Genomic DNA, 125,917 nt, shown 5'->3' with positions numbered 1-125,917 from the left:
CAAAGGTCACTTTGACATATACCATAGAGGATAAAGCTATGGCCATTTTGAAAGATGTGTCCTCCCGCTGAATGATTCTGTCCTGAAAGCATCTAGGCTGTTTATTGCTACATTTAGATAAAAACAAAATATTTAATGAATTAAACATATCCCTGGGGAGTAGTACCTACCAAGGTTCACGCTTATTCCGATCCTAATGTAATGGGTTTTATGCCGGGGCCCCACCCAGACCTTTATTAGACAGAAAGGAAGCATTGAAGAAGCAGAAGTCGTTTTGAATATGGTTCCTAGGTGGCTTAGTCTCTCCACCCAAGACGTCAACCTGCCCTGGTACTTTTCCTCTCTCCTGAATGCCAAGACGGACAGTCACTTCACCTGGGACAAGTGGAATCCACTGGCTGTGTGTTCACATTACACACCTCCTCTCTGCTTACCCAGAACTCCCCTTGCTGGCTTTTCTCCGAGGTATCTGACTTTATATAATTCTCATTCTCTCCTATACTCACTTTTCATCTGTCCCCTTTCCAACATCCTCCTGCAGCATGCACATGCCCAGTCCACCCTCCCCTGCCACCTGTAGGCATTTTCTCACCAAATTATGGAAAAACCAGTCCGTTCCTAGAGTCAGTATGAAAAGAATCTAGTGATGGGCCATGGTGATTCTAGAGTGATAAAATGCTCCTCGTCACCCATTTTCCCCTCCCTCTTTCCCCACAGCCTTACCTCAGGTCAGAGCACAGTTCTCCTCTTCATGAGGTAACTCTTATAGGTAGTGGTTTGGCAGTAGGTTGTACCAGGGCCTCTTGGAACAGGCCCCGTGCTACTCAAACAAACATCCCAGTGACTCACTTGTCAACGAGTAGACTTATTACCCTTCCTCTGGAAAACACAGAGTACATCTGGGAGAGTAATCTTATTCTAAGAGGCATTGGGAAAGATGCTTTAGAAGTTACACCATCCCAGGAATAAACTGAGGGCACAGCATATGCTGGGAACTCCTTGAGGCACTGAAGAATTGGTTTCGGATGAAGCAAAGCCTTTGCCTACCTGGAGTCCATGTTTGGTGGCATATAAATAAGCTGATAAGTCCATGCTAGATGCTGACAGGTTCTGTTTAAAAGGCCGGGCAGCCTAGCTCTGTGGTACAGCTTAGAAACCCAGCTCCTTGGGAGGCTTCGGAGGTAGGAGGAAGAAGTTCAAGGTTTGCCTGGCTGGCCTACAAACTTGTCTCAAAACAAAACAAGAAAAGATGTGCTGGGGGAAATAGCTCAGTGGGAGAGTGGGAGAGTGTTTCCTGGCCTGCATGAGGCTCTGGGTTCAAGCCCTGGAACCACAAGAGAGAGAGAGAGAGAGACAGAGACAGAGACAGAGACAGAGACAGAGACAGAGACAGAGACAGACAGAGAGAGAGACAGAGAGAGACAGAGAGAGACAGAGAGGAAGGAAAGAAGGAAAAAGGAAGGATGGAGGGAGAAGGGGGGAGGGAGAAGGGATGAGTAAAAGGCTAGGGACTGATGTGTTGGGGAGGACTCATTTGTTGGGGAGGACAAATGCACAGGCACAGAGTGCTCCATCAGCACAGACCAGAGCTTACAGAGCTCTTAAATAGGAGCACAGTTCACAGTCAACAGAGACCACATGGCTGGATCCTAACAGAGTAGGACCTCATGGTCTACAGAGGAAGAGCTTCCTCTCCTCGGAGTTTGGATAGCAGAGGGGGCCCTAGAGAGCCAACGTGTCAGTCTCTTTGTGGGGGAGGATTTTTCAGTATGCACATGAGCAGACCGGAAACCTTTCCAGACAGCCCTTTCTCTTCCTCACTCTCCTGTTGTCCTCAGTAACAGCATTTTCCTTTCTAGGAAGGATAAATGCGAGATCAGCTAGAGCCAAGAGGTCACATGACAGAAGGTTAGAATACAGCTGAGCACAGGGCTCACACCTATAATCTTAGCACTCAAGGGTCTGAAGCTGGAGAACCTCTGTGTCTTAAAATCCAGCCTCGGTTACCTAGGGAGTACCAAGCCAAACTGGGCTACAGAGTGAGACCCTGTATCTCAAAACTAGTATGAGAGACTGGGCGATAGCACAGAACAGGAATCTGTTTGGAGAGAGTTCCATTTCCTTTATGGCTATAAATAATCAATGTTCGGGGAAGGGGAGGCTGGCGCAATTATCGATGACATCTCTGGTAAGCCATTCTTCCACATTTATGATGTAGTGCCTGCTCTTAGCTCTTGGTTACGTACTGATCTCTCAGGGAGACAACCGGCCCTTTCCAGGCTTCATCCATGGGCTCCCTGTTTCCATTCTACATGCTGCCTGCAAGAGGAGCCTGCAAAATTCCAGAATAAAACCTCCCCAGGTCTGTGAAAGTTTCTGTGTCCGTCTCTCCTTTGAGCTATGTGTTGATGACAGTCAATGGCCAGGAGTGTTGGGCTGAGCATATGAGTGGATAGCAGGGCTCTCCTACTGCACAGCTACCTCCCATTCTAGGAGCTATACTTTGAGGGGGGAACAGTAAACTTCGTGCACCCAGAAGAAAATGGACAAAAGGGTAAGGAGCCTGGAAGCCTTTATGGAATGAGAAGCGAGAAAACTGGTGGTGCTGAGCCTGAAAAACAAACCTCGATGGACGCAGCTCTACAAATATTTGAAGGGCTTTAGCAGAGGCCCAGCGTGTGTAACCAGGGCCAACAGAGCATGTTACCAAGACACCGATACTGACCTGTATGAATAACATGCTATCATAGCTGGGAGGCAGCTTTGGGGTTACTCCGTTCAACTTGTTAGGTAGAACGCGGACATAATTAGTCCAAGGAGACATAATTAGTCAACGTGAAGTCCATATTAGTTCTGGATTTTCTAAGTCAGTTCAGCCCCTCACACTATACTACATCACCAGGAAAGAACTTTGTAACCAATGACGAAATGGTTATGAAACGAGCTGACTCAGCAGATGTGAGAAACTGTCTCAGAGCAAGACCAAGCAAGAGTAGAGACTGATCGCACTAGGAAGCTGCTGCTCCAGGAGTGACAAATGCTTTAGAGGTGTGTGTGTGTGTGTGTGTGTGTGTGTGTGTGTGTGTGTGTGTCATGCACACACACACACACACACACACACACACACACGTGCACACACACACGCACACACACACACACACACACACACACACTTCCAGGGCCATGTCAGGCCCGACTAATAGACGCTAACACACTTTCCCAACTAGTCTGGATGCAATGTTGACATTACCCACACCAACCGTTCCAATCAAACTGTTTCTGGAGGAGAACTATTTGCTATTCTGGCGGGAACAATCTATAGCATCCTTCCGACAATGAGAATTCGTTACAAATTAGGGCAAGAATGGGTGACTAAACAATGAGATGGCAGGGGCCAGTGGAAGGGGTCGGCTACGGAGTGGGAAAGCAGGCAAGCTTTGTGGAGGAAGATTTATGGAGCTTCCCTTCCTCTGCCATTTCTCTCAGCCCGTTGCTTGGGGGAAATATGTGCACTGCAGAGGGGAGAGCGATGGACGTAGTTACACCATTACCAAGAAACACAAACCAGCAATCATACAAACAAGTGAATAACACACGGTCACTGAAACTGTCGTGTTTCTTAGAATGTCTAAGAATAAAAGAGAAATGCTGGCATTCGTCAAGCTTCTATGGAAAAGCAAAAGCAGCAGCAGCAAAAAAAACACAGAAACAAACCTCTTTGGCCTTAACTAAAGCAAATATAGAATTTATCTTAAAGTTTTAGGTTGCTCAGAGATTTTCCCACCCCAAACCCAAAGAAAAGTGTTGACTACACTTGGAGCCTCCGTGGAGTTCTTCTCTTATACGTTCTCTTCCCCAGTTGCTCACTAAAAAAATTCAAAATCAGTGATGTTACAGCCAAGGACTTTCCTTCTGGGACAGCGGAAGATTGGTTTATGACATCTTGTCAGAAGTAATAATTAGTTTAACAAACAGGAAATGCATCCATCTGCTCGTTCGGTGAGCTTTTCTGAACACCTGCTGCAGAGAGATCCATCAGTTGCTAAAACATGTCACAGCCCTGCCCTCAGAGGGCTGATCCCTTCGTCAACAGCAGTAGCAGTGACAGCCACACAGCCCCACAGTGAGTTCAAAGCTATCTTCTGATCTGTAAGACCTCTCTGTCCCCAGTGAGGGCCAGTCCAGTCCCCAGGTGGGGGTACGGGCGATTGGGCAGAGGTTTTGCCTAGAAATAGCTGGCATAGAAGACTGGAGAACATGGTGATTCCCTGGGCAGATCTTCCTAAAGCAAGAAGTTCTGTTCAGCTGTGCTCCCAGAATGGGGAGACATTACAGGCTGATGGGTGACCTTTGGCTTCCCCTCCAAGGAGGGCAGAAAAGGGAGAGGGGTGCTGGGGCCAAGCCACACTAGGGGGGCAGGGGTGATCATGTGACCTGGAATCCTTGGACCAGGACACTGCCTGTCATACTCTGTCTTGTCTTTAAGCCCCACCACACAGCTGTTGCACTTCCTTGTTGAGGTTACTCAGCGATCACCATGGTCAGGTAAAGTCAACGAAATTCTACCTAACTGGAGAGAAAGTAAGGTGGGCTGCACCCACCTGCTGCTCGCTACCTGCACTGGTTGGTCTACTCACCGGCTGCTGCCAGCCAGCGTTAACTGCAGGAGTTCAGAAGTAGATACTTACCATGGTCCTGCCTGTCAGACCCAGGAACACATCAACACCCACTCCCCAATCCTCCCACCCATGATCCACTGACCATCTGGCCCTCTCCCTCCCTCCTCAGAAATATTGTGGGATCCTCCTGTAAGAAGTTACCATACAGCCTAATACCCAGAAGATTCCTAACAGTCCCACCTTATAACGCATACACACAACACAGGCACACACAACACAACATAAATCCATCACACACAAGCATATACATCACATACACAACATATATACAAACATACACAGAAAACACATGCAACACACCTATAACATACACACAACACACACATGAAACACACATACAACATACATATAACACACACACACACACACACACACACACACACACACCCCTCAGCCTTGGCTTCTTCCTGAGCCTTCAGAACATTTTAATACCACATGCAGCAATACCTCAGCATGACAAGGTCAGAGAGGAGGTGGACTGGCTACAGACCTGGCTACTACAGGGGCAAAGATAAGAGGTACAAGGTAGAGACCGAGGCTCACTACCTGGCCATTCAACAGAAGAAGGCCATCACTGCATACATCTGTCAGAGAATTCTTTACCAGAAGGCAGAGTTAACACCCAGAGCTTCAGCTGAGTCCAGGTAGCAGCAAACTCAGACTTGCATTCCCTGGAGACTGTGTCCAAAAAGGACAGTGGATTGAAACACCCATCAACTCATTCCCAAGCAGTTACCCCTAAGTATGCTCAGAAATAATGTCACCCTCGCCTCTTCAAGATGGCTGCTGCTCTGACCTGTGCTACCGATGGCCTTCCCTGTCTCACCTCCATCTCAGTAAAGAGACAAAGGGACACTGTGGGGAGTTCATCCTCCCTCTGGACCTTCAATACTCTTTGAATCCAAGATCCCGGAAATCCCTGACCAAATAAGAACTCTGAGACTTCTTTCTGGGTAAATGATGGGGGAGACACCATGTATATGTCCCTAAGTCTGCAGTTAGCCTGGGGGTGGCGGAGAACATAGTTCCACATCTTTGTGTGCAAGGTCTTCTTTCTCACTAGAAGGTGTAGCTACAGGTAAGAAAATAAAGGGCCTAGCCCCCGGCCCAGGACAAGAAACAAGTTTTGTTCTGTTTTGTTTTTTTAACTACCATGCTTTAATATGAAACCCCAAAGTTGCTCAGTCCAAATGTGGCCTCCCAGGTCATTTTGAAAGAAAACATCTAACAATTTCAAGTAACAAAATGTTTTATTGAGGATTTTTGCACATGCATGTAACACATTTTGATTGAACTCATCCACATTGCCCTACCCTTCCGACCCTCCCACACCCTCCCTGCCACTGCCACTGATTCCTCTCAAGTTCATCTGCTGCTCTTGTTCAAACTCCACTGGGTGTGCTCAGGGCTGCCTCTGTGTGTGTGAGGGGGATGGCGGGGGGTGGGGATAGGACCATCTACTGGAGCATAAATACACTGAGACCGCATCTCCTCCCAGCCGGCAACTGTCAATAGCTTGTCAGCCAGGAATGGGACTTGATGAGCCCTTCCTTGGTCAGTGCAGAGACTGCGTGCACACACAGCCACTGTGAGCGCGTGTGCAATGGCGCTGTCTTGTCCACTATCTGCTGTAGACACCCTACCACCTCTGGCTCTTCCGATCTCTCTGCTCCCCCTTCTACGATGATTTATAGTTACAAACGTTAAGAGTAGGCTTAAATAGTCATCCCTCTGCCTTTCTTCCTGCCATAATTCTTAGTCACTCTTCATAACTAAAGGGAATCCGGCAGCTTTGTCTAGAGCCCCTGAAGATACACAACAGAAGGGTATGAATTTGAAGTTGGCACAACGGCTCCAGTCAACCACGCTGTCTATCCTCAAAAGTCATCCTCTCGGCGTGCCTTTAAGGAGTGCCTACTACAAGCAAGAAACGCTGGGGAGATGGCTGCCAAGGAGACAAGCCTGCCTCTGCCCCTCGCTGCCCTCAGGAAGCAGTCTGCAAGGCAGAGAGAGACCCGAATAAGGGAATAAGCGCAAATGCGTCATTAAAGAGGTACTAAGCTTCCTCAGAAGAAAATTACTGAGAGCAGTGAGTAAGGAAAAAAACGAGGGAGCGAAATATAGCTGGCAGGAAAGCAATGTGTAAAATGTCTCTCTAAGGAAGGGATGTTTAAGCCACAAGCAGCAGAAAGAGAGAAATTAGTAAAACAGAGTGGGTAGGGTCTGAAAACTCAGAAGTCAGCAAGTACGGAACGCTTTCTGGAAAGGTTTTGATGTGTGTGACTGTCTAAACTTTAGACTCCAAAGTAAGATCCCTGTGGCCCGTGGGTAATGAGAGGCCTTGGAAGGAACCAGGCCAGGCAGGGTCTGGTAAGACACAGGAAGATTTCAACTTTAATTGTAAACACAGAAGGAGGGTAGTGGTGAAGAGCTTTGAGGAAGGAAACGACATGATCTGATGCGTTTTTAAAAGACCTGTGTGAAGAATGGATCGAAGACTTGAAGACTAAGTGATTGCAGCAGTCCTGGAAGAAAGTGACGTCTGCCTAGGATGGAGTCAGGGCGGTGGTGGGAAAGCAAGGATGTCCAATAACCACCCAGGACCTGAATAGACAGGGCACTGTGTCCTTGGTTGAAGAAAGGCCGAGGACACCACAGAGGTATCTGCCCTGAGAGGCATGATAGGCAAATGGAGGTGTCATTCATCAAAACTGGTAATATCGAGAGCCTGAGCACATTGTAGGATAAAGTCAAGAATTCACTCATCCTTAATTATCAGGGGATAGGATCTCACAAAAAAAAAAAAAATATGAGGGGGATGAAAAATATATTGGATTGGATCATGTGAAGATTACCATAGATACAAGAAATACAGATGATTTTGTAGAATTCGACCTAATAATTTAAATATAAGTCAGCCTAAAGAAGAAAAATCCCTCCTCTGCTCTGATTTTACACCCAGCTAGGATCATAGGGATATGCCTCTAATCGGGCACGTTTTTACATTGCAGATCTGACAGGTTCCTTGGATATGAACTTGAGAATTGAGGTTTATAAGGTAAGAGCATCTCCCAAAGGGCTTTAAGCCCAAACTCATCCAGACACACAGGATCCTTTCTCCGGGCCTGGATTTTGCCTTTGCATTTTCAAAAACAACCAAGAACATTCAGGACCTGAAGTCTTAATGACGGGGAGTACTGGAGTGTAGTACTGGAGCGGCCTCAGGAGCCATGAGGCACCTCAACCTCCTGTGACTCCAAGCTACCCACAGAGACTCCTGCAGCATTTGGGGTGCTACACGGAACGTCTGGCTGGAGTTCCTGAGAGAAGCCTTTCTAAGTAATGGCAGGGCCATAGTCAGACAAGGTCAGACACAGAAGGAGGCGCTTCACATACTGCAAAGCTCCTGTTTAGTTACATGCTATGATTGGCTCTCAAAGGTGTCACCCAGGCCAGGACAAAGGCACTACAGCATCCTTTCATGGGAAGGATACCAGATATTGCTGCCTTGGGTCAGGAAACTGGGAACAGAGTGCCAGCACAGCCTAGGTACTGTTGTCACAGCTAGATCTCATCCCTGGAATCTGAGTCAGCTGGGGTCTAAACACTAAAGATCTCCTTATACTGTCTGAGTTGGGAAAAACTCTAGAGAAAATGCAGAGGAAGCCAGAATCCCTCAACCCTGGAAGGTTTCCGCTTCTGTGGACAATTTTCAGTAAAATGAATGAAGTCTGGCTTGGAGGATGGATCCCCTACTGTGGTACATAGCAGCTGACACAAGCAAACCATCCCTAGACCTAAGGGCTTAAAGATGACGCTAAGAGCCATCAGCATCCCTACGCACATCCTCCATTCCAAGCAAGGCTCTTATCTGTCTGAAAATTCTGACACACTCACACACTCTATCCCTTAATCCAGGCACTCCTCCCTAAATCCCAACCCAGCGTGAAGTCAGATCCATCTTGCCTTCCAAGCAAGTGATTCAAGGCCCAGCCCCAGGCACTCCTACTTGCAGAAGCCTTTCCTCAAGTGATCTCATAGCATCAACTATCCCAGCTCACACGAAGCTGAATCAACAGCTATAGGCATCATCCAACCATTTTCCCAAATGAGCTTAATATTCTCTCCCAGGAGGCCGGCTGTTCCTGGAAGCATGGGGTCTCATAGTCCAATCCTGTTACATACGTTAAGCACTTGTCCCAAAGCATACTTGTGCATTAAGCGGTTAACGTAGGGAGCCAAGGGCAGATGACAAGACATGGCCATTGCCACATATTCTCTCTCCAACTGAGTGAGCCAAGAGTCTCCGGTTAGAAGATGCCACCGCTTTGTCTCCCCTTCCAGACAGCATAGTCAAGAGTCTGGGCTCAGACTCCGTGTGTCCTCAGGAAGCTCTCTGTATTCTGGAGAAGATGGTTTCTTCCTTAACTTTTCACCTCTGCAGGAGCTAAGACCAAGGGTCAACACGTTTTGATGCAAGCAATCTGAACCCTTGTCTCTTTCCTTTCCTAGAACTGAGTATTCTCTATATGCCTGCCATGTATTTATTTATCCTTGTGTGTATGTGTACACAATGGAGCTTGCATGTGCTGTGGCACATATACAGAGGTTAGAGGACAACTTTATGGAGTTGGTTCTCTCCTTCCAGCTTTACCTGGGTTCCAGGGGTTGAACTCAGGTCACTAGGCTTGTGCAGCAATCACCTTTACTGGCTGAGCCCATCCCTGACTGGTTTTGGAGTTTAAGTCCATTAGTGAATAAAGCAGATAAGAATCCCTGTCTTACATTTCCTCCATGTAGAACCGATAGGGGGACAACGAAGGGTGAATCCATTAGCAACAATCACCAGAGATTGAAAAACACCAGTGATTGAAACATTATGTGTGGCAGGGTGCCCCAAAGACTGCCCACTGTCTGCAAATTAAAGGAAGGGGTAGACATCAGGCATGATAAGCACAGGAGGAAGACATAGTCTTTCCCAAGGCGTCCATGATGGGCCTCACTGAAAAGGACACTGGTGAGAGAAAATTGGAAGAAGATGAGAACTTGAATTGGGAAATATGGAAGAGCCAAGGCATCAACCAGGGTGAAAACCCTAAGGTGATTCAAGATGGCTGGAATGGACAGAGCGAGGGAGTGGGGCCGAAGAGTTGGTCAAGTCAGAGACAGAGCAAAGGTCTGGAACCAACCAAGATCTTTGACTCTGGAAAGCTGTTTTGGATGTCTGAGCAGAAGAATGAGCTGCTATTCGTCTGGCTCCTCTAGATACCAAGCTGTGGCTGTCAGGAAGGAAGCCGGGTGAACACCCAGAGTCCCACTGAAAACATAAGTCTCCAGGTAAGATGTGACAGCACTCAGGGACCACAAAGCAATCGGAAAGAATGAGTTATTTCTAGACCTATTCTGAAGGCAAAACCAAGATTTCCTGGCCCAGGGAGAGGTAGATGGTAGAAACAGGGAAGAAAGAAATCAACAGAGTTTGCCATCTGCTGAAAGAGAAAGGCAGTAGGATAGATTTAAGGACGACCATAGGCCATCTATGGGGCATGCTAACACTGAATGAGCTGTCTTAAAGAAGCAGAGAGTGAGTGTGGGAGTTAGGAGAGCAGTCTAACCCGGGTGCATAAACCTGTGTGTTGTTGGTATACAGAACTTAGGTGACTGGAGTGAAAGATATCAACGGAAAAACTACTGACCCTTCTTTACCCCCCTTCTCAGATTGTATGCACCATTCCTGGAAAGACTTCGTGTTTACTGAAAAGATCAGATTTCCCCACAGGACCAACGTTATAATAGCAGGTTCTAGATAAGGATCAGTTGCTCAATTTTTTATAGCAATAATCACAGACAAGATGTGTCCTCAAGTCTTCACAAGGTGTAAATGAGAAGCCTTCATGCTACAAGAGAATGAGCTCTGACAGTCATAGATTCATAGAGCTGTTGGTCATGGATTCAAGGACACTATGGCCTAGTTGGTAGACATGGTCCCTTGCCTTGGAACCCTGGGGCACTGGCAACAGATTCCCCACTCATGCCCCGGTCTGTTTGTTCCTTCTCTCAGGGAGGTTTAATTCCACAGGAACCTTGTCTGCCCCACCTCTCTGAAATACTCTTGACTGTTGTCATTATCAAATACGGAGAGGAGTAGCTAGCACAAACTATCCATCACTAAGTTTTACCCATTAGCTGAGCTCTCAAGGGAGTTAATGTTGAGAAAGATGAGACCAGGCCACCACCCTCAGGGGAAGCCTAGGTTGGTGGAGCTGCAACATAAAAGGACACTCCCCAAACAGAAAAAGATAATTGAGTAAATCTTCTCCTGGTCTAGCAGCAGGAGAGAGGCTGGGATGAAGGGGCAGGGCTGGTCCAGTCTGCTTCCTGTGAAGGCCAGTTGAGAAAGAGATCAAGTGAGAAGGCCTGAAGCTTTACAAGCAAGGAAAACTGCCTTGGCCAAGGACTTGGTCAAGTTGGGGGCTGTGGCTGGAGGAGGCACAGGAGCCTTTTTGAACATTAGGGTCTAAGACAGAAGGCATCCTGGTAGGAGAAAGGCAGGGACAACCCAGAGAACGCTGAAGAGACTGAGCAGAGAAAGAGGAGAGAGTAAGTGGCTGAGTGACCAGAGAAGCCCAGTTATTGAACTGAGTTGATTTTTCTAGGCGGAGGAGAGGGGGAGGAGGAGGGGGAGGAGGAGGAGGAGGAAGCAGCTGCTGGTCTGCATCCATCCCGTGTGTGTGAAGAACTCTCAGGAGGAATGAGCCACCTGGGAGAGGCTGTCATACTCAGCTACAGTGGGCACCCCAGAGGGCAGCAGCTGTGCTACATGCCAGGAAGACACGCCCTGGTCCCAAGAGGCACCAGAGGATTCTAGAAGCTGGTCCAGGCCCCTGCCAAGCTTGTGTTTCCGGTGCTTCCTGTAATTATTAGTATCGCTGTTAGTAATGAGGCTTGCTGTCAATATTAATGGCTGCTTGAGGGCTGCAGGCCTCATAGACTGGGCCTGGTCCTTCCACTTTGCTATTGGCTATTCGCAGAAGTCCTTGTCCCTTCTCTCCAGATAGTGACCTATCTCTAAGTTCAATCTCAAAACAGCCTCCTCGATGCAGCCTTCCCATCACCTGAGCCTCCATCCCGATCCCTGTATGGTTAGATCCAGGCTCCCAGGCCTGCCCTTTTATGGAAGATGAGATTACGCGTTAGATATGAAGGAGTCAACTGCTTGCCGAGTCCCTACTGCATAGCAGTGTGTGAAATATTCACATTACATCAGATAACCTTCTTCCTGTTCGTGCTCCTGTTCCTGTCACGAAGAAATAACTGGACAATTTGGGAACCTACTTCATAGCTATGGATCAAGTTCTGTCTGGCTCTAACCGCGGAGGCTCCTTTGTGCATATGTCAGCATGGAAAACTCACAAACCTTTATTACAACTGTTCTGTCTCTCAGCTTTTTCTCCTACTTCCCCCCTTCCAAGCCCACACGGGACCCACCACCAGCATACTCAGCCTTTATGAAAATAAATTCAGCAATTTATGAAATTATTATTTCAGATGGGGAACCAGAGAGAGAGAGAGAGAGAGAGAGAGAGAGAGAGAGAGAGAGAGAGAGAAGGATTTCCCAGGCTCCTACCAAATCAGGGGACCACGCCAGGAAGAAGGCCCCAGGAAGCTTAGGAAACAGACGTCTTCATCAGTCGTTTGTCTGCCTCCAGACAAGCCAAACCTAATCTCATAGTAGTTAGGTAGTTTATACCTCTGAAACTCCCCAAACTCCATTTTCTCCAGTAAGTGGGGAGAAATACACACACACACACACACACACACACACACACACACACACACAGAGAGAGAGACAGACAGACAGACAGACAGACAGACAGACAGAGACAGAAAGACAGAGAGACAAAGACAGAGACACAGAGACACAGAGAGAGAAACAGAGACAGAGAGACAGAGACAGAGAGATACAGAGAGAGACAGAGACAGAGAGACAGAGACTGGGGAGGGGGTGGGGGTCTGGACCTCAACTTGAGCAATAAAAATGCAATGGTCAGCCCACATGGTCATAGTTATTCTTGGGGGAATTCACAGGTGACTCATGGGATTCCACCCTCCCGAGGGCTTGAGAATTGACTCTGTGCCCTTCTAAGAGCTGGGGAGGTGGGGATATCAGAGGGGATGGGTAATGAAGACTCAGAAGCATCTGCATAGATCCCTCACCATCACATCCACTGGAAGGCAAAATTCATGAAAATCTTGTGGATGGCAAATTGAGTTTCTAATGGCTATCACGGGAGTGGTGTGTGTTACCCAGGAGATGTTGGTTATCCACATAACTCATCAGTAACCTGCAGAACTAGAATTCAGGCCTGGCAGGGTTGGGAACTGGTGCAAAAGACAGAACCAGGAACAGAACTAGAAATAGGTGTCTTTGTGCTATTTGTGTCTCCGGACAGTCAGACGGCAGAAAATCAGAACTGCCTTAAGACTTCCTCTCAGAGGGGGTGTCTGTGCCTAGCCGGTCATTTGCCTGGTGCCGCTGTTTGGACTAGGGACCACCAAGGCCCTGAGTGTTACCAGCTTGGTTTTAGTTTCTGCTCTTTGAGGATGTGGAACCTTTAGAACGTAAGGCCTTTGGAAGGAAGTTAAGACACCAGGGCATGCCCAGTTTCTCCTCTTGCTTTTCCTCTTGCTTTCCAAGTCTAAGGAATGAGCATCTTCCTCCACTGTGCTTTTCATGAGCATGTGCTGTCTCACCAAAGGCCTAAAGGTAAGGAAGCCAGGACCTGAAACCTTCAAAACTGTGAGTCAAAATATTCAGCTTTTCCTCTTTCAAAACTCACTATCTCAGGAACTCGGTCATCATGAATCAAAGCTGACTAACATAAATTCTGCAAGCCAGCTATCCAACAGGGCCATCCATTGAAAGTAAGACCTGGAAACGTGCAATTAAATGAGTCGTATCAAAATCGGGGTGCTAAGCGCCCCAACCTTCACCACTTTGGGGTTATTTTGCTATCAGTCTTCTCTTTTAATTTCTTTATTTTTTTTCCCTACTGCATCTGAATTGTGGGTACAATGGTATGCCATCTCGAACATTTCTCCCAACCCCAGGCCAATAACATCCTGTCGGCAGCTTGGGTATTAAACTATGGGAATATTTATGGCACAGAAGATAAATACCACAAATCAAAGCTTCCGTGCGTGACCTCAGCCCAGTCCTGCCCACTCCCAAATCCATTGTTCAGTGTAGATCACCTTTTCCCATATCTCTGCCCAAACAGGTTACACACAGAAGAAATGAGGGGAAGAGATCCAGGTGTTCTTGAAGGAAAATCTATTCTTTTTTAAAGGAAGCTTCCTTTCCTATACTTCCCAGAAACTTCTCTTGCTTCCCAGGCGACTCGCCCTAACAGGAGTTGCTGCCAGACTCTCACTGAAACCTCTCTTGCTACTTCTTAATGGGCTTCTCTTGAAGGAGCTTCACAATCTCCACAAACTCAAGCGAAAGCTAAGTCTCAGTCGGCATGGCTCCCCAACTCCCAGAATGAGGAAAAGATGTGCTCAGGACAACCTGTAAGCCGCGTAGCTGCCTCAGCCCCTCACCACTTTGCAGAAGGCTGGGCTGGCAGGTCCTCGGAGTGTAAACACCTTTTCCTCATATCAGCTTTATCAGTCACCTGCCTTAGGGCGAAAGTGTGCCTGGCACAGGGCCCTGCTGAGGCGCTAACTCTATCTATGAATAAGTCATTTGAAATGCACTCATAAGCATGGCCAGTGATTGACAGGTTCTCAACTCCTCCCTACTTAACTCTCTTCCCCCTGCATCCTGTACAGCCCAGTGCCCATACCCCAACTCTTAGATAAGGGGTCTTTGATTCCCTTTGCCCCGGCATTCATTCTCTCTCATCTATCTTGCCAAGCACTGTTAAGGCAGAATAGACAACACTTCCAGCCACCCCTCGACGAGCCCCCATGCCATTGTAGAGGTTTCCAGGTTATTTTCTGCCAGGCAGGATACTCTGAGCCTTATACACACCTACTTTATGATGCCCTGGGACAGGAGAAGGACAATTAGGGTGAGCAGTTTCTTTTAAGGAGAAGAGAAACAAAAGAAGAGTCTAGGCTCTCCACAAGAGATCTCTCGATCTCTGCACCAACTGCCTTCTCCTCTCTAGCCCTACTCAGTCTTTCTTCTGTACCAAGTGTCTTCTCTAGCCCGGCTCTCTGACCCTACTCTTCTGCCACCTGGACCTGACTCCCATCCTACTCGTGCTTTGGGAGGCAGTGAGCTGCCACTAAAGGTACTCTGGCCACAAGGGGTTGGGAGAGCCCTCATCAGGAATGTTACAGAAGGAATTCAGCTATCAGAGAACAGCCCGATGTCCTAGAGTCAACTGTTCAAGGCCAAATCTTGAACTATTGCCTTTTTTTTCTGCCTCTGTTGAGATATAATAATCCCCTGAAACTCGGTTTCTTCTGTGTATCATGGGAATCGCACACAGCCTCACAGAACTAAAGAGGTAAGCAAAATAAACTATTTGAAAGCACCTGGCACTGAGTGGGTGTCTAATAAACTTAAGCTTCCCATCAAAGAGGGCTGAACTAGGTATCCTCGGGTCTTCCTACTCCAGTGTCTGAATGAGTTTAGATCCCTCCCTGGCTGCTGGAAAGGGAGGCATATACCTGGGAGAGATCAAGGAGTTCGGATTAGGTAGATGGATGGAGAGAAGAGAATGATGAGACGGCCGGAGAGCATGTGCAGGTCACCTCTAACACCTGCCCACTCCCATTTGTTTCCTCTTCTAGAATAAGAGATGAAAGATGGGTTTGGAATTTTAAAGTCTGTTCTAAAGGACTTTCCCCATTCGTACTGTGAAGGGGTAGAACTATGTCTCCTTCCAGCCGTGGCTTTCCCTATAGGATGGGAAGGCGAAGATTCCGATAGGAAGTAAGGAAGCACATATCATCCTGCCAAGCTTTCCCACCCCACGCCCAGCCCTTCTAGGAACACGGGACAGCCATCTCGATGTCAGTCTTTAAGCTTCTTTATTGTGCTAACACTGTTGCCTCAGAGCTCAGATCTCACACACAGAACAATTCAGCCCTGACATCCACCTACCCAAGGCTGGGGGGCCCTCTGCCTTGGCTGGGAACATCTGGCTCGTACCTCTGCGGTTCTGGGATACCGACAGCGCTCCTCTCCCATACTATCCCTGGAGCCCAGGGTTGAGGGAAGGCTCCGAACTGTCTTCTTATCCCCCCAATCTCCTCCCACTCGAGAGGAGGAGGCTCTGCCCCCCTTGGCTTCTCAGAGGGAAACCCCCTTACCACCGCTAGGTGGCCGATGAGAGCCAAGTCTGCTGGCCCGAACCTGTCCCCAGCTGCGGGCGGAGAGCCCCCGAACCGCCTCCCAGCCGGGGCGCAGCCCGGTGCTGCGCGCTCACACTAAGAGGCCGTCCTTGCACGAGCGCTGCTCGACCTGGGCACAGTCGGCGCAGTCGGCCGGCTCCGCGCTCTTGACCTTGATGTAGACCGGGGAGGGACCCGCTTCGCAGGCGGCAGAGGTGGTGCGGGGCACTAGGGCCACGTCCTCGGGGCCGCCGCAGGGCGGAGGCGCGTACTTGCGGCGCAGGGAGCGGCTGACGTTCTGCGTCGGGTACCCCAGGAGGTGGGTGACGCGGCTGCCGCGCCCGCTGGCCTTGCACCCGGGCGCCTCGGCGTCCACTCTGGAAAACAACAGGCGGGCGCGTGAGCTGGCTCCTCCACGGCGCGGCGTTGGCACGGCCTGGGCAGAGCTGGGGGCTCTTGGCAACCTCTCATCTCCCGCGCCCCCCTCCGCCTGCCCGACCACCTCTCGCTCTCTGGACCTCAACTTAACTCTCCTCTCTCTTCACATTCCTGGGCCAGCGACCCTGCAGCGCCCCCATGCCACCATCCCCATTTTTCACACTCTGTTTGTCCTCGAGTGTCCCAGCTCACGGCGGGCAGTCCCAGTCAGGTTGCCCTCTGTCCCTTTCTAATGTTTGGCTAAAAGGGAGCCTTAGTAATCCGGGAACGATGTCCCTCCTTTCCTTAACGAACCCTCGCCTGAACTCCAGCAAGCTCTCCTCGCCTCCTGTCCCTCGCTCTTCCTTTCCTCTGACCCCAAGGCATTGCAATCATTAGCACGGCTATTCTTGTTCTATTTTTATTTCTAGATTGCTTCTAATGTAAGTTATGAGCACTATTGGTGGTAGCGCTTCTTAAATAGGCATGTCGAGGTTCTTGCCGGCGCAATACAAGGGAAAGGTGAAAACACGTGGTCCCTGCCCTCCACGAGCTTACAGTCTAGGCCAGACAGACCTGGGGGGGGGTGCATAGACGACAGAAGGAAGGGGGAAAGCAAGGAGCAGAGGTGAAGACTGGAGCGAGAAGGGGAAAGACAGAAAAAGCCATGCGGCGAGTGGGCAGGTCGACATGCTTGAAGTCCCAGCACTCCATGGCGATGGCGAGAATGGGGTTCCCAGCCGGCCGATGGCAGGCAGGGGTGAAGAGGACAGGGCGCCGGTCCCCCGCCGTGCAGCAGCATGCAGCATGCATCAGGTTTTACCTGATCTCACTAGCCAAGTCGCCGCAGGCCCCTCCGCCGACCCCGCCGCCGACCCCGTAGCCGAAGGCACCTCGGGCACCACCGGCCCCGGCGCCTCCGCAGCAGCAGCAGATGAGCCCCCAGATGCCCACTGCCAGGCAGGCTAGCATGAGCAAAGAGCCCAGCACTGCGCCGACGATCATGCCTACACGCTGGGAGTCTGTGGAGAGAAGTGGAGGGAGTCAGGCTTCTGACAGCCTGGCACATGCCAGGGCAGATGTCTGTGGGAAAGAACCCAGGCCCCTGGGATGCTCGGTGAGGAAGCTGGGGGGAGGAGAGAAGGTGAGGGTTAGGTGAATCTGCAGGAGGCTTCCCGCTGCTCTAAACAAAGACCTTGCCTGACCCCGGTAGAAGGGCAACCAGCTGAGACTCCGAAAAAGAGCTTAGGTACCTGCAATCCAAGCCCGAGCCCGCCCTCCCCCTTCCCCAAGCCAGGGGATTCTTAGGGCTGCTGTACCTACCTGAGACTTTCACCTCTACCACGCAGACGCTGTAGCCCACATGGTTGGCCACTGTGCACTGATACAGCCCATCGTCGTCCGCGTTGACGCTCTTCAACACCAGGTCTCCGTTGCTCAGGCCTGGAATGGGAAGAGCATCAGAGGGATACTGAGACAGAGAAAATAAAAACGATCTCTGAGAAGTCCTACCCTGCCCAGCCCCTATGGGATGAAGCATGAAATGCCACCGTAAAAACATGGATGGTGTACACAAGCACCCACAAGTCCGCTTCACTCAAGCTGGCCCATATCCCCTTGCTGAGACAGAAGAAGAAAAATAAGAAGACAGCGTCCACCATTAATTCCCTGTGACCTTAAAGAAATACATTGACTCAGCACTGGTTTGTAAAGTGAAGACAAGGTTAGACCAGAGGAGCTGTAGGGTACCCTCTGGCTTCGTTATTCTTTGATTGTGGTGATTATTCCGATTCTCTAAGTGCTAGGAGCCTCAGACACTATCCTATTGAATCCTCACAGACCAGTGATGGCAGTTACCAGTAAGTATTCCCTTTCTCATCTGCCACACGGAGGTGTTAAGCCACTTGCCTGAGATTTACTACCAATCAGCATCCTAGCCAAATTACCCATGCTGCTTTTGACTGGCATTCCACTGGCACTTTCTCTCCTTCCCTCAATAGCAGCTGCCTGGACGTGCCCAAATGAACAAGCAGCCTCTCACAGGTCTGCCAGGTCTGACTTGGTACCACTGGAAGTCCCCAGCAGCCTCCAGCTCCCAATCCCCTGATTTCTTTCACCCTCCCTCAGCCAGGCCCCCTCACCTTGGTTGATGGAGCTGTGGAACGACTCTTGGTAAGAAAGCTCAGAGTGGAAGCTGTGCTGTGAGTGGTAGGACCCAGCTCGGTAGGGGTGGCTGTGCCCACTGATCTTGGCCCACTTGTAGGAGAGGGGCTGAGAGCCTCCGTTGGCAAAGCACTTCAGCACTACATCGTTGCCCTTTGACATGTGGCCTTCAGTCCAACACATGGGTACGGCAGGACGTGCTGTAACAAGGCAGGCAATTGTAAGCTCAGACTCCGCCAAAAGCCCGAGCTAGGCTCACGGTGGCCAATCCGCCCTTGGCTCTGGAGCCTGGAAAAAAAAGGGAGCCCGGAAGAATCTCGTCATACCTTGGACAGTGACCACGACCTTCCTGGTGGCCATGGTGGTCTTCTTCACCCGACACTCATAGGTTGCTGTGTCAGACACCTGCAGGTTCATGAGGTTGATGGAGGCATCGTACTGGCTGGGGTCTGAGGCTGCGAAGCGGACCCTCTGCTGCAGATGAGGGAGGTTGCCGTGACTGATCCGCTTGTCTTGATAAGTAAGAAACTGTGAAGTAGAGAGGAAAACAGAGCTGTTGAGACAAGCCAGGCCAACGAACGTTGCGTGAGATGCGTGGGCAATTCATTGACCTTCTCTAAGGCTCAGCTTTCTCAACTGAATCTGAGTATATGGTGCTGTCAGGCACGCTGGCCTCTTACCGAGTGAGTGAGAGCAGATGGGGCTAGATATTCTGGGGAAATGTAAGGTCAGACTGGGACCTTCTAAAGCCAGGGCCTACATTCAATCCCCCCCCACACACACACATCTTGATATGGGCTACAAGGAGGTAGAGAAACTGGCTGGCTTGACTCCCAGTTGGATGGTTCTCATCCCTGTTGCCTCACTCCCTGGGAGATCTTGAAGGAAGTTCAAGGCCCTGGTTTCCTCCTTTACCTTCCTTCTCCCTCGGGACGTTGGCTCCCCATCAAGTTGACATCATAGAGTACAGAGAGCCCTGTGCCAAGCGCTTACCACATTCTCCCTATGCGAGGGTTCTGAGTTAACTTGCATCCACTCAATATCCAGACCATTGGGACCATAATCTTCAGGATCCAGGATGTAGGGACAGCCTAGCCTCACATTGTCACCTTCTGCCAGGAACAGGACCTCCTGGCCATCCCCGTTGATCCTTACAGCGGACAACAGTGCTGGTGAAGGGTAGAGAGGGTGGTAAAGAGAGAATAGAAACAAAGACGCTTAGCTGTCAGTCTCCACCACTCTGCTACCTATCAACAGGAGCTCAGTGGGCTTCCATAGGATGAGGGGCTGCGTGTGTGTGTCTGTCTGTCTGTCTGTGTCTCTGTGTGTCTGTGTGACTGTCTGTCTGTCTGTATCTGTGTGTGTGTGTCTGTGTCTGTGTGTGTGTGTCTGTGTGTGTGTCTGTGTGTGTGTGTCTGTGTGTGTGTGTGTGTGTGTGTGTGTGTGTGTGTGTGTGTGTGTGTCTGTGTGTCTGTCTCTGTGTGTCTGTGTCTGTGTGTGTGTGCGTGTGTGTCTGCGTGTGTGTGTGTCTGTGTGTGTGTCTGTGGTGTGTCTGTATGTGTCTGTGTGTGTGTGTCTGTGTGTGTGTCTGTGTGTGTGTCTGTGTGTGTGTGTCTGTGTGTGTGTGTGTGTGTGTGTGTGTGTGTGTGTGTGTCTGTGTGTGTGTGTGTGTGTGTGTGTCTGTGTGTGTGTGTATGTGTCTGTGTGTGTGTCTGTGTGTGTGTGTCTGTCTGTGTGTGTGTGAGTGTCTGTGTGTGTCTGTGTGTGTGTCTGTCTGTGTGTGTGTGTCTGTGTGTCTATCTGTGTGTCTGTGTGTGTGTCTGTGTGTGTGTGTGTGTGTGTGTGTGTGTGTGTGTGTGCTGGCATGAGCAATACTTATGTTGTTTGTTTATTCACATGGCAGTGTCTGGGCATCCTTGTGAACTTGTGTACATGTTCCAGACTTGTGTAGATGAGCATTTGAGTATTGTTTACATACACAGAGCTCTTGTGTTCTTCTTGTGTGTATACATAATTGTGCATTTGCATGTATGAATACACACACACACACACACTCAAATGTTCATGTCTATTCGTAGCTGCCAAGATGTCCATGCACATGGCCATGTAGGATATCTGCCTTCATATTTGCATGATTCTGTGTGTGTGTGTGTGTGTGTGTGTGTGTGTGTGTGTGTGTGTGTGTGAACACCCAGAGTCCTTAGATGTTTTATTGGAAGAAACAGGCTATTTAAAAGCCACCTGCATGGGCTGGGTTTAGGCCCTATCTGGGTCAAGTGAAGTGCCCTAGCCAGAAGCAGGAGAGTGGGTATAGTGACTTCAGGTCTCTTTCCATTCTGAAAAATCATGAGTATATCTGTGTATGCTGGTGTGGTGGAGGTGGTGGTGGTGGTGGTGGTGGGTGTATATGTGTTGTGTATGATAATGCATGCTGACTGAGTGTTCTAAGAGCAAGTATGTGTCTTTGCTTGACATGGGGCAGCTGTAGCCTAGAGCCTGGCCTTGTTCCTGTGTATGTCTTTGTCTATGGCAGCTTTTTTCCTAGAATGATCCTTGTAAAGGGAAATACGATGCTGTAGACTGTGTGTCCTCCTTGTGTGATTGTGTGGTTCCAGTGTAGCTGCTCCCACTTGCTTGCTCCCACCCGGGCCCCTCCTGCCACTGAGTCAGAGCAGGAGCCCAAGGTTTAGAGCCAGGATCAGGAAGCTTAGGGACTGAGCTCCTCTCCCTCCCTACCCTGAAGCCCCAGGCAAGCTCTGGCCCCAACCGGTTAGACCTAGAGAAGAATAAGGGGGGAGTGAACCCAGGGCTCCACCCTAGATACTCAGCTCCCTAGCTCCTCAGTCTCCGAAGCACTCCTTCTACAAAACCCTCACCAAGCTCGTCTATGGATGGTCCTTTTGAGTAAACATGCTCTTTGGGAATCCCAAGCCCAAATCTTAAGGAGTCTCTCCCTCTCTCTCTCTCTCTCTCTCTCTCTCTCTCTCTCACACACACACACACACACACACACACACACACACACACACACACCATATACTGCTGTCCCAGGCAAAACAAATAGACAGAAGCATGTTCCTTCAAGCCCTCAAAATGTGAATATATGCCCATGCAGTCTCCTCCTTACACACAAAAACTACTGGATCTATACACAGACACACACAGGCAAACAGAGTACACATTAGCCTAGGACACACCCACTGCACGCTCTTGTGGCTTCCTGCGCGTCCATTCAAGACCAGACATATCTGCAGAAGCCCCGAGTTCCAGGTGCAGCCTGGCTCTGGAGAAGCTAGCAAGGACCTTACATGTCCCCCAACATCTTAAGCGGCACTGGACCTGCCCCTCTTAACCATGGCTAGCCCCCATCCACTCCACGACCTGAAAAGACCTCAACTTGACCTCGAACAGGCAGCCTAGCTTCTGGGACTCTAACGGGACCTGGAGAGGCCTCTTCCAGCCTTGGGCCAAGAGAATACCAGCTCATTCCTAAGATAAGGATCCTGATGCCATCTGTCAGATCCTGGGGCGTTGAGAGGCAAGCCAGGGATGAGCCAGAATTCTGCTGAGAGCAGAGTCTCCACCCTGGGGATGAACGACTGGGAACAGCGGACAACTGGGAGGATTCTCTTTCCCTGCACCACGGAGGTCAGCCAGGCAGAGGGTAAGTATTCAGAGAAAGGGGTCGGGGGGGGGGGAGGGGGAGATCTGGAATAGAAAGCCTCTACCCTGCATTAGGCTGTATTGCCTCAACTGTCTCAGCCAAAGAGCCTCACCCTAGCTCCTCGGTGTCCTTAGATGTTTCCTCAGCTCCTCCCAAGGGTTCCAGCCGTTTTGTACCTCCTCCCACCCCTTTGGCATATCACTCTGGTTTATCTTGCTGTGGCACCTAGGAAGGATTTCCAGGGAATTTAAGAGGAAAGGGAGACTTGTGTAGAAGGACGAATCGGGGTGAAAGCGAGCGTAGGAAAGAGTGCTGGGTAAGAGGACTGGAGGAGAGAGGGGCAAGGGGAAGTCGAGAGGCTGTTCAAGGAACTGGTGATTGTCCCCTATAAAGTCTCCAGGGCTGACTACTGTCTGTGGGGAGAGACAGCTCTGTAAGTGTCTGTGCTCCGCTAAGAAACCCTATTTCTGAGTTCTCAAGCTAATTTCAAACTGAAAGGAGAAAAGAGAAGAAAAGGGCAGCTCAGAGAAAGTTTTGGCGCATGACTTCACGAAGCAAGCATCTAGCCCACATACCCACACACATATAGAACACAGGGAGATGCCCCAGCTCTCCTGGCACAGCCACGGATCCTTCAGTGGGCACTGCCTGAGGGGCCTTTACCAGACAAAGAGAGCAGCATACAACTTGTCAGAAATACAGCCACCACACGTATGTACACACACACACACACACACACACACACACACACACACACACACAGAGGTATGCATATTAACAACCCCCTTCCCTCCCTCCTCCTTCAGACCTCATCCTACATCTAGACCGCCCCCCAGGAGGGTCTCCAGGCTCTTTTCTGCAGTACTCAATAGAATGTCCCTTGTCGGGACTTGCTCAATCCCGGGCAGGCGGCCATAGTACCCAAAGCTGAGCCCTGCCTTCTACCAGTGCCCCAGAGAGGTGAAAGGGCTCTGGGAGCCCCATCCATCCTGTCCACATCCTCTCAGCCTCATCCCAGAAGAGGCATCACCTGGGGGCTCTTGTAGACCCGAGGTGTCAGGCCTGGGTTCTTACTAGCTATGATGGAAGCAACAAAGCATGTGGAGCCCTTTCAAAGCAGACAGCTTTCCTGCCCAATGCCCCGGCTGGGGAGGGCTGGCCCTTCCACTGGGAAGAACACCCAGACTGTCTTAGGGAAACAGATCATTGTCAGACTCCTCCTCAGCCCCCACCCAGAGCTGCTGCTCACCTGACTCCTACCCCACCTGCAGTTCCCACAACTAACCCCAGATCTCCAAGCAAGCCCTGTCTCCAGCTCCCAGCGTGGGAACAGCACTAAAGTCACGTTGCACACAATCTATGAGCTACACGGGCTGTCAATTACCACGAAGATCTATTCCAAAGCCTCTGTACACAGGCACTGCCCCAAGCCTTCAGGTACGGGCTCTCCTGGGAAGAAGCCCCCTTGGCAGTGTCTAAATCAGTATCGGCAAAGTAGATGGTCCCACCCGGTGCCTCTTAGATCAGCTGTGAGGCTCCGCTGTGAGGCTCCGCTGTGAGGCTCCGCTGTGAGGACCCGAGCATCCCTGACCGTCGGCACAATGCTGGGTATCTCTACCCCTGCCCAGCCCCATACCTGGGCTCAGGCACACGAGCAGTAGATGGAACGCTCCTCGAACTCCCATGTCTCTAGGCTTGGTCTTTTCTCGGCCTGAGCTGGGCTCCAGTGGGCCGGTGGTGGTGGTGGTGGTGGTGGTGGTGGTGGTGGTGGTGGTAGTGGGTGGAAGGGGCAGGTGGAGGGAGGGGAGCAGAGGGCCCAGACACTGCCCGGGGTGGCAGGAAGGTGCAATGAGTGTGGAGCTGAGGAGCAGCCGGAGTTATTTCTATAGGAGGGAGGGGGCCTGGTCCCCGCCTTGGGGAGGAGCCCAAGTAGCCCTAATTAGCAGGGTGACAGGATGGCCTACCCAGGCATTACCCAGCCCTCACCCAAGCTCTTCCCTGTCCCAAGAGTGGTGCTGGGTGACCAGCGGGACTTGTAATTAGGCACCTGTTAAACCTCCACTTCCTCATGGCCAAGTCCTCGGGGTGACAACAGTCGCCCCATTTTCCAGCGTCCACGGAGTTCCTCTCACCACTCATTGGCTGCCTCCTTCCCTGGGGGAAGTGGGAAAGAGGAAGGAGAAGCCAGATTTGGGGAGGAAGGATGGTCAGCATTCGTAGAGTTAACATTGACCAAAGATGGCCCTGAGTCTCACACACCCTCCCACTGCAGACCCAGATTTCTGGGTCCCAATCTCTTCAAGCATCCCTTACTCTCCAGGTCAGGTCTGAAAGAAAGTGTATCAGAAAAGGGATCCCTCTGCCACGCTGGGACTTAGAAGGGAAGCCCAGATAACAGGAGATACGGGAATGTAGCTTTTCTCTGTCCCTGTAAAGGGAGTGAAGCACCCAGGGAAAGAAGGGGTGTGTGTAAGCATAGGGTCTTCCCACGCTACTGTTTCTCCATTCTTGCTGACACAAAGGTCATCCCCGAGTTCAAGGATCCCAGAGAGCAGGAAGTGCTGTGATGGGTTTAGATCCTTACCTCCCACACAAACCTTTATCAGTTCACTGAGGCCTGAAGAAGAGGGATGAGGGCATGGGGAGGGAGGGAGGGAGGGAGGGACTGTGTAACCTGAGGGAATGTTTGAGGTAGGCAAGACAGGAGGTCAGATGAGTGTGTACACCTCTCACGGGGATGAGGGTAAGACTGAGCCCCTCGGTTTGCTTTCTTCTGGGTTTCTTGGTATTTCAGCCAAGTCTTGAAGGTTTAATGTAGGCCCAGTGTTAATAGGAATCAGAATCCCCTAAGAACGAAGACCCTCAAAGCCTGGACTGGGCAGCCAGCCGTCACAGTGACTAAGCCAGCACAGTTCTAGGCAGGGCGGGAGGGTCTTAGCCAGCAGAAGGGGGAAGGCCAGCTACTGTTGGTTGGTCCACGGGTTCAGGACAGTTCCTTAACCTGCTCTGGATTCCTGGACTATCCAATAGGATGTAAGTTCTGAGGAGCCTCATGCAACAGCTTGGGCCCTTGAGGGAGCCTTTTCCACTACTGACCTGGGGCTCAGGAAGGGCAGAGGGGGAAGAGTCTTCAGGAGAGTTATGGGGCTCAGGAATGCTGCCAAGAGCCTCCCCCTTGGAAGAGCAAGACCGGACAATAAGGAAGCACACGGAGTCCACGCAGCTCTGTGTTCCAAACCCCTTTACCCAAACCGCCAACAATAACAGGTTGCTCCAGGACCCACCTGATGTACACAGTGGACATCCTTATTTCCTTATCTATTTTGAGATTTATGGGGTTGTCCTGAGCCTTCGGGAAAACAGGGGTCATTATCCCCATTCTACAGGTAGGGAAACAGAAGCCTGGAGACACAAAGATCCAGTTCAGTTGCAGCTACTGGCCAGCTAGGGATAGCCAGGCATCCTGGTACTCAGTCCCGAGCAGCCCAAAAGAGAGCCTGGTAGCCATACAGGCTACTACTACTACTACACATCAAAGGAAAGCATCAAAGGCCAGTGGTGAATGGAGGGGGAAACAGACAGGACCAGAAAGAGGAAAACCGAGCAGAAAGGGCTGAACCTGTGGTTCCACTAAACTGACGTGGAGGGATCCATTAGAGCTCTGGATTTGAGTTAATGTGCAGTGCCGGCCGCCTCTGAGGTTAAATTTGAGGTTAGTTGAAATTATGAATGAGGTTGAGGTCGGATATGAGGTTGGAATTAAAGTTAAGGTCAGTCTTAAGGTTAGAATTGCAGCTAGGAGTGCAGCTAGGAGTTAAGGCAGGACTTGTGGCTATGATAAGAAACCCATTTCAGTGTCACCCGCAGATCTGCGTATGCATACAGGTTGAGGTAACTCAAAAGGCCGGGTTGAAGTTGATTTAAGGTTTGTTACAAATGAGTTTGGGATTTAAGTCCGGAGAGTGTGGCTGGGGTTAAAACATGAGTGAAAATGTACAATCAAGCATCTTCAAGGTAATCGAAATTGAGCTTTTATGATATAGAAAGGTGGCAGCCCCCAGCTGCTAAACCCAGGTTGAGCCCAGCTCTGGACGCACAGTAGTGGTGCGTAGTGATGTGCCCAGTGTCTGAGGGAGGGATTCAAAAGTGCAGGAGCCCATATGAGAGGAGATGAAGCAACTTAACCCCATGACAGATGTAGCTTCTGAAGTCCTGCTCTGCCACCTGCTCACAGCCTGAGGAAGCTCCCAGATGCAGGAAGCTATGAGTAACCAGTGAATTCTGTCGCCAGCCTGAACCAAACGATGAGGCCCATTCGAGGGATTTGCTGGGGAAGGGATCCCACTGTGGAGCCTCAGAGAGGCTGAGGTTGAGGGGCTAGGGAAGAATAAGGACCTATTGGTTAGAAAACACTCTTGAGAGGATCACAGAGGGTTTCTCAAAGCTGGAAAAGGCAGATGGCATCATCTTTGGTCCCCCATGACCTACTGAAGGCTAATTGTCACCTGCTTGCAATTTGGAGCCTATAAAAGAAGCTGTCAGCCTCCCTGCCCTACGCCATGGGGGATGGGAGGGGGTACCACCCATAGATCCAGCCTAGTGTCTCCACCTTCTGAGACTGGCCTGCAGCCGGGTGGCTCTCTAGGCCTCTGCCTCAGCAAAGGAAAAGGGTCCCACTCCTGAGAGACGTTGTGCTTTCCTTCACCATCTGTCTCTTCCCTAAACTTCCCATTTCTACCCACACACACACACACACACACACACTCCCACTTCCCTTTCAGATCCCATAAAGGTCCAGGCTAACATCAGAAAATCTTGGACTTCCGTGCCAGGAGAGAAGGACAATAGCATTTGCTTTTGTTCTAGGACAGAAATAAAAAGTTGAAGACAAAGACCTAGAAGAGTGTGAACAAAGACTATGAGAGATGGAAGAGGCACACCAAGGACCCAACCCCAGATCCCTGTAGAGGATAAGCAGCCTAATCACCCTCCGCCCACCACTTCTCAGCAAGCCGCACAAACCCCTAGCTCTTCTCTCCCTACCTGACTTGACCCGGTCCCTCTCCAGGCTCCCTACAGGTTCAAGATTGAACTACAGGACTACCGCCTGACCCCCTTCTAGACAGACCTCCTTCATGGCCAGCCCTTCAACCCCTCTTCTATGTCCCCCATGTAGACCTAGAGCTCACCCCAGAGCACTCAGGGACAAGTTAACCAACTGAAAAAGTATCAGAGGGGTTCCAGAGCAGGAGTGAGGAACTACCACAGGGAGACAGATGGTATGATGTAGGTCTCAAAGCAAAATGGTCACAGAGAAGCCAGCTTCTGCAAGGCAAGGAGCTACTGCAGCTGTTGACTTCCTAGCAGATTTCAGTGAAGGTAATAAGATGTGGGACAACCAAGTGAGGCCAAGAGCAGGGGTTCAGAGGTGGCGCTGGTGGCATGAGGGCATCACTCTAAGTTCTGACAGGAAGGATCGGGGTCAGGTTCAAGAAGAGCAGATCTGTCAGTGAGCGTTTAAATCTGAAGATGAGCGGTGCAGCTGCAGGCTGACATTCAAATCAGAGCTGCAAAAAATAGCTTCAAACACAGGAGACCCTAGTATTCTCATGGCCCATTGTCCAGCTTCCACCGGCTCACCTCAGAAAGAGGGAGACTGCAAGAGGAAGCCTGGGTGTACCAGATCTGTCCTATCAAGCAGTATCCCCAGGCCTAGCCTGCCTCACACAATCTTGATTTCTGAAAGAGCGACCTGACCCACCACTTTCAGTGAGGCTCAAGGGCATGCCATCAACTGACATGCCAGGAGGGCAAGCAAAGGTGAGAGGGAATCCCTTGTAAAGAATGTGTGGAATCCTAATGACAGAGCTGAGGGAGAACCAAGAAACTTTGATGCTAGAGGTTGTCTTCACATCACAAAGCCCAGCTGCATCTCCATCCCACGGACCTTCATCTGGACTTCATGCTGGAGTGTGGGGAAAGAGCAAAGAGTCTCCCCTCCTCTCCTACAGCATCCCCACGGAGAGGAACACAGCTAAGGGAAGGGACATCTAGCCCATGGTGTGATGAGCTGTGCTAATAATATTCACAAGGTCCTGCTTGGTGGAGATGAATCTTGGTGGAGATTGAAAAGGTTATTGATGATGATGAGCCCAGAGAGAGAGAGAGAGAGGTGTAGAGGAGCCCAGAGGTGGCCAGAGCTATGTCTCGGTGCTTGGGAAGTAAGCCAGGGTCCTGCCAGACACAATTCGGAAAAATGAAACCAGGAGTGACAGCTGGTGATTATTTTTGGGCAGAGTAGATAAAACCCTTGAGAACTAAACCTCTCGGAACCTTCCACTCAAAACCTACGAGTACTTCACTGGGATGGTAGCCAGGTCCGCCGGATAGATTCTGCAACTCAGATTGATTGGCCTGAAGCATGTGTCCCGGTCTGTGGAGACAGATTTTGTGATGAATTCATCTGTATGTGTCCAGTGGGGGCCTTGGCTTTTGGACTTGTAGGAATAAAATTTGCTTTAGCTTCAGTACTTGGACTTTCTGATCTCGTATCTTCAAAGAGATGTTGTGGTCCCCCTCAACCCCCCAGGGTGGTCCCAAGCCTGTCGTGCTGTAAACGACTGCCCAGAGAGGTAGGGGTGGAAAGAGGCATCAGAAGAAAGGTGGTATCAGGTTCAGGGGTTTTCCCACTAAGCCTGACCAGGCAGGCCCTCACTCTGCCCTCCCTGTTTGTTTCCTGTTGCCTGGATACCTGGATAAAGGACTAGCTGAGAGAAGGTGGGGCTTCTCTCGGCTCAGCCAGGCCTGGCTGGAGAGGGAAGCGTTAACTCTCAGGAGAGCCATTAGCCCTGCCCAGGAGTAAAGAGGAAGCCTCCCCACCTCCTCCAGGTTCCTCCTTCCAACACTTCCCCCGGAAGCCTCTGCAGAGCCAGTTTCCAGAACCACCCGCACTTTCCCACATAAGGCTCGTACTGCAGAGTGGACACAGAGGGCTCCGGTCTGGTAGATTCCGCACCTGTTTAGTGTGGCCCCAGAGCGGGGCTGGGGCTGTGTATTCCATACACAGGAAGACACGGGTGGACTGAACTTTCTAAGCACCGAGGCCTGCTCTGGGATGACAGGGTTCCAATGGCAGGTAGGTAGTGGGTGCCCTATCTCTCAGAGAATGCAAGCGGGATTCTGCAACCATTTGCCTAAGGCTTTCAAAGAAGACCGGAATTCTGGCACTTCTCCAAGGTCTCCTCTAGCCATTAGTTCTCATGATTTGGTGCTCACTCCATTAGCCCAGAGACATTCTCTAGCAGCGATGTCGGAAAACAAAAATATCACTGACTCTGAGAGGTTTCTTCCAGGCCCTCCCTAGCCTACTCCCCTTCCGCACCTCCTCTTTCTGGGAGGCTGAGAAAGTCACTACTTCAGCTGCAACACTGTCCCAGCACCAGAGTCATCAAAGTCATTGAGACAGTGGCCACCCTTCCAAGGAAGGATGTAGGTGTGGATGCAGGAGTTTGAGCTCAAGAGAAAAATCAGAGAGGAGGGCAGGAGCTGTGGGCATTAAAGCAGAGAAAGGGGTTGAACTAATTTTTTGACGTCTTTTTTTTTAATTGGATATTTATTTTATTTACATTTCAAATGTTATCCCCTTTCCCCGTTTCTCGTTCATAAACCCCTTATCCCATCCCATCCCCCTTCTTCTACAATGGTGTTCCCCACCCCACCCCTTCCAACCTCCCTGCCCTGACATTCCCCTACACTGGGGGGGTCGATCCTTGACAGGACCAAGGGCTTCTCCTTCCATTGGTGCCCAACAAGGCCATCCTTGGCTACATAATGCAGCTGGAGCCATGGGTCAGTCCATGTGTAGTCTTTGGTAGTGGTTAGTCCCTGGAAGTTCTGGTTGGTTGGCATTGTTGTTCTTATGGGGTTGCAAGCCCCTTCAGCTCCTTCAGTCCTTTCTCTACCCTCCAATGGTGACCCCGTTCCCAGTTCAATGGTTTGCTGCCAGCATTCGCCTCTGTATTTATCATGCTCTGGCGGAGCCTCTCAGGGGTTGAACTATTTAAGGATAGATAAATCATGACAAATGAGATATGCCAGGTAACCTTTCACATAATTTCCTGGGATGCATCTCAGTGCATGGAGAGAGATGTGGGCCACCTTTCCATAGGAAGGGACCTGAGGTCTCTAGTGAGTAGCTGCCTTTACAGTGGCGCTTCCGGGCTTCACAAGAATGTAGCAGGAGGGGTGTGGTCGAAAGAACAGAAAGTGAGGAACTCTCTGTCTGTCCCTAAGCCTCCAAGCCTGTCTACCCAGACTTCTCATCTGAAACTTCGGCGTCTTCTTTCTTCTGTCACCTAAACAGCTGCCACCTTTCCTTACCCCCAAAACCCTACAGGGCTTTGAACTCCGAGAGCCCCTTTCATCCGAGCCCATTCAAAGTGCTTTTACTGAGACCAATTAATGCCCAGCTGTGACCCAAGTCGCACATAGAGGTGCCGAAGCTTTCAGGAGCACCAAAGGACATCCAAGCACCCCGCTGAGTCAGGGACTACGTGACGAGGCTACCAGAGCCAGCAGCACAGTCATGCCCAGCTGGAGCAGGTGCAGAGGTTCAGAGACCGCCCTGGAAGCCACCAAGGAGTCTGGCAACAGGCAGGTAGGGCACAGAGCCCAGGCAGGGCCTGGGGCACACGTGCCTGAGACGAAGCTGCTTGCCGATCTGACTGGGTGTTCTACCCGAGTACCCAGACACTGGGTTTCCTAGGCTGGACCAATCCAGTCTTGACAGATTCCAGAGGCATAAGACGTGCTACAAGATCATTGTATACCTTTCTATATAAGACAATATAAATGTAATCAATTAATCTGAGCCTGGTGCATGCTTTTAATCTCAGAACTTGGGAGGCAGAGGCAGGTGGATCTCTGTGAGTTAGAAACCATCCAGGTGTACATAGTGAGTTCCAGGATATCCAGGGCTAAAAAAAAAACTAAACAAACAAACAAAAAAAAAAAAAAACCAAACCCTGCTCTAAGTTACTAATAGTTTGAGCACTCAAAACAAACAAACAGAACAACTTTACATACATCAACAAAGAGAATGCACAACACCAGGACACCTTCTACTTATTTCCTGGTTCCCACCCCCAACCCCCAACCCCTCCCACTGCCCTCTGCAGCCTTCCAGAAAACCCCAAGGCTGATCTGTGGCTTAGAGAAAAACACAAAGCCACTTGTGCCTCTGAGCATAAGGTCAGCGGAGGCCTCTCTAGGAGAAAGCTCAGCAAAGGGCCAAGAGCTAACCTTTAGAGGCAAGGCTGAGGCTGGTCATTCCTGATTGCTGAGCCTGAGGGTTACCCGAGAGCCCCCAGTACCACACGTGTTTGTACCTCATCTCATTTCACTCCCACCCCATAGGCTGTATTCACCCCACTTCCTACTGACTCAACCACTGCTGCCACAGAAGGACCCACCTACTTGAGCCGGGTGACTGACTTCTGTATGGAGCTAGTCCCACTGCCAATCACCGTTAAGAGGGATAGAGAGGGGGTGGAGATACAGCTCGGTAGTAGAGGGCTTCCCTGGCATACGTGAGGCTCCCACTCATTCCCCAGCAATAAAAATATTCACCCCCACAAAGTACCTTAGAAAGAGCAGGTAGAAGGTCTATATGAGGTGACAATGTGGAGCTGTCCAAGACCCCAGCAGCTCTCAGAACTGTCCCTCTTCCAGGAACTGGGCTCTCGTAGATGAGCCAGCTGATTCTGGAGGCTATCAAAGCCTGTGAAGAGGTTCTCACACATCCCGGGAGAAAGTACCCAACCTCTCCTCCACACCATGGGCCAATTTGAAAAGGTTAGTGGGACTAGAGGGCCAATCTTTGTGTTGAGATTCTCTCCCAAACCATCTCTGTGTATGTGTATGTGTATGAGTGTATGTGTGTGTGTGTGTGTGTATGTATGTGTGTGTATGTATGTGTGTATGAGTGTGTGTGTGTGTATGTGGTATGTGTGTGTATGTGTGTGTATGTGTGTGTGTGTGTGTGTGTGTGTGTGTGTGTATGTGTGTGTGTGTGAATGTGTGTGTGTATGTGTGTGTATGTGTGTGTGTATGTGTGTGTGTGTATGTGTGTGTGTATGTGTGTGTGTGTATGTGTATGTGTGTGTGTGTGTGTGTGTGTGTATGTGTGTATGTGTGTGTATGTGTGTATGTATGAGTGTGTGTGTGTATGTGTATGTGTGTGTATATGTGTGTTTATGAGTATATGTATGTGTATGTGTGTGTGTATGTGTGTGTATGTGTGTATGAGTGTGTGTGTGTGTGTGTATATACATATATATGGTTAGTTTCTTTTTTAAAAATTCTTTTAGTTTATGTACATGGACATTTTGCCTGCATGCACAGATGTGTGCACCACATGCATGCCTGGTGCCATGTATCTCCCGGAACTGGAGTTGCAGAAATGATGAGCTACCATGCGGGTGCTGGGAATTGAACCTCTGGAGGAGCAACCAGTGCTCTACAAACCCCCCCCCTCCAGAGCTGCATTTCCCCAGCAGCAGCCCTGATCAAATGGCAGACTTGTCGTGCGGTTATGAACCTGGCCCATCTCTCTGTAGACCTGGGAGCTGGTGGTGGGTATGAACCTCCGTCCTGCCTGACTTGCACAGCAGAGCAGCCCGTTCTTTTCAGCTCTGCAGACGGCAGGTGTAGAAGCAGAAAAACAGCAGGTACCAACGACGGCTGTGACATTCTTGAGAAAGAAAGTCCTCTGAAGTACATGAGGCTTGTCCTGTGTTCCCAGTATCAACCGAACAATCAGCGGTGCCAGTGTGCCAGCTAGAGGCAGACTAGAATCCTTGGTGACACCACCAATGCTTTCTCTCCTATCGTGGGCTGGGTACCACACCTTCCAAGACCTTTAGGAAGGGATGGATACACAGCTCTGGATTGGAGGGCATCGAGTTAGGGGTTTTCCCCCCATCCAATGGAGCTTCTCACCTAGTTGTATAAAAGCAATAGCCTTCTAGTTGAGGAAGGTGACTGGGGAAGCCACTTGGTCCTAAGGAAGAGGAAACACAGGAAGCAGCTTGTGACTCTCCTTGGGCACTATGAAAGGACGACTCTTGCCCCAGGCCCTTGTAACCCGGCGTTGTAAACACCCAGGACGCACCCAGCACCAGTCCTCCCCTCCTTGGTGTGCATTGCATGGAGACAAGGCTAGACTGAGTCTGAGAGATGGTGCAAAGGGTCTGGGGCTGAGGTGGGCACCACAGTAATGGCTTTAGATGGGAGCCCTTCCTTCCAGGGCAGAGAGCTGCCTCCATCACTGGAGGTAGCGTTGCCGTTCAAGATGGAAGGCTTGATGCTCAGGGACCTTCTAAAAATGCTGGGAGCATCTTAAAGGTATACAAATGGCATGTATGAGACATCTTAAAGGTGTATAAAAGCCAAGGGAAGAATCAGCACAAATGAGAAGCTTCCAGAAGAGGGGACCAAGTCGACTGTAGTAGACTTGTGTGCCTAGACGGTTCATGGTGTACCACATGTTCAGTAAGTACCTGGAGAGCGAATGTGAAAATGGGCATGGACGAGGGCAAAGCGGGACGAGCTTACAACAGGACTGTTGAGGAGGCTCGCTCACCAGATAAAGCGAACGGAGGAGAGCAGAGCTATGAGTGGGGGTTGGCTGTATTTGGGTGGGGAGCTGTGACCTGGGTGTGGCTCGATGAGAACGGGCAAACGTCTGTGCTGCACTACTGCCTGGAGTTGGAGGTCTTAAGCAGGAAGGGATGAAGTCCAGGGCACTGAGACCCGGGCTCACACACTGCCCCCTCCATACATGTGGTCTGAGTCACAGTTCGGAGCCCAGGTTGAGCCAGTCCCAGCTCTCCATGCTCCTCCCCCTCCAGCTCTGCCTTGTGCACCCTTTCACCAGCCCTCGACAAAAGCAGAGCTCTAACTCTTGCCTCAGTGGCCCCAAATTCCTATGACATGGGTACAGGGCCAGCGGAGAGATAAGAATATAGTGAAAAGGGACAGGCCATATGATTACAAAAAGGCCAGGATCCCCCTCCCCTGAGAAAATGGATCCCACTGTTTAGGGAGAAAACCCCACCAGAACATCATCTGGTTCTAGCCCCTGGGTGTCAATCGCCCCACATCCAGGTCCACTGTTATTTATTTTGATCCACTCTCAGTGCCCATTAGTACCCCCCATCCCCTCAGCAGTAAAGTGGAGATGTTGCCTTAGAGAATAAAATAGCTTTAATCTGTAACTATGAAATGTCTAGGTTAGCAGCAACTTGGATGCCCCGGAACTAAGCTGAATCCGTGCTCTCCCAGAGGCCGTAGAGGCTCCCCTTCAGTTTACGGAAGTGGGTGGCAGGATGTTGGCCTTGCGCTCAGCTTCGATGCAATACTTCTCAGGAAGGCCGGTGGCTCTGCCGGAGAGATGCAGGGCATATGTAAGTAGGGTACTTACCAAAGGTGTGACAGGAGAAAGCACCCTGGGCTTCCAGAACCTGGGGTCCTGTACCCCAATCCGTTCCTACAGGTTGCCTCTAGCTGGCTATTGGCACTGCTGATGTACTACCAAGTACATTCCAGTCAGGATCCTAACACACTGCCAAGGAGCCCTGGGCCGAAAGCCCTCCCTTTAAGGCTTTTCCAGCCGGCTATGCCGCCTCTTTGGGAAAAAGAGGAGGAAAGAGAGAAAGGAACCCAGCGCACCTCAGCTCTTCCAGCTTTTGTTTCTTGATGTCCTCGATGCGCTCGCGGCGCTTCTGGGCTTCCTCCTTGAGGCGCCGGCCCTCTTCGAAGGTATCGAGCCGGTTCTGCACCTGCTTCTGCTGGTTCTCACGCACCTGCCTTCGGAGCTCGTTGGCATGCTGGAGGCACCCCGCGGCCTTTTTCTCCTGTTCCCGCTTCTCCTTCTCAATCTGCTCTCTCTGGGCCCTGGGGAAGGGACAAAAGGAATGCAAGTGGCTGAGCTCCTGGGTGACCCCTCAGTGGTCGAGCTTCAAAGTCCACAGCTGTCCAACCCCAAGCACCAGACTAAAAGTGGCCACCGTGTGCTCCTCTCCCTGGACAGACCCAAATACGTTGTCATATGTCACAGTGTTAACATTCTTAATAATTTCTGTTTTTCATTTTATGTGTGTTTTGCCTACACATGTGTTTGTGCACGACATCTATGCCTGATGCTCTCAGAGACCAAAGGAGGGCATCGGATCCCCTGGGACCGGAGTTATGGACCATTGTGAGCTACCATGTGGGTGATAGGAACTGCACCTGGATCCTCTCAAAAAAGCAGCCAGTGCTCCTGTCTGTTAAGATAACTCTTCAACCCCTTATATATTTTAGACAGAAATCTGCACAGTCGAAGCTTTCGCTGGGCTCTAAGTTATGCAGCTGGCCCTACAGCCAGGGTTTCACCCACCGAGAGCTGTCCGTTCTCCTCCTCCTAAGGATGCATGTAACTCCTCTCCAGCCTGTTCTAAGTTACCTTCCTTCCTTTCCTCCCTTACGATAATATCAACAAAGGGTAAAGAATCATCGTCTGTAAGGTTAGCCCTACTTTGGTTGCTGGGAGAAGGCAAGAACTCAGTCTGACGTCTTTCTGTTCTCTTATGGATTCTTTCCTCACATTCCTTCTGTTGAAGTCTTCTGTAAGAATAGTTCCTAGACTCTATTATCGGGGAGAAAATCTCTAATGGTATCCAGAGACGCTCAAATGAAATATATTTACATCTCAAAGAAATTTGGTCAGAGGCCACCTAACCTAATACTGGATTTCTTCTTAATACAAACAAAACCAAATTGTAAAACTATCTTAGGCAGGAAATCCTCACCTGCTTCTCTCCCACAGAATCATTTACACCAAAACAAATCCCCCCCCACCCCATCCCACTGCCAAAGACCTCGTCATTTATTCACGTCCTTACTGTCTTCCAAAATCTATCATACATGGCGAACCCTCTCAAGTCCTAACAGCTCCTCCAGCCCCATGCAAGCACCACCCCAAATCCCACAGCTCTGTGGGGCGCTGCCCAGTATATGGGAAGGGAAGTGCTGGTCCCCGTGCACCTCAATACTGAGACATCAAGTGCCCCACAGCCCACACGGACCTGAGGCGGGTATACTCTCCCTGCTTGTGATCACTCACCTGTGTGAGGATTAGCTTCCTATTGTTTCATACTCATCTAAGTACTCATCTAAGTGAGGGGATAGTTCATGGGTGGGGGTTGGGGGGAGCGAGCTGTGTTACTAGAGAGCTGCTGGATTGGTGGGCAGTGGAAAAATCCAAATGAGGAGGAACTTAATCTTCATTGTCAGCTTGATTAGATCTTTGGACGTGTCTGGGAGGTAGGGGGTAGGGGTTCTAGAGAGGTTTAACTGAGGAGAGACTCCTCTTGAATTTGGACAGCACCACTTGTGGACTGGGGTCCTAGACTGAAAGACTGAATATTTTTAATGGAGAAGGGGAGCCAAGAACCAGCATTTTTTTTTCTGTCTGCTTCTTGAATGTGGTTTGACCAGTCATCTCAGTGCCATGGCTTCTCTGCCATGATGTACTGCATCCCTTCAAACCATAAGCCAAAATAAGCCCTTATTCAAACTGTTTTCGCTGAGCATTTTGTCATGGCGATAAGAAAAGGAAGTGATACACTGGTCATGCCACAAGGGCAAGGCAACAAGTTGTGGACTCTAACTGCATGCTAGAGTCACCCAAGAGATTTCAAAAGCTACTTGCCCCAGACTGTTTAAACCACAACCTGTGAGGGTGTCACCTAAATGTCAGCATTTTCTCTAATGGTCTCAATCCAGTCTGAAAGTTCAGGATCTCCAGAACAGAAGCAGGAAGTCCATATGCAGGCTGTCCTGAAGGTCACGCTTTTGAAGTAAGAACATCTGGATTGCTGGCTGTGGCAGGGACACTCCCCGAGTAAAGACATCTGTCACGGAAGTCACCTGGTCAGGAGACACTAGGTCTGGATGCTAAGCTAGGGCAGCAGGTGAAGCTGGACTTCTCCCAAGAGCTGGATGGAGTTTAATAGCTGGCTCGTGTACATGCTCCGGGCAAACACAGCAAAGCAGAGTCAAGTGGGTCAGTAGCAAAAGTAGGGCTTGGAATTCATCGCATTAATACTTATTAGTGCCTGCCAAAGGCACAGAGCTGTCCAAGAGCACAGAGGCAGGGGAGACACCTGCAAGACAATCTGGAGCCCAAGGGCAGGCTCTATGGGGGATTTGGGAGGCTCTCTCCATTACTAGGTGTCCAGTGACCACAGCACAACCCTAGGGTGGGGGTTGGGGACAGCAGGAAAAACAGAAGAGCCAAAAGGCATCACAGCCAGTAAGAAAAAGCAGGGGCAAGGTCCTGTGAAAATCCAGGAGTGTTGTTCTCGGGGGAGAGGGTCTACAGATCTGCTCTGCCTCCTTAGAGGCCCAGGAGCCTGGACTGGCTTGCTCCTGGCTGAAACAGCTCCAAGAGGAAGGACCCAGAGCCTAGATACCAAGAGTGCTGGTCAATCTTTCTTCATTTGAGCATAACGTCTCTGATTTAAAGTTCTCCAAATGCAAATTTTCTTTGGTTTGTCTGCCATCTCTACTTTTTTAAATCTTATTTCCCAACAAATCATATTTGAAACAAAGCAAAAAGGAAGTGGTCCCCAGTCAGATCAGGTCTGGTGGTGGTAGATATGACTGGGAGAAAACAGAACAGAAAAGGAAGAAGCCCACTGCTCTGAGGGAGGACCAGAAGAGTAAGCGGTATGAGTCCCTGGCACTTGTGTGCATGGTGGAATCATCATTGAATGGAAACAACAAACAGTAAAGAGACACCAGGCTCCAAGCAGCACGATATATGTAGAAATGCCCACCCAAACAGGAATCTCTGGACGCCTTTGAGTAGAGCAGGCACAGACAGTGTTCCTCGTTTCTAATGAGCTTCATGATAACCAGACAGAGTCTTCAACATGTGTTGCTTACCAGCTATGAGTCAAATCAATGGCAAAGACTCCCTCAAAGGCTTGCCCTAGTGACACGAGCCTTAGTGTCAGGATGAACCCTACATCTCCTCTAGGCTTCGCCCACTCAGTTTCCCTAGTGAGGTGATCTAGGAGAGACACAGATATATACCTGTATTTACACCGTTACTGATACAGGATAAATAACCCTCGGTTCCTTAAACACTTCCAAATGCTCTTTTCCAATTCTCTCATCAGAGAATTTCTGGCTCGAATGGCTTTGAAATATCTCAGCCATCCATCTAGTCGGGATGATTGCAGCAATGTGACCGAGATGGATGTGCATCTGCCTGTTAACATGGCAGGAAATCTCCTCTCTATCCAACACACGCCATCCCCTAAGCACACTCCTGCTCTCCTTCCACAACTTTATCAACACAGGGAAAGGAAGTCAGGGCTCTCGGCTTCTCCTACCGAAGGATCCTCTCAAACTCATCCCGGTCCCGCTGAACCTGAACGGCCAGCGTGTGTTCCTTGAATGCCACCTGGTCCAGTCGGGTTTTGCGCAGCTTCTCCTCTATCTCTATCTTCTTCTGAGCGTTTTCCTTTTCCTTTAGGCGCCACTCTCGATCTGCAACTTCCTGGTTGCGCTTAGCCCGCAAGGCATCCTAAGAAAGCCGGGCAGGGGTGGGGGTGGGGGTGGGGGGCAGCTATGAGGCTACAAAAGAACCTGAGATAGAGGAGTCACCGACTTACAGACTTCAGTCTGCCAAAGAAAGAAAAGGAATCCTGGCATAGATCTTTAAGGTCAGAAGATTCCCCAAGGGGTCACCTTGCCCTACCCCTCTCACCCTTATTCTTTCCCGGTTCCTCCCTGGACTCCTAGAATTGCTTTTAACTTTAAAAACTGCTAATGATAGAGATGCCAACACTTCCTCTGGTGACGTTTCATTAGTCAGTTAAGGTTGGAAAATCGTTATGTAGCAGTCAAAAACTTTCTCTAAAACCTAAGCGCATACTTCTGCTCTCTCCTGGCCACCGTGGACAATGAGAAAAGGCCCACCCTTCCTCCTCAGGTGCACTTTCCAGAACACATCCCCCATGATTAAATGGCATTTGTCTGCGGTTGGATTTGAAGGTTAGACATCAAGCTTCCTCTCTTCTATACCTCCGCCCCGCAGGCAACTTTACAGGCTGTCAAGGGATGGCTTCCGGGAGTGGGCGGGACAAAGGAAAGCGGAGAGGGAAAGGAAGTGGATACCTGCTCTGCTCTATAATCCTGAGCCTTCTCCTGCAAGGCCCGCAGGCGGGCAATCTCCTTCTCTTTCTCCTTCCGGATTTTCTCCTGCTCAGCTTCAAACTCTGCCTCGCGAGCCTGCCAGGAAGAAAGGCCTCCTGATAACGCACACTGTTGCAGCCTTGCGCAGAGAAACACAACATCCCTTCCAGCATCTCCCCCTTCCACTTCCTCACTCCATCTAAGATGGGGATCGGGGCTGTAGCAATGCACAGACATAAGGACAGCTAGCCTTTGTAGAAGGCAGTCGTGGTTTACAAGAAGCTTTCTCAGGCCTTATCCTAGAGAGCTCAGACAGCATCGCACCAGACAGAGGCTGTGGGTGCCGAAACTGATTTGAACGCAGGAGCCCTGAGCCCAGGCTTTCTTACTCCTTCCATCACACTGAAATTATTTCAAGCTGCAAGGCCACAGAGCCCAGTAACAACTGTGGTTCCCTGCCTGCCTTGTAAAATGTAGCAGGTAGAGGTTATCTCATTAGTGCCCGGGCAAACTGCCAACCATGCTTTGGGCAACCCCACAGTGCTTAGCAGATACCTCAAGAGTAAACCATCAAAATTCATCCCTTTTATCACTTTTCACAGTGGTAAAAGGAGCAAATAAACCCCACGGCTTCCTGACCGCTGCTCCTAGAGCAGTCACATGACCACAGGCACATGTTGGGTGGCATGCCGTGGTCATCCCATGAAGACTGTCCCTTATCCCTCATTATTCTACATTCCCAGACTGCCCAAAATCCCAGAATGTTGCCTCTTTGGGGGCCATGCTCCACTGAGTCAAGCTGGTTGTTAGCTTACAGGCAATCCAGCTGGCCTGCCCTCAGGGACCTAGCAACTGCTTATGTCATCACCTGCCACCCTAGGTGTAGGGCTGAATACAAGAATCCTACCTCACTCCCTCTCTCTCTCCTTCCCTCTCCTTGGAGTTCTCTCTCCCCGTTTTTGTCCTCGGAGCCACCTTTCTCTCCCTCTCTGCTACCTCTCTCAATGCCCTCCCTCATGGTTCCCTTGCTGCCTCTACTCCTCTGGAACCACCAGGTACCCCCCAACCCTGCTTCACCTTGCCCTGGATAGGAAGAAACAAAATTCTAGATGGTTCCACAAGGGGCAGAGCTAGGAGGATCAGCATATTTTCTCTCTCTCTCTCTCTCTCTCTCTCTCTCTCTCTCTCTCTCTCTCTTCTCTCTCTCTCTCTCTCAATTTATTTATTTATGTATATAAGTACACTGTAGCTGTCTCAGACACACCAGAAGAGGGCATCTGATCCCATTACAGATGGTTGTGAGCCACCATGCTGTTGTTGGGAATTGAACTCAGGACCTCTGGAAGAGCAGATGGTGCTCTTAACCACTGAGCCATTTCTCATACTTTCTAAAAGAATGCACCATAGAGAAGTAGAATACGTTTACTGTCATCAAGAACTCCAAATTTTCAGCAGAGACTGGGTCCACATGCAAAGGAATCATTTTCCTGCCATTTTTTTTTTACATAACTCCATATTCACTCTAAATTACACTTAGAAGTCATTTTTCCCTCCTCTTCATCCTCTACTCCCTACACACCCAAATCATCCATCATTCATCTTGTCCCAGAGTGAGCCCACACATTTGGGAGCTTCCTCCATCCCAAGCTCTTTGCAGATATTGCTTTTCCCATCTAGTTCTTCTATCCATTCATTCTACAGTGAGGTATCTTAACTACCCAATACAGGGCATCCTATATAAGAGGTTTTACCAAAAAAAAAAAAAAAAGTATGGGGAAGCTAACGCTTGGTTTCTAAGGTTCTCAACCCTTGAAGAATTCATAAAGTTCACCTTCACCAATCACTTTAGGTTTTTGTTCGTTTTTTGTGACCCTGATTCCAGCTTTTAAGTGACGATTAATGAAGATAATGACACACTGGTATGGGGGAGGGTGTCTCTAAAAGCTACACTCTTACTGAACAATTTATCAGGCCATGATGAAGAGGGGGGAAGCCAGGCCTCTGTATTTTACAATGAAGGCATGGCGCTCTCCTGCTAGCGTCCCATGACTGCTCAGGCCCGTTAGTTCCGGCATCCGACCCCACCAAGTGCCTACCATCTTTTTCTTGGTAAATTCCATCACCATCTGGTCTGCCAGTCTCTCCTGGGCCAGCATCTCTGCCTTCTGTCTCTGGTTTTCATCGTTGATGCGTTTAATCTCAGCCTGCATCTTCAGCTTTTCCTGATGTCTTCGTTCCAGATCCTGCGAGCAAAAGGAAGAGATCCTCAGGGGAGCAGAAGGCGAGACACGCAGCTCCCACCTGCGTGATGGTAGAGACAGAGACAGAGGCAGGAGGCGGCACAGCGGCCGGCACCAGCCCAGATTGAAGCTGTCTTTCAACAATGGACGAGAGGCGACTTTGCCACCAAACGGCCTCTTTGCATTCTTCACCCAACCCTTGGTGATGGCCCCTGACACTTAGCTCTCTACGCTTTCCGGAAATGAAGGCTCTTAAATTTCTCTCCCTCTTGCAGTGCTAAAGTCTACCCCTGTGACCTCATGAGCTCCTACTGAAACTCGAATTTGAGATCCCACTCTGTAGTGATGATTAAAAAACAAATCAGTGTTGCTCGCACTGACTGGTTTCCACTCACTGGGCATTTAGCTCAGGCTGTTTCCCAAGGTCTGAAAGGCGGGGCTTGAACAGAGGAAAAACTTGTGTATTTACTCCTCAGTTGTTGTTTTTGTTGGTCCATTTGACTTCCAAGGAACCAAAGGGACTTACCCTGTTTCTTGCCATTGAAACCCTTCAAAGCAACCCCCACCCAAAAAAAAAAAAAAAAAAAAAAAAAAAAAAAAAACCTCCCTCGATTCCTCTCCATCTTGTTAGCTGCTGCCTGAGTGCTGACAAGCAGCTCTATGGCTGGTGAGGTACCGGGTTCTACCCTGAGCTTGCCTAATACCACTTCCTGGAGACTTGGGAGTGTCTTTTGGAAGGACATTCGGAGGACAGTGACGCACCAGTGGAATGGTGCTGACTCACTACCGGAACATCCCAGTGAGCCCACCAATTCCCAGCTCCCCACAACCGAGCTGGTGTCCAGTTTTCATTTACCACCTCATTCCCTGCGTATTTCCCCCATACCTCTGTTTCCCACACTTCTCCCCAGAGCCAGTACCCTAGCTAGCTGTATCCATTTATCTCCTGGGTCTCCTTTCTCATCTTCTGCCCCAGGCAGGGATGAGTCTTCACACCGGCCCTCACATTATGGGAGCTAGGAAAACCTGCTGATCACTTACGGGACTCTTGAGGGTCCCCAGTCACACATAGAGGAGAAGGAGGGACAAAAACCGTGAGTTCCGTGAATTAAATGGCACCATGGAAAAGGAATCCAGTACAGGATTGCAATTAGATAAGGGGAATAATTTCTGGTGTTCTATAGCACAACGGGACAATTACTGTGATATTAATCAACTGTACACTACAAAATGCTAATGGGAAAGATTCTGAGTGTTTCCAATACGAAGAAATGTCAGCTATCTGAGGTGATGCGTATGATGATCACCCTGATCTGACCATTCACACCCTACATACAGAACTGTCACTGAAGGTCACAAAGGTGCACTGACCATTACACACCCCACACACAGAACTGTCACTGTAGGTCACAAAGGTGCACTGACCATTACACACCCTACACACAGAACTGTCACTGTAGATCGCAAAGATGCACGACTGCCGGGTGCAGTTAAAAATAAAAATATATTTAAGAAACAAATGAGTCAACAAATGAGGAGATGCTTCTTCATCAAGGCAGACTAGAGAGACTTAATCAAATACAGCGTGCGAACCTTGATTAGAAACCGGTTTGGAAAACAGGAAAGTAGCTGGAAATGCATTTCTTTACCAATTACAGAAAACTGAACCTGGGTTAGTATTAGGTGATGTTACAGGGCCTCTGGAGGAGCTTTTGGTGGTGACTGTGTAAGTGGGCCTTGCTCTTCAGAGACGGGGGCGTGAAGCATTTTGTAGCGAGGGGTCAAAATGTCGAAGGTGAGTATAGTTTAACCAAGTATTGCTGGTATGGTTCTGATTCTTTCAACTTTTGTTTGTGGATAGCATTTTGAAAAATGAAACAAAAACAAATGATAAAACACATTGTACGACGTTGCCAAAGAAGGAATGTGTGTATGGAGGGCCAGACAGGTGGCTCGGTGGCTAAAGCGCTTGCCACACAGGCATGAGGACCGTGAGGCCTGGAGTTCGGATCCCTGGAAATCTTGTAAATGCTGAGTGGGTGTGGTGCTCCACGTATAATTATAACCCGAGAAGACAGAGAAAGGAATTCCCCAGAGCAAACTGGCCAGCAAGACTAGGCTTGACTGAGAGGCCTGCCTCTGAGAACTGCGAGTGATGGAAGGTGATTCCTCACACCAACTTTGGCCTTCCCGGGTGCACGTGAGCACACACGTGTGTCCATCCACGTGCAAAAGCATGCATACCCACAGACCTGTGTGCATATGTGTGCTATGTGCTTTTGTGCATTGCAACATACCAGATAAGGCAAGGAGAAGACCATCTTAGCTTTATAAAGTTCACATGGGTGAGTCAGCGGGTGATTTCTTTTCTTTTTATTTTTCATTAAATGTCCCTACTAATTTTATCTAAGCTAATGGGGATAGAAGGTTTGGCTTCTCAACACAATTAATGACAATGGGATATTGTGTACTCTGAATGAGACAACAGCGGGGAGCAGGAAACTAAAGCACTCCTGTTCATCGATGGAGTGTATAATTTCCCCCCGTAACTGAGGGACGGACTGTAAAACATCCCTATGTTTACTTGCGCGAAGCACACAACCATATATTTCCTTTATGTGTCTGTTCGCATTGATATGCAAGCCCTGGACCCCAAGTCCCTGGGAGGCAAGGACAATATCCATCCAAATCACAGCCCGGCCCCAGCATGATGCCATGACCAAACAAATGTTCCAGACAGCAATTAAGAAGCTGATGGCGGTGATGATGTGAAATGAGCGTACGCCCTGGGAGAAAAGAAAAATCACTCCATACCCTGAGCCCTGAAACCTTGGAGGGCTTAGCTGCTTGTGCTGGGGAAACGCAGCACGGCCTGGTGGTCTGTTACCTGCAAATCTTCCTCCTGGAGCCGCTCCAAATACGCCAGCATCTGTTCCTTTTCCTGTTCACGATGCTCGGCCTGAAGCGATCTCTCCTCCTCATTCTTTTTCATCTGTTCCACAATGTGCCGTTTTCCCCTGGGAGAATACAAAACCACAGTGACTCTGAAGTTACGAGTCCAAGTCTCCACCCTGACTTCTACCCATATAGCCCCCAAGACAGGAGGTTTCACGGGCACCATTTGACAAGTGTCCCTTTGTCATGATCATGCTTCCTGGGTCCAGACTAAAGTCCTTTCCTCCAGTGTCCTGGAACACAGGTCCTCATTTTGCTGTGTTAGTTCCCGAGTACTCCTGCCTGAGATTCCTCTTATCTGTCTGCCCAGGAGTTACCCTACATCCTAACCCACCTTCTCCCTCCTAGTATAATTTAACGAGCCTCTGGAATCCAGCTTCTCCCTAAGTCACCTAATGGTCTGGGAAGACAGATTCCTCCTCCCTGATTCACGGAGAGCTTTGTAGATTTCAAAGACCAGGATTTCTAATTCCTTTAGTGTTTGTCCTCTATTGTCTTCCAACCTGACACTCATGCCCCCTCTGCCTACTGTCTTTTTGTGTAAGAACTTATAACACTGAAGACTCTCGGCTGCCGATAGACAGGCCTGAACCCTGCGGTCCACTCAGCAAAGCCCTCTTTTCAACAGTAAATCCAGGGATACTGATTGGACAATCAGAGCCGCCTGCCTGTCAGGGTGCGATAAGTGTATCAGTAAACTTGGGGGCATCTAAAGCCTATGGCATGAGTAAAGGATGGAGGGGTGGGAGTAGACAAGGCAAAGACAGGAATCAAGCAGAATGTTAGCTCAGATTCAGATGGGGAACTTGAATGCTTCGTGTGACAGACGAGATTTAGCAGGAGCAGAAAGAGTTGCCTGGAGAGCGGGTTTGAGCTCAGTCAGCATCGAGATCGGGAGCGGCCTAATGAGAAAGAGTGTTCCTTCCTTGGATCTGCTTATGAAGACTTTGTAGATGGTGGGGAGACAGGTAGAGTGGGTGACGGGGGCACCGAGAAAGGACACTGAATTGGAGTACACAGAGAAGCACCTAGTACAATCTATACATAAGCCATACAGGGTGTATGTCATTCCCTAAGGGATGAGAGCTATGGGTGCCTCACAACCATGTCTTCCCTCTTTGCTAGGCTACCTGGACCTGAAGATACTCAGAAAGGACTTATGGGGGAAGTGACGAAACCCCACTTTTACCTACCGTACTCTCTCCTCCCTCCTTCTCCTTTCCCGGTCCTCCTGCCTTTGAAGGGATTGCTGCCGGTCTATCTCCATCATGTGGTCCAACCGCCTCTCCTCTTCGTCCAACTCCTTTTTTATCTGCTGCTTCTCCAGGATCTGGGCATCCCGGATTGCGTGGCACTTGGCATTCAGAATAATCTAGGGAGTCGGGGGAAAGAATTCTGGGCTCAGGAATAGGTTAAGGAAAGAGGAGATATGAGTGGGTGGGAATGTAAAAGGGGAAACATGGGAGCAGAGCCATGCGATGGAGATGTGCTCGGCTGCTGAGTTCAAACAATAGCACCTTTCACTCACCAGGTAGCTCAAACATTTACCTGTGGGTTTTTTCTAATTATTTTTATTTAATGTTCATTGATGTTTTGCCTGCATGTATGTCTGTGTGAGCCTGTCAGAAGCCCTGGAACTGGAGTTACAGATAGGTGTGAGCTGTCATGTGGGTGTTGAAACTTGAACCCGGGTCCTCTAGAAGAACAGTCAGTGGCCTTAACCACGGAACCATCTCTCCAGACCCTTATCAGGCACTAAGGTTTATTCAAGCAGAGACAGCACCAGTAGGGGTACTGTAGCATTCTGGAGGTAATGGATCGGCCTTTGGAAGGAAATATGATTAACACAGTGATATCGTGTTCACCTACATAAACACACACATAATCTCCATAAGGTGTTAGAGCTTCGCAATTCCTCCTCAAGGAACCATGAGCAGCATGTTATGCTTAAGGAAGCCAAGACATTCCAGCAGAAATTCAACCGGTACATTTTTTTAATCTAGAAGAACCCAACATGCATAAAAGAAACGGGAAACCATGGTGCCCTCATTAAGAACCAGAAAGTAAGAGCTTTGGAATAATAAAGCAGGTACAAGTAGAGATTTACCAGAGAGATGGAAATCAGAGATGATGAGGGGCTTGGGGAGTCGGCAGGGGTTTTTGTTGTTTTTATTGGTCAACAAAGGGAGTGACATGTAAGTGAATTACAGAACGGCATTTCAAATGAGCTCCCTGATCCTTGTGCTCCCAGCTAAAGGAAGTATTCTGGGCATTTCAAAAAGAACCCTATTGTCTCCACCACTATCTAGGGCCAGACTTGAACTAACAGGATAGAGACGGAAGTGAGAAGTGAGATCTCTATCAAGCACGGTTCACAAAGACTCTCCCATATCTTAGCCTGTTCAGTGCTGTGCTGCCAAAATGTCTGCTAAGTAGTGCTACCGTCATTATTTTACGTAGACATGAGGAGGCTCAGGGAGGGTGGGTGACTTGTTCTCATCATCCAGCAAACAGGTCACTTCTCCTCCTATCCACGCGAGCCCCGCCCACACCAGTCCCTCACCTTGTGTGAGTAAGAGCACAGAGGGAGCCGCAGGGAGTCCTCGGATAAAAGGGAGAGACCCACCTTGCTCATGTCCTTGAGCTCCTCCTCCTGCTCCATGCGAAGATTGTTGGCTCTCTGCAGAAGGTTCTGGGCCCGAGCCCTGGCCACCTCCTCCAGGTCACTTAGCTTCTTGTTATTGTTCCAGGCCATTTCCTTCTGCTTCATGATCTTCTTGCGAACTGTGACTGCATCCTAAGGGAGACCAGCCTGGGGTTGGTGGGGTTATTCCCTGTTAACTTGCCTGCCGCAGGTAACCCGGGAAGATTTCTCTTCGGTCCATCACTGAATCAGAGCAGAGGGGTCTCACGGCCTGGCTTTGTTCCCATCCACCCAGTGGTCCACATGCCGCTCCCCTATCTCAGGGATTTCCTCCCAGTCATCGGATGTCCAACATTCGTTTATTAAATGCACATGCACGCCTTATTTTAGCATGCCTTAACTGAGCTTATCCCGCCCGCTATGAAAAGCTGGCTTCCCTACTCCACTTTCCTATTCTGCCACCCGTCCACCAAGGACAGAGCTATGGAGGTAAGTTACCAAGATGGCTTCTTTCTCCTTCTTGAAGGCCTGCTCTCTGGCATTCAGTTCTTCTTTGGTCAGGACGTGGGATGCCCATTTGATCCGCTCAAACTCCTCAGGGCTGATGATTAGAGATTCCCCAGAGGGGTCCTCTGTGGGAACACTGACATAGGAAGGACCAGCATTAGGGAGGAGGGCAGGCTCCAAGCTCCCTCCTCTCTTCTCTTCCCCATACTATGTATGCTGAGACAGAAGAGTCTGCAGCTCATGGGCCACTGACGGGAAGGGTTTCAGGTGAGAAGCAGCGGATGCTGCAGACCAAAAGAGACATTTTATGTCCTTCTTCCTATGGTCCATCCCATGTGTCGCATTCTCTATGTGACTGTCAGCGACCTGTCCTTGTGTTTCTGTAAGTCCACCCTGCCTCCAAGCATTTTCCTCTGAGCCCCACCACATTCTGACTCCGTTTTACAGCCCACTTCAGGACCAGTGGTGCAAGGTCTGTTTCGAGCTTCTTCAGACGGAGACTGATCTCTGAGCCAGTCAGTACTAGGCACTTTAAAAGCAGATCGTTCCTGATGCTGGAATAAGGTATAAGGGAATGCTTGACGTTGAAGTGGATGCTGGTGGGAAATCTAAATATCTCTGTCCACCCAGCCTGGATAGAAGCTTTGAACCCTAAATATTAATTAAAAACTCTGATCGACAGACAACTACTGGGGACGTGTCTCTGGAGCTCTCCGTGTAGCTACCCAACGCATTCAACAAACCTACAGCTAATTATAATGATTAGAAATAAATAACATGCATTAGGGGTGGGGGAGGGAGCAGCTGAGGGGGGAGAATGAAGCTGCTTCTGGGCGGGGCAGTTTAACAGGTGCATGGCAACAAGACGCAGATGATCTGAGACAGGAAGTGAAATCTCTTCTAATAAAAGCCGGGGTGGGGGTGGGGACGGGGGAGGGTTGTCCTAGAAGTAGGTTCGCTTATTAGCAAGGTCTTAGACTGCACCAAGTGGTGTGGCCCAAGACAACGGAGGGTGGGAAGTGACCCGGAGCAACCTGAATCTAAGACAGTGGGTCTGAACCATGACCAGCCTGTCTGCAGAGAGGCCAAGAAGTAGGGCCCCTCAGGCCACTGCCCACATCTGGCTGTCAGATGCCCAGGCTCGGCAAAACAGAGGCCACAGTCAAGTTCAGCTCCTGCACAGGGATCCAGCTGTGTCTCTTCAGCTTTGAAGCCATGAGCCAAGGGCTTCAAACTCAGCAAACTGATGTCATTCATCATCCAGCAATGGCGCCAGAGCGGTAGGGATGGTCAGAGAGCACAAGCCTAGACACAAGTGCCAAGCCACCAAACGGCAGTGGCTCCTGGCACTTGGCTGAGCTCAGCCTGTGCCCTGCAGGAGGAGACTGATGGCGCTGTTCCAGTCCAGAAGTAAAACTGAGCTAACCCCAAAGGAACCTGGAGAGCCCCTGTGAGTTTCCTCTGGTAGCCTTGAGTCTGGGAAGGAGCCAGAGTGCTAATTAGGCATCTGGTCAGTTTCCCTTTGCTTTGGATTCTGGATGTAGCCAAAAGGAAGTGACTCATCGTTCATGGCCCTTCCCCAAACGCACCGGTGAGAGCCTAGAAGCATTACCCCTCTGCCCTTTACTTTTAGAGCCTAAAGCGTGCTTTCCAGTGAAGGGCGGAGAGGGTCGCCAAGATGGAGGAGAAAAACTGCTGAAACAAGAGGAGCATATTGATATGTTTTTTACATATGGAATTATGTGTGTGTGAGAGAGAGAGAGACAGACAGACACAGACACACGTACAGAGAGAGAGAGAGGCCTGTTAGAGGGAAGAAGAGGTTTAAAGTAGGAGAAGGGAACTATAGCAGACATTGGAATATCTCTGTCATGACAGCAGAAAGGGACTATTTGGAGGAGTACGGGACCATCGAGAAGAGGAGAGGGAAGACGCGGGGGAACGGACAAATAAGAACCAAGTATATAGATATAATAAAATATCATAATGAAATCCATTTTTGTGTACGTTAACCAAAAATAGTTTTGGTTTGTCTTGTTTTTAATCGACACAGGCAAACCAAAACAAAATCTCAAAAGGAAAAGAAAAGAGGAGACGGGTGGGTAGGGAAGCAGATGGAGCTGGGCTGTCTGGATGGAATCATCCCGGTGGCCCAGTCACCCTGCACAGAGGCAGCACAGTCTGAGCCAGGAACCAAGGCCTGTGCCCTGGGGACTCACATGAGTTCTCTGACCATGTCTCTGGTAATGAGCTGGATTGTCTCCGGCTTGTGGTCCAAGCCCAGAGCACTGAGAGTTTTCCGGATGGCATGTTTATCACGGATCACCACGATAGGGCTGTCACACTTGTCCTGGGGTGGAGGCTATAAGATCAGAAAGAAGGCCATAGAAGATGGTCACTCCATGTCCCACTGACCCAATACAAATCTCAGGAGTGACTCATTGGAGGTTTCCACCCCATGCAGCCACAGGGGCAGCTGGCTCTGGTATAAGTGACAGAACACCAGAGCAGCTAGGGTATTGGACAGCATCCTGGCCGTCTTCATCAAAACATGGCTTGGGTGTGTTCCCCACTGGCCCGACCTTCTGAGAACAATACCTTTTGTTCTTGGGCAGGCTTTCCTCCCAAGGATGCCGGAAACTATGCTGAGAGGTGGGGAGGAGAGGGGCTGACAGTGTGTATCTGTACCTATGTTAAACCCATCGGGTTGAAACTTTAAAAGTTGATGTCTAGGTTATCTCTCCAGGAACATTTCTGGTCTTGTGAAATTCTTGGACCGCCCTATGACTTTGAAGCAACACAACATGTTATGGATAAGTCTACACTATTAGTAATATTTAATCCTTTCTAATGATTAATTTTTTAAAGCCATTATCAGGGGAGTTAGACATAGCTAAGTGGCCTAACAGGAACTGCCTTTAAAATCTAACGTCGTTGGGTCAAGCGTTGTGGCATACACCTTTGAGCCCAGCAATTGGAAGCCAGGAGAAGGACAGCTGGCTTAAACCAGCATGGGCTACACAGCAAGACTCTTTAGGAAACAAAATGTGGTTAAGGAGGACACTCGGGATTCAGCAAAATGAACACAGGTCAGATAAATGTGTGATGTTTTTCAGATTTTTCTAACCTCAGAAGGGTTAGCAAGAAAATACAGTTTCCAAATACAGGAAATTTTAGGTGCCACAGACGCTGTAGCTGACACCTGCATGGCGTCCAGGGGGTAGCTTTGACTGGGTCACTTTGCACTGTCCCCTGAGCGCTACTGCCACCTGGTGTTCGTCTCTGCTTCCACAAGGGCACATCGAAGCAATGCTGCAGGCCACTTCTGCCCCCTACCGCCAACTGCCTGGACTCTCGGTTACCCATAAGGCCAAAGAACTTGGGCCAGGAAAGGACTGGTAAACAAGCAGGACTATTCCTGGAGCTCTGGGCCACTCCCCACCCTCCTTTTGGACTAGAAAACTCCATGAGGACCCTTCCCCTCACAAAGAATCTGTAAGTGTAATTACAAAATTGCACCCTTTTAAGTCTTGCCTTTACCAGTGGGGAAGACACTGCAGAGCGGGAGATCTTCCAAGGGGACCCTCTAGAAAGGCTTCTTCCACTCACAGGAAGAGCAGGAAGAGACATCAGCTCTCTACTCCCTGGCCCACCTATGCTCCTATGCTTCCAGAAGTGGCCCATCTTCCTCTGTGTTCTCTCTCTCTGTCACCCCTGCCCAGCTCTCCAAGTGTCACTCTTTCTCCTTCCTTCTCATCAACTGTCACAGGCACCAAAGCTGTGCCGAGGAGCACTGCACCTCCCCCTTTCTGCACTCCAGTAACCATCATTGTCCTAGTGTGGGGTGGGGGTCTACTGACGATGAGTTACCTTGACACCTCCAAAAAGGCTCTCGTCTACCTCAGAGTTCATGGCTTTGGTCCGATAGCGAGTCCTGTTCCGTGACCGGTTGGAAGCGGTGGAAATAGAGCTTGAGGCATCCCCTGTGCTTAGTGGCTGCAGGTAGAGACAGAAAGTCTGGTCATTAGTACCCAGTGGCATCCAGACCACAGGCAGCAAACATTTCTCTAGCCTATGCTGAGAGCTAGAAGGGCGAAACCTCTTACAGAACATGTCTATATAGGTCCTGAAATGTAGGGGCAGAGCATCCCCCATGAGGAGAGCTCTGGGAAGTGCACACTAAGTCTGCAAAAGGGCATTTCTGCAGTCTCTGGAGCTAATGAAGCCAAGTTGGTCCCAAGGTACAGATGAAAAGGTGGAGAGCATGGGTGGGGAGAGGGAGGCAGGCTCCCTGTTCCTCGTCCCTGCACACAGGCACAGTCTCCCACAAGACTGGCCTTAGAGAGGCAACTGCGCCTTATTTCCCAAGAAAGCATAGGTCCTCTTTACGGCCAACCTTTGCAGCCTCAGCTCTAGGACCCTTTCATTAAGGACAAACCACCCAACCCCCTTCCTGTTTCTTGAGCAGGCTGGGAACTGAAGGAAATAAAAGCTATAGAAACTCAGCTCAGCATGTGACAGCTGGCAGACTTCAGGTAGTGGATGAACAGTGGTTACCCGCTACAGTCAGACAGAGCAAACGAAAATAGAATACTTTTCGATGTGCCAATAGCTTCCTATGTTTGGCAAATTACCCTGTCTAATGATTGTGGGAGACAAGGACCATACCCAATGACAAAAGCTGAAAACGTCAGGTCTTGCCTCCCTAGTCAAGTAGGGGATCTAGGCAGAGCCCCTGACCTGACAGCAACTGGGGAACCAGCGATGAGAGACACTGAATGAGGAAAGCCTTTTTGACCCAGCCTGGCAGGAGCAGCCACATCCGGAACAGCGCTGATAAGGACGCCACCAGCATGCAGCCACCAGCATGCAAAGCCAGCAGCAGCTTTGAGGAGCGTGTGCCAGCTCCATTCTGTTTCGACTTTGGCCTCCGTTACAGCTGAAGGGACTCTCTCTGTTCCTACTTTTCAAACCTCGTTTCCCTGCTGGTACAAAATCAGTGGGGCTCTCCTAAATCCTCTCGGGGTGTTCCATCCCACTTAAATAAGAGTCCTGGTTCGGTGGCTTACAACCAAGAACCCAGCTAATCACAACCTCCAGTCCCAGCGATCAGTTCGGCTTCGCCTTGGCCCCGCTGAGAGTAGATATCTACATCCGGGAGGCAGTTTCTGCGAAGGCTTTTGGATAACCATAGCCTTAATCTAAAGCTGATTCATTCGTTGCTTTGAAGGAGCCCACACCCGTCTCAGCAAAGCTCTGTGAGCTGAGTTATCTTGGGGGAAATGGTCTAGACATGTTGGGTCCCTCCGAGTCTGGGAATCAGCAGCCCCAGGGGGATGGCGTAAACGGAGAAGTGAGCCAACCAGGTCACTAGGTGTTAGTGACTCTTCAGGTCACTAAACAGTGTTTTTGCAATCTCCCGTTGATCTGTCATTACCACCCAGCACCTGCAGCACCTGTGTCTGGTTTTTACACTGATTATTCGTCAACTGGCTCTCTACCAAGCAATGAGCACAGCTATTCGCGCCTTCCCCTCAATGCCCAGCCACTGTAGGCTTCCAGAGGGAACCATCTTCCGCCAGCCCCAAGGGAGCAGAGCAGAAGGGCCTAGATTTGTGAAGAGGCAGATAAGGGAGCCCCGGGTGACGCCAAAGACAGCAGCCTCTGAAGGGCTGTTATATGGTGGGTGGGTGGTGAGCAACCGCTCCCCTTCCCACTTAAAATTAGACTATAAGGAAATGAACGGAAAGGCCGTGGGTAGGACTGCGAGTAAGCCCTGGGAATACAGGAAGCCGGTGGAAGGAATGCGAGGGGTGGTGGTGTTTGAGTTCTCCATAGAGTTAAGGAAGGCGTGTGGGGTCTGACACATGGCAGGAACCCAACTCACATGTGATACAGAACAAGGGATGAAATTAAATAAGATGACCCCTTGAGGACTCTAGAGAAGACTGAGACGAACGCCTCTGGGGAACGCGTCTTTCTGACTCCGAGTCACTCCACCATGCCGCGTTTTCTAGGTCACGTATGTGGATAATAACATATACAAGAGCGCTCCGGAGTGCAGATGGGAAGTGTTAACGATTGTTTTCCCATCTGTTTTCCTGTTTCTTTTCAAGGACTCCCCGCGTGTGCCATTGTGCACCGGACTGTAGGTCCCACGTTGTGGAGACTGTCTTCTCTTTCCTGCGTCCTTGGTACCCAGGTTGGAGGAAGTCACCACAGGAAATAATCCACTGTCTGAACCTCGAAGTCAGAACAGAGGAAGGAAAGCAAATAACCACAGAAAAGTTGCCACTAGCAGGCCAAGGGGTGGGGAGGGGAGGGGCTGGGCTGTGAGCGCCGCCCGTCGTTGGGTAACTAAGAAAACCTCATTTAAGAACTGCTGACTTTGAAGCCACAAGCCTTACCCCAGGGCTAGAATAACCAGTTTTGCCAAGAGTAACAAGAAGAGCTTGGGAGGTCACTGTGTAAACACGCTAGGGGGGAAAAAAATGAAGAACCAAGCAGAAATGGAAAGTTGGATCCCTCCGGACCAGAGGCTGTACTCAAGCTGTCCTCTGAGGAGGAGAAGGGCTGGCTTGCTTTCTTGCGTGACCAGACAATATCCCCATGACACTGAGCAGTGGCTGGCCAGAAGCCGCCTGGTCTGCTTGGAAGGAGGCAGCCATGGAAGGAAAAGCAGTTGTCTCCAGCTACCGACAACGGAGGAGGGAAAGACGGACTGAGGGCAGAGAAGCAGGCAAGTCCTGAAATAATATGCTTATCTTAGGGACCCAGCTGCCCCTCCCCCTTTATTTACCACCTCACTCCAGGAGCACAGAATTTGCTCCAAACAAGGTTACTCATACAGGGACTCTGGGGCAGAAAGATTATGTTAAGTGGATATCGATGAGACAGGGAGAGCTCCATAACATAGAGTTTTTAAGAAAACATGGATTTTTTTTCCAATTTGGGGATTCTCATTCTATAACTGAATCAAGCAGTCAAAACTTTATTGGGGAAAATATATTCTAAGAAACATGTAAGTAGGGGTTGGGGACTTAGCTCAGTGGTAGAGTGCTTGCCTAGCAAGCGCAAGGCCCTGGGTTTGGTCCTCAGCTCTGGGGGAAAAAAAAAAGAAACATGTAAGTGTAATTTAATTTTTCTTTCAAAATCTTAATTTTAATGATGGTTCTTAAACGCTTTAATCTCCCTTTAGTCCATCACCCACTAGAGGTAGTGGGAAAGAAAAGATAACGTATAGGAGGTGGGTAAGAAGTCGACCTGTTTAGAAAGGTTCTTTGGAGCAACTGCCGTCTGTGTTGTCTGGAAATCGGCAGTTCAGTTCACAGGTTAGCAGCTGCAGCTCTATCCACTCGAGAACACTTCGTGGATGCACTAGCAGTCACGTGTGGTAGTAACAGCGGTGACCTAGCAGAGACAGCCAGGCCTCAGCAGGAGGGACCATGAGGACCAACAGGAGTTCTCAGCTGCGCCTCTCTCAGCAAAGTGAAAGTCAGCGAAGACCAGAGACCCACAAGCTCTGCACAGCTAGTTCTATAAGGAAGCCTATCTCGGCCTCCGTCACTGTCCCTCGAGTCCTATTTATATCCTCCACACATCGAGAGTCCTCCACGTGTCTTGCCTCAGCACGTGCTTCTGTCTTACCTGACATCACTCTTCCAATCAGCCCATGTGTGTGGAAGTAGCAAGAAAATTCAAGTCCCGACAAACGCAGCTCAACTACTCGGTGTAAGGCGGACCAATACATGTGTGTCGTTAGCAAAGAATCCTTCACCTCGTGTCCTTTCACACCCTTGCTTTAGCAGAACATCCTCTATCCTGTGTCTGCTTCAGTGAAACGTTCCTTCACGAGTCTGCCTTAGTCTTTCACCTGTGTCCACTTCAGCTAAATGTTCCTTCACTGTTTACCCCAGCAAAACACCATCCAACCGACTTTCCAAAGAACCCCTAAGTTTCACTTCATGTAAGTGTTCCTCTAGGGATGTTGGTATGGAGGGCTGGTTTGGTTGCAAAGTGCTCGCTGCACGGCTGTGAGAATCTGAGTTCGGATCTCTGGTGCTCACATGAAAGCCAGGCATAGCATTGCACATTTGTGATTCTGGCCACCACTACCCCCGGCCCCACATTTTGGGTATTACCATCTTAAGAGGTTTCTACTATATTTTATGGCCAAGAAACATAGTAAAAAGAAAGCTATTTCTAGTTGAGAACAAAATATATCTGTATATGGCAGGACCTAGGGTGTTTGGCTTAAATGCAAGCAAGACTAGGCCAGCAGGGACAGGAATAGGTCGGTGTGGAGTTTCCCTGACGTAAGTACAACACCTGTCAACCGAACAAAGACAAAGGCTATTCATTCTTAGAGGTCCCTTCCCACTCACATCCAGTTCCTCTTTCACATACAGAGTCAACACAGGCTGACAAGGTCCGGCTTCAGATTCTTGGCCTGGGTGTATTTCCCATCCCACAGACCTGGCTACTAGGAAAAGAAGGATCCTCTCACATCAGGGCTCTTGCCTCTCTGAGTGATCCACCCGGTTATCCTCTTTCTTTAAATGGACCAGGTTGCCCACCTGTGACATATTCCGTGAACATGACACCAGGGTTGGAAATGAGCCGCCTGCCTCTCCCTCCAGGGGATGCCATTAGTCTTTTACCTTTGGGGAGTCCTGGGAGCTTGTCTATGAGCCGCCCCACCACCACCTCTTCTCATTCCTCCATGCTCTCAAAAAAGCTTGTGAGTGGCAACACACACACACACACACACACACACACACACACACACACACACACACACACACACTCCTGGCTTGCTGGGGATTACTCAAACCCTCTGACATGTTGTATGTCCATTCCAATCCAAAGGAAAAAGTCCAGTAAGTTAGGGTCAATAAGTTAGACAAATTCTTGTCCCTAGTGGTCTTTGGGTGGGAATCTCTGGGCTTGGGAGCCAGCTAATCCAGTTGCAACTTACTGCTTCATGAATGCTAGGGAAAGAAGCACTTTTAACACAGGACAGAAGAAGAGCTTACCTCTAACACTTGTCCTTAGACAACAAGGCATAGTGCCAGGTCAACTCACACACACACACACACACACACACACACACACACACACACACACACACACTGCTGTACTGAGGGAAGAAAATTAAATAAATGTACAACCAAAAGGGAACCCCATCACTACCCTCCAGGGAGTCCTTAGAAGTTCGGAACCCAGCTTCTTCTGAAATCCACTAAATCTCATAAGAGCAAGGCAGACACTGAAGCCAAAAGTATGCCCACCATCACAACCCAGTTATCCGCCTCAGCCACCTAGGCCGCCAGACATTTCAAGTAAGTTCCAGGAACCACATGCTCTAATACCTGTCTGCAGACCCTCCTAACCCCTCAGAGCCAACCCACTAGGGTGTAGGCTTTCATGACTCCTACGAGACCTATGACCATGACAGACCACCCCGGATCAAGTTGTGTCAGGACTGGCAGACTTATCCCAGTCATTCCCCCAGAACTTTGTCAACCTGGGATCCTCTTCATTCATTCATCCATCCATTCGTTCATTCAGTCATTCATTCAGTCATTCATTCATTCATTCATTCACAAACGCTTACGGTATTCCCATAAGCTCTCCTGGAACATTAGGTGCCTTCCCATGATCACCCTGCTGGTTAACAGCGTAGCAGGTTATGGAGACCATCGTCTGGCCTTCTAACCAGACTCAACAGGCTCTTCTCAACATCACACCGCACAGCCCAAGAAGACTCAGCCCAAGAGGATGGGGAAAGAGAGTGCAGCACATCCCCCATTCAACCGTGCCAGACGTTGCCAGTCTCTACTAAGTCTTTTGAGACTTCCTTTACTCCATTTCCAGCCGTCGTCCTGTCCTCACTCCCAGAGCTTCCTGTCTTCCCCAGTCTCTTGGAGAAAGTCCTAGCTTTCCCTCTCAGAGCCCCAAACCACTCAAGAACCACAGCTAACCAGAGCCTCACCATCTCTGTGGCGGCTTCAGCAGCAGGCGCCTCGACCGGCTCCGCGGGAGCTGACGCGTTACCACAGCAACCAAGACCCAGCACTCAGCGTTTTAGACCCGCCCTCGCCCCTCCCAATTCTGGGGCAGTCACGAGGTAGTTTAGAAGCAGGAACCCCTCCCTCAACCTTTTCCCGCCCTAGAATCGCTGGGACCAGGCTCTTGAAGGTTGAGCCCCTTGGATACGCCCATCATGTCCACTTTGGCTTTAACCCAGTTCAAGTCAGGCTCAAACTTTAAAGCTCTACTTTCCATGGGCCCAGGAGAGCTCAACTAGCAAGACCCCTAAGAGCCAGGCCCAGGATCATGGTTTTTCCCTCACAGACCCTTCCACCAACCCTAGGTTACCATGGTTACTGCTACCGGTTTCCGGGAGGATTCAAACCAAACCTGATGAGAGTTCAGGCTGCTGAGAGGCAAGCAGCATTAAACCAAACAAATTTCACAGTAGGAGGGAGTCTGACGAGACCAAAGAACGACTTCCATCCCTGAAGACGCCTATGCAGTCTCACAGCCTTAGATCTGAGGGAGTTTATTGAAAATACAAGGAGTCTGAGAGAGGAAGTTCAAAACCAGCCTGGGCAGCATAGCAAGATCTATCTCAATAAATAAATAAACAAACAAACTCAAATGTAAGCCCTACCCGAAACAAGGTCAAAATCAATGGCAGGAACTTAAGGGAACCTGCCTTTTAACACTCCTCCTGTGATTATTTTCAGGAGCTTTAAGGTTTTCCCCAGTTTTACCTTAGTCCCTTGTGCCTTAGATCTGCAGCCCAAGGCTGAGCAGACCTGGGATCCCGCATGCCTCACACCCCACAAAACCTCCCACCAAACTGTGGTTGCTTTTCTTTCTCAGTTTATTTTCTGAACTCTTGGTCTCTCCAAACCCCCAAGTCTCCCTCCAAACTTGTCTTCCAGAACCTTATTCCAACCTGAGTATGGGAAGCTGTTGACTAACCCTGGGGTAGTGGAGGAAGGGAGACAGAGTCATCAGCCACCTCCACACCACCATCACCACCACCACCACCATCATCATCACCACCACCACACCACACCCACCACACCACACACCACCACCACCACCACCACCATCCCGCCCCCCACCACCACCCCCACCTCACCACACCACACTACCACCACCACCACCACCACCACCACCATCACCACCACCATCATACCATACCACATCATCACCACCATCACCACCACCACCATCATCACCACCACCCACACCACCACCATCACCACCACCACCACACCACACCACCACCATCACCACCACCACCACACCACACCACCACCACCACCACCACCACCACCACCACCACCACCCATCACCCACACACCAATCCCACCACCACCACGCACCACCACCACCACCACCCACACCACACCACCACCACCACCACCACCACCACCACCCACCACCACCACCACACCACCACCACCACCACCACCATCACCACACCACACCACCACCACCACACCACCACCACCACCACCATCATACCACACCACATCATCACCACCATCACCACCACCAACATCACCATCACCACCACCATCACACCACACCACCATCACCATCACCACACCACACCACCACCACCACACCACCATCACCATCACCACCACCACCACACCACACCACCACCATCACCACCATCACCACCATCACCACCACCACCACACCAACACACCACCACTGATTCTATGGCCTCCATTGCTGCTGCTTAATCCAAAAAGCTGCACAGTTCATCCCCTGGGTTCCTCTACTCTTATCTCCTTTGGAATCCAATTACTAGCCACACCTCTCTTAGGCAGTTATTAACCACACACCAAAGAGCAAAGTAAGGCCAAAAGAGGCGACTGCAAAACAAAGGACACGTTCTTTTCTCAGCTTGGACTGCCACACGGCAGGAATGGTTAGAGGCAGGGAGAAGAGGGTGCTGGAGTGAACTATAAAGAAATCACTCCCCAGTGTTCTGCCTGAAGGTGTCTCAGTTAGCAGTGTCACGCCATTTGGCGTGAGCCACTCTAAGGCTCATAGCAAAGCCCTGAGCAATACGTCTGCTTACTCATGTATTTGTGCAATGTAAGTTGATTTAAAGAAACATTTATTCTGGGTTTAGTGACACATGCTGGTGTGGTTTCCATCACTTGCATGTACAGTTAAGACTCTCCCAGGATAGGAAAACTTCCTGAAACGCTCCCTTCACCGGGCTACTAAGTCAACTCATTGGACATCCGGGCCACAACTTATCAGCCATATTCTCCACATAGCTGTGCTGTGACGCCTGCTGCCTAAAGGACCTGGAAATGGAGAGGAAACGTGGTTGGGAAACAAAGCCAGAAAGTCCATGAAAGTCCATGAAAAAAAATATTCTTCCAACCACTGATGCTGTAAAGTTCTAAGTGGGCTTGGGGAGCTGGCTCATCAGGTAAAATGCTTACCACACAAGCCCGAAGACCAGAGTTCAGATCCCACAAGCCCACATAAATGCCTGATGGGTATGGCAGGTATGACAGTCCCTGCCATAAGCCCTAGAAGCAGAGATGGTCCCAGAGCAGTCTGGCTTCCTACATAACCAGAATCAGCAAGCTCTGGGTTCAGGTGAGAGATCTTACTTCAATGTATAAGGTGGAGAACAATGGAAAAGGACACGCAGCACCAACCTCCATTCTCCATATGCATGCATGCACACTCATGCAATGAACATATATGTAGGCAAACATATACATACATGCATTCACACTCATGTAGTGAACACATATGTAGGCACACATATACACACATGCATGCACACCATGCAGTGAACACATATGTAAGCACACATATACATACATGCATTCACACTCATGCAGTGAACACATATGTAGGCACACATATACACCATGCATGCACATCATGCATACACATACAAATAAGAATAGAAAACAAAACATTAAGTGGGGATTCCATTTACATTAATGCTTAGTAAGGCCTGAAGTTTTCTGTGTCCAGAGACACAGCAATTCAACACACTGTTTTTCTACATGTCAGACCTCCTATCAGAGAACAACTGGGCACCCAAACCGGTTGACCACTTGTATTCTTCCTTTGCTTTCTCTTTGAATCTCTATGTCACCCGAATTTTCCCAAACATGATGAGGCAGTTTTCTCATTTTAAAACTATTTAAGTCCTGTGCACTAGCTTTCCAGTGCTGCTATGACAAACCAGCATGGATGTAGTAGCTTAAATAAAAACAAATTTATTCAAATTTTATTTAGCGTTCCATGCGTTTCACTGAGCTAACATTGAAGCATCGACAAGACTGCGTTCTCCCTAGAGGTTTCTGTTGCTTTAAAGGCTGCCCCTTTTCCTTGGCTCATGACCCCTTCCCCTGTCCCCAAAGCCCATCGACTCCACCTGAACAGTCACAATCATCTCCCACCTCAGGCTCCCTAAGTTAATCATTTCTCTAAAACCTCTCTTGCATTGTAAGGAAAGTATTCACAAGTTCTGGGGAGGAAGAGGCAGACATTTGACAAGTACATCAGGACAGTGGGCTACAAATACACTGTGAAGCATAACAAGAATATTTCAACATTTTTGAACGCTTTTCTTAAAATTTTTATGTGGATGAGTATGAAGACTGAATGTTTGTACACCATGTGTCTGCAGTACCACTGGTGGCCAGAAGGTGGCATCAGATCACCTGAAACTGGAATCCCAGATGGTTATGATCTGCCATGTGGGTACTGAACCTGGGTCCTCTGGAAGAGCAGTCAGTGCTTTTAACCACAGATCCATCTCTCCATACCCTGTAATGTATTTTCAAAGATTTGAAAAAATGAAATAAAAAAGTATTTAAAATGATGAAACAATTGAATACGCTGCTTTAAATCCGTTTTGTTTTATTTATGTTATTTATGTTTTTATTTATGTTTTTATTTCCCCTCCCTCATCTCCATCCAGATTATCCCCACTTCCCCACCCTTCCAACTTCACATCTTCCTCCTCTCTCCCTTTAGAAAGCAAACAGGGAAACATTTTAAAGGGAGAAAGAAAATGCATGATAAACATCTTCAGAGAGATACACACCAAAATATAAGCTCATAAAAACGCAAAATTCAGAAAACATAATATACAAGCAAAAGACCAAAAAAGTCCACACAAAGCAATATAATACAAAAATACCATTGAGTTCATCTTGTATTGGGCATCTCCTGCTGGGAATGGGACCTGCCCTTACCTGTGATCTGTACACCCAGTGAGACTCCATTAGAGAGACCAGCTTTTCCTTTGTGAGACATTGCCAGCTGGAGAGAGCTTCTCAGTTAGGGATAGGGGTTCATGTTCACTTCCCCCATTTGGCTTGGACCTGTGCAGGCCCTGTGTTTACTGCCACATCTTCATGAGTTTGAATGTGCGTCCACCCTATTGTTTCTGGAAGATACTGTTTCCCTGGTGTGAGCTCACAAGTGCATCAGCCCTGTTGCGTCTGGAAGACACTGTTTCTTTGGTGTCTTCCATCCATTGGCTCTTGCAATATTTTACCGCATTTTCTGCATAGGTCTCTGCACCCTGAGGGGAGGGAGTTGATGAGGTTATTCCATTTTATTTTTATTTATTTATATATCTGTGGCATTTGCTCTCATTCACATGCACACACACACACACACACACACACACACACACACACACACACCACAGGCAGGGATGGGGTGGGGTAGCATGATTCTCCTGTCTCTACCTTCCACCCCACATAAGAGTGCCATGCAGACAGATGCGAGCTACCAGGTAAATACAGATGTGAGTTACCACATCCAGGCATCAGGCTCGGTTCAGTCACGCTTTTGCAGCAAGCACTTTTGCAATCTCCTTAAACTGAGGGTCGAATTCAGGGCCTTAGGCACTGACTCTACCACCGAGCTAAATCAGAGGATGAATTTAAAAGATTTCTGATTCGGACACGGATGGACATTCTTCTTCTGACGTCTTTAACGTGTGTATGTATTAACGGGCCTTAGATGAGCTTAAGACGGATAGCTCATGGAGTGGAAACAGCAAAAGCGTGCCACGAACTCGGTGGGAATTACTTTGAAATTGAGAGGCAAATTAAATCAATTTTTAAATTATACCACAGAGAAAGGCAATTCCGGAAAAGGAGCAGATGAAATCTGAAGGAGTAAGATGGAGTTTCTGGTGCACAGTGATCCACTTAACAAGAAGGGAGTGACGCGAACATCTGGGAGAAGACCACTGAAGTCCTTGCTGATTTAACAGAAAGCGTTGGCCTTGATAGAGAATCCATGAAACCCATACTAGCCCAGCAAGAGCTGGACCAGCGACAAGCTAATTACTGAGTACCCTCAATTCAAAAGACACGTAAGATTAATTACTGAACGATGCTCCGAAATCCTACAGCTCCTATAAGAAAGAAATGAAATACAATTTCCCCCAAATTTGACAAGAACAATAAAAACCAACGTGATTTTTCTCCCCACAGCAAGCTGAGAAGAGAAACAGCCTAATCTATCAATAATAACAAGAGTGTCGTTCAGTCCACATCCCGGGAAAGACTGGGTTGTCATACAAGTTATAAAATCGTTATTATTCAAAGAGACTGAGAGGCGGGGGTGGAATTGCCGCCATTCACAAAGCATATTACTCCTCCTGGGGTGGCAATCTTGGTGACATATAAGAGTGCTTACAGCTTGTAATTATTCCGGCTTTATTATTCCAAGTGTTTGTCTCTGTACTTATTTTTGCATTAATAATTTCATATTGCCTTTCTCAAGTGGAGCTTCCAAAACTACATAAGATTCAGGCCTCCCATAACCAGGTCCCAGCGCTGATACAGAGCTTTCTCAGCAAAATATGGCTCAAAAGTACAGCAATATCCCTACCCAAACTTCAAGCAGTTACCTCTAGCCGTCTAACCTCTTCTACCATGGTATCGCTCCCAGAAAGGCCCAGAATAAGGCCTAGATTGCTACCCAAGGGCCAGGATCCAGGAGAGGAATAGAGGGGGGCAAACATCAGTAGCCCACCCTGTCCATTCTGGTTTGGACTCGACCCTGAAACGGCCTTTTCATCCCAATCGCCCTGCTGGCCCTAGAGATGCCGCCACACTAGCTGAGGCAGGAGACATAGGAAGCGTGACTCTATGATGAAGAAGCCTACTTGGCAGGAGGAGCCTGGGAGACATGGGAGACAGTTCAGCAGAGCTGTTAAAATAAAGTCTGGCTTCTCACTTAAGCATGTCTCCTAAGAGCAACGCAGAGGGACACTGGTTCTCTGCCACTCCCTGTCCTCCCTTTCCCTCGCCCCTCTGAAGTGCATGGAGGAACCCAGCCACCCAGCACTAGGGGGAAAGACACATTCCGTGGGTAGGTGAGGAAAGAAGCAGGATGACGTGGCCAGGCCTGGACAGAGAACGGGATGAGATCTACATTCCTGTGGAGGAATTTGTGTTGCTCCAATGTGGCAACACTTCTTCCTCAGGATCTGTCTGAACCTCTATACTCGTCCTCAGAGTTCCTGAGGCCAGGAGTCACCTCCTTCTCCTCAGCCTTCCATAGCCTCTGCTTCCAGTTTTGGGGTATCCATTTTGATCCTCAGTAAAGCTCTTTCTGCTGCGTCTGGTTCCTAGCCAAAATCCCATCTTGGAGGGCTGGGAGGAAGCTCTCCCATGCTGTGTTCCCTGGAGGAACAGAACGGAAAAGGACAGCTATGATTTATAAGTCTCCCAAGGCTTGACCCTGACCTGGGCCTGATTTCCTCCTGGGAGGGGGTAATAGCCCCCATCCCTGGGGGACGGAAGGGAATGAAGATAAGACCTCGCCTGAGAATCAGTTTGCTGTGTTTTCTTCCCCTCAGCCATGCAGGGGTCTTGTCCTTAGTGTAGTGCAAACATCAGGACTCAGGAATGGGTCTTTTTCTTTTGTTTCTAAATTGCATGAAGCTTGAGAGTTGCATCACCCCGCTGCCTTTCCTGGAACACTTAAATTCTCCAAACCACCCTAAATTCTTCTCAAATCAAAGGCCCAAAACATAAATAAATACTTAAATGCACGAATTACTTTACTTACACTGCTAGCAGCATTCCATCTGTCTTCAAAACCCCATTCCCCTTTCCTGTTCTTAATGACTGCCCTCGAGACTGAGCTGCAGCAGGGAGAGCCCAAAACACAGAAAGTAATCTTGACCCGAGCAGAAAGAGCAGACATGCATAGAACTTTGGAAGCAGGGTTGTCGGTGTTGGGGTAGGGACCACTGGGGGATCCTGGGGCTGGAGACTAGGTCTGGAGAAGAACATTCGTTCAGGTGATGCCGGGATCCGGCTGTGAAAAGAACTGAGCGATAAAGCAGAGAGAGAGCCCCTAGTTAGCCATAATTCTCCAACATCCTCATTTGGCAGGTACCTCCCAAGCCATAGAGAAAGACATGAGAAAGAACTCATGCCCCTGCCCACCCTCCTGGACTTCTTGAATTTCGCAGCACCACCTTCCGGCCCTTCCAATACTTGGGCAGTGTTCCCTTGGTGTCCTCGACACGCCTGGCACCAGCTTCCCCTCTACGTGACCAGCACGCAGTCCTGGACTGGGTGGCGGATGCCGAGATAAGGCCAACGAGGGGGAAAAACGCCAAAGCCAGGAAGTTGCACAGCCCGGTTCCCCTGGCAACCCCACCACAGTCACCAAACAGAGTTAGGGTTGAGGGGGTAGGGACAACTGTTCCTGGCTCAGGCCAGGGCCCTTCCAAGACCTCAGTTTTCTTGCTAGAGAAACATTTTCCAGTCTTCTGGGACATACTGCCTAAAGATTAAGGAAGAGTCAGCTTGAGGTGCAATTCAAGCCCCGGCCAGGATCTGTGTCTACAGATCTATTAAGTCTCCTGGAATCTGCATTTCTCACTCTCATGCTGGAGTCCCATGCTGGAGGATATCACTTAGAGAACAGCCGTGTTTAGCACGTTGGAACTTCTGGTGGTCAGGTTAGGAGAATTTACCATCCTGTGCTCCCTGAGGTCTAAAGTCAGCCCCATGCCCAAGGGCGCCTGACTTTCAATGTCGACTGATTGGTGACCAGAGTCTAGAAACCTGGGTTTTAGTTCATGCAGAGCCAGTTCAAACTCCTGAGCTCTGAGCTCCTGGCTGTACCACGTTTGGTTCTGAGAGCCAGAGCCAACGGGAAATATGTCATGCATGTTTTCTGTTCCCAGGAACCCAAGGACTCCAGGCAAATCACACGTGTGCCCTACGCTTCGGTCTTTCTGTTCTCTCCAAAGGATTTGACATACTAAAGCCTTACCAGGAGGTTACAAGCCTCTCCGGGATCAATAAATATCCAAGTGTCTTGAAAGCACATCTCTCGGGTATTGCCTTGGTGGTCGTAGTAGCTTCTGTTGCTGGAGGTAAAAACGGGGCTATCTGAGAGAGGTCTGAGAAGGTCAGGCTGCTTTGAGCACAGAAACCTGCAGAAGCAGGATCCAGGGGCAGTGCCTCAGGCTCTCTGTCGGCTCCCATCCAGAGCAGCCAGATCTCCACTGAACTAGAGTTCTGCTACAGAGATGAACTTCCTGTACCTCTTGCCAAGCCTGACCTCTCCCTTCCTCCACTGTGGCCCTGGCCTCCACTCACAGGAAAACCGCAGCCCAAGTCAGCTGCAGGCTGAACCCCTTCTTCGGGGCCAGTCACTTCACAGGGGAACCCCAAAATAGGATGAGTGGTAGTTCAGACTCACGCCAACTAGAGATTAGATTTCAGTCGCTCCGTTAGTCTGGCTGGGCTAGGTTACTGTTACTGTACAGTTTTCAGTCTCCTCCTCTGCAAAATGGGAAGCATTCGTATTTTGGGCGAGTGCCCTCTCTGTTGATTTCTCATCCTGGCAATAGCTAATGTGTGAGTTACTGAAGCTAAACAATGTCTTTCCTAATCCCTTTCTCTCTCCTTCATGTTCTGCTAGCAACAAGAGAGTCGCAAACAATTCGGAACTCCCCGCTCTCCTTTCAGTCCTTCATGCCCTCCCCTTAACCCTGACTTCTGTCACTTCAGCCTGAAAGACTGGCAATCCTGACCCAATTTCAGGCCATTTACCTGGAAGCCTCACGGAGCTTTCGAACAAAACACAGTCTGCAACTGTGTCGTCTGGCTTAGAATCATTCAGTCATCATCACCGTGGCAAACCCCTGTAATCCCGGCATGCCATAGGCAGAGGTAGGAAGGCTGCCCCAAGTCCAAGGTCAACCACACAAGACCCTGTCATTTCCCTTTGGGAATTTCTCATGGTATTTATTTCTCTTTGAAGCTCCTTTGACAATCTGATCTTTACCTCCATTCTCAGTCACGTTCCTGAGCGTCATCCCGAAATTCAAAGATCTACAACCCGGTTCTGCACAGCCTCATCTCACAAGGGCACTTAGCACATCCTGCCTGGGAAACTGCACCATCCCTGGCCTCCTTTTATGTCTCTAGTCATCCTTGAATCCCAAGATGTCATCCTCTTCCATACACCATGGAAGGTGTATGGCAGAATCCAATTTTTAAAATTCAGTTTTTCTAGTAGGGAAATATGGCTCAGTATATGGTAGAAGTATGAAGATGATGATGGTGGTGATGATGGTGAAGATGGTGATGGTGGTGGTGAGGGTGATGATGATGGTGATGGTGATGATGGTGATGGTGGTGGTAATGGTGATGATGATGGTGATGGTGATGATGATGATGGTGATGGTGGTGGTGATGGTATGATGGTGATGGTGATGGTGATAATGATGGTGATGATGGTGATGGTGACAGTGATGATGATGGTGATGTGATAATGATGGTGATGATGATGGTGATGATGATGGTGATGGTGATAGTGATGATGATGGTGATGATGGTGGTGGTGTTGATGATGGTGATGATGGTGATGGTGATGGTGGTGGTGATGATGACAATGGTGGTGATGATAATGGGTCATGGCATTCATCCTAGAGATCGCCCTAAGACCTAGACCTTCTTATTATACCACAAGTCATGCTGTTTTAAAATTGGCTCCTCACTCTTACATGAAAAGTGGAAGAAAGCAGAGATTGCCTGTCTGGCTAATTGCAGGCACCACACCCCCACACCCCAAAAGACCCAGCAGGTTCCTCACCTGTTCAAGGGTCACTTTTTGAGATAATGAAAGAACAAATCCAAAACGTGCAGTCCCCAGCATAGCATGAAGCAAAACCTGAGAGTGAATAGCACCGCCATCTGGCTTCTATCACACACTGAGTCATATTTCCCTTCTAGAAAACCACCTAAAACGTCATATTCTACCAAAGATTGGGGGTAAAGCAGAGAGAGAGCCCCAGGGTCTGACAGAATGCTTCTGTCATCTCTCCACACACACTTCAGGTTCTAGCCATGTGACCTGTATGCCCTTGCCGATCGATCCTAGTTCTCACCCTTACTCTCAACTCTTTGATCGTATCCACCCTCTCTCTACCCACAGACACTTGGCCTCTGACCACAAAGCCAGTGACTGCTCCTGAACCCAAAACTCTCCCTGGCAGGCCCTCATAATCCCTTGGGCAGATGGGAGAGCAGATCATCCCTGATGTAGGTGATCTCTGATCCCTACGGTCTTCTGGAAGTCACCAGGGTACTGAAGAGTTGACGAGAGAGTCCTTCCACAGAGCCCTGCCTGTTATCATCACAGCAGACAGACGTGTCTCACTGGCTTCAAGAGTCATCACTGCGCACATCCATGTTAGTTCCCTTCAGGACCACAGAGTCTTTGAGCAGAGGTCATGTATCAATAACTCACCCTGTAGGGTCTGGCATCGAACCCTGGTAAGTGTAGAAAAAGCGGAAAGGGGTGTATGTGGGCATTTCCAGGCAGAACTTCCTCCATTAGGAAATGACATCTGTCCTATTTACTGAAGACATTCCTTCTGACCCCTGAGAGAGATTCCAGAGGCTAATTACCTTTAGGGGCAAGAGGATCATTTTTCCTTGTCTAACCGAAATTTCTCTAGATGCAACTTCAGGGCATTTTCCTGGAACCCCTGGCTACTGGGACTAAAACCTACTTCTTTGAGAAGAGACGGTTAGTTACTAATTCATTCTTTCAGCCTTTTCTCCTACAAATCTAATCCCAGACCCTTTGTTGTTTCCCTCACCCAGCCCTCTCCAGCTTCCACTGTGCCTTGGGCCCTTTGCCAGGTTCTCAAACAGCTATGGGGGCAGGAATGGTGTCTATTGTTCTCCTGGGCAAACACACAGAGGTCTACATACACAGAACCTACACCTCTACCCTCCCATTTTCCTGCCTCCATCCTGAGCTGACAAGACACTCGTGGGCAGTCTCTTCACAGACTCATCTCTCCCACCAGGGGCCCCAGAGCCTTCCTCCAGTCAGTACTCAAACGCCAGGTAAACACTCCTCACACAAGGACGGCACAGACCTCCGCTTTTTCTCACAGGTAAGCTAAACTGGGCGGAGCTTCTGAACTCCTCTCCCTCCTCCTGGCTCTAGTCCTTCTCTAACTCTATCTTCTATTGGCCACCGTAGGCCATGACTTCTTTCTCACCCCTCCACATGGTTCACTTCAGGGCCGAGGGCAAAGTAAATGAACCAAAGTTGACTCTGTCCTCCTCCTCCTCCTGGGCTCGCCACCCCCCTTGCCCTCCCCCCTCCCCCATCTCAAATCGTCAGTCGTCTTTCTCTTCTCCCAGAGCATGCATCCACTACCTTCTGTCTACTTTGCAGCTCGGGGCTTTTGCTTTGTGAAAATTAACACGCGGAAAGTGTGGGCGCTGCCAAAAGAGCGTCTTTCCGTCTCAGATCGGATGACAAGGCTGAGTTGCTGTGACCCTGGTCCGCCTGGACACTATCTTACTAGGCCAGGGGATTTGAGAGCAAGTACGTGGTGCGACAGTCATTCGTTCATCCATTCAACAAATATTTACCCAGCATCTGTAGCACCACTCTCCAGGAGCAAAACCAACAAACCCCTGCTTCTGTGTGGTGTAGATTCTATGGGTGGAGACGGAACGTAAGTCAAACATTGGCTCCAGGGCCGCGCATAAATGGCACCAGGGGAGGACGGGTGGGATGCAGGCTGAAGTGGTGGTGTGTGGTTTGAAGGAGGACGGTCAGGGAAGGTGATATTTGAACAAAGCTTTGAGGAAATGAAAGAGCAAACCAGGGAGAGGCCTCGAAGGAGATTGTTTTCGGTAGCTCCAGGATCGGCTACAAAATACATACAGAGAATGGGACCAGAGCGATGACAAGCAAAGGAGACATTGTACAAAGGAGCTGGCCTCGGGGTCGCGACCCAGCTGGGTTCCAGGGGTTGAAAAGTTAGAAGAGTCCAATCCGGACTGAAATGGACCTCGGCAGCGACCAAGAGCTAAAAAGCAAGAAACAGAAAACGATCTAAGACCTAAGATGCCAGGCCCCAGAGTGGTTTTGTCGTCGTTTTCTCTGTTGATGTGACATCAGGACCAAAAAGCAACTTGACGAGAAAAGGATTTATTGCCTTACAATCCTAAGCCCCGGTCCACTGAGGGGAGTCAAGGCAGGGGGCCAGGAGGCAGCGACTGAAGCCAAAGCCCTGTGGGGAACACGACTCACTAGCTTCATGGCTTGCTCAGCCTGCTTCCTTATGTCACCAGGACCATTTGCCTAGGGGTGGCACTGCCTACCGTGGGCTGGGCCCTCCCACATCAATTATTAATCAAGAAAATGCCCTATTAACAGACTTGCCTCCAGGCCAATCTGAGGGAGGCGTTTTCTCCATAGATTCCTCTTCCCAGATGACTTCAGTTTGTGTCAAGTTGACAAAAACAAACAAACTAACTAACTAGGACAGAGTTGAACACCTACTGAAATGGATTAAGAAACTGAGACTCCTAAGCTCGGCACTTGGAGATCATAGCCGGAAGGAAAATGAGCATATTTTGGACCCCACTGATGCCTTTGAAATGTCCCTCTAGAGTAGGATAGGGGCAGCTGGAGCTTCTTTGATCATATTCAGCTGTGCAGGGGTGGAGGGGTGTAGCCCTGACGGACAGCAGCAATCTCCCAGGGGCACATAAAGCCTACCTTCTATCCCCTCACTTCCGTTTCTTGGGCCCTATGAGCATGCGCCATGGCAGCCCTTTCCGCTCTGGGCTTACCCGGTTGCCCCAGGTGCCTTTGAAGCAATCGTTCTCTGTAGCTTACAGAACGGGGAACAGCATTACATCCCCCAGTCTCTCCACATCCTGACTTATGGCTGTAACAGCACGGGATGGACTACACCATCAGCCAGGCTGACTTAGGGCTCAAATACAAGCTCCTTCATGTAATCCCTAGGTGGCTGACTTTCTTGCCGTTTGGGAGAGCCAGTGAATAGAATGTGGGCAACAGTGAGGTGTATCAGCCTCCTGAACTTGTGTAAGAATCGTCTGGGACCAGGCAGTGACAGTAAAGAGGCACATCACATCTCAGAAGATGGCAGTGTGTTGACAATAGTGGTAACTCGAAATAGTTAAATCAGGAAAAGGATGTTTAAAAAAAAAAAATCTGTGAATTCAGTGCTTTCTCTGCAATGACATCACTCTCTCACACTGGCAGTCCACAAAGCCTTCCTGAAGGAGAGATAAAGGACTGACGGCTAACCCCCTGGAGATTTATACAGAGGCTTGCAGCCTGTCTTATCTGTGCCACAGCCCCTGGGAGTACAGCAAGAAAATGCTATCTCCTCCATAGTGTGGCACCAGGATTAGGCTGAAAGCCACGGGGCTGATAGCTATGAACTACAGCCTGGTGCCTGGCACACAGTAGGTGTTCTACGAAGAGAATGCCACAGTGAGGTAGGGAAGGACGGGAGACGAGAGCTCTTGAGTCACAAACTGCTGTATCATGAATCTCAGGCACAGTATTGTGGGGGAGAGGAACATTGGAGATCATGGCTGGTTTGAGCGGGCAGGGGTGGGACGCTAGCTGACCTAGAGTCGCCCAAGTCTCCATGGGAAGACATGGAGACAGCATAGGACAGGTCACCGTCCTCAGCCCAACCTATGAATGAATGTTTGCAGCCTGGAGGTCTCCCGAGTTGATTATCTTGTCCAAGGCCAAAACCTAGAGGAAAACTGCTGGGAGGCTCTCCCTGGAATGCAGCCCACAGGTGCCTGGGATCTGTGGACAAGGCGTCTCCATAGCCACCGACTCATTCTTGCTCATTTCCCAGCTTTTGGCTCCAGCCAGCCACTGTGACGCCCCACCCACACCCGCTTCAGCAACCCAAGTTGGAATAGCCTGCTTCAACATGGGGCCATCTTGCCCCAACTCCCTTAATGCTCTCCTGTTAGACCAGGCTTGTCCTTGTCAGGCCGGGAACAGCAGGTCACCTGCCCAATTCACTGAGGAGGAAAGCTCTCCCATCCTGCAGACACAGGCCACACAATCTGCATAAAGGCTCCTACCTTACAACAGCTGCGAGGTCCTGTCCCATGTCAAACCCACCCTGTCCTCCCCTAAACCAACTGACAGAGAAAGGACCAGAAGGAAAACGAAGACAGGGCTTAGCCTTCCACCTGTGCCTTCTCTTCCTTCCCTCGAAATGGGTGCAAGAAACAGCCAGAATCCATCCAAAGGAGAATGAGATTTTTTTTTTTTTTATTACTTAAAATCAGCAAACTCGTGTTCCTCAAGCCCCAGACCACGGTGGGCAGCTCTTTTACCTCTGTCTCCTCCACTCCACCCCTTAGCCACAGTGAGAGGAATGGAAAGTAAGAAGCCAAAGGGCCTCTGCTAGGAGAAGCTGCCCGGATGTGTGGTAAGTATGGTCCAGCTGTGGCTGGAGTGACAGCCACAGGCCCCTCCCTATAAATGAAGTGCCTGCAGCCACAGCTGAGGGAGAGGCCTACTTGTAGAAGGAAGGGTCAGTTCAGCACCGGGCCACAGGGCAGGATCTCTGACTCCTAGCCAAGGAATGGACTAAAAACAGAGGTCAGGAAGGCAGAAACATGCTGGAAGAAGGAGGCTTTGGTCCCAGGGTTTTTGTTGGTCCAGTTTTGATGGTTGTGGGGGAAGGAATGCATTAGTAAGCCCAGAGAGAGAGACAGAGAGAGAGGCAATTATCAGGCACTGCCAGAGGTAACAAGATCGGTTGGACCCACCCCGGCAGAGGGGAGCTTAGCAAGCCAGGGGCTCTCAGGGAATGTCTGCTAAAACATATATATACATATATATTAACCATTCATGGAGGGCAGGGGAAGAGGAGGGTCTGATCAGAGGATCTGCCTGGGCATCCCGTAGCCAGTCATGCCAGCCTGAGAGGCTCCACGGTTGGTGCCCATCTGTAACCCAATCACATTCTTGCCCTCTTGCAACTGGTTGTCCGAGAAGTTCCGAGGGTTCTCCTTGGATTTCCTGAGTAGAAGGGGGAGTACAAGTTAGGAGGTGGTCAGAGGCTAGCTACCCCGGTAAATTCTTCCCTGAAGTGTGTACAGTGACACCCACTCTGCCTTTGAGACTCCTGGGCTGCCCAGAAGCACTTCTTTGTCTCTCCATAAGGACAGTCATTGTCATTGCCACCACCACCACCACCACCTGCCACCTTCTGGAATTGTAAAGGTGCTTTGTAATGACTGGTTCTACTATCTGCAGGCAGGAAAGGGCAGGAGTGCTGTACCAGCAAGGCCCTATGGCTATCCCATAGATACTTACTTAGGAAACCAGTTGGGGTCCCCAGAGAAGAGCCCATCGTCCCTGGCTACTGCCAGCCCACCCAGGTTCATTAGTGTCCGCTGCACACAAGCCATGTTCTTTCCTGGAAGAAAACAGTGACATCATCTCAGCAGAAGTACTGGATGCCAGCATCCTACCTGCTACTAGGTCTGCAAGCCTGATATCTAAACTTTTAATTCATTGTTTCAAACTCAACCTGCAGTTTGGCTCATCCTTGATCAAACATACATGCATGCATGCACGCGCGCACACACACACACACACACACACACACACGTCCCCAGGAAAACCATCAGCTATCCTTTTTCTTTGGTAAAGATGGCCCGGCCCAGCTCCCGCTCTCCTGGGTAAGAGCCCTGGCCCCTGGCTCACCTTCCCAGAGATCCACGGTCTGGAAGATGTCCGTGGTGTTAATGCCATAACGCTCGGCTGCCTGCAGGAACTGAGAGATCTGCTCCATCTGCTTGAAGGCCATCGTAGAAGCCTGGATCTTCTTTACCGGGGCCTGCCCCTCAGGATATAGTGAATTAATGAGCTCGCACAGCACCTGGAAGAAGCAGTGGGCACGTAGAGGTGAGGATGGGACAATTGAAGAACAGAGAACCAGAGAGAGACGCCTTTCCGGTGGTGACCCTCAAGGTGCCTACTGCCTCTGAACCCAGATAGAGGGCCAGTCTTGAGTCTTTCCTCACTACTCCAGAACCACTGCCCAGGGCTCACCTTCTCACCCTCTTTCCAAAGAGCTACTCTACCCGCGCCTACCAGGTCCTGATGCAACAGGCACATCTACCTGACCTTTCCTCCTCGGAAACAGAAGACGTGGAAACTCTTCCAGCCCCAGGAAGAAGCTCGGGCTGACAAGCTTGCATTTGCATGCTCTTTTTCTTCTTTTCTTTGTGTAAAACAGTCCCTGCTCGCCCTGCTCGCCCCGCCCAGCCCTCACCGTGCCATCCTTGAGCCAGTTCTGGAAGTTCTCCCGCCCCGGCTGGGGCTGGCTCACACCCTTGCGGCACTGAGTGGTAATCCACTGGATCAGGATCTGCTCCAGATCCGGGTCGTACTGCTTCTCAATCTTCTGCTGCACCTCTCGGCTCAGGCCATACGCAGGTCCCCTGTTGGCCATTCTGAACAGTGGTGAAGAACTGTGGAGAGGACAGAACCAGGCCCACAGTCAGCATTCTCCAGTACAAGGCATTGGAGGCCCCTGAAGACCAGGGAAGGAACTGGCCAGGAGCTAGCGCTGCCAGGGCTCTGAACTCTGGCTGGTAAGGAAGCCACACAGATACTAAAATTCCATTTGAATGAATGGCTCTATGTATAGAATGAAGCCTGGGACCCACTGGAATGCAGTTTGAGGGAATGATTTCTGTTCAGCTCCTCATCTGGAGTAATGAAGCTTGACAGAGGCCAATCAATCAGTCTAGCCCCCAACCCTACTCTTTGAAGCCTTAAAAACGATTCGGGAAACAAGAGTACAGAATCTAAGATCTGTACTAGGGGCTGTAGACGAGAATGAAGTCTTTAGTTCTCCACTATCCATAGTGTTATCAAGGGGATGCACGGAGTGGTGGTGGCGGTGGGAACAGTGCACACCACAAATATTAAGCTGCAGCATTCAGATCATCTTACAGGAATTAATAGGAGGAGAGGGACAGAAGCAGTCTGGGTGTGCTTGCTGGGAAAGGTAGGCCCACACGTCAGCAGGCAGAGGGAATTTCCGGAGAGAAACGTAGCAGACAAAACAAATTCCCTCCTTTCCCTTCTAGGAAGGGTGATTAGCAGACCAACCCCTCTTGCCTACTCTCCCGCCGAAGGTAACCCTATTGTAATTCCCAAAACTGGGAGATACATCATCTTACATAGTTGTAAAGGTAGGGTGTGCCTTTGCAGGTGGCGTGATTAGCCAGTCCCAGCCAGGTGGGCCCAGTTCTCATTCTCAGTAAGTGAAAGGGGAAGGCAGTGAGAGAGAAGTGAAGACAGGGAGGGTGTCAGGCAGGGTCATGACCAAGTAATACCCCGAGGTCAGAAAGAAAAGGAAATGGATCCTCCCCTAGCTCCTCAGCCCCAGTGAGTTTGGCCCGGCCAGCACCTCCCACTGAGTTTCTAGAACTATCTATCAGAGCATCCAGAGTGTGGCTAGGTTCATAGCTTGTTACAGCAGAGAGGGGAAACTAATCCAGAGCCTTGGGTGTGATTATCAAGGAAACCTGGGAAGAGAAAGAAGAGTGGCAAACTGCATAGCTGGGTTTAATGTTCCTTGAGGACCCTGGTTAGGAAGGACTGACGGCTTCTGACCACAGCCTGAATTGGCCAGCATTTCACTGTGGGCTGCCTGCCACACCCACCACTTTACTGACAGGTGCCACACCCAGGAACCTGGAGAGAAAGTACTGCTACTGAACAGGGGAGCCGGGGACAGAGGAGGGACACTGTTCTTCATTTGCTAATCCCAAGCCATTGCTTAGGGGTCCTTCTCTCTATTCAGAAATAGAGCCAGCTGTTTCCGACTGCTCACAAAATGGTATCCACAGGACAAGCGCCTCCATTCAGAGAGAGAAGGGAGCCCACATCTGGCTCCAAGCCAGGTCGGTCTTAAGGGATGAAGTCATTCTGGCTCCCTCTCTCATGCACCCCAGGTTAAACACTCCCACCACCCCCTCAAAGGGCTCTGGTGCTCTGCCAAAGAAACCAGGCTGTCTGTCGCTAATAATGTCATATGTCTGGGCAGAGGTTGTGTGTCGGGTCAGTCTCCTCCCCCACCCTGCAACATGGCTGCTCCTTTCTACGCTGGGTTATCATGCACATTTCTGGCAGGATCCTTCCCACGATTCAGTTATTTTTAAACTTCACTAGGAGACTTCCCCCTGCCAGACCAGATAAATGTCAGACTGGGTCCTGACCCGCGCCACACCACAGGCCACACACACACACACACACACACACACACACACACACACACACACACACACACTCAGCTTGATGAACGCAGGTAGTCGAGTGGAGTGGCTGAGACCTGGGCCGAAGGAGGAGCCTGCGTCCTTGCCCTCACTTGTCCAGCCGCAGCTACTCAGCTCTCGGGCTAAGGCGGGGCTGTTGTAACCTCCGACTACAATGGAATGGCTAGAAACCAGGATAAGAAAAGGAAGGGGCTAGAGGCTGCTATCACACGCAAGCCTCTTTTCCCTGCACAGTATCTAGACCTCTCTTCTGGAAACAACTTTCCTCTTGTTGCTTGGGGCTATTTCCAAGGAGCTGGTGTGCCTGGAGCCCTGGCACAGGTAAAGAAAGGGCAAGAGAATGATTAACCAGAGACCAGGGTTGAGTGGAAGAAGAGAGTCCAGAGACAGACCCTTCCAGCAGCTCCCTACCCAGCTCTGCAGCCTGGACGCAGCTGGCTGGGCTGTTAAGTCTCCAGCTGCAGTGTCTCCGTTCCACTCTGAGGCCATGACCCTAGAACCCCAAAGTGGCAGAAGCACGGGGCGGGCTTCTCAGACCAGCCTCTCCCAGATGGCCCTGCCTGGCTAGCAGCTGTCTCTCTCCCTATCCCCACAGGCAGGCAGGCAGGCAACTGATGGGTGGCGGCTGCTGCAGCTGGAGAGACCCACCCTAGTTCCACCCAGGAGACCCACCCCAGCCCTCCCTCAGAGAAGGAGAAAATGGCCAAGTCTCTTTCTAGTGTGGGCTACAGAGATCCTTCCAGCTGGAACACAGGTGTGGGAGATGCCGAGAACTGGGTATCCTAAGTGAAGACAACTGGGTAGCTTGCATGGTGGGCTGGCAGTGACAACACTAAAGCTGACTGGAGCCCTGGGAACCATCTTCAGCCAGACCCACAAGGTTACAGTAACTGGGATAGGAGGAGGAGCCATAAAAGGCCTTCCAACCGGGTGCTCCACCCAAACCATGGCTGGCAGTTTACCTCATCCCATCAACGTCAACGCTGAAGGCAAGGGAGACAAGTTGGAGGATTCTTCACTATGTATTGGGAAGACAATGGGACTCTCCTCTCACCGTGTGAGTGGAATGTAGGGAACTTCCCAACTTCTAAAACAGAAATGCCATATGGGTAGGCTGAAGGCCAGTAGGGGCACTGTGGTTAAATGGATGCCTTAGGGAAGACCCTCCCCCACCAGGGGGCAGTCCCCTAACCACCTAGAGTCCTGAGCAGAAGAGAAAGCTAAACTCCACAAACAGGAAGCCACAGGGCTGCGCAAGGAGGAGAGGAGGGGGTGGAGGCCGTTGCTATGGCTTCTGTGTACCAAACATAGGAATGGAGGCAGGGTGGGCCCCCCCCCGGGGCAGGAACACCCACTCCACACAGACCTGGGTGGAGGCTCTAGGCGACGGGGCATAGAGTACAACCAGAATGGGGGCGGCGGGGAATGGAGGGGCAACTCTGGAGGGCCTGGAGAGCATATGCAGTTTGTGGGTAGAAAAACAGAAAAGACATATCCAGGATAGGAAAGACATTTTCTGAGCTGAAAAGCCCACACCTGACAATCTGGAGGGGCAAAACCATGGGGTGAACACAGACTAGGGGCCAATACCCTGGGGACCAGCATAGACAGCAAAGTCATGAGTGTGCAAGGGGATCGCAAGGACGAAGATTATTTGCCGCTATGGAACGTTAGCACCTTGCTCACCCCTCCCAACCTTGGACCGCAGTCTGAGACGTATCCTGAGCTTCAGGAAGGAGAAACTGGAAGGAGCTTAGAGATGAGCTATCCTGACTACTTGCTCTAGAGAACAAGGGGACCCGTCCAGCCACAGGTCTCCTACCCAGCACCTCCACTTTTCCATCACCGCTGCTTTTGCTCCACAAATACCACATCTCCCTTAACCTCTCGGATGCGAACACAGGTAGGCCTGCAGAGCCCGATACTTCCGGCCTGCAGGTCCAGCCCCTTCAGCCGCCGCCACCCCCACGGCCACACCCTGGGCCGTTACTGTGGATGAGTCACCCACCGCCCTCCCGCCACTGGGGTGACGCAGGTCTGGGCAGCCCGCCCGCCCGCCCGCGGCCACCACCGGCTTTCCCAGCAGCAGGGGGCACGGGAGGGGGCAGCGGGTCTCAGGCTAGGGTAAGGGAGCTTGGACAGCAGCCAAGCCCTACAGACAGGGCATATCCGAGTGCAGTCAGGGCTGCAGCCTCGAAATGTCCGAGGTCAAAGGCATTCCAGAAGAAGGGGGTTTCACAGAAGACGAGGCTACTGTGCAAATAACTCACCGAGAGCCGTGACCCCAGCTGGTGACCCCGAGTATCCAGACAAACGAACTAGCAGGAGGGGACCAAAAGGGCGGTCTCGGGGTCACAGAAGGCAGGCAGTGCCCACACGTGCTCCTGGACCAGGAAGTGAATGGGTCGCGCGGTAAGTTTAGGGACCGCGGAGACGCACCGGGGCGCGCGCCAGAACCCAGTTCTTGCGGCCACTCAGCAGCCTGCGGACGTCCGACGCCCTCGTTCCTTCTCCTTTAAGGAGAACTCGACGCTGGAGCGAACTGCTGGGGCTTTGAACCCGACCTTTTGGGTCGGGATGGACGCCCCGTCTGTGCGCCCGTAAAGCTTGCCTTACTTAATTGTTGAACAATGCAAAGATGTCCTGGGAACCGGACCTGACAGCACGGGGCGGGGCACCCAGTTCGGACCCTTGTGATCTTCAACCCCCAGGCTCCCTAAAGCAAGTCTCAAGTGTTGGCTTCTTGCTTTCTACAGACCACACACATACCCCCCCCAGCCCCACCCCGCTGCCTCGATCCCCCCAGTTCTGCTCACCGTCCAAGCCGGCTAGATGAGAGCGCACACACGGCAGGGGCTGCAGTGGCGAGTGGAGCTCAAGACCCGGCCGGGCTTGGAGTTTTCTGGAGGGTCCCGCCTCAGACGGGGCGGACCAGGGGCGGGGCAAGGGCCAAGAGGGTTTAAAGGCGCAGCCGCGTGGAATGCTGGAGCGCTTAAGATAGGTGGTCAGTAGGCAGGAATGAGCACTATAGGACCTGCTGAGTCCCTGGCACCGCTGCAAAAGGTCTCCATCCCGGAGCTCCTCAACCTCCACTCAACAGCCATAGACTTGTTTCCTACTAGGAAACTTTCTGCCTAGATTAGCTCACGATCTCAGACCTGTTTCTGCGAGGAGGAGCCTACTGTTACAAAAAGGTTGGCCTTTTGTAAATGGAGGTACAGGAAGAACCCTAAGGATCAAGGAAAGGGCTCGATCTGGACTGGGGCTTGCAGGTTGGGACAGCATCCCCGTGTGTGGTTCTGCTTGCCATTTAACTTCAAGTCCGGGCAAAAAAAAAGAAAAATAACGAACAGTGAGGTCATTCCTTGCCCAGGGCCTTAAGGGTGTGGTAGGTCTTGGGACCTGGGGTTGAGTTTCTCTCTCCATTCCATCTCCCATTTAATAAGTTGACATTTCTTCATAGATCTTGGGGGGCTATAGGGGGGCTTAGTGGAGGAAGTTGGCAGGCACTTTTCTGCCCCTTAAGACTGGGTAGCAATAAGGTAGGCGTGTCCAGAACACCTTTTACTTTTTCAGGCTTCAATTAGTGGAGTTCCCCACTTAAAAGCCACCAGTGTTTTTCTCTCTTCACATTATGGTGGAGTCCCCTGTTGAGCCTGATATTACCAAAACAACAGCCAGTTCTACCCTGACCTAGCATTCTCTGTTCCCCAAAAGTCCTGCTCAGACCCACAGAAGGTCAAGTTTCAGTCCTCTGCACCTTTAGGGTATTGCTCTGCCTGTAAGCTGGGGTTTTCCTTCATCGCCATGTCACCTGCTCTGCCTGTCACCTGCTTGTGTGGTTTTCTGGTCAATTTCGGCTTTAGTTGCTGTGCTCAGACTCCAAAATAAACTCCACTCGGTGGACACTTAGACGGCACAGGGAAAGAACTCTGAGCGGTGTTTGGCACACAGGGAATGTTGTCAATCTCCCTGAGTGTCCCAGGAATCCCCACATGTTGGAAGTATTTACTAAATACTGACTCAAACTGAACTCTCTGTGCCAATGTGATAACCAGCTAACAGCTTTATCACAGAAGGTAGTCGACCTCACCGACTAGAAAGAACTTCCCAAGGACAAAGGCATTATCTCGGTGACTTCTCTATTTTCTCATGGCTTCCAGCCTAACAGCACAGCAGATCTCCACCAGGCACTCAACCACTATTTTCTTGAATGATTGCTGAATGTGTCCCATTCAAGACCCTCTGTACATATCCAGGGACTTCCTCACCTCTCTTAAACACAAAGAGAAGTAACAGAGAAACATTTTTGCAGACTTTTATTCACCTGTTTAAAAAAAAAAACCCGCACCCACACCATAAACCACACACACACACACACACACACACACACACACACACACACACACACACACACACACACACACACACAGACTCAATTAAAGAGTCAGTATATCCTCTCTATACCAAGCTCACACAAGCCTACCACCAGGCCACCATCAGGGTCTATCACTGGACACAAAGAGGTAGGGGCAGTGCCCCAGCTTGGAGCCAAGGTCTTGGCCTCCTTGGCAGATCCATATGCCTTTCTTAGTTTCACACTAAGTGTGCTCATAGCAGAGTAGCCTGTTCAGGGTAAGAGATGGACTGCTGACAGACTGGTAACCGGGCCCTGGTAGCGTCCCTGCGTCGTCGGAAAGCCAGGAATTCCTCCCGAAGAGCAGCACAGCGGGCCTCGGGGCCGGGAGCGTGGGTGGTGTTCAGGAGACAGCTCTTCTCTGGAGTCTTAACACCTTCAAAGGGAAGACAGGGCAGTGTATGAAGAGATACCCTGACTCACTGGCTGAAGGCCTTGGGCCTGAGGCTCCAAAGGGCCCTTCCGCAGAGTGGGCCTAGGGAGCAAGAGACATTCCAGGGCAGGGAGCCTGAGACTCAGGAACTGCCTGGGAAACAGACCGGCCAGCTCACAGCACAGGAGGGTGGGTGTGGGAGAGTGCAGCCTGCTTAGAGGGTCACATACCTAACTCTGGCTCAAGCTCGGGGTGGGCCCGAGAACTGGCCAAGCCTGGGTGCCAAGTCTCCAGCAGCTCCATGTCCCCCGGGAATTCCGAGTCCCATTCATAGTTCTCATCCACAGAGGTGTTCCTCCTGTTACAAAGGACAGGAGGGAAAGTGTGGGCGGAGAACCAGAAAAGGATGGACCTAGGGTCCTCTAAATCAGATTGCGCTTCCTGGACCTCAGCAGAGCTTCAAAGATAAGGGGTCTTCTGGTCTCAGGGTGGGAGTGGGCCATGGAAGGTGACGACTATGGGGGGTTGGGCGTGGAGGCGATCTACAATGACAGGACAGGGTGGAGAGCCTGGGCAAGAATGAGAAGTTACTGACTTTACCTTTTGCTGACTGTCACCACGTGCTCCCTTCGGGGCCACCTTTCAGGGCCACTGGCCCAGCTGCTTGTGTCTCCTGGAGCTGGACTGAGGTAGCTTCCCCCTGCAGAGGGGGCTGTGGAGGGAGGGCGCAGGAAGGAAGCACTGCCCCGCCCACTGCTCTGGCTGGTGAGGCTGCCACGAGGGGCAGCAGAGAGAAGGCCTGGCAACACCCGCTCCCTCAGTGTCCAGTCAGCCAAAGCTGTGTAAGGGGGCTCTGAGGAGACCCCGACCCCCATCAGTGTCCCAGGAAGCACTGCCCTGAGGTTTGTAGGAGGTGAGTCGGGTGGAGGAAGGAAAGATGAGGTGGGGCAGGGCTGACTACCCATGAAATCTGGAGGTGAGGCAGGTGTGGGCTCCTCGAGAGGTGGCCAGTCCCCATCCACATTCATCTCTCGGAAGAAAGGCAGGCTCAGGTACTGGAGCAGGGGTCCCGGACCTGGTAGGGGGCTAGGCATGGCTGCAGGAGGTTGCCCCACAGGGCTGATGTCTGTGATGCAGAGGGGCTGTGGGACCCCACTGGGGCTACTACTGCTACAGTCAAGGGATTGGGCCAAGCGTTTAGCTGAGGTCCGAGGTTCTGACCGCTCCAGGCATAACTTTTCTTGGGGGGGTGCCACAGTGGGTCCCATCACAAAGCGCCCATCTGGGCCCCTGCAAATGGGCTCTAATGGTAAAGGTCCCCGACCAAGTGGAGAATCCGGGTGAGGGCTAGGCGGTCGGGCAGGCTCCCCCCAGAGCAGACTCTGGCGTAGGCTGGGAACTGGGGAGCCTTGAAGCTTGAACTTGGTCACGCTGTCAGGGCTGTCTGAGCCAGGAGCAGAGCTAAGGAAGGACAGAAGACTGGGGTCTGGCCTTGCCAGGTTTGTTGCACAACAGAGCAGAGCTAGGGAGAGCAAGCAAGGGCAGGGCCAGGCGGTGGGAGTGAAAGATGAACGATGTAGAACTAGTCTCCGAGCTGGGGCCAACACACGCCTATTCTCACTTCCCTTAAATTTCCCATTCCTTCTGAAAGTAACAACATAGGAAGCAGTGGGAAGGCAGGAGGAAGCCAAAAAAGGACTTACTGTGGGCCTGACCTCCCACGTGGAGAGAAGATCAGAGGTGGATCTGCGAGGACGGGAGAGCAGCAAGTGATTCTCCCGAGTCCCGGGGACTGAAACCCTCAGCCCCATTCTATCCAACTGGGGAAAGGGTATGCAGAGCCAGGTACCAGAATGCTGCCCCAGGGCCATGCAAAGGGGACGGTCAACCTTTCAAGTGGCCTATGAGTACTTCAGGACCCCAGTGATGAGAGTGGAGGAGAAAGAGCAGCCTAGGGGAGGTGAGTGATGGCACCCACCCTGGCGTAGACGTTTCCTGTGACGGCGAGCTGCCCTTCGCCGATTCATGAGGCAGGCAGCCAGGATGCTCACAAGGACGGCCACGCCCAAGAAGCAGACTCCACCCACAACACCAGCCAATACAGGCTGGGGCAGGAGACCCGGTAGCTGTGTGCGGGAGGGGTACACCTCCAGGCCTGGGCAAAGAACAAGAGAGAGGATCAGTGAGCAGAGAAGCCCCATATAACCTCCAGCCAACTTTCACCACCCCACCCTCACCCCCACACATTGGGTTCTCACCGGAAGTGGAGATGTTGGCTATGTTACTGGGGTCACTGACGTAGCTATCAGCAAAGGCCACGAGGCGAAACTCATAGAGAACGTCCTGGGGAATTAGAGGTGGAGGGCCATGGAGCAGGTCGGGACCAGCACTGCCCTCCATAGTCCCTTTTGTGAAGACTGCAGTTGGGAGGTAAGAATGAGGTAGGGCGGGAGGTGAAAATGGCCAAGGCAGGATGAGAAGGCGGAATTAGGAAAGAAGAGGACATTGGCCCTTCCCTGATATGTCGTCTCCAGCACACACCTTGATGAGGCCAGGGACCAGCAGCTGAATTTCCGTGCCAGCCACACCTTGGTCCAGGATCTCCCAGCCTTGGGAGCCTTGCCGTCCCTCCAGGATGTAGCCATCCAGTCTCTCAGGGATGAGTTCTGGGGGATCCCAATGCAAAAGGACCCCCCGGGGTGTCCTCACTGCCACCAAACCTCTAGGAGGGGACAGGAGAGGTGGCATCTCTGTCGGAGGAAGCCTAGGGACAGCCGGTGTGGTAGGAAGCCCTAAATAGAACAGGCAGACAGACAAGTGAGGGATCGGAGGGTTAGGAGTTTCAGAGTCCTTCATCCTGTCCCTCCACCCTGCCCTTCCCCAACCCCAAATGCCCACATAGCTTTAGCATTTCTGTTACCACCATGCTGCTCAGTGTCTGCCCCATCTCCACCCCAGGTCTTCCCATCCACACTGCCCTCCCCACCCCATCCACACTGCCCTCCCCCCCCATCCACCCTGCCCTTCCCCCCACACCATCAATCCTGCCTTTCCTCATCCTCTTCTGTGTAGTACAGAGCTGGGGAACTCTTACCCTCAGGTATAGACAGGACAATCTCGCTGAAAGGCCCACTGCCCAGCTTGTTCTGAGCAAGGACACTGAACTGATACTGCGTGTGGGCCTGCAGCCCTGGCACTAGGAGGTGTGTAGCCCCCATAGGCACAGCCAGAGATACCCAGTCATGGTGAGCTCGGTCAGGACGCTTGGCTCTGGGGGGTATAGGAAGATCTCATCAGCAAGGAAGATTGGGATGGTGTGGGGTGCAAAGGGTTGACCTCACCCCTCTGCTTAGCCACCGAAGCCTCAGAACCTCAGCCCTGACTGTTATGAACATGAGACAGCAGAGCCAGCATGTGGCTAGGCAAAGAGAGGGATGGGTGGTGTAAGGGCAGAGGGCCAGGTAGGGCCAGGGTGAAGCCAGGAACGGGTCACTCACAGTGGGGTATACCAGACACTGAATCTCTGCAGATAGCCACCATCAAAGCCAGGCTCCCAAGAGACATTGGCACCCTTGGGTAAAGGTACCACAGACACATTGGTGACGACATGGGGACTGGTGCCTGGGTAGGGGGAAATGGAAGGAGGGAGGGAGATCAGGACCCTGAAGTAGGGTAAAGGAAGAGTAAGTCGGAGACTCTACTCTCCACCCCATTACCTCGGGGGAATCCCATACCCGCAAACCCCGTCTATACACCTCCCTAAAACAAAACTCCCACCTCCTGCTTCACGTGGCTCCCCCCCACCCCCCGCCCCAGTCCACTCCCGGGCCACTAACCTAGCACGTATACGTTGGTAGAAATGGTCACGTGGGCTACAGCATTTCTGGCGCTGCATTCCCATCGTCCATGGGCCTCCTTGGTCAGGGGTCGAAGGATGAGGCTGTTGTTGCTGTCCACCTGGGCCTGGCCCTGCAGCCCCCGTCCCACCTACAGAACCACTGGTCAGCCCTGAAGACACACGCAGCCACCCCTCACCAAGGGGGCCGCTCATTTCTCCAAGTAACCTGTGCCCTCCCGGTGTTGCCTCTGGCAGCCTGAACCTCCTTTCCGAGAGCACAGCCAGGGAAACAGTGGGCATGGACCCAGGTAGAGCTGAGTCAGGAGTGGGGAGCCTTACCTTGGCCCAAGAGACAATAGGAGGAGGGTCTCCCCGGGCGGAGCACGGGATGAGTAGGTCCCGCCCTACTTCTTGGAAATACTCTTCCTTGGGCTGGTCTATAAAAGCCGGGGGAGCCTGCAGGCCAGATCTGTATTGGGAGGGGCCTCTTTCACAGCCTCTCTTCCACCTCTAAGCTTTGGTGTCCCCCATTCCCAGGTCCCTGTCATACTGTCTCTTTCTCCATCTCTCAGTTCTGTGTCTTTGCTCCCAGCAGGTAGGACTGCGTGGGTAATGGGCCGGGGCAGGACTCTCTGAGATAGACGAATCTCTACAGGTCACCCCCTCTCTCCCCTTTGCTCTATTCCCTATGGGATTAAAACCAGACAGATACCTCATTTCGTGAATGCGTACGTGACCGATGTCCTACTGCCCGGTATCTTTTCTGTGTGGTCTGCCGACTGTTGCTATGACCACCATACGAAACAGACGTAGGAGCCCCTCCCACCGCTCTCTGACTTACTCCACCCTGCCGACATGGTTCAGAACACACAGCCAGCCACCTGGCCTTACCACAGCAGGTTTGCTGCAAGCCTCACCTTGAGCAGTACTCGGGTCACAGGGGAGGGTCCAGCCGTACCAAGACTGTTGTAGGGCGTGCAGGAGTATTCTCCCAAGGCATCCTCATTTCCCAGGGCAATGACGAGGGAGCCTTCTGGACCCAGGGACCAGCCAGGAAACTAGAGGGCAGAGGAAATGACAAATCGAGAAAGAAACTCAACAGAGGCAAAGCTGGGGTGGGGAGGGACAACTCAAGAGAGGAGACGACAGAGCAAACTCTGTTCAGGAGATAAACTCATCAGCTCTGGGTCTTAGCCTGACCCTCTCTCTGCACTCTGGTCCTCCACTTCTGTCTGTGCTTGTGTCAAGGGGTACAAGACCGTGATAACACAGCTTGGCACCAGTCACAGAGAATATAGCATGAATGGCATCTCTCTGGTTGAGACACCTGGGTTCTCTGCCTGTCCCACCCAGCACTCTCCATTACTAAATTCTGCATCTCCCAATCCATTTCTCTAAGAAAGTCTCCCATTCTCCTGGATGAAGTGTGGTCCCCCGATCTCTGCACCTAACTTCTTGTCTGTCATTCTGGGCTGAGCAGGAGAGCTTTTGTTTCGCTCTGTCGTGTTTTCAGGCCCTTGCTGGTTCAGACTGAGTAACCCCTCACCTGGACTGTCTCTGCTGCTTCGAAGCCTTCGGGATCTGCTCCTAAAAACTCCAAACCACACCCCTGACACAACAACACCACTGCCGAAATTCACTGCTGCTGGAGAGATGGCTCAGCAGTTAAGAGCACTGACTGCGGGTTGGGGATTTAGCTCAGTGGTAGAGCTCTTGCCTAGCAAGCGCAAGGCCCTGGGTTCGGGTCCCCAGCTCCAAAAAAAAAAAAAAAAAAAAAAGAAAGAAAGAAAAAAAAGAGCACTGACTGCTCTTCCAGAGATCCTGAGTTCAAATCCCAGCAACCTCATGGTGGCTCACAACCATCTGTAATGGGATCTGATGCCCTCTTCTGGTGTGTCTGAAGACTGTGACCGTGTACTTATATATAAAATAAATATCTTCTTAAAAAAAAGAGTTTTGGAAACTTCCAACGAAAATTTACCAAATGCTACAACTGTAAAAGCTTCGGAGACACTCGGTTGGAAAGACGTGATGCCTCAAGGAATTTATAGTCTCCTCAGACAAACAAAAGATTCCAATCAGCTCCGAATGAGGTCATATTAAGCTGGCACGCAGTTCTTCCTCTCAGACCCAACCTGTCATTCCAGCCTTTTCTACACCTCTCAAGTCCTTACAGGTGCTCCCTGTAGCTCCCCCTCACTGCCCGGTTTATCATTCCATCAGCACACTATACTGTATGCCCTGCCTCGGCCAAGGGGTTTCTGCACTCTTCAAGGCCTATCACCTCACCGAAGGTCCAGAATCTGTTACAGGTCTATCCTCAACCAGACCTAAAAACAAAAGCCGTGGCCTATCCCTGCCCTGACAACAGAGTCTCTGTGGCAGTTCTGCCCTCAAGGCAACGTTCCAGGGATGGATACTTCTTCGCCTCCCCTCCACAGCCACAGCCTGACATTGGCATCTGGTAAGAAACACGTTTCCCAGCCACGGTGCTGAATTAAACTCAGCTACCTGCTGGGCTGCAGCTGGCCCTCTGACAAGAATAAAACCTAGCCAAGACCTTCCTTCCCCCATCACAAGCCTGTACCTTGTCCAGCTGTAAGGCCTGTCCGTCTTTGGTCCAGGTGACAAACAGTAGTGGGGGATTAGCACGAACCGGACACCGGATCACCCCACGCATGCCAATGGGCAGGGGTGTCTCGGGAGGCATGGCTGTCACCTGGGCTGGGTCTGGAGGAATGCAGAGACCAGTTAAGAGGATAACGTCATTGGTCTGTCTCAGGGGGAGGAGCAGGCTGTGGAAGGAGTGTAGGGTTGGGGCTCAGACTTACAGAGCACAGTGAGATAGGCAGAAGCTGAGGGTGGATGTGGAAGGCCATTGCTGGGAACACAGGTATAGTGGCCGGCGTCATCAGGCTGAGTGGCCTGCAGCCACAGACTTCCATCTACCAGGATCCGCACTCGAGACTGTAAGCGGCTGCAATGTGGCACGTGTGAAGAGGAACCTAGTCCTCACCCAGACAAGGAGCCCCTCAGAGACTACTCATCAATCCCCTGCCTCCACTACCCAAGAGATAGGCTCCCCTACCTAATGTGGAAGACATTGATACCATCCTGGAACCAGCTATAGGTGAGGTTTGCAGGGTACGCCTCAGCCCGGCAAGCCAAAGAGACATCCTGGGAGGCATTGACCGTGTTGTTGTTGGGGGGCACCACAATGACAGGGGGTCCTGTGGGAAGTACAAAGAGGCAGAAAAGTGTCCTCAGCTCATGACCTTCCCAGAACCCTCGGGGCCCTTCTACACCTCTTCCTGGTTCTGCCCTTTGTACTAATGGGCCAAGTTGCCTTGAGGACTCAAATCGGAATGTGTGATAAAAAACCCGTCCTATTCCAGAGGCGACTCCCTTTTCCAAGTCCGCCTTGTTTCACGAGGAACGACAAGTGAAACAGCCTGATTCCTTCTGCTTAGAAACTGTATGTGGAGGAGGGTTCAGGGAGGTCAGAAAGAAAGGCAAGGTTTCCTGGCGGGCCTTCCTCATGTCAGGGTCTCTGACATTAACTATATCACCCAATGCTTCTCTTCTCAAGTACCAAGGAGACCGATACTCCAGCAGATCATACATTAATCGGTTCTCCCCCACAGTGCTAAGATAGATACCTCATATGCCCCATTTGCCTTTCCTTCCAAAAGTGCACAGCATACATGGGCTATATGTCACTTCCTGTGATTGTCAAAGTCCTGTGAGAGAATCTCTTTTTTTTTTTTTTTTTTTTTTTTTTTTTTTTTTTTTTTTTTGAGATCTGTGAGGACTCAGGAGGGTCCCACGATTCATGACCTAACACCAACACCCATATCCTTTCCACTGCAATGCACTGTTGGGCACTAAACTGACTGTTTCTTTACCCTTTCTCTCACCCTACAGGGCCCCTTGCTCGGACATGAGCGTCCTCCCAATCTTCCATGTGCTTCCCCGGTATAGGTCATGTTTTCTACTCTAAGTGGCCCGGTTGCCCTGCCCTTCCACCAAAGAGCACCTAGCACCAGCAGCTGAGTAGTGTGGGTGACGCTGCCCTCAGTGCTGGAGGCTTGGCAGGTGTAGTCTCCAGCGCTGCCTCGCTCCACCCGACGGATCCACAGTGTTCCATTCTGCACCTAGGTAAGGAGTCTTTAAGGAAATGCCCTTCCTGTTTGGTCAGCCTTACACCCTGCGCTTCCAGAACTGGCCAGCAGAGGGAGGCAGCACCTCAACCTCAGGGAAGCCGATGGCATGCCCCTCCTCCGACCCATCTCCGGGCTTGGCTTCTGTCCCACTCCTGCCTTCCCGTTTTTGTCCTCCCAGTCCAGCTGACCCCACTCACTTGCATCTGACCCTGGACTTTGCCAAGGTCTTGTCCTCGGAATTTCCAAGTCACATAAGGCTGAGGGCTGCCAAGGGCCACACAGCGCAAGGTAACAGCCTCCAGTTCCTTCACTTCCAACACTAAGGGAGGCGTCTCCTGGAACTGAGGGGGCGCTGTAAGGGAAAGAGGCATCAGGGGCTGCCAGAAAGGCTATCATCCCACAAAGCAGAGTTCAAAAGCCAGCGAGAACTCTCAGAGCTGGAGCCTGCCCGCAGTACACGGGAATACTAGCCCAGGGTCACCTTCTGTTGGGACCATCCTAACAAGACACACGCTGAACACAGGCTGCATGCCCGGAACTAGGGGGAGAGCCAAGTGCCCAGGGAAGTCTGGGAATCAGGAGGGGCGGGAATCAAGCTGCCTCTACCTGATTCTCCACCTCAGTATCGCCTATGAAATGTGGTTACTACTGCCTCCCCTTTAGTGGAGAGGGAGAAACAAAGGCCCTAAATAAAAAAAAATACTATGCAAGGTGAACTGAATCATTCAGGGCCCAATATACCTTATCCATGACCTTGGCCAAGGAGTGAAAGTTCCTGACTCAGTCTATGGGCTGATTGGATTTTATCTGAAGAACTGAGGGCGTGAGGGAGGGCAGAGGTAAGTGGCAAGCCTTAAATGAGCAAGTGTGGTGAACAATGCCAGGATGGGTAGGGCATCGGTACTGCACCGAACTCGCTCATGCCCCTTACTACCAGGGTCCCCAACATTCTCCTCCCTCCCGTCACCACGGGCTTCCCCGCTTCATACAATTGACTGTCAGGTGCACCCAGGAGCCATTGGCAAAATCCTGCTCAGGGCTGTGTTGGTCCAGGAAGAGCACGCGGCACTCGTACCAACCCTGGTCTTCCACCCGGAGCCCCTCAATCTGGAGAGATGCTCCTGTCTGCAGACGGACTCGTCCTGTGAGGAGGGAAGTCCTGAATCAAGGGCGCTGAATGAGGGGATTCTGCCAAAGCCTCCCAGTTCTGGTCACACTGGCCGTTCCCAGAGGTTGAGAATAGCCTAGGTCTGTCATCCACGAGTGAGGGTCTCCAGAGGAACAGAAGAGATTGAGGTCATTGAGGTCACTGCTACGTTCGATCCTTCTGACTGCTCCTGCCTCTCAAGACCCGAGACCCAAACCAGACCAGAAAAGCTCAAGGCTCGTTGAGTGGACCGAATGTTGTGCTGAAATACACTGGACTTCCCAGACAATTAGAGGACGGCGTCTCCTACAGGATTCACCATCCCTGAGGGGCTTTATAAGACCAAGACATAACTTCTCTGGGAATACTCCTGCTTTTGCAGGACTCTGCCCCTGAAATCTCTAGCAGTGTTTGGGGCCCTTCCAGGGACCCATACCTCATCCACCAAAGCCTGTAATCCCTCAGAGCTATTATCAGCGGCCTAAGCGCCTTAGAGTGGCCAGAGTCCAACCCAGGCAGGCAGCAGTGTCAGCAGCCTCCACAGCCCAGCCCAGCCCAGTCCAGCCCCTCTACGCCCCAGCTGACTGACCACACGCAGCCCCACAAAACCACACACCACAGCACAAAAAAAAAAAAAGGCCCTTGGTTCCCACCAACTCAGCACCCACAGCACACCACTAGGCTGAGATGTGCTCGCCTGGTCCCCTCAAGACCCACCTCTGAGGGAACCTGGCACCCTGATGGCCTGAAATATCCCTAGCAGTGCAGTCTCCCTGAGAAAGGCATATGCTTGGCAGCCCTGAGTACCCAGGCACACGTCCAGCTCGGCTGCACTCTCCTTTGCAAGTTATTCCACCTGTCCATTTCAGTTTCCTCAGTCAGAATGAAAGAGGGAGAAACCGGGATGCAGGCGGAAGGTTAAGAGATGATGCAGGGGAGGTGCGTAGCGTCTGCCATTACTGGAGGCTCCCAAAAAGGGCGTTACACGAGTAAGTGAAGGTGCATCTTTGAAATCAGAAGCCTGCACTCAACCTGGGCCCCACCCCTATCCGATAAAGTGGCACCTCTGTTTCTTCTTCTACATCAGCGAACTGTACCAACCGCCATGCACCAGGCTGCCCTCCGCGGAGCCTGGCACAACCCAGATTCCTATCACTGTCTGCCATTTACTTACTTATTCCATCGTTCAAATCCTACCTCCTAAGTGTTAGTATTTCCCTCCCTGTCATCTTCCACCCTGAAGGCCCGCAGTGTCTCTCACCTACGTCATCCAGGGGCTCTGTACCCCCTACTCTTAGCAGTCGCCCATCCTCACTTTGACCTTTGGTGCGAAGGAATGGTATTTTCTAAAATGCACAGGACAGACAAATGGAGCTCCCAGATGACACCCTGCCTATCCCAGCCCTCCCTGGTAGTGGCAGTCGCACTCCTAAAGCTGCCGGAGTACCACCCACTCCTCCAAGCTGTTTCCACTCCACTTCTAGGGTGGCCTATCTGAAGGAGAAACTCAGCCCGTGTGCTCCTTGATGGCCCTGGAAAGATGAGAGTGGGAGAGAGATCTAGGGTAGCTACTGATCTTAGTGGCCCTTTTTAATTCTTAACAGTTGGTCCCTGTGGCTTCTTCAGAATGGGTGGGCCTGCTTATAGGTCTAGGTGTATAACCCCCCCACCCAGGAGATAAAAATGGGCCATGCAGGTAAATATTTAACATAATACCCTTCCTCAAACCTGCAGGATTCCTCGTTCACCTTGCTCTGCCAGGCCACTGAGCCGAGCAGACCCTAGATGGCAGCTTCCTCAAGCCCCACAAGATAGAAGTTTTCATCATGGTGATGTCTGAGCACCAGAGTGAAGACAGAAAGGCTGAGCCCTGAATATGAGCTATGTAATATTAGACACTGTCACCCTACCTAATCCTCCCAAAACATCCATTACCGATGAAGGAACTAATGTTAAACTTCTTTCCAAACTTTCATAGCTATCAGGAGATCAAGCCGGGTCTACCAAGTCAGAGCGCTTTCTGCTGAACGCTGCCATTAGAATGGAGTGGTGTTCAGGGCACTGTGCACAGTCTGATTTCATTCAAGAAACGTCGCCAGCTGATGCCTCACAATCCTCATGTCTGGTAACCAGAACATTCGGAGCAGCATGTTGTACAAACTAACTTCCCTAGGAGGTCCAGAGAGGCTGCAGTGTTTCAAAACAAGGTGACCAGAGTGGCACTTCCTGTGTCCTGACCACACCTCCCACAAACCCGCCCTCCACCTGTGGGACCAAACCTAAGGGACTTCAGATCTGCCTACACGAGGCGTTGAAAAGGAAAGAGTCTGCTCTCTTGGGCTCTGAAAAGGCAAGAAGCCCACACTAAATTTAACCATGAACACAGACAAGTGAGCGTTCACACGGAAGCTCAAATCATGACTGTGACAGTGCCCACATACTGCACGATGAAGCCAGGGCACGAGGAGGCATTTTGGGATGATGTAGGGAGGCAGACAGCTCGGAAGGATCAAAGGCAGAAAGGTGAGATTATTAGAGTGAGCTTAGGTGCTCTAGACGGACAATCGGAATTGATTCATCAAGCAACTAAGCGACTTAGGTCAGTCACAAAGCACAAGTCCAGCTGCTCTGCTGGGGCATCTCTGAAACTCCCAAGAAACCCAGCACAAAAGTCAAGGGCCAAGAGCCAGCCTCACAGATAAGACACCGCCCTCCCCCCTTTCACAGCACCCAGGTGCTGCTATGTTTAAATACTTTAAACACAGTAGTTTACTTAATCGATTAGTCCTAGACCATTTTCTATTGCTTTTTGCCACTCCTGTACTGGTTTACACATCTAGGATCCTGTACCCCACAGCTTCTAGAACCCCTAAAACCAGCTCTCCTTTCAGTGTGGTCCCCAGAGCTACTCTCACTCATGATTCTAGGCCACCAGCCTCATGGCGGTCCCAGGCCATCTCCTCCCTCACTTGCCCACAGGGTTTATGACAGAACAGCATTGTCCTCAGCAACCTCCACCTCCTGTTGCTTAGCAACTGCAATTGTGAGTCCCCTGAACAAAGGCGGAGAGGCCCCTCCTGAACCGTGAAGCAGTAAAGGGTTAATGGGCTCGGAGGCCTCCCTCTGGGGTCTTCACCAGAGCAGGACCCAAGTGGCTGAACTCAGGGGCAAGAGTGGGGACAAAGGCTAGAAGTAGGGGGTAAAACACAAAGACTTGCAGGCTGGAGAAAATCCACAGGTAGACGGGGGAGCTCTAGCCATCTCTTGGCTCATCTGCCCAGAGCCCAAGAGAAAAGCCCGAGACGGATGCTGGGGCAAAGGCAGAGTCCCACATCCCCCAGGCGGGGTCTGAAGGAAGCTCTTCCCACCTCCCCACCACCACCCCCTGCCTTGCCTCAGCCTGGCAATCATTTGAATTTGTCCGTCCTTAGCCCCCGAAACCAAAGCCCCCTGGGCACAGGCAGGCACAGACAGGAAGGCCGCTCTGCCTGTACCATTTCTCTCCACTCGCGCTAATTGGGGCCCACTTTCATCAAGTCCCCAGGGCTTGTGTAGACAGACAAGCACACTCCCAACTAGGCTGTTTGCCAATAACTGCCCCCAGTTTGAAAATAAACTCTCTCCTGCCGGCACCTGCCAGCACCACCACCTCCCTCAGCTCGCCAGCCTGTGACAAGGGCCCAGCCAATCCCAGGATTTCCCTCAGGATTCAAACCAAAGGCAGACAAGGCACCCCAACAACATCTTCCCAGGCGACCTCTCCCTCCTGAAAACAGAGTACCACGGCTCTTTCTTACCCGGCAGTCCACATCTACCCTAGGGCCTCCCTCAGGCCCTCTGAGGCCTTACAGTAAGCCACTCAGATTAGGGCTCCATCCAGGATGCAAGCTGAGGTGCAGGAGAAGACTCCAGGGAGACCTATACCGTATGCCTCTACTGTCGCCTCTAGAAGCAGAGACCCAGCCAATCCCATCTATGCCCAGACCTTTAGGGGAAACTGATCTGGAGCCTCCTCCGGTAACCCGTCTGCGTCCATGCTCTCTGCAACTGAGAATCAGACTGTGCTCCTCATACCCAAAGAGCCCACGTCCCTACCCACTCTGCTGTCCCTTTACCCCACTCCCTAAACGCTTGGACCCTCCAAACTGGCATTCTGAACGGCAGGGAAGGGGATGACACAGAGCAGCAGATAGAAGACCCAGAGACCAGCACGGGGATAAAGCGGGGATCAAGACCGAGTCTGGAAGGTTGCATGAGATGAGAACAATTAGCAAGTCAGGATGGATCCTCGGAATACAGCTGCAGCATCTCCCATGCAACACGCCATCCACAGCGAAGAGAGCAACGCTCTAATGTGTGCATGCATCGCGTGCAGATAAACGAATCCCTCGACGGAGGAGTACAACTGGGGAGGAGCAGGGCCATGCTGGCTAAGCAGTCGGAGCAGGGGAGCAGGAGATGAGATTGGAGAGAGCGCGGAGCAGCCTACCTTTTGCTGGTGACACTCCCCCTCCCGCCTAAGGACAACTCTTACCCACGTAATCAGGGTCAATTCGGGGAGAGTAGAGGCCGAACTGGATGAAGATGGGAAGCAGGAATCCAAAGCGCAGCCACTCGATGACATGCAGAGGGGGGCGGCCAGCTGGAGGCAGCAAGTCACAGCCCAGCACTGCACTCTCCCCAGCCCGGCCCACCACAGAGACCACCTCAGGCTTCCTTCGACCTATGAGGTGGGTAGCATGAGGGAACAGCAAGGGATCAAAATGAGATGCGGGAGGGGGAGGCTTCATCAACAGCTCTCAAGTTGCCTTAAGATTGCATGATTGGGGGGAAACCCCAACCTCTCCAAACCAGCCCTAGCCCTCTCCTACTCTCCAATTCTCACAGATAACCCCTTACTGAACAGTCACATCCCAGGGTGACACGGAGCTGTTGGTTCCCTGGGGTCTGGCTCACCGTCAGCCCCTTGGCTGAGGATCAGGCTGAGGATGGTCAGACGGAGACACCAAATCATAGCCCAGCTGGCCTGCTCGCCCGGCCCCTCCTATCCACAGGAGCCCAGATGGAGGGGCCGGAGGAATGTCCACTGCCCGGCAATCCCAGAGAGCATCAGTGACGTTCTGATCCGCCTCAGGCAACCAGTTTCAGCTCTCACTCTTCCAGTTGGTGCCTAGCTCACTCAACACCCGAGGGAGTTGTTCCAGTCTGGAGAGCCACCAGACCTAAATGCAAAATATAAGGCAACATACAGAGTCGGTCAGAGGAGGAGTACAGAGGAAAGCCCTGTCAGAACAAGGCACAGGGAAGAAAAGAGGTATAGAGGTAAGGAAGGGACCTGCACAGAGACGGGAAGGACCCTTGGGTTGCTCTGCTGGGGCTTCATTACCACCAGACTCTACCACAACCAAGCTCCTAGCTCCCAAAGCAGAGATCTTAATCCCTGAGATTGAGCTAGGATGGGAACGCTAGGGTACTTGAGGATGCTGACTGGTGGAGGCTGCACAGGTAAGGAAACGGATCCAGGAAAAAGCAAAGGAATTTTGGGAATGCCTGGCGATTGATACAATGTTCTTAGCAAAGTGAGCAAAGAGAACTAGGGGGTTCTCATACAAAAGGAAAGGATTTATCAGGAAAGCCCTGGAGATGAAGACCATCATGGAGTTGCTAGCTCCCCAACCACCCCCACTCTTCTTTCCTTCCTCCTGATGTCAACAAGGCAACAGATAACATTCATTCATATTCTCTCTCTCTCTCTCTCTCTCTCTCTCTCTCTCTCTCTCTCTCCCCCCCTGGTCTGATCAATAAGGATCCTAAGGATCTTGCTCAGAAACAGATAGCTAGTCTACAGAAAATTTAAGATAATCTAACCCCTTACTCAATAGCAAGCACCCACACCCAATTCTTCACCCTATTCCCCATGCTCTGTGGGGAGCCCTGGAGCCTGGAGACAGTCTCCACTCCATCCATACTGCTTTTGGCAGTGAGTGAGTCAGGGGCTTGGGAGAGGAGGAGCTGGGGGTGGGAGAGGGGGGCAGCATCCTCCAGGTCTGGACAGATCCAGGGCTGGCAGCTGTAGCCACTTCCTTCATGATGTTGCCAGAGAACCCTCCCTCTGCCAGACACCCTGACTTAGTGCTTCACCCTAATTACTCCTACACACTCCTCTCTAGTATCCTGGGGGTGCCAGGATTTGCCAGGCCCTTCCTTCCCCCTAACCCTAAAGGCATGATCTAGAAGAAACCAAAAATGCTTTTAAGTCCCTATGATACACAAAAAGAACCCTGGAGCATGGCAGGTAGGCACCCCCGCCAGCACCACCCCCTCAGCCTCTAAGGCAGTCACCAAGAAGCAAAGGGCCCTGACCTGGGCCTGGCAAACCCAAGTGGACTCTGCTCTGTGGCCTCCACCCTCTTCTTGGCCTCCCACAATTCAGCACTGTCAGCAAAATACCCTTCCCAGGGCAGTATCGTCCCTGCCTCTCTGCATAATGTCCCTGTGTGCCTGACTCCTGATAATCCCCTGGCCTTCTGTTGCACAGCCAGCTCTCCTGGATTTCCTCAGAAAACCTTCAAATTGTAGCACATAGAAGCCATTCTCTTCCGGCTCCACCAAGAATCTTGGTGATTCTACCAAGAATGCCTGATGACCAAGGCATCCCCAGAATTTACCCCACTTTTCCTGGAACCCTTCCAACTCCTACTCCCCATCCGTCTTCGGTCCTTTCGGTCTTTCCATCCAACACTCCTCCTTTCTTCCAGGACTCCCATGCCAGCCACACACTTTTCAGTGTCTGCAAAATTCCAGCGTCTCACACCTAACCCCCAGTTGCAGCAGGTCTCCCCTCAAAAGCACTCCTGGCTGGCCTCCTTCTGAATTCCCATTTGCCCTCCCCCCCACCCCACCCCCGCTTTCCCGGGAATCCCCCACCTCCCCAATTCTCCCCAGCTCAGCCCACAATACACTTCTGATAGTCTACCACAACAATTCTCTTTTCCCTCGCATTCTCTGGCTCCTGGAACGCCTTTCTTTTGGAACCCGCCAAGAACTCCCCTACATTACCTCTAAGACTCTTCCAGATCTCGGGGAACCTATCAGTAATTCCACTTCGCTTCCAAAACTACCCTAGTTCTGCTCCCCCAGATAATTTCACTTCTCTCTAGAGCCCTCCCGCTTCCCTCTGTCCCCCACAACTACACGCTGTTCCCCTTGTCCCCGCCGGCACCCCATTTCTACCCCCAAGATACCCCCACCCTCACCTGCTCTGCACCGCACAGCTCTGCTCTCGCAGCCACACAATAGGGGGCGGACCCGCCTCCCCGCCTTAGATGCCCCGAGCGCCTCCCGTCGCCCTGGAGACCGCCAATCCCCCTCCCGCGGCGGCCAATTGGAGCCAACAGAGGCCGAACAAGGCGGGCGGGACCCCCGAGCCGCCTGGGAGTTGTAGTTTAGAGAGAGAAGGACGCGGTCGCACGTGGGCTCTGGTCGCCCCCTCGTGGAGCTCTGTACAACTAAGCGAGGGAAGGCTGATCGCCGCTTCCCGCCTCGAGTCAGAGGGGCTACTAGGTCAAACAGATCGGTGCACCTAGGACCGCAAGAGCCTACCCACTTTGCAGGCTGCTTGCAAGCCCTCCTTCCTTTATAACCTACCTGTGGCTTCCCTCCCCCCCGCCCCTTTCTGAACAAGCGATGCCACAAAGGAGGCATCGAAGGTTGAAATCTGAGCTAGGGGCAAGAGCACTTGGAGGAAAGCACGACTCCCCGCCCCCTCCCTGGGGATCCACCCAAGTCTGGGGCCCATCTGATCTCCTCTTCTATCTTTATCCCCACCCCCACCCATTTCCTCTCGCTGGACTGGAAATACCTGTCTGTCTTGGCGAGCTCCCAGCTTTTGCCCAGGCCCCTCCCTTGTGCTGAGCTCCTAGATTGGGACTGCTAGAGCTTTTAGCACCACTAACCTAGAGAAATAAGCCCTGGAGGAGGAAATGACAGGCACCCAGACAGCCTGCCACTGAAAGAGAATGGATGGAGTACCCGATCACGCACTGAACCCTTGCAGGGTGCCAGACCCTGGGATAGGCACGGTTTACTTTATTGCTCGTGTAATCTGCGCTGAAACTCCGCGGAGTGAGCGCAGCTCTCTTTATTAGTGAGAAAACAGCGGCCAGACCAGATGAAGGACCTTGCCCGAGATTTCCCACCTAGACACATACAGGGTCCGAATTCAGATCCAGCGGAAGTCACTGTTAGAAAAGAGGTGCGCCCTAAGCCCTCCTCAGCTCCAGCAACCACGTCATCACCTCTTGGACATTTTATCCACAGGCAGAACTAAAGCTGCCCTCAGAAATCTGTACTCGTCTTGGCTCTCCTGTGCGGGTGTGTGCCATTTGCTTTCCCACCAGGCTCAAGCCACATTGCCCAGATATGTCCCAGTGAGCTGCTTCAGAAGACCGCCATGGTAGCAACTTACTGTCCTCCCCACAGTCTGGCTCTGGTAAAACATTGAAATCATGGTCGGGAGCGAACCCTTAGGGAAGATTTTAAGCACACCTATGCCACGGTCTCACCACCCCCTATAGTGGCCATCCAGATCAGATCTCATCGCTGTGGTTGGCCTTCCATCTCTAGTAAGCCTGAGAGTGGAACATTCTTCTAGGTATAAGTGCCTGGGTGTTTTGAGCCACGGTAAGAACTTGGACTGGGGGAAGGAGGTGGGAGCACAAGCACACACAGTCTTTCCAGTGCTGTGAAGAGGTGCCATGACCACAGCAACTCTTGGGGCTGGCTAACTGTTCAAAGGTTTAGTCCATTGTCATCATGGCGGGAAGCATGGTGGCAGTTGGCATTAACCTATTTCAAATGGCAAGTAAGAGTGTCCTACCACATACTGCCACATTGCTATCCCAGCTTCCAGAGGTACACTCGCTTCCAGGTTTCAGCCTGTGTTTCCAGGCTGTTTTGGGCTTTCTCTCTTCAGAGATTGGCTATGAGAAGAAGGGATTCTGCCAACTGCAGGGAGATCCCTGGACCAACCACAAAGGGACTATTTGTTTCTCTATGTATGCCAGCTCCTAAAAGACATGAGACATGGGCCATCCCTGTCTGGGGAAAAAAAAAATGAGTACCAGCTGTTTTTCCCAGGCAGGCCCTAACCTTGCAGTGGCACCAGTTATGACGGAAGTTGAAGCTATAGACCTTTGCTTAAGACAGAACTGTTCAGGACCTAACAGAGGCCCAGATGATCAGCCTCAGGCCAAGGACTGCTTTCTAGAGTCCTGGCTCTTAGAATATCAGTTAACACTCTTAGGGGTGCATTGGGAGCTAGTTTTTCAACCTCCACACATCTTACCTAAGCTCTAAGATAGCCCATCTCCTTCACAGAAACTCAGGGAAGGTGTTCTCTGTGCACATGGACTTGGCTTCTGACTCTGTCCCCCACTCCTCGAAGAGCCTCCTCCTAGTTTGCCCTAGTAGTCAGATCATGTGCCCTGCTTTTCTTGGTCTCCATGGTCCCCCGATGCATCGTCCTATACCATAGACTTCATATTCTTATTCTTGGAAGACACTTTCGAAATCAGCGTCCTCCGCAAAGACAGGAAAGGCATCACGCCATGTGGCTCTTTTCCTACCCTTCAGGTTCCTCTTCCAAGGCTCTGCAGGGATCCCAGCCCATACCAACTTGGTGAGAACATAAGGACTCCAAGAAGCTACACCTATGACTTCCTTTCAATTATGTGTTCTTTGTGGAACTGAACTGTGGCTCAGTGGACAGGGGAAAGTGACAAAGCAAAACCAAAATCTCCCGAGATCTCACCCAGTTCCCTCCTTGGTGTATCTTAGATCAGTCACCTCCACTGATTTATTACTCACCCTGTCCTACTGAGTAGCTTCTCTTATACCTGCTCCTCCCCCAAGCCCTGGCAGCTGCCTAAGTAAAATACACAAGATCTGATTTGGGGAAAATTATATGATAAGCATGTCAGACCTAGAGCTATGGAAAAAGCAAAAGCAAAGAGCTCCACACTGATACACAAGGCCCATCAACTTAGACAGGGTTTCTCTGTGGAGCCCCCTGACTATCCTGGAATTCAATGTGTAGGCCAGGCTGGCCTTGAACTCAGAGATCTGCCTGTCTCGGCCTCCCAAGTGCCGAGATTAAAGGTGTGCACCGCCACCACACCCACCTGAACAGTATCAATCTTAAGTGAAAGTCAAGAACGCAAGATCTTGGCAATTGATCCAGCAAGTCGTCACTTCTACCAGGTGAGCAGCAGGCTCAGAGCAGCTGGCATCAGGAAGATAACAGAGGTCACCAAGCTCAACTATAAACCAGAGAGGTCCTTCTGCAGGGGCCCCTCCCACCTTCTTGTGGGACGGGTCCTATGTAGACTTGATACACTAGGTAGGAGGTAAAGTTGCAGCCAGAATAAAGACAGAGCAGGAAAGCAAAGAGTCTTAGACATAACACTTACTCAGAATTCTAAATGAACTGCCATCATTTACAACTCACAAGTTCAATTAGCTGAGAAAGCCTCTCGGTGTAGTTTAGAGTATATAAGACTTAGGTTGGTGGAGAACAGGACGCATATAGCAAAAACAAATATTTCACTCTAATGGGGTCTTTGGACTCATTTTCCCATGCAGAGGCAAGTCTGAAAGGGGGCATGGATTTCAGTAAAGATGCCCAGACAGGTAGTTGAAAGAATAAAGATTTTAAACTATGCCCCACTGACCCTGCTGTGAGGACAAGTGCACCTCACAGCAAAGAATAACATAGCATGTTTTGGGGATGTAGCCTGGCTATAGCCACCACAAACCATCTGGCCTCGATAAGGCCTGACTCAACAGTCCTGAGAAAAACGAAAATTAGGGTCAGCTTGCCCCAGAAGCAGGGTGGCCTAGAGTTGAACTGAGCCCAAGTTACAAACCAATGAAATTGCTTTGTGTGACTGTTGCCAACTACCTATATAATTTTCCCTATAAATCCTTTCCCCTAATTGGGCTCGGGGTCTACTCCTCTGTCTCCTGTGTGAGATACGTGTCGTCCCCAGAGCTCTGGTTCCTCAAATACACCTCTTGTTTATTACATCAAGATCGGTTTCTCGTGAGTTCTTGGGGATTGCGTCGTCTCGAGATTTGAGTGGGGGTCTTCCCCACCCCGGTGGTCTTTCAGTAGTGAGAGTGGGAAACAGATTTTTCCTGGACTTTCCAGTGCAAACAGAAGCACCAGGCACAGCTCCCCCATACTGGTAGAGACTTGATTTTATTGCTAGATGGTGTCTCTTAGGAAATATGGCCCTTTTAGATGTTCAACTCTGATCTCTCCCACCAATTCCCCAGATAATTTCTCTAAAGACTGAAATGAAACTCAGAAGAGGACCCCAAAGGCCAATCAGACTGGAGTAGAGCTAGACTTCCCCTTCTTCCTCAGTTTCATTCGGTTTCTCTCGAGCTTCCTCTCCCTTGGCATCTCAGACTCTTTCCAGGCTTGGGAGATGCAGACTCCCACAACTAGAATTATCAAGAGTAAGAGAAGGAACAAGCTCTTGACCAGGAAGCAGAACATTGAAGACTTCTCCGGATATCCAGGATCTGGGATAGGGAGAAAAGAAAGTAGTTCAGTAGAAGACTGGTGATTTTAGTGGGCAGACATCTATCTAGGGTTTCTCAGAAAGGTTCTTGGGTTAATAATCAGCTCACATCCTGTGGCAAATGTCTCTAGAAATACCTATTCTGTGCACACAAGTTCAGGGACTAAAATCTAGCTATCAATCTCAAGTCACGTGCAGAAGACTCCTCTGGAAATCCAGAGCAATTGACAAATTGGAGCCACTCCCCGATCCAGTGGCAAGCATCTGCAGGAGAGGGTTATGTTCTAGAGTCCTGATATGTGCCTTAAAAAAGAGTCACGGGCATGGTCAGGGAAAGAGATAGCATCCCAAGGCACAGAACTTGCATTCAGGCTCAGGAATAGTGTCTTGGGCTCTGGTACCTGCACAGAAGGACCCAACAGAGATGGGACGGGAACTGATGTTGCTGACGGGGTTGCTGACCCTGCAAGTATAGGAAAGGGCTTTGTCGCCAGGCCTCCAGGATGTACTGAGGAGAGAGCCTTCATGGGATGTGTTAGCGTTGTCCTGTGATGAAAGCCAGATGTAGGTCACGTCCCTGCCTGCTCTCTCTGTGGAGCACGTCAGAGATATGTTGCAGGTACCTTCCTCTGAGATGTTAGAGTTCACAGTGATGTGGGGCTTTGACAGCCGCCCTAAAAGAGAAGAAAACAGACCCAGTGAACATTCTGGAGTTGGCTCTGTTTTCCAAGTTTCTCAAGCCTTGGGCATTCCTGCTATCTGGAGAGGTCCTTTACTCAAACAATAACTAAGCAAAAACCAAATAGAACAACTGTATAACTGGTTGGTTATATACCCTGTGGTTACAGGGTCCCAGAGGATCTGCTGAGACAGATGCCCAGCCCCCTGTACCTTTTAACATCACTCTCTTAGTTTTACACCCTCTTACCTCCAAATCCTCTTCTACCTCATTAATTGCACAGAATAGTATCACCCCTCCCCCTCCTAAAGACATTACATTGTAATCATCTCTCCAAGTCCCAAAGTAGATTCAATGTGGCAGGTGGAGAAGAAATTGTGTTTCAAGTGGGGGAACAAATGTTTATTAATCCTCAAACCACTTGGGGGGATAAAGGCCTCCAGAGCTGTTTATCTAGAGCAATCTCCTTGGTGAGAAAGGGCTCTTGGATGCTCTATACTCGGTCTTTATCTTTCTCACTGCTTTGGGCACCTCCATGGAAACAGCCTCAGTGCCCAGTGCCTCCTTGTTCCTATTCATTCTCCCTGGGACTGAAGCTCAGGCACTGGAATAGACCACACCACAGGCGGTCTGCCTTCCAGTTTCAGCCTCTTATAGCTTACCACAGCTCCCAAGTTTCCATGACAAGCCCAGGAAAGCCAGAATAAAGAGGTTCTAAACTCACGATAGACATGGAGATAGTAAGACTTCGTGATAAGGAGCTGGGACGTCTTCAGGTTGACTTTGGCTTGGTAAGGCCCTGAGTCCTCCCAGGTCAGATTGCTAATACACAGGGAGTAGCTGGACTCTGGGATGCTCACTCTGCCCTGGTATCGAGGATCCACTGACATGAGGACGACTCGCTGCCCCTCTTTGCCTGGCATCACGGTAGCAAGGTTTTTTTGAGAGAACCAGATAATGTTGTCAATTTCTTCATTGGATGGTATTTCCAGAGAGAGGTTGACAGACTCTTGAAGGACAGCAACCACTTCCTCAGGGTCCTCATCATCTCCAGAAAACCCTTTGGCTGAAAAAGAGATGCTCTCAGCCTGGCTGATATCCCTTGGCGGCTGCAACTAGTTAACAGGGTGGCTGTGATTCACCCTCATCTGAGCACCTTCTGTAGCTCCACGGATTGTACGACTCTCTAGCCACCTCTTGTAGTTCTGGATTTCCACTGCACCTGAGTTGATTGGCTATGGTCCCCATGTATCTCTAAACCATTTTCCTTCTTTCTTGTCCTTCTGGAACTGCAACCCCATACATGTCTCCCAGATATCCTCTCTCATCCTACTTGGAAGCCATAACTCATTCCTTGGAGATCAGGGTACAAGCTCCCCAAAACTAGCCCAAGATCCAGGTATATCACTCATAGATACGGCGTACTCAGCACGATCCATATCAACATACAACAGTAATACATGCGCACCCACGTTTATTGCAGAGCGAGTCACAATCAACTTTGGTGCCCATCAACAGAAGGGCTGACACATTCATCCCCAAAGGAAGGGTCTTGGTAGCCTAAGGCCAAGTAGAACAGAGGGGTATAAAGACAGTCTTATATAGGAGCAGGTAGCCACTCACCTTCATGAAGCAGCAGCAGGAGTGACCACAGAAGGGCCCCCATATCTGCAGCTTCCACCTGGGAAGAGTGACTTGGTCAGCTCCCTAGAAAACACAAGCTGGTGAGGAGTCCATAGAAGCAGACTGACTGTCACTGTCAGAAAGCAGAGAGAAAAATAGTTCTCACTCCAACTTCCTCTGTTCACATTAAGCTCCTCCCTGGCCCTCATGGAAAACCATCTCTCTTCAGTCTAACAGTCAGATGATGTATCCACTGTCTCAGATGGCCCATCCCCCAAACTCAACCCAAATCTCACTTCCTAATACAGACTTTGACTTTCTAGTTCCCGCCATCTGCAAGCCCAGACCCCATAGAAATCACATATGCATGCGCTAGCCAGCTGTCGGCCCTCAAAACACTCTCTCCAACCCCTCAGGATTTTCTATGCTGCTGTGATCTTTATCTCCCCTGAGAGAGTCAATCTTTTATTTCCTCTGTATGTTTCACTGTTCCTGGACGATGCTAGGCCCGACTTCATAACATTAGAAAAGATGAGTGCGGGAAGTATTTCTGTTTAAAGCTAGGTGTATTTCCATTTGTGATGCATTTGAGGATGGGGAATTGATCTCTTAAAAAAACAAACAAACAAACAAACAAAAAAGCCTGTCTTCCACCTATCTTTCTGCTTTGCCCAGTGTCTGCAGAACGGCTTCTCCTGCTCAGTGGCAGTGCCATCTGATTCAGTGAATGGAGAAGACTAGACCCCAGGAATGTCTGAACACTGAGTCTTCACGAGGAACTGCTGGCTGGCCACAGAAGACACCTGCAAACCTACAGACCAGGCTGCCACCTCCACCAGGGAGCAGTGAACTCAGAAGCAGGTAAAGTGCTTTCACCCTGACCAGTCTTAGTCACAGCCTTTTTGGCTACTCTTGTTTTCCCTTCTCCATCTCTTCAGGCTCCGTATAGGAGTAGAGATTAGGCATGACCAGGTGAGAACCACGGGTGTTCCCCAGAGGTGGTGTCGCATGTGTGCTGAACTTCCCAAGCCAGCATTCATCCCATCAAGTAGGATTCAGTGGGCGATTACCCTTGTTGCATGGAATGGCGATTTCAACAATACAGAGGAGAATCTACGTCACACAGAGCAATGGTAGGCAGGTTGACATAAGTCACCTTTGTGAGAGGCTGGGGATCAGCTCTGGGATTGGTGACCAGCAGAAGCCATCACTCCCAGAAGTCCTCTTAGATCTGAGTAATGAAAGTCCACTGTCTCCAGAGGCAGCTGCAAATGTCAGCACAGCTAACAGGCCCGGGGAAGTCCTAGAGGAGACGAGGTTGACATCAGCAGTGTTCTCAATACCCCTCCTCACATTTTTTATGTAAATATCACCACTTTGAAGATGTACCGCTCCATCTGGAAGACAAGGTTGGTGCCTTGGGTTCCTACTGCAAGGAATTTGAGGACTTCCCTCCTTCTCCACTGGCAGGATATTAAGGACTGGCAGGATATTAACACTTGTGAGTTTCTTTTTAAATTGTGGTGTGAGTTGAGAAGGGACATCATAGAGACCCCTCACTGGGCAGCAAGAAAAGGCCGATTCTCACTTAAAATACTGTTTCGGTTCAAGAATAGTGGCACACACCTTTTAATACCAACACTCAGAAGGCAGAGGCAGGAGGATTGCTCTGAGTTCCAGGCCAAACAGGGCTACCTAGTGAGGTACTGTCTCAAAAAGGAAACAACAATAATAACAAGGACAATAATTTAAAGAGTTTAAGTTAGAGTTGTTAATATCACGGAAAGATTTTTAAATCATTCAGATTATCAATGTTGATCAATGATCTAGAGAAAATCAGATTTGAGAAGAGATTATATAGAATTAAGGTAAATAAAACATTCCCCAGAAAAGGAGCCCTTAACTTATGTACACTCTCGGTAGTGTGATGATAGTTAGCTTTGTATGCCTACTTGATACACTGCAGAGTCACTTAGAAAAGAATCTCAGTGAGGAATGGTCTAGACTGAGTTAGCTTGTGGGTATGTCTCTGGGGTTGATTGACATATGAAAATCCAGCCCACTGTAGGCGGCACCATTCCCTAGGCAGAGGTCCGGAACTGTATAAGAAGAAAGCACAGGCAAAGAAGCAAACACGCATGGACATTTCTCTCTGCTCTTAACTGTATGTGTGTCGGGGTTGGGGATTTAGCTCAGTGGTAGAACGCTTGCCTAGCAAGCGCAAGGCCCTGGGTTCGGTCCCCAGCTCCAAAAAAAAAGAAAAAAGAAAAAACTGTATGTGTGATATGACTAGCCTTCTACGTACTCATTTCTCTATGTTCTTGTTAATCCGATGTGGCCTTCTCAGGCTCCTGATACTGTGTTCCCTGCTTTGATAGACTATAACCTGGAATCGTGAGCCAAAATAAATTGTGTCTCCAATAACTTGCTTTTTTGTTCAGATATTTTATTACAATAACAGAAATAAAACTAGAAGTAGAACTGAAACTAGTGGGGATGTAAACTAATCTGAGTCACTAGGGAAATCAGTATGGTGGTTCTTTCAAAAAAAAAAAAAAAAACAACTAAAAATAGAACTATCATATGGTCTAGCTATACCATTCCTGAGCAGTAAGAATCTAAGTCACAAAACTACAGTCACCCTGCACAATCAAGTTTACTGCAACTGTATTCACAGTAGCTGTTCTCTGTGAGCGCCTAACAACTAAATGGATAAAGTAGATATGATGTATATTCACTATAAATTTTATTCTGCCATAAACAATGAAGTTATGTCATTGTTAGGGACAGAGCTAATCCCGTCAAACAAAATAACCCATTTTTTTTCTCATATGCAGAGTCTAGATTTTGGAAAACAAGCAAGTTAAAGGAAGAGTACATAAGAATAGAAAAGAGAGGGGTTGGGGATTTAGCTCAGCGGTAGAGCGCTTGCCTAGGAAGCGCAAGGCCCTGGGTTCGGTCCCCAGCTCCAAAAAAAAGAACCAAAAAAAAAAAAAAAAAAAAAGAATAGAAAAGAGAGACTGGGGGCGGAGACAAGAAAAGATAATAGAGAGTAAATGCAACATTGTGTGTCACAAAACCCAGTATTTCGTAGAACATATATTAATTTTAAAAAAGTTTAAAAAGAGAAGGGACCTTGGGTAGGAGAGATGGCTCAGTGTTTAAGAGCACATACTGTTCTTGCAGAGAACCCAAATATGATTCCTAGAACCCACATCGGGCAGCTTCCAACAGCCTGTAACTCCAGCTTTAGGTGATATGATATCCCTCTGACCTTCTGCTTGTGTACACGCACGCACACGTGTGCACAAGCACACACGCACACACACACACACACAAGCACACACGAACACATAGTAACTGAAAATTTAAAAGAAAATGGTAAGAAAGGGAAGGAAGGAAGGCAGGCAGGCAGGCAGGCAAGGAAAAAAAAACCTAAGCCTTTTCTATAAGGATTCAATGGATTGTAGTAAATAGTTTTCATCCCCTGTGTTCAAGCTAAGACTGGACAGACATTGGTTTGAATGTTCTATAGAATTTACGATACTAGATGGGTCCTCAAACTGGATAGTCTTTTTTTTTTCAGATTTATTTATTTATTTTATGTATGTGAGTACACTGTCACTGTCTTCAGACACACCAGAAGAGAACATCAGATCCCATTACAGATGGTTGTGAGCCACCATGTGGTTGCTGGGAATTGAACTCAGGACCTCTGGAAGAGCAGTCAGTGCTCTTAACCACTGAGCCATCTCTCCACCTCCCTGGATTGTCTTTAAGTTTCTATAAATGTTCCATTCAACAATTCCTATGCTGTATCAAGGAAGCAAGAATGGTATTTTATAACCAAAAAAGAAAGAAAGAAAAAGAAAATAAAAGAGCCTCCAACAAGCAAAGTTGAAGGCAGGAAGAATGAGGAAAACTCTCAAAGAGAGAAGACATTGGGGCTAAATCCTCAAGGGTGAGAGAGGTCCACTGAGGTAAGAAGAGAAAGTGATGCTCCTTCCACTTCAAATTTTGAGTACTGAGCCCCTTTGACTGGGATTTTCTATAAATATAGGTCAGGTTTTGACTTGAACGTGAAAGTTTTAAAAAAAACTGGTCTCCCCGTCTGTGTGAGAAGAAATTAGATCCAGCAACTCCATCACTTCATCCGCATCCAAAGGAAATGAAACCAATATGTCGAAGCTCTGCCGAGGTCCCCAGTGTAATAGAGCATTAGTCATGATCGCCATGAGACAGAAACAACCCGAGGATCCATCGGTGGATGGATGGATGAAGCCAATGTGGGACATAGACCTGATGGACTATTTGACCTCGATAATAGAAAGAAACCCATTTGCAGGAACAGAGATGGACCTGGATGTATTATGCTAACTAGAACAAATCAGACACAGAAAGTCAAATGCCACAGGATGCAGGACCTTTAAAAACAGGACCTGTGGAAGTGGATAGTAGAGTGGTTGCTTCCAGAAGTTGGGGATGGGGTCTGATGGGGAGATGGTGGTCAGAGGACACAAAGTTTAGTTGGACAGAAGAAACAAATTCAACCGATCTACTGTACAGCATGGTGATTATAGTTAATGACAACATAGAGTATTCTCAGAAAGTGCCAATAATAGATTTTAAGTGTTTGTAGCACAAAAACAAAATGATTTTGAGGCAGTTAATACACGTGTTAATTTAACTTGATTTAGTTATTCCACTATATACACACAAATATACACATCTCTTTTCTTTTAAAAAATGGTATTTATTTTTTTTTTATGTGCATTGGTGTCCTGCCTGCATGTATAAACGTGTCGAATCCCCTGGAACAGGAGTTACAGACAGTTGTGAGCCGCCATGTGGGTGTTAGGAATTGAACCTGGTTCCTCTGGAAGAGCAGCCAGTGCCCTTAACAGCTGAACCATCTCCTCAGACCCCATATACACACATTTCAGTGCAACATGCTGCCCATGAAAAGCGTATACAAAATTTTAACCAGCTTCTGAAAATTAACTACCCAAAATTACAAATAAAATTAAAGCAAGATTAGAAAGTAAACAAGGTCATGTGTGCAATGTTTAGGGCTTAAAGAATGCAAATGTTGATGGCTTCCTGGGGCAAAAGATCCCCACGAGGTAATGGAGAAGAAAGAAAGCAGGACCAAGTTAGGAGAGTGTGGTACCATGACATAGGTGTCTCAGTTGACTAGCTAACAGGAGCTGGCAGTGAAGTGCCTAGTAAAGGACCCTCTGTTGGGCAGGATGGCCCAAGAGCTAGGTCTTCTGCAAGAGTGGCCAAAGCCACAATGTGTGCAATTGTTGGCTGGAGCCGCCCTAGAAGTGGTGAACCATGGAGGGATGCAGCTAGAGGCTGTCAGCTCATCCTTGCAGATGAAGAAAGTTATCTCCTAAAGGGAGAGAGAGCAAGAGGCTGCCTCCATTGCTGCTACGGTGAGCATGCTGACGGTCAGAGATGTCTGGGCTCACATTGATCGAGCCTGTCCCCATAAAGATAAACAGTCCGTTACATTTTCAGAAAGAAAAATAATTGCTGCCCCAATTCCTCACTGAGCTCTTCCAGTCCAGTGTGGAGAGGAGTTGCCCGTCCACGTGATTTTCAAAGAATGGTCGCTTCGGTTCATGGACTGTGATCCGAACCCAGCTCCCTTTCTCTCTCTCACTGCACCTTTAATCTTGTTCCCATCGGCAGCCTGCTACTGCCCTGCGTGACAAAGTTGTCCTTGGTCTCTGGCCTCATCTCAGAAATGAGAGGTTCTTATCTCGTGTGAAAATGAAAACTCCACACCTGACTTACAAAGAAATATTCTCTCCTCACTAACATAGGTACCCAATGGGACAGGGAGGTCTCCGTACCACTCGTCCCTCAGCCACCACCATCCCTGACCTTTTCCTCTTTGCTGCTCCCAGCAGTGTCTCTCCCACAGCTCATACTTGCTGCTCCAGAAAGACAGGGGAGGGTGTGTGTGTGTGTGTGTGTGTGTGTGTGTGTGTGTGTGTGTGTGTGTGTGTGTGTGTGACAAATTGTTCTTATCTGGCTGAGTGACTTTGTACTCTGTGTCTTGGGAGATGGTTAAAAGGAACTATTTTCTGTTGAGGTTTGTGGGTTAAGGCGTCTCTATTCTGGATGGTTCTTTACAATTCCTTCCTCTGTTCCTAGACATCTGGAACATACCTCCCTTCACAGAGAAAACAGAGAACACACACACACACACACACACACACACACACACCTTCACGTGCCCCTATTATCGTGGTCTCTGGGTAACCAAGCAGGTCATGTCTCATTGATTGGCTACTGTCACCTCCCTGACAGATTCCAGGATCTACAGCGCAACTTCCTGCTCTTGGCTCCCTAGGTGGGACTCAGACCTTAGTCCGTAATCAACTTTAACTTTCCTGAGCCTGTCTTAGGTTGCTGTCCCCTCAGACTGTCTTCTGCACGGCAAATTTCCAAAGCGATGGTTATATCCAATTTTTCTCAATTGCCCTCTCAGTCCTCTGTCCATGGATGAGGGATTCTAAGAGCAATGACGCAGGTTCTTAATTTCCACTGCAAGGGGCGATCTGATCTCCGTCACGCTGACTTTGATCTTCTGGCATCTGTCACATGGTCAGCTCCGCCAGGCCAAGAGATCCATTCCAACATCTTGTTTATACCATGTACTTAAGGCTTTCTGCGGTATGCCCATTTGACACTGGGTTTCTATCCTAGACCGTGTTTATGATTACATCATCATCCTCTCACAGCCTTACTTGCTGTAGTTCTCATCGTGGACGTGTTTTAGTTTTCTTTTTTTTTTTTTTTTTTTTTTTTGTGGTTCTTTTTTTCGGAGCTGGGGACCGAACCAGGGCCTTGCGCTTCCTAGGTAAGCGCTCTACCACTGAGCTAAATCTCCAGCCCCGTGTTTTAGTTTTCTATTGCTTTGATCTTACTGCAGCAAAGAGAAACTAACTCAGCCCAAGCACAGGTACAGCTTAGGAGCAGGGGTGGGTATAAGTCAGTCAGTGGAGTGAGGGTAGATGGGTGGGTGAGTGGGTAAATGCCTCAGTCTCAACCTTCCATGAGAGAATTCTGAGGCACCTTCCCTGTGATTCTTAAAAGTGATGGAACCCTAGCTATCCACGCCAACACTCTCTCATCTATCTAGGTCTTTAAAAGAAAAGTGAGACAATGAGAAATGAATCTTTTCATTCTAATTATTGTATATGGCCTAGGGAAGAGGGAGCAATGAAAAGTTCCTCAGATCTAGAAAGTTCTCTTTAGATCTGGAAAGATGAGGAACAGCACGGCAGAGCGGGTCCTGACCACACTATTAGCGAGTAAATTCTAAGTCTTCCTCCTCGGAAAGAGGAAAAGATGTTGGCTTGCAAGCATCCTCCCATTGTGGGTCAGGCCTGTGCATTTCATAAATGCTTTCCTTTTTTCCCCCATTCCCTTTTAAATGTCCGTGTTAAAGGGGTGATTATCCGATTGAACCATGAAGGTGGCTGGAGAGAAACAAAATGATCTTCCAGTTGTTGAAGTGCACCCTAAGGGGCGATTGGGGATTAGGATGTGACATCATCGAAGTGGGGGAGAGGTCAGAGCACACTGAGGCACAGAGAGAGTCTAGAGCAGGAGAACCAAGAACGGCAGACAGGAAAGAGGTTAACATGAGGCTAAGGGTACAGAAACAGCTCCACGCGGGGCCTGAGGGATGCTCTTAATCCTTAGAGACTCCATTGGCCGCTCTATTAGGGTTCTGTAGAGTCACAAAACTCATGGAATGTCTCTATATATTAAGGGAAATTATTGGAATGACTTACAGCCAGCACAACCAACCCAACAATAGGCAGCTGTGAATGGGAAGTCCGAGAACCAAAGAGTTGCCCAGTCCCATGAGGCTGGGTGTTTCAGCCGGTCTTCTGTAGGAGCTGGAATCCTGAAGAAGTAGGTTCCAACAGCTATGCTGGCAAGAAAGTGCAAGCAGGCATAGAAGGAAACCTTTTTTTCTCCCATTTTCCTTATATAGGCCTCCAGCAGAAGGTGTGACCCAGATTAAAGTGACCACCTGCCTGGAACTAAGCTGCTCTTTACTTGGAACTTGCTCTGTCCCAGGCTGACCTTGAACTCAGAGATGGGCTTGCTTCTGTCTCCTGGGATTAAAGGTGTGTACCACCTAGCCTGGGCCTAAGCTTTTCATGGCCACTTTGCCTCGAGATCCAGATCAAAAGCCACAAGATCTGGATCACAGGTGTGCCCTCCCTTTCTGCGTGGTAGTTCCCTCCAGATGTAGTCAAGCTGACACCTGGGAATAGTCAGTGTCACAGCCACTCTGACACTGGAAAGAATTTCAGGGGGAGGCAGCGTGGTAAAACAGAGTTGGCAATGGTAGTAAAGATATTGTGATATAGTGGTACAGCCTTAGTCGTGAAGGTTAAGAGGAAGAGAGAGGCTAAAAAAAGGAAGACAAAGGATGAGAAAGAATATGGGCATGCGTTTTCTCATGCAGAGTGACAGAAAGCTTGTGCACACGAGGGTATGGGCTTCTGCTAGAGACCTTTCTCAGATATGACCGAGATATTGTGAGCTTACCCTTGGCGAGGAAAAGAAACGAGAGATGAGAAGAGGGGAGGCAGAGCGTATCAGGAAAGCTTATTAGGGGTGACGAGAGAAAGGTGACTGTGTACACATCCCGGGGAAGGAACCGATAGGGGGAGACAGCAAAAATAGAGATGAGAAATGGTGTTAAGGCTTCTCCCTCACCCACTCCTCATCCAGAAGGTTGTATGCTGATGAGTCCAGAGCATATAGGGTAAACGGGAGATTGTCCTCCCTTAAAATCAGAAAGAATAGGCAGATGTGTGGAAAGATTTACATGTGTCAAGAAAGGAAGGCATTGTCCTCGGCTTCCATGGGCACCAAATTGCTCTGGGACAGACAATAGGGAAAGCCACAGAACTGAAACTAGGCTGGCTCTTCCATTTAGAGAACAGGTCTCTCTCTCTCTCTCTCTCTCTCTCTCTCTCTCTCTCTCTCTCTCTCTCTCTCTCTCTCTCTCCTCCCCCCTCACAAGATGCGCTTTTAGGGTGAAACCAAGAGGCCCTAATACCCAGAAAGCACTTAGCATAGAGCCGCCCATGCCAAGGTCTCAATGAATGTGAGCTGTGCTGGTTACTGAAGGCACGGCATGGAGACCAAGGGCCGCTCATTCATCAACAGGTGTCTGTGACTGTTGAAAAGAAGACGGCAAAAATCGCTAACACAAGGAAGATAAGCCAAAAGCACCCATCAGCCTGAAGACCGTTGACGCTGGGATACAGAGCCGAGCTCCTTGTTTCCCTTGTCAGCAGCAACCTGTGCAGTGCACTGACCTCACCTAAGGTGATGTCACACCTAAGGTGTCCCCCAGCTACACCTCCGAACGACTAAGTCCTCATCTCATCGGCATCACATATCCCAGAATCCCAAAGTGGCCTCCTCGACTTATCTCTGTCCTCCGTCCTCCTGTGTTAATTGTTCTTATTAATAAAGCGCAGACTTTGTCCCACCTGCTTTAGAGTCACACAGAACGATGGTTAAAATGCTGGTGCTGTTAGCCCCACTTCCTACCCACTGAATAAGGATGGCGGTGTGGAGGACGGAGCTGAGGAACACCCTGCTCATGATACAAGATCTCCAAGTGATTCTGTGTAAACTGGGAAGCTGCAGCCTGCTCTTCAGTTCTGTGAGCTCTGAGAGGAAGCTCCCTAGCCAAGCGATATCTTTTGTCTCCAGTCACAAAAGGTTTGTTTCCCCAGGGCAAAGCCATGAAATGACACTGTCTGTTTTCTTCCCGGACTGAGCTCCTGGGAACAGGAGAGGGGCTCTACCAGCTTTTAACCTGTCCTCCTGGGCTTTGCACAGACTGGACTCAAAACTACAGCAGGGTGACAGGTATCAGCCCTGAGAGCTTCCTCCTGACAGTCTTGCTTTTATCTCTTCAGACCGGAGGTTGGGAGGATTGGGGGTTGGGTTGGGATGGGGGGGGGGAGGTTCAGAGGCACGGCTTCTCTGAAAGTAGGTTGTTTCAGAGAATATTAAAAAAAATAGATCTTCTGAGCTCATCCAACCACTTGTCTTACAAATTAAAAACACAAAAATCCACAGGTCCAGGATGTAGAACAACTTCAAAACCCGCAAAATTTAATGCAAAGTTGGGTTGGGTTTTTTGGTTTTTTTTGGGAGGGTGGGGTTTGATTTTTTTTTTTTTGGTTTGTTTTCGGTTTTTTAGTGTTACTTGCTTTGTTTTACTGGTGTTTGGTGAGCATACAGAGTAATGGTTCCCATCATGGTGTCTTAAATGTACCTGAGCCATCTTACTTTGCTTTCAGTCATTCCCCTCCCACTCGGCCCTCCCTCCCCCTCCGGTTTCCCCCGCTTTGCTTTCCAACTACATATATCATTACTCTGTTTCCCACCTCACTTAAAGTCTTCCTCCCCTCTCATGGCACCCTTTCCAGTTCTGTAGCATGTACACACACACACACACACACACACACACACACACACACACACAGAGAGAGAGAGAGAGAGAGAGAGAGAAAGAGAGAGAGAGAGAGAGAGAGAGAGAGAGAGAGAGAGAGAGTTCTAAATTTAGATTGTACATATAAGAAAAAAAAGAATTTTTATCTTTCTGAATCTGGCTTATTTTGCTTAACGATTTCCAACTTTTGTCCATTTTCCTGCAAATGTCATGATTTCAGTTGTATAAAATCCCACTCTGTATACAAACCACACTCTCTTTCGGCTCATCTGTTGATGAACTGCTAGGCTGCTCCCGCTTCCTGGTTGGCCACTGTGAATAGTGTGACAACAAACGCATACAGGCAAGCATTTCTGAGATGTGCTGGCTTCGGTTCCTTTGAATACACACACAAGAATGCTAGTACAGTGGTCCCATGTTTGGTTTTTTGAGGAATCTCCATACCGATTTCCATAGGCGCTGGAATGGAGAAAGAGTCAGCAGAAAGAGTGCCGCCTCTTCTCCCACATCTTCCCCAGCATCTGTTGTTATTTGTTTTCTTGATGAGAGCCATTCTGATTCAGGTGAGATGGAATGTCTTCTGGAATCTTGGTGGCGGGGTGTTACTTGATAGCATAGTAGCGCCAAATCTGGAGATGTTCTCCCACATAGAAAGTACTGAGTGGCTGTCATTACTATAGTTGGTGTCTTTATTATAGTTTGTAGTCATTTGTTGTTACTGATGTATACTTGAGACTGGAGGTGTTCTCAGCGAGCACTAGGAAACAGAAAGGAATGCCTACGAGAGCCGGCTGGCAGCTTGGCCTGTCTTGGCATTTTTCTCAGTTAATTCAGTACTGTTCAGGCTCCAAGTCTTTGCAGTAAACTCTGTCAATATCCCACAATGGATCAGAACCTGTGATCATTCTTCCTTTCATCAGAATGGTCATCAGCTGACATGAGATCGGCTACTCGTCCTGCAAACATTTATTAACCTTCTGCTAAATGCGAGGCCCCATTCCAGATGTGGGAAACATGGGCCTCTCATGGTCATTATGATAGAGGTTGGGGAAAGATGAGTTATACTCATTAAATATCTGTCATCAAGTCATGGGGTACTGTGAGGGGAAATGAAGCAAAATTAAGGGGCAGAAGCACAAGACAAGAAACGCCCTTTGAGGGTTGGGGATTTAGCTCAGTGGTAGAGCGCTTGCCTAGGAAGCGCAAGGCCCTGGGTTCGGTTCCCGGCTCCGGGAAAAAAAAAAAAAAAAAAGACAAGAAACGCCCTTTGGTTGGTGTTCAGGTCAGGTTACCAGCTGGGGTCACCCAGGTTTCTCCCTGCAGGGTCGGCATGGGGAGTTATCAACAGAAGCCCGTCTGGGAGCAAGGTGCTGCCAGGGGAAAGGAAATGAGCTTTCTTTTTCTTTTTTTGTGGGGTGGAGAATCCCAAGGCGTCCCCTACTTCTTAAATATTTCCATCGATTGGGAGGAAGAAGGGCAACCTCTGAGATCCAGGTTCTCTGAGATCCTGTCTCACGATCTCACAGTGGTTGGTCTAGATCAGGTTTGCTACTCAACAACCCAGCAATAGTCTTTCACGCTCATCTCTGTACTGTGGCTTCCCCTTGAATACCACGGTCTGCCTAACGGGGTCTGTCCTTCTGTAGCTCTCATGCCTCAGTATGTCCACGGTCCCTGTTCTTCATTTTTTAAATAAACCTTTATTATTCACTTATTTACAGGTAATTTCTATATCTCATCTTGGATGAACTAGGTCTGGACTTCATACTTTGGTCCAAGAAGGCAACCTCATTTATTCCCCTTCTAGGGGCACCCTCTCCATTCCCTTCGTGCATAAGGCTGCCCTTGTTTCTCCCAATCGATGGAAATATTTAAGAAGCAGGGAACACCTTGGGGATTTTCTGCCCCTATAAAAAAGAAAAAAATCCTATTAGAAGAGGGAATATAAGGGTCAAAAGATAAAGTGGCAGATTCAGTAAGCGGGACAAGGGGGGAGGAGAATTTTCTTGAGATCAGTGATCCCTGCGGTCATTGGAAATGACTGTATTGGGGGAAAGGAGGGGCAGGTACCTCATCCCAACCACTGCCATTTTTCAGAAGATCACATACATGTAAGCAAAGCACCCATACACACGGAACATAATAAAAACAAATCTTAAAACAACAAATAACAAAAAAAACAAACAAACAAAACAAAACAAACAAACCATGCAGGCTTCCTTCAATGGAAATAGTACAGGAACCCCAATACAATTTCAGTATGTCAATTAAACCCCGGGCAATTCCTCAGCCCTAAGGGCCTTATGAACTCCCTCTGCTCCAGAGTCAGCAGGTGGGGTTCCCAGACTTCTGCAGAGGGCGATGAATAATAATAAAACCCTGCCCAACTCCACTAAGAATCCTTTAAAACTGTGTTTATCACCTCTGTCTATGACTTGGCCCCACAAGAATGCTATCCACCCTTACAGTAATCATGACCTGCTTTGGCAGACTCCTTAGAGTGGGGAGTTGGAAGGAGAGCCCCCACTGTGAATCATTAACCTGGGAATGCTGGGTACTAAGCATGATGAAACCTAAGCCCTATCAACCGGACCGGGCTGACTTGCCTACTAAGAGGCTTCACTACAAACCCATAGCTTGTAGGAGAGAGTGTGATAAAGTGAGAATGTTCATGAGACTAAAACGCTGTTACCGTCAAGTGTACTCTTTGGGCGGTGGAGGGTCTCCCACCGGAGAGAAGAGCACTTCTCCCGGCATTCCTGTGCTTTCAGTATAGAACTCAGACTCTCTCACAGTCAACGCTTTGTCCCCGACCACCTCAGGCTGGAACAGAGGACTAATGGACGCAGCATAGATTCTGACTACGTTCTTTCCCGAGACTGATTTTCCTACCTTGCTTTCTTCAAACCTCACGTTCCTAGCCAGTCGGTATTTTATCTTGTTACATTTCGTAGACTCTGAACAGCTTGTGAGAGTGTATACAGTCAGAGTGAATACAGTTCTCGAAAAGACTGCCCTCTCTCTAAAACCAGCTGCCAAGTTTGAGGGATTCCAAAATCTACCCACTGCTATAGGAATTTGCTAGGAGGATTCCCTGAGCACACTTGAAACGCGTATACTCCTCACTATGATTTAGTGTAGGGAGAGGATACAGAGTAAAGAGTAAAGTTCTTCTGGAGAAGAAGTACCTAGGAGTTCAGAGAAACGTGAAACCTGACATTTCTGGTTAATTGGGACAGTGTTTCCCCCATGTATTATGAACATTGCCCAAGCCTTGGAATTTTTATTAGAGCTAGACCATGTGTTTGCCACATTGCTAACCTTGAGCTCCTAGCCCGTCCAAAGGTTGGACTGATACCTTTAATCTATAGTTCTTTGGAAAAGGTAGATATCACATTTGGCTCTTAGCCTCCCTAGTAAATTACTTTGTTGAATTGTCTGGTAACCAACACCCCAGGGCAAACAGACATTCCTCTCATACTTGGCATGGAAGCTTTTAAAATTAAATCCCAGTAGCTCAGAGTAAAAGCTAGAACACTCTTTAGGGAAGAGTAATTTCTTACAATATCAGGTATAAAATTCATCCCGGTAAGAGAAAGCTGGAACAGATAACCAACCAAATCAAATTCATGGATGTCTGACCAGACTACGGATCTTCACTGATTACAGGATCAAGTCCCCTGAGAAAAATCAATGGACTCCAGAAGGGACTCTATGACCAAAGCCAATGACCACCTTGTAAACTGGTTTTACTGCCTGGGGCACCCTAGTATAAAGATGGGAATGGGAATGCCCTTCACTCTGAGTAAGACGAGGAGGGCTGTCCTTCAGTGATCTCTGGGACCAAAGAAAGCACAGATGCTCAGACTGTCTCAGGCTATCTCATTGCCTCATTTATTTGGATTAGGATGGACCCATGTGTGGTGGAAGGTGGGACTCCTAGCAGATGTTCAGGACCATTTGAGAAAGCCATTGACTTGAGAAGATTGTTGTCCCTCAGACTTCAGAGTCCAAGACCCATTCTAAAGAAACAAACCTTCAGTAGTGTCTGGGTAAAACAGCTCCTGTCCCTTCTCTGACATTGTGAAAATCTTGTGGTTCCCAACAAGCACAAACACGCATGCATACATACATGTATGCACACACACACACACACACACACACACATACACACACACTCTCACACAGATACATATATACATGAACATAGTCACACACATACACACACACTGACAATACATACACACATACACATACACTCGTACCACATATACATAATACATACACGCATTTATATACATATACACATGTGTGTACACACTCACTCATGAGCATGTGTACACACGCACACACCTGTCTCTGAGGCTGTCAGCTGTCTATGGAGCATAGCATATACACTCCTGTCGGTGGCTCATCCAATCAGGAAAACCAGAAATGTCAGCTCTGGAAGACATCTACTAACCGTGGACATCGATGGATGTTTGTAAGCCTCCTGAGCTCAATGCTGCACAAGACTCCTACACCTCTGAGTCTCTCTATTCATGTGCTACGGGCCTGTCTCCCTCACACAGCCTGGCAGATGCCTACGTTACAGGCCAAGATATGCAGGGCCTACCATTGATGAGACCTCAGGAAATCAGTTCTCTGGGGTAAAAAAAAAAAAAAAAAAAAAAAAAAAAAAAAAAAAAGAAAGAAAGAAAGAAATCACAGCTTCTGTGGTTACATGAAATTGTGACTCCTCTCTCCTCACATGTCTGCCCCCTCCAAACTCTCCACATTCCACGAGACTGCTAAGGTTGGAGGATATTTGGTAATCCCAGGTCCAAAGCCGAGGTTCTACATGGGAAACAAGATATACCACCAAGGAAAATCTCTTTCGGGAGATGATGCACTCACCTCCTGGGTGAGGGGTGCTCCTCTGAACCCCACACTGACTTCACTCAGGAAGAAACTCTGCCAGGAGGAGCCAGGAAGTCCCCCAAGGTCACCCCATCAAGATAGAACATAGTAAACAGAAGAGCTCTACTGTTTCCTACAACAGGACGAGCAGCCCCTTGTCATGGAGGGAGAAAGGACAAGACCCAGGCACTGACGGACAGAAAGTAGAAGGACAGTCTTGTTTTTCAGGCTGAGGAACTCCATGGAATACCCTCCCCCACCCCAAGGGAGTCCTGAGCCCTGATGTCTAGATACCCCCTTTCCCACTTACCCTATAGTCTGATATATAGGCAGGGGCCAGTTCCTGAACTCAGCCATCCTCAGGGCCCACCTCACATCAGTCAAGCTCAGGGTCTCCCTCCTTGATTTCTTGGATGCAGAGTTCTGGGTGGTGACCAGTTTTTGCAAAGTGTGTCTGTCTTGTAGGTGGCAAAGAGTACCCACAAAGCTAACCTCTTGTCCCCGCCAGCGGGGACCCAGTTATTCAGGGTCCCGAAGAGGCTTTCTACCTGTGGGCCAAATGAGGGTGAAGAGAAGAAGGAGACCAAGCAAGATTCTGTTGTCAAGGTCTCGTTTATTGAGAGGAATGTACAGCATTTATAGCTCTGAGGCAGGAATAGAAGCGGGAACTGAAGCTTAGGGTGGGGGAGTTTGGGAAGTGCCCAAGGATATAAGGTGAATCACTACACTGCAAGATGTCCTCCTATAACAAAGAGGCAATAGTCTTCCGGGGACATGTTCTTTGAAAAGGTCGAACCCTTCTCAGGAATCTGCTCAGGGACATCCGGTGTTTTGCTCAGGCTGAAACATCCTGTCATTGCTCCCAGGGTCTTCCTGGGAGAGGCTCTAGTTCAACAATCTCATGTCTGTATGGCAGTCATTTCAAGATTGAACCTCTGTGGCCATGCAGCCCAGAGTCACGTAGCCACCTTGAGCTATGCAGTCACAAAGCTTCTACAACCTCTAGGGGATCAGCTTCATCTGATGCCCCAGAGTCACCCAGTTGCTCTCTTGAAGTTCTAAAGATGGGATGGGACTCAGCACAGGAGCCTGGAGCAGCTCTGGGGAGACACAAGCCTGGGACTCAGGAAGAGTCCAGAAGAATGAAGCCGACAAGGTTGAAGACCTTGCTCATAGATTGCAGTTATGAAACCCAGAGCCTGTCTTGTCCATCCTTATCCAGGCACTCTAAAACAACTTCTTCAGAGCTTGGCCCCTCTGGCATTCCCAGAGTGATATCCAGAAAGCCTTAATGGTCATCCCACCCTCAGAAGGGATAGGGAAGTGGTAGGGTTTGTCCAGGGGTCTTCCTAACCCCCAAATTAAGAGGCCTGATATAGATAGCTTCTCAACCTCCAGTTCCTCACTCAGAGGTTCTCCCAGGTTCAAACTCCATCAATGGCACCCACCAGTACATATTCCCACTGGGTCCCTTACTTTCCACCCACACATGCAGTTGGCTTGCTAGGCTCTGATCCCTCGCAAACGAAACTCGATATATAGAAGGTATCCTTAAGAGCCACAATCCACAGCTGGTATTCATGCCTGAATATCCTGATGAAGAACTGTAGAAATAAGATGCACCAAGGGGTTCCCATGCCATCCCTTTATGAGGAAGAGGGATACAAGTGTACTCAGCCTCCCAGAGAAAGACCTCTTTGTTACATCAGGGCATCGCTCGGGACGAGAACCAACTGCATGTCTGGGTGGGGGTAAGGGACCCAGTGGGGATATGTACAGGGTACCTTGCATCACTGCTAAGACATGGGAGTTCTGTAGGGTTATGAGCGCACTTCCCATTTTCCTAGCCTGGTCTCTCAATCAGTCCTAGCCACAGAGCACTTGAGTTTTCAAGTGTCTGCACTTTCTTACACAAGAAGTGACATTCATAACTCACCGGAAGTCTGCGGTACCCATGTATCTGTCACAGTCTCTCGTTTTTGACTGATTTACTGAAAGGCAGAGAAACAGGGTTTGTTTATTATTAATTCATTGACTTATTCATCCATCAAACATTTATTAAATACACTCTACAGGCCATACACTGAGGAAATGCGCTAATTCAAGTCTGATAAGCAAGAAAAGAGACAAAGTTTAAGTATATATATATATATATATATACTTAAACTTTGTCTCTTTTCTTGCTGGAACAATTCTGATCGGAAAGATCATCACGACCTCACCTTGAAGCATAAGCAAGTGTTCCGTATGATGGAGAAATCAGGAGATTCCATTTCAAGATGGAGGCACAAGAGGAAAGGGTGGGAGGGAGGGAGAATTCTTGGAATCTGGGAAGTGTGGCGGGGCTGAAAAGGCAGGCCGTAGGGAAGTATTGGAGGAGTGAGTCTGGAGAGCTGGTGACCAGTGCTGTTCACACAATGCCGGAACAGTGGGAAGAATTGAGGGCTTGGAATACACAATTAGATTTATACTTGAGTTCCTACAGATTGTGTGAAGAGGGCGAATAAGTTAAAATAATGAGGCTTCTGCAATTGCTCAGGCGAGGGAGGAGGGCATCGGCCGAGAGACTGGCAACGGGGCGGAAATAAAGCGGTGAATATGCGAGGCACTGAAAGGTAGACTATCCATCCAGCACAGGAAGAAGGTACGGAGCCAGGGGGCTGCGGATCATAGGAGACTGAGAAAGAGCTGGGGTATGAGGAAGTTATACATTGAAACGTGCCCGTCTTACGGTGAGATGCTTTTGACATTGCTTGGTGGGGCTAACCATTAGTTTAGAGCCTGTTTAAATTAAATGTCTGTCCTGGACTGGAAGCTAGATTTGAAAGTCGTTACGATGTGGTGGTATGTAGTGTGGGGAGAATGCTTTCATTCTCAAGCACAGAGGGTTAGTATGTTTACCTTACATCCACTCCTTTGTTCTTATGTAAACATGTACATGTCTTAGGTTTCTATTGCCAAATGCACCTTGGGAAGGAAGGGGTTTATTTTATCCTACAGCTGGCAGTACATCATCCAGGGAAGTAAAGGTTTGTGAGGAACTGAAGTGGGGACCATAGAGGGATGCTGCTTACTGGTTTGCTCCCCATGGCTTGCCCAGCCTGCTTTCTTTTACAACTAAGGACCAAGGGTCCAGGAGTGGCACTAACCACAATGGGCTTGGGCCCTCCCACACAATAGCTAATGAAGAAAATGCCTCGCAGGCTTATCAACCAGGTTAATCTGGTTGAAGGCATTTTCTCAGTTGAGGTTCTTTCTTTCCAGATAACTCCAGCGTGTGCCAAATTGACAACTAATCAGGACTGTATAATAAATAATAATAAATATAATAAACATAATATAGTAGCAAAATAGTTTTTAGTTTATAATAGCAAAAGGTTAAAAACAGAAAAAAATATTTACTTAAGGGGTTAATTAAATAAATTATAATGGTGCTGGAGAGATGGCTCAGTGGTTAAGAGCATTGACTGTTCTTCCAGAGGTTCTGAGTTCAAATCCCAGCAACCGACCGCATGGTGGCTCACAACCATCTGTAATGGGATCTGATGCCCTCTTCTGGTGTGTCTGAAGACACCTACGGTGTACTCATGTAAATAAATCAATAAATCTTAGAAAAATGAAAAAATAAATTATAGTGTAGCTATATAGTAGAACTTGATAGAGCCAAAAGAAAAAAAAGACATAAATTCTTAAATATGTACACAGAATGAATGAGTCCTAAGATAAGGAATTACTGGGGTGTGGTAAAAGCAGAACTCGAAGTTATGCGTATAACCGTATCTCTACTTATAAATAAAAAGAACTACTCGTGTTCAAAAGTTCCAGAACATCAGGACAGACTGGACAAACATATACAAAATTCTGAGCTTAAAAGAAGGGAGCCAGTCTTTCTGACTGATCTAAAGTCAGGGCCTGTGGAACCCTTTGCCAGACAGCTGTCCTCTCTGACAGCGTGGGTGGTCGGAATGGAACAGGAAAACAGGAACAGTACACAGAGACGTGCAGGAACATGAAATTAAAGACTCACCGAATGCTCCATCACAGGAGCCCGTAATGGAGAAAAGTGAGGGGATTAGATTAAGATAACAGGGGCTTCCTGACAGAAGGAATAGTTAAGGATTGTGAATAATGCACGGAGGAGGGAGGAGATCCATGCACCTTTCTTATATTTTCAGTGCAAAAGTGGGGGTGGGGGGAAGAGCCAGTCCCCGTGGCTCCTCTGCCCTGCCCAGTCTCAGTTCCTACTATGCTCCCTGGAAGCATTTCTGCATGGCCTCTGATCACCTGAGCTGTAAGATCTCCAACCCCAGCTGCCTTTTTCTGTCTCCCTCCACTACTGCCTCAGGAGAAACAACCAGCAGAGGCCAGGTGGTAATTGCGTCACAGTTACCACATCCTCTAAGATGCGAAGGAGGAAAAGACGCAGGGGTAGACGCGGAGATAGGTGGAAAACCTTGTAAGAGAACTGGGGTTTTGTGCTAATTACTGGGGAGGTGTAGATTTGGACATAGGGCACCAGATCTGCCATGGTAGGTCTCGGGCAATTGGGAAGAAGTGCTTCTCTCTCTGAGGTCTGCTGTAGCTTGAAGGAAGCACAGAATAGGCTGGGGTGGTTTCCAGACAGGTTAGCAACTGAGGCAGTGCAGATAAAGGTGCATAGCCCACATCTTATAAGGCAGACTCCTAGGACCTACCCACATCCCTTCTAGCTATACCCTAGTCTGTTATGAACACATATCTAAGGTTTTCGGCCTCTCTTAGCTTTGTGTTAAAGGCATAGAAGCAAAGAGCCTCTATATACATTAGCTCTGTGTACATCAGTAAGAGTGATTACACAGGGGCCCCTGGGGCAGTAAACCTCAAACAGAGAGAGCCTCACGTCTCTGTCTCTAACTGCTCCACTCCACCAGGAGTCCCTTGTTAGGGTCTGTGGTAGTTTGAATAAAATGTCCCCCGCAGTGATCTCCAGTTGGTAACACTGGGGAGGGCTGGGAGATATGGCTTCGTTGAAAGAACTTGTCCACAGAGGAGGGTTTTGAGGTGTTAAAGGGGCTGCAGGAAGTTTCCAATGTACGGTCTCCATTTTGTCCTTATACTTCACTGTGTGAGCCCTCAGCTTCCTGTTCTTGCTGCCATATCTCCATGACGCAAGACTCTTACCCCCTGGGACCAGAAGCCCAAATAAACTCCTTTTTTCCTATAAGTTTCTTTGGTCACAATGTTTTATTATAGCAGTAGAAATAACTGATAGAAGGTCAAACTTCAGGTCTTCTGAATTTTGTTACTGGTAAAGTAGGACAGTCCTAGGGCTGGGTAAATAGCTCAGCTGGTAAAGCGTTCCCGTGAAAGTGTGATGGTCTGTGTTTGGACTCCGGGCAACCAATATAAAAAGCCAGGCCTAGCCCTGAGGAAGCGAAGACAATAGGGTCCCTGAAGCTCACTGGCTAGCTACTCTTGCTGAATCAAAGAATACCAGGTTCAGTGAGAGGCTATTTCAGGAAAAAAAAAAAAAAAAAAAAGGTAGATTGGAACAGATGAAGATACCCAAAGTCATCTTCTGTCCTAGATACACATACTCGCAGAGGCCATGCTGTTACACTGCAGATCCAACCAACCTTCATCAAAAATATTTTTTGGTGGATCACACCCTCAGGAGGCAGAGACAGGCAGATCTCTATGAGTTCAAAGTCAGCCGGGTTTATGTAGAGAGTCCTAGGACAGCCAAGGCTAGTAAAACCCTGTGCTGTCTAATTTTATGGCAACTTGACACAGGTTAGAACCATTATTTGGGGAACCAGAATCTCAACTGAGAAAATGCCCCGACCAGATTGATCTGCAGGCCAGCCTGCGGGCATTTTTTTTCTTTTTTTTTTTTTTTTGGTTTTTTTTTTTCAGAGCTGGGGACCGAACCCTTGTGCTTGCTAGGCAAGCGCTCTACCACTGAGCTAAATCCCCAACCCCAGGGCATTTTCTTAATTAGCGATTGATGTGGGAGGGCCCAGCCCATCGTGGGGGTGAAGAGGGGTCTTACAAAAAAGCAGTCTGAGAAGGCATGGGGAGCAAGCTAGTAAGCAGCATTCCTCTGTGGCCCTCTGCCCTGTTTGAGTTCCAGCCTTGACTT

General features: G+C 49.8%; 5 protein-coding genes and 1 long non-coding RNA gene across 10 annotated transcripts; all 6 read right to left on the bottom strand.

Annotated features, from left to right (window-relative positions):
- Positions 1–15,708: 15,708 nt before the first annotated feature.
- On the bottom strand, positions 15,709–24,122 carry Vsig8 (V-set and immunoglobulin domain containing 8). Its single transcript, XM_032915501.1, has 7 exons — positions 23,909–24,122; positions 19,602–19,777; positions 18,935–19,136; positions 18,587–18,808; positions 17,769–17,888; positions 17,269–17,467; positions 15,709–16,405 (listed from the first exon to the last, which is right to left on the bottom strand). Exons 1-7 carry the CDS (start codon positions 23,955–23,957, stop codon positions 16,120–16,122), a joined length of 1,254 nt encoding a protein of 417 aa, XP_032771392.1. The 5' UTR covers positions 23,958–24,122; the 3' UTR covers positions 15,709–16,119.
- Positions 24,123–34,513: 10,391 nt separating this feature from the next.
- Cfap45 (cilia and flagella associated protein 45) lies at positions 34,514–58,830 on the bottom strand. 3 transcript variants are annotated; one of them, XM_032915546.1, is made up of 12 exons: positions 58,769–58,830; positions 51,736–51,861; positions 50,085–50,227; positions 47,857–48,001; positions 47,341–47,511; positions 45,908–46,086; positions 44,647–44,776; positions 41,616–41,762; positions 39,502–39,615; positions 38,715–38,908; positions 35,002–35,226; positions 34,514–34,712 (listed from the first exon to the last, which is right to left on the bottom strand). In XM_032915546.1, exons 2-12 carry the CDS (start codon positions 51,775–51,777, stop codon positions 34,634–34,636), a joined length of 1,569 nt encoding a protein of 522 aa, XP_032771437.1. In that variant the 5' UTR covers positions 51,778–51,861; positions 58,769–58,830; the 3' UTR covers positions 34,514–34,633. The 3 variants fall into 3 exon arrangements, with proteins under 3 accessions (XP_032771437.1, XP_032771435.1, XP_032771436.1); XM_032915544.1 differs by lacking the exon at positions 58,769–58,830 and adding an exon at positions 57,860–57,934; XM_032915545.1 differs by lacking the exon at positions 58,769–58,830 and adding an exon at positions 55,513–55,554.
- A 2,301-nt stretch (positions 58,831–61,131) lies between these two features.
- Positions 61,132–62,486, bottom strand: LOC116911589. The gene is made up of 2 exons (XR_004389330.1): positions 62,136–62,486; positions 61,132–61,704 (listed from the first exon to the last, which is right to left on the bottom strand). It is a non-coding gene; the product is annotated as an uncharacterized LOC116911589 (long non-coding RNA).
- Positions 62,487–72,496: 10,010 nt separating this feature from the next.
- Tagln2 (transgelin 2) lies at positions 72,497–79,481 on the bottom strand. 3 transcript variants are annotated; one of them, XM_032914801.1, is made up of 5 exons: positions 79,373–79,481; positions 74,543–74,741; positions 73,972–74,146; positions 73,579–73,681; positions 72,497–73,281 (listed from the first exon to the last, which is right to left on the bottom strand). In XM_032914801.1, the coding sequence occupies exons 2-5, from the start codon at positions 74,720–74,722 to the stop codon at positions 73,140–73,142; spliced, it is 600 nt and encodes a 199-aa protein (XP_032770692.1). In that variant the 5' UTR covers positions 74,723–74,741; positions 79,373–79,481; the 3' UTR covers positions 72,497–73,139. The 3 variants fall into 3 exon arrangements, with proteins under 3 accessions (XP_032770692.1, XP_032770693.1, XP_032770694.1); XM_032914802.1 differs by lacking the exon at positions 79,373–79,481 and adding an exon at positions 78,827–78,941; XM_032914803.1 differs by lacking the exon at positions 79,373–79,481 and adding an exon at positions 76,968–77,126.
- A 1,443-nt stretch (positions 79,482–80,924) lies between these two features.
- Positions 80,925–95,707, bottom strand: Igsf9 (immunoglobulin superfamily member 9). The gene is made up of 20 exons (XM_032914804.1): positions 95,451–95,707; positions 95,029–95,217; positions 90,337–90,489; positions 89,545–89,699; positions 89,221–89,338; positions 88,273–88,414; positions 88,016–88,161; positions 87,772–87,914; positions 86,102–86,242; positions 85,524–85,640; positions 85,183–85,333; positions 84,844–84,967; positions 84,441–84,616; positions 83,888–84,138; positions 83,605–83,689; positions 83,325–83,501; positions 83,050–83,092; positions 81,947–82,807; positions 81,577–81,704; positions 80,925–81,349 (listed from the first exon to the last, which is right to left on the bottom strand). Exons 1-20 carry the CDS (start codon positions 95,506–95,508, stop codon positions 81,168–81,170), a joined length of 3,540 nt encoding a protein of 1,179 aa, XP_032770695.1. The 5' UTR covers positions 95,509–95,707; the 3' UTR covers positions 80,925–81,167.
- Positions 95,708–101,735: 6,028 nt separating this feature from the next.
- Slamf9 (SLAM family member 9) lies at positions 101,736–104,507 on the bottom strand. Its single transcript, XM_032915241.1, has 4 exons — positions 104,385–104,507; positions 103,486–103,827; positions 102,484–102,756; positions 101,736–102,083 (listed from the first exon to the last, which is right to left on the bottom strand). Exons 1-4 carry the CDS (start codon positions 104,425–104,427, stop codon positions 101,884–101,886), a joined length of 858 nt encoding a protein of 285 aa, XP_032771132.1. The 5' UTR covers positions 104,428–104,507; the 3' UTR covers positions 101,736–101,883.
- Between the last annotated feature and the right edge of the window lie 21,410 nt (positions 104,508–125,917).

Source organism: Rattus rattus, chromosome 10, assembly GCF_011064425.1.
Source record: "Rattus rattus isolate New Zealand chromosome 10, Rrattus_CSIRO_v1, whole genome shotgun sequence".
NCBI lineage: Eukaryota > Metazoa > Chordata > Mammalia > Rodentia > Muridae > Rattus > Rattus rattus.
This window is presented reverse-complemented; position numbering and strand designations above follow the sequence as displayed.

Bases quoted from the DNA above. Each gene is read 5' to 3' on its own strand.
- Slamf9 (XM_032915241.1), bottom strand. From the start codon at position 104,427: ATGGGGGCCCTTCTGTGGTCACTCCTGCTGCTGCTTCATGAAG. The intron at 103,828-104,384 runs GTGAGTGGCTAC...TCTCTTTTTCAG, and splicing joins CCTGCTGCTGCTTCATGAAG to CCAAAGGGTTTTCTGGAGAT. The intron at 102,084-102,483 runs GTACCAGAGCCC...TCCCTATCCCAG, and splicing joins TGTTGGGTCCTTCTGTGCAG to ATCCTGGATATCCGGAGAAG.
- Igsf9 (XM_032914804.1), bottom strand. From the start codon at position 95,508: ATGATTTGGTGTCTCCGTCTGACCATCCTCAGCCTGATCCTCAGCCAA. The intron at 85,334-85,523 runs GTAAGGCTCCCC...GTGGTTCTGTAG, and splicing joins CTATTGTCTCTTGGGCCAAG to GTGGGACGGGGGCTGCAGGG. The intron at 81,350-81,576 runs GTATGTGACCCT...TTCCCTTTGAAG, and splicing joins CGAGCTTGAGCCAGAGTTAG to GTGTTAAGACTCCAGAGAAG.
- Tagln2 (XM_032914801.1), bottom strand. From the start codon at position 74,722: ATGGCCAACAGGGGACCTGCGTATGGCCTGAGCCGAGAGGTGCAGCAG. The intron at 74,147-74,542 runs GTGAGGGCTGGG...TGCTTCTTCCAG, and splicing joins ACTGGCTCAAGGATGGCACG to GTGCTGTGCGAGCTCATTAA. The intron at 73,282-73,578 runs GTAAGTATCTAT...CCTTCTACTCAG, and splicing joins GACCCCAACTGGTTTCCTAA to GAAATCCAAGGAGAACCCTC.
- Cfap45 (XM_032915544.1), bottom strand. The intron at 35,227-38,714 runs GTAGGAGAAGCC...TCCCTTCCCCAG, and splicing joins GAGTTTGAGAGGATCCTTCG to GGCCCAGAGAGAGCAGATTG. The intron at 34,713-35,001 runs GTGCGCTGGGTT...TCTCTCCGGCAG, and splicing joins CAAAAGCTGGAAGAGCTGAG to AGCCACCGGCCTTCCTGAGA.
- Vsig8 (XM_032915501.1), bottom strand. From the start codon at position 23,957: ATGGGAGTTCGAGGAGCGTTCCATCTACTGCTCGTGTGCCTGAGCCCA. The intron at 19,778-23,908 runs GTATGGGGCTGG...ACCCTTCACCAG, and splicing joins GCTCGTGTGCCTGAGCCCAG to CACTGTTGTCCGCTGTAAGG. The intron at 16,406-17,268 runs GTAAAACCTGAT...GTTGTTTTCCAG, and splicing joins GACTTGGCTAGTGAGATCAG to AGTGGACGCCGAGGCGCCCG.